Source organism: Gobio gobio (genome assembly GCF_949357685.1).
Source record: "Gobio gobio genome assembly, chromosome: 7".
NCBI lineage: Eukaryota > Metazoa > Chordata > Actinopteri > Cypriniformes > Gobionidae > Gobio > Gobio gobio.
In genome coordinates this window covers 28,296,139-28,440,317 of record NC_137103.1, presented here as the reverse complement: position 1 = coordinate 28,440,317, position 144,179 = coordinate 28,296,139, and the positions used below count along the sequence as shown (strand labels likewise).

The 144,179-nt window shown below is 37.6% G+C and overlaps 5 protein-coding genes across 8 annotated transcripts; 3 read left to right on the top strand and 2 right to left on the bottom strand.

The window, feature by feature from the left end:
• Window positions 1-45,598: 45,598 nt before the first annotated feature.
• Window positions 45,599-47,491, top strand: cxcr4b (chemokine (C-X-C motif), receptor 4b). Its single transcript, XM_079821466.1, has 2 exons — window positions 45,599-45,662; window positions 45,938-47,491. Exons 1-2 carry the CDS (start codon window positions 45,648-45,650, stop codon window positions 46,982-46,984), a joined length of 1,062 nt encoding a protein of 353 aa, XP_079677592.1. The 5' UTR covers window positions 45,599-45,647; the 3' UTR covers window positions 46,985-47,491.
• A 2,765-nt stretch (window positions 47,492-50,256) lies between these two features.
• Window positions 50,257-89,051, top strand: dars1 (aspartyl-tRNA synthetase 1). Its single transcript, XM_079821082.1, has 18 exons — window positions 50,257-50,444; window positions 54,301-54,403; window positions 55,127-55,156; window positions 55,889-55,946; window positions 56,638-56,730; window positions 59,893-59,995; window positions 65,682-65,784; window positions 69,542-69,622; window positions 71,423-71,482; window positions 76,419-76,530; window positions 81,802-81,936; window positions 83,540-83,687; window positions 84,227-84,373; window positions 84,480-84,522; window positions 86,136-86,216; window positions 86,299-86,410; window positions 87,749-87,820; window positions 88,331-89,051. The coding sequence occupies exons 1-18, from the start codon at window positions 50,422-50,424 to the stop codon at window positions 88,420-88,422; spliced, it is 1,596 nt and encodes a 531-aa protein (XP_079677208.1). The 5' UTR covers window positions 50,257-50,421; the 3' UTR covers window positions 88,423-89,051.
• An 820-nt stretch (window positions 89,052-89,871) lies between these two features.
• On the bottom strand, window positions 89,872-97,142 carry LOC307128729 (protein lifeguard 3; the record flags this gene model as incomplete). The annotated part of the gene is given in 12 exon segments (XM_079820671.1): window positions 89,872-90,018; window positions 93,506-93,559; window positions 94,366-94,461; window positions 94,822-94,909; window positions 94,986-95,023; window positions 95,102-95,141; window positions 95,229-95,279; window positions 96,215-96,268; window positions 96,388-96,452; window positions 96,570-96,640; window positions 96,934-97,100; window positions 97,102-97,142. Coding segments are annotated over 12 exon segments (912 nt in total).
• Window positions 97,143-98,916: 1,774 nt separating this feature from the next.
• gmppaa (GDP-mannose pyrophosphorylase Aa) lies at window positions 98,917-111,236 on the top strand. 4 transcript variants are annotated; one of them, XM_079822546.1, is made up of 14 exons: window positions 98,936-99,058; window positions 99,160-99,258; window positions 104,447-104,544; window positions 104,644-104,747; window positions 104,859-105,051; window positions 105,255-105,314; window positions 105,459-105,589; window positions 105,733-105,747; window positions 107,190-107,324; window positions 107,434-107,531; window positions 107,617-107,663; window positions 109,704-109,796; window positions 109,904-110,072; window positions 110,158-111,236. In XM_079822546.1, exons 2-14 carry the CDS (start codon window positions 99,219-99,221, stop codon window positions 110,256-110,258), a joined length of 1,284 nt encoding a protein of 427 aa, XP_079678672.1. In that variant the 5' UTR covers window positions 98,936-99,058; window positions 99,160-99,218; the 3' UTR covers window positions 110,259-111,236. The 4 variants fall into 4 exon arrangements, with proteins under 4 accessions (XP_079678674.1, XP_079678673.1, XP_079678672.1 ...); XM_079822548.1 differs by lacking the exon at window positions 105,733-105,747 and having other exon boundaries at window positions 98,917-98,956; XM_079822547.1 differs by lacking the exon at window positions 105,733-105,747 and having other exon boundaries at window positions 98,933-99,058.
• Window positions 111,237-111,287: 51 nt separating this feature from the next.
• Window positions 111,288-121,552, bottom strand: LOC307129803 (rac GTPase-activating protein 1; the record flags this gene model as incomplete). The annotated part of the gene is made up of 16 exons (XM_079822549.1): window positions 111,288-111,342; window positions 111,420-111,531; window positions 111,702-111,822; window positions 111,905-112,037; window positions 112,140-112,245; window positions 115,499-115,697; window positions 115,913-116,008; window positions 116,094-116,255; window positions 117,395-117,540; window positions 117,616-117,757; window positions 118,497-118,595; window positions 119,015-119,071; window positions 119,202-119,274; window positions 119,376-119,512; window positions 119,632-119,834; window positions 121,471-121,552. 16 exons carry the CDS (start codon window positions 121,550-121,552, stop codon window positions 111,288-111,290), a joined length of 1,923 nt encoding a protein of 640 aa, XP_079678675.1.
• Between the last annotated feature and the right edge of the window lie 22,627 nt (window positions 121,553-144,179).

Genomic DNA, 144,179 nt, shown 5'->3' with positions numbered 1-144,179 from the left:
ATGTTAACCTGTTGTAGGAGACATTTAAAACAAAATTAGGAGCCCTTAAAATAGCCAATGGCCACTTTAAAGTGCCCATATTATGCTGACAAGCCTTAAAAGGAGTCGCCCTTAAATGATCCTTTTAGACACTTTAGTGTCAGAATGAGAGTTGAAAATAAAAATGTTGAATATATGGCTGTTTTTTGTTTAATGTTTTTTTTATCAACATTATAAATTATTATTATGAACCTCAAGGAATATTTTAAAATAATAAAACAATTAATGTCACGACTCCTTACCTTTAATAGCCTAATGTTTTTACAAATATAAAAAAAATTCCCGAAAATGAGGTAAAGCTCACTTGTAGGCTACACATTCGGCCCCAAATTATACTACACACCTTAAAACCACACTTCAGTAAAGGTTCCTGAATCTGGACAAGAAAACAACTCCTCGCAACTCCTCTTCATCCTGGCTGATAGGATGTCATAGTGATGTAACTGAGTCATTCAGGAAAATAAGAGATTGTAGAATTGCAAGTGCTGGAGAAATGATATCTCAGTTTCCTGTACACCACAGACTAAGGTCCCGTCCACAAAATGTTGTACCATATCAGCGTTTCGTCCACACGGATCCTGCGTTTTGGGAGCATGAAACCAATATTTTTTTAAACCGGGTCCCAGAGTGGATAAATCTGAAAATGACAACCTTGCGTTTTCGTGTGTACAGCCAAATCCGTATATTTTGTGAAACAGTGATGTCATCACACCACGTCCCACATAGGGAAAGACTAGAAAGGGATACAACTACAGGCACTGGACATGCGCACATCTATATTGAGTCATTTAATGACTGTATTTGCATTATTGTAAGGGTAGGTTTAGGGTGTAGGCGTTAATAAAACATCTAGTAAGTAGAACATTTATTTATTTTAATTTTATTGTGAGATTTTGCCTCACTTCCTACCATTGCTGTACCCCTTCTAGCCACAACTCTTCTCTGTTTTTAGTGTATTTCTGTAGCAGAATTACAGCGCCACATACTGGCCTGGCATGTATACTACATCATTTTGAGTCGGTTTCAGTGCTCTCGTGTGTACGCAGATATTTCTTGAAACAAGGGGAAAAAAAGATTGGATAGGGAAAGTTCTGGCTTTGTGTGGACGGGGCCCAAATCAGCTGTGACTTAAAACCAATCAGCAGCAGTAAAAAAATTAATAAAAAAAGAAGCCTTTTTGTTTTTGGAAAATAAGGTCAGTGCACAAGGGCCAATAGTTGATGGCATTAAAATTAAGAGAATGAAATGAATACAATTTACAAAAGCCATTAAAACTAGCTAGCCATTAAACCCTGGTCCATAAATCGTTAGGTAGAACATATGCTTTCATATCTGAAGCAGACTATATTTTCATGTACTAAAGATTAATTTTATCTGTGTTCACTGAGAAATAATGCGCGTATGAGTGCAAGTTGAGGTTCTATTACGACCAAATTACAAACAATGGAGGAGAGGTAACTGTGCTCGTTCAAGAGGACACCTGCTGCTCTGCTTCCCAGAATCCTCAGAGCTGGATTACTTCTGTAGCTCATCTACATATACATCAGTAATCCTGTTTCTGCTCCAACACACACCACACAAGAACTGGCTCATATGCAGCTAAACTGGAAAACATGCACTCAAGAACACATAATCCTGATTCCTGTTTTTAACCTGGAGCTAAATGTAGCCAACAAAATACAACAAACTAAATTAAGATTTGTTAGCACATATAAATGTATTTATATACGTGCAGGATTTCAGAAACCAGCCCTAAAGAAAACCATCTGCCACTGTCTACAGCACATGGGAAAATACAGCAGCAGAACACGAGATAATATCACCAGCCACAGGGAGACTGCAGCAAACACAAATGTTGCTCCACTGGCATCCTATATTTCATCTCCCAGGGTTGAAACAGCCACAGAAGTAGTAAAAAATGTGGAAAAGGGGAGAAAAAGAATACAACACCCTGGAGCCAGTGAGAAAAACACCAATAACTAACATCACAAGTTGAATAATGAAAACCGCATCATTTCTTTGGTGTTTTTTTCCTTCTTTTTCTCGTAAGAATAAGGGGGATGTTCTTTGGACCCATCCATCGCACTCCTGTCTGTGTCTGAGCACTCTAGTGTGCACTTTTATAAAGAGCTTGAGTTTTTCCAGACAGAGTGAGAGGCTGTCAGTATTGCCATAGCCAAAGGATGCACTCTGAAGCGTGACAGTCTGACTAGGTGCTCTGAATTGTTGACAAGGAAAACGTTGTTTGCTTCCGGTGTTGGACAACATCAAATAAATGGAGGTATTTTGCGGCAGAGTAGCATTTCGAGGCTGTCCGAGTCGGGTGGGTGAATGTGGTCTGACAGAGGGGCACTGAACGTACTACCCTTGGGTGGTGCGTAATGTTCTCTTGTGACATTTTAACACACACACACACAGACAGAAACATCAGGACATCCAGAGGACAGCTTCTTGTTTCCTCACAGCTAGGTTTGATGGCAAGAAACTTCTGGAAAAGAATGGCAAAGAACATTCTGGGTTCTGTTTTTCTTAAAAATTAAATGTGTCCCATTTATTTATTGTTTGTTTGTGTTTCATGCCGTTGATCGAAATTTCCAAAAATTATATAATTTACTCACTCATGTCATTATAAGCCTAATTGACTTTCTAATAATAAATAAATAGGACAAATTTACAATAGAAGCCAATAGGACCAACTTTTGGAGAATGTAAAAACTTTATAAAATTTTTCTAAAAGCACTTGCATTAATCAGTTAAAATTTGTACTCTAATATTGTTCTCGACATTTTAGGCATTACGTTGTCATGACAACAGAGCTGTAAAATTGGATAGAACTACATAAATCATTGTTGTTTTTTTCCAAACCCTAAAAATCCTTACACTCATATTGTTTAGGTCAGTAGTTCTCAAAGTGTGGTACTCAGGCTGCCTCTAGTGGTACTCAGAGGAATCACTAAATAAATGAATGTTAAAACACATACATTTTAATTTAATCTTTATTTGAGTGTTGTTGTTTTTTTACATTTAAGTACAGTGCAGTTTTAATTTAACTTTACAACACATTTTAATTTAATCCTTATTTAATTATTGTATTTACCTGTATGTAAGCACAGTGCAGTGTTAATGTACAAAATGTGCATTTACAATGTTAAATTGGCTGACAACAATTAATATTATTAGGAATAAACTGCCTCATTTTTTAACTGTGCTGAGCTGTAGCTGAATAGTTAGGCCTACCACGCTACTGTATTTTAATTTTGGTCATTATGGTGGTACTTGGAGACCCAAATATTTTCTGAGGTGGTACTTGGTATAAAAAGTTTGAGAACCACTGGTTTAGGTCTCGTGCCTATAGCATTATACTAAAACTGAGTATTTTACGACTTGGCTACATTCACTTCTATTGTAAGTGCCTCACTGTAACCCAGATTTTTGGTTATTTAAAGAAAAAGACCAATTGAAATTAATTATTGTGGTAATCAACAGTATGCTACAAATGCTGTTGACTGAGCTTAACTTGTACTGAACCCGGAACATTAATTTACTCCTTTTGGATTGTTAAAATGCTATACATCATAAATAACAGAACCATGCGCGAGAATATGACGCAGATCCGGCGTTCGGACACATGACCCAGAAGCGATTTGTTTACAAGCAGAGGAAGACGCGCGTATCTAAGCTGTTGAATTCTACATTGATCGTGCTTTAGGTCTCGGCATAGTTCTCAAAATCGGGCTAAAGTGTGCATTTCATGGATTCCCGAACGCCGGATCTGCGTCATATTCTCGCGCATGCGTCGTGGAGGCATACACGGAAGACAAGAACAAGTTGGATAAAGGTGTTTAGATTTTTTTTTGCGCACAAAAACTATTGTCGTCGCATCGCAAAATTATTGTAGAGCCACTGTGGTGAGATGGACTTTGTAACGACGTTTTAAGTGCCTTTTATGGGTCTTGGGAGTGTAAATGTACTGAATGCCAATGAAGGCCTATCTGAAGCCTTTCTCAGCCATCAGCTTTCAACTAAAATATCTTCATTTGTGTTCCGAATATGAACGGAGGTCTTACGGGTGTCGAACGACATGAGGGTGAGTAAAAAGAATTTTCATTTTTGGGTGAACTAACCCTTTAATAGCGGGAGAGGCGGGACATAGCGAGCATGGGGAGAAAATGCTGCCTGCATTGAAAGCGCAAGTAATGCGTGAGGGAAAAAATTAAAAGTTTACGGAGTTTCAGTGACATTATTACATTAAACAACTATATATAATGTTGAATATAATGTAGGCTATAATAATGCAATGGGGAAATATTTGTTGGGTCCTGATAATAATACACTAATGATAATATTTTAATAATAATAAAAAAGTAAAAAATTAAAAAAAAAACACTCTTGATTTTGGCTACATATCGGGATACATATCGTATCATGAGTTCAGTGTCGAATCGTGACACGAGTATACTAGTGTGAATATCTTGTCTGACGTTCTTCATGTCTTGGAGTAGGCTACAGCATAGCTTCCAGTTTCTCAGTAAATGTTTTTTCTGCAAGTGCTATACTGTCCCCTTGGAGTTGTGTAGCCTACATTTTGGAAGTTTTTATTTAGAAAATAAAAAGGTTCTTTCTACACAGTCGAATGGAATGCAAAAAAAAAATATTTTCACCAAAATAAAAGCTCTGTTTAATGTTTGAAAGAAATCAACATTTCTTGTTTTTAAAAGAAGTCTCTTCTGCTCATCAAGGCTGCATTTATTTGATCAAAAAACTGTAATATTGTGCAATATTATTATAATGTAAAACAGCTGTTTTCTATGTGAATATATAGTAAAGTGTAATGTATTCCTGTGATCAAAGCTGAATTTATCATCATTACTTCAGTCTTCAGTGTCACATGATCCTTCACAAATCATTGTCATATGATGATTTGATGCTCAAGACACATTTATGGTTATCAGTTTTTATATTACAATATTTTTAGGATTCTTTGAAAGCTTTCTATTTAAGAGAAATGCTGTCCTTTTGAACCTTCTATTCATCAAAGAACCCTGGGGAAAAGTGAGCATATTCCGCATAAGAGACTAGGCTACTTAAAAATAAAAAGTACATATCCCAGTCTGAACTGTAGTACTGTAAGGATTTGAATATTAACATCTGACCACTCTTGTGGGTTTGCTACTGTTACAATTAAAAACCGTGTAAGGGTAAAAACAAGACGGGCAGACATGATGTAAGCAACACAGCTACAACTACGAACATTGATATATATTGGGTGTGCGAATGATCAAGAATTGACAATAGTTAATCGTATTGGTGGCACCGAGGGGCCCCCAAATAAAATTCTGCTTAGGGTCCCATAAGTGCTTGGGCCGGCCCTGAACAGAACAGAACACTCCTTATTTAACTTATATAACAGAGGATGATGTCAAGAATGTGAAGATCTAATTGTAGGGGAAAAAAGCAGAAATGAAATACTGTTAAGCATAAAGAAGCGTTTGTGATCTTTGAACGGCACCTTTCATCTACTTGCACCCAAATTCGACACACTTTCCTTAATGCAAGTTGATATTCTGCCATCTAGTGGCACAAGCGTTATTTGAATTCTAAAATGCCTCCAAGAATCTCCCTTAGTCATAAATAAATAAATATCACCGTAGGCGGTTGGCTTTGTATTGATATTTTAATCTGAATAAATCCCTTAAAACCAAATCTATCCCTTTGTATACAAAAAACCTAACCTCCAGCATTATGAGAGGATACGGAGAAAAGTGCTGCTTCCTTAGACCTTAGAATGTTAGGGAATAAATAACAAACATTTGGGGACCAACCTTGACTCCCACCCCATCCACACATTTCCCACCACATTGCTAAAAATACCATTCTTAACTCGGTGTAATTTCAGTGTCTTATGGGCAGCTGTGTTCTGGATAGAGTCCCAAATCACTCTGCTGGTCCGGAGCAGAGAAATGTTAATTCCAAACCTAATGCATGACGGCACTCTCTCCTCTCCATCGAGGTGTGATTTACCCCATGTGAGAGCATCCTGACAGCCCCCTCCACCATCACACCTCTGTGACCAAATCTATAGGATGCTCAAATCTCCTGGTCCCTGGCTCATTCGCTCTTTCCATCCCTCCATCCAGACTGAAGACTGTATCACTCAGCCCTCTGAGAATTACAGCCCTGAGAAACAGAGGCAGTCAAGCCCACTGGGACGCAAGTGCGTGAAATATGGGCTCTTGGGTTGTTGGATGCTGGGGTGTTCATTAATTAGCATGGACTTCAATCATGTGAAATGGTACCAAAGGTTTCTTTTCATGTAGATGAGATCTGCTGCGTAAACACATTCAGGGCAAGCGGCACGTAGTTATTGCAGCTACACTGAAACAATTATTCGTTTAGTTTAGTAGACGCTTATATCTTATCCATAAAGCTGACGATATGAATGAAAAAGAAAGCCAAAAAGTGCATGGATGCTTAAATTTTATTTGTAAGCCAATAAAGATACCCTTTTAATCCATTATATCAACGTGGTTCAATACTACAGCGCTCCAGACTGCATGAAATCCATTGATTCATGCTTGCCTCTCAATAAATGCCTTGTATGATACTGCATAGACTTAAGTATCTGAAAGTCTGCCAATTCGAAATGCCATTTGCAAACTTTTTTAACACCTTTGGGAGGTTTAGATGAGGAAGGGAAGGACTGTTGATTTCTTTTCAACACTGTGCATTTCTCATTTTAATTTCATTTTAATTGCATGTGGCATGCAGCTGCTGGTATGGCCAGGGGGCAGCATTTTTTTTTTTTTTTTGAACTAGTGTCTGCGTGTTTGCTGGAGTGCAACAGAGGACTGGGGCCACACACAGTAATGGATTCCCTGCTCGTCCTGTACCATGCAGCCAAAAGTGATTTGTCAGATTGTTGCAGAGGGAAAGAGTTTTTCTGCTCATTTAATCAGCTTCTTGTTGTTTGGTTTGGTAGCTGGAGAAAAAGAAAAAAGTTCTCAATAAAAAAGAAAAAGAAGAAAAGTTTACAGATCTAGTCATTCATAGATTATAAATCACTACGGATAAAACAATCATAAAAATCATTACTTCTAAAACATCTACTGTAATAACAACAAATGTAAAAAACTGCCAGCTATTTTGAAGGGTTGTCAATGGAGAAAGTTGCTTTATGTTCGTGTAATAAATGTAGTTACAAAATCTGCCAGCAGGGACTAATTAGCAAAACTCTAATCTTGTGTAGCCAAGCTTTAACTAAATCGTGTCATCTGAGAAATATTAGGCCATAGTGTCAAAAAAAATGTATAATAATAATGCAATGATTATACGGTAAACCAACGAAAAGAGAATGCGTGACTATGCATGTATGGTTCATAAAAATACACAAACATTACAAAAAAAATTTGAATAAATGGTTTCGCTTGTGGATTAGGATAAGATTTTTTTTACACAACTCTATTAAAATTATTAAATTAAATAGTAAAAACATAAGCAACAGCATGCCACTGGGAACTTTCTACCCCTTTTCTTAAGGGGTTCCATATACGCAAAGGTCTTCAAAATAAAAACAATATTTGTTACTTTACAAATCTAAAGAAATTACTATGTCCATGAACCCCACGTTAACAAACAAACACATGTTAATATCCAACATAATATACATTCAAAGATCACCATCCAAAACATCTTTAGTCAAGAAATCACCTTAGACCATCTTTACCCATACACTCGATTTTTGTAATTTCAACAGTATTTTACTGTAATATGTACAATGTGATACAATACTGTAAACAGCAAAGGAATATTCATATGTATTTTTTCAAAAGGGGACATGCTACATTTTCTTCTGCCTTCATTAAAAGATTTTGACAAATTAATACCTTAAATTAAGATTACTCTTGTTCTGTTCTAAGGGGTTTGGTAACTTTATTAACAAAGGAGAACATCTGATCAAGGTAATTACGCAATGTTAATTATGGTTCTTAATCACACTGCTAATTACGGACACCCTTGCTGGTTCAATCTAAAAATCAAATTGTGCTGCCTTGAAGGTGTGGCAATTTGTTTGGTGAATCTCCATCTAAAGCTTTTTTCCAGCACACTCAGCAGTTCACCTGCTGAGGAAGAGGGGGATGAGGGGAAATCAAGTACAGAAGGCCTATTTTCATTATCTTGCTACTGTTGGATCTGCATGTCTAATGTGCATCATTTTACCTTCTGAGGAATCCTGGAGTGTGTTGCCAGGCAACATGCACATGGTATGGGGCGCATGTGGAGGTTCACTAGTTTGCCTTGTATAATAATCCAAACAAGCTGAGCAGTCAACAGTGTGACACTTTCAGTAAATGCAAGAAATCTGGAGCAAAAGCTCCTTTGGTACTTTTAAACCGTTTCGCTGCTAAACACGGACGTGGCTGCTAGAAGGTATTTTTGGGAGTGCATCATATTACTTAAAGGAATAGTTCAGCCAAAAAATGAAAATCCTGTCATCATGAATTCCCCAGTGTTGCTCCAAATCCGTATGACTTTTCCTTCAGTGGAACACAAAAAGACAAATTTTGAAATATTGTACTGGTAGCTCTTTTTCATATGCAATTAATCCCCATGAGGACTGAGGGCTTCAAACTGGAGGCATGCTAAACTGGGTCATACCATTTGTTAGCTACATTACCATTATTCTGAAGCCATACAATAGGCCAGTGTGAAGAACAGATAGAAAATGTAAGCCATTATTGACTGATAGTGATAACCATACCCTCAAATAAGCTGTTAAAAGCTGCGACCAGATCAGGGTGTTGAACATGAGAACCAGATCAGTCAGATTCAAGGAATCATTCAGAATCAGAATGCAAATCATTGAAAGGATCTCATTCAAAATAATTATTTATTCACAATATCACTGTGACTGCATGGAAACTAATTACACTTAATTGATTTAAAAATACACAGTACCATTCAAAAGTTTGGGATCAATATGATTTTTTGTAAAGACATTCATAATGTTGTTTTGAACTTTCTATTCACCAAAGAATCCTGAGAAAAAAAATGCATCATGGTTTAAAAAAAATGTTAAGCTACACAACTAACTGTTTTCAACATTAATAATAATAACAATAAATGATTATTGAGCATCAAATCTAGCCTAGAAATCTAGATGGACCCTAGCGGCAGCAAATCTAATTTGCAGCCAGGGTCGTCTAACTCTCCGTTGGCGTGCGAGCTGAAAAACCAAACTCTGGTCAGGCCAATCACATTGTGTATAGAGTCGGTGGGCGGGCTTAACAATGACGGCAGAGTTGCCACGGTTCCGCGTGCTACTTGTAAACAAAGAAGCTCGCGAACAGCGGTCTTTCGAATCAGCATTGGCCGCGACTCTGGAAGACTTGGAGTAAAGCTTTTTTTTGAGAAAAGAACGGCACTGAAGTCATTCGTAAGAAAGGAAGATATTTTCTTGATGAGTTTGGCAGACTGGATACGACGAAAGTTTAATCTATCACCTAGCTCCGCTTCACCTTCTTCGTTGCTCTGGTTGGTTGTAGCGTTATCCTATTGTGTGCAGTGGATGAAAGACAACAACTCCAAGAATGCACTTGCTTCGCTGCCCAACGAGGCCACTCCCAAGCCACGGCCACTAGTTATCACTTGCCCACCATGACACCGCCCCCACCGTCGTTTTGTTTTTCATAGTAATACAATCATTTCGTTCAGTTAGAGAATAGACACTACAATTAAAAACTGAACGTGTCTTTTCAATAACGTGTGAGTGAGCCGAACGAAAGTCACAGGACAAATGCAGCAGGAGTCAGATTTCATTCATCACGAGAGCGAAGAGCTGAGGTAAGCGCGGCATTCACGACGCATGTCCAGTCTGGTGCGTTTTCAGATCATGCCAATGGAAGCTTAACTTTCATAGGAATTCATTAAAAAGTTGAAACACTCACTTTGCTCCGCACCGCTCCGTTATTAATGCCCGATCCGAGCGGCCGTGCACATTTACATTCTGTGAGTGAGATCCCTCCCCTGTGGGTGGGTTGAAAACATGCGGAACAGCTCCTTCTACTGGCTTTAGTCTATAGCCTCTGGCCAAGAAATCCTCTGTTGACGCAAAATGACAAAATGCATAATTCTCTCGTCTCAGGGGGATATGAGGGGGGAAAGTACCATAATTCGAATATACTACCGGGTTTCTACAGAAACAAAGCTTAATGCTAAATCGCTGAAGTAACCCTTTAATTATGAATCATATCTAAACAGTGCAAGAATCACAATACATTACAAAACAGAGAGCACAGATCACTTAAGTCAAGAAAGAAATTCAACTCAACCCTAAAGCATCACACTCAGTTAAATAGTTCAAGCTGCAAAAAGGATGAACATAATTTTCAGCTTTTAACCACGTTCCACAAGGACTAACTCAAGGAGAGCTCCATTGCCTGCTATTTGCATACATTTCCAAATGAACAGAGTTTTGTAAAAAAAAAAAGAATGGCAGAGAGTCAAAGCGACGCACTGGGGTTAGCGAACGCTCATCTCTCAAAGCTCCCGGGTTCGCACCGAGCAATGACAATCTGGCCACGTCTCATCCGTCAGTTTCCCGGGTAAGAAATGAACCAGCCTGGGACACTAGCAGATTGCTGGAAGCTGTCCAAATTAATTATAAGGCCTCTCAGAATACAGAGAGCTGACTAGCCTGTGTGCGCCTCTCCCTGTGGCAGGGACAATCGCTCTCAAAGTTGGCAGACGCATTTAATCGAATGATCTCAAGCAACAGAAGTGCTGCATTGCATGATTTATAGAAGATAATTTCAGACCTTACCTGCTGAATTTGTAAACATCATCAGTCAATCCTTTCCAGGCTAACAAATAGCTGCCATTTAAAAATATGACAGACTATTAGCATAGAGGCATGGGCTAATACTGTGGATCATAGCCTCCAGAGAAGTAAGTGGAATCTGACTGTAATTGATGAAGTGAACTTGTCGAGGGGATTTAAGTCTGTAACTGACAATGGATCTGCGGACACAGACCTTAGTCGGGTAGACAGCATATTTAATTTGATGTGAATTACAACAAGGCCATGAGGGATTGATTTACAGTCTGTTCAATGGGATGGACTATTGTGTACAGTCAGTGGTGTAAATAACCAAACAATCAAAATAATTTGATAAAAAATAAAAAAATTCAATAGGTAACAAAAAAAGGTATGACCTAAAACCTTAAGACTGCATGTCTGTTTCTCAAAGCCTCATTTTCATCCATATCAAATTAATCATGACATCTAGCCTAAGCTCCAGTGCTCTTTTTTGTATGTCCATTAGTAAATGTGCCTTACGAAGTTGGCATGTCTGCGTTGTAAATGATCAGTGCAATAGGAGTGACCTTATCTAGACACGTCAAGACAATGAATGGATTAACATGGACTGATGCATGCCAGTCTTCATCTGTACAATAGTGTTTTTCTGTGAAACGATACAAACCACGTGAGCTGAGGAACCGCAGCTGAACACAGCTTCAGCAATTCAGGACTGACAAATGAAAAGTAATTGACTCAGGAGCTAGAAATCAGACCCAGTGGAGGAGGAGTTATCATTCTGAATACTGATCAGCTTATGTGATTGACATCTAACAACACAGAAAAAGCCCAAAGCACAGAGGGTTTCATCAGCAAGTGTGGAAACATTCAAATTGTTACAGACAGCTAGGATGTCTGCAGGTGAAAATGAGTTGGACATTGTGGTCCTCTCTTGGGATGTAACCCCAAAAATAAGAACTCAAGCCAGAATTCCAAGACACATCCATATCTATGTGCATTAGTTCTCTATAGAAACATCAACAAAATGCACTGTACGATTAATACAAAACAAAAGCAAAGCAAAGCAAAAACAACAAAACAAAAAAAACATGCCTGGCTCCTCAATTTTCTCCATTAGGATTTCAAAAAGTCTTAGACTATAAGACTTAAATATTAAAATATATTAAGATATTAAAAAATAAGCCATGAACCAAAACAACCAGCTACAAAGTGAAACACAATTAAACAAACTTTGATTTGAAGTAAAAAAAAAAAAAATTTAAGTATTTGAAAATCAGATTTAACAGCTTAACAGCTGTTCTTGCTTTAAATTGGGGGGAAAAAACAATCCCATGAGGCACTGTAAAGGACATTATCAAAATAAAAACAATGATGAAATATAAAATTACTGATTTAAAGATGCTTTATATAAATACTGAAATAGAAACAATACAGTTATTGTAAAATATGTATATGTATACAAAAAAAATAAGAATTTTGAGAGCATCAAGAGACTGACTATTACATCATGTGCAGTGCTTCATGGGAGTGGGTAAGCGGGTAATGTAGTTTCTCAAAAGGATTGCAGCTGTTGAACACGATTATTTAAAAAATAAGTTGAAATAACAGTTGAGTCGTAGCAGGCCAAACAATACAACATTAGCCTACATTGTGCAACCAACAGGTTCAAAATAAAGTTGATATCAACAGGCATTGATCGGTCCCGTGACCCCATCACTGGTCAACACAATAGCGTCAACATAATCACTATCATTGTCCCTGCACAACTTTCTTTTGCTGCTAACATTTCACTGGTTTGCTTCTAGAAATACAAGCTCATTAACCCTCTGGTGCTCTTCTGTCATTTCTGACCGGAAAATTTTCTGTTTTGAAATGTTAAAAATCACTGCTTCATCGGAATATGAAATTTGGTGACTTTTCTGGCATTAGGTATGTAAACACACAAAAAAGCATGCTAATTGGTCGTAAAAAAAAGTAGCCTTCATCGTCTTCGGTCATAAATGACCGAAACATTTTTTTGAAGGCATAAGCCCTATTCGCATGGGATTAGTATTTTGTGGAGACCTCTGGTGATTTGTAATAATTGCAGAGAATGTCTGTGATCTTAATCCCGTGCGAATCGGCCATGTCTGTAATATGTAAAGTAAAAATTCCCCCGCAAATTACCTACCATATTTAGCCGAACACCGAGGTCCTGTGATAATATTAGTCCTCTCTCATTAGTCCTCTCCCCTCATCTCTGTGATTTGGCCGGGATTAGGCGGATCATATATAATTTTTGCAAGGTTTTTGTTTACTCTGCGCATTTTTATCTTTATCTTTCACGAAGAATGGAGCTAGGCTGCATAAAATGCGCACCGTTATGAATTCACGTGCGGCCGCGCGGATTATACTTTCACTTTAGAATGAGCACCAATTTGGGAGTAAATTGCTTGAATGGTGTGTTTAATATTATTATTAATGAAAAACACAAAAACAGAACAGTACAATGACAAACTCGCTTAAATAGGCGCTTTTACATTTAGCTTTGAAACTGAATCTTCCGCCGTATATTGTTATTATTGCTCAGTTCAGTTTTTAATTGTAGCGTCTGTTCTCTAACTGAACTAAATTATTTTTATTACTATAAAACAATCAAAATGATATCGATACGACTGTTTTTAATATCATACATCTATATCTATAACGAAAAAAACATTTAACTACAAGTCTTGACATCATATCCGGGAGATAGGTCAGTAAATTCGAGTAAATCACAGGCTTGCTTATCCCGTGCGAATGCGCCACGCAAAATTCAGATGTGGGGGAGTAATTTCTAAATCACACGAGGTCCCCAGATAATACTAATCCCGTGCGAATAGGGCATAAGTCTCTATTTTAACCTGAAATACTGCAATAATAAAAAATAAAAATTACAAAAATGTTTTTTTATCATTTTCAATGGCAAAAATAGACCATAATTATTGCATAAATATTTAAAAATACCATCAAATCACCTCAAAAAAAAAAAATTATTGAAGAAAAATAAATTGCATTGGTTTTACTGGGGTGGAGGAAGTTACATTTTTAGGTGTCTGGTCACTTATGACCGGGAAGACAACCAATGCAACCCCTAAACAAGGAGCACCAGAGGGTTAAAGCAAGCTGGATGCAAGCTTGATCTCTCCTGGTGATGTTGTTGCCAGCTAAGGAAAAATTGTGTGCCCAACTTTTGATTTATTAGGCCCCATCATACACCCGGCGCAATGCAAGTGTTTTTTGCTAGTTTCAGCCCGACGCGGTTATCATTTTCACATTCAGCGACACATTGTTTAAATAACAAATACACTCGCACCCATCTGTTTGGCCATGGGCACGCTGGTCTGAAAACGAAGTGTGTTCAGGTGCATTGTTGGTGTGTTGCTATTTTGAGGCAACTGAAAACGGCTGCACCATTGACCAGCAAAAACCTGGTCTAACCTGCCGCAGTATTTTTTTGTGTTAAGCGCCTATAGGCGGGTGCACAATGAACGTACACTCTGCTTATTACACACACAGGGACGAGCAGCAGCACACAAATGCAAATTCCGACCATGTAAATAGCGAATCCGCCATGGTGCATGCACAATTGGCTTTTAAAGGGAATGGGAGATGAGACTCTGATTGGTTTATTGCACGTTATGCCCAAAACACACCCATGACTCAAGAGACTACAACCCTTTTAGACCATGTGCCTGGCACGCCAATATTTTTTCCGTCGTTAAACTAGCAAAAATTGATTTGGACACAGCCTAACCACCATACGCTTCAGACCATGTGCTCAGATCATTAAAATAGGGCCCATAGTCACTGGTAATCTAAAAAATCGAATCATGAATGAAATTAATCATGAATGAAACTGCCTGGTAATATAAAGATTTGTTTTGTGTAAAAAATACATACAGAAAGTCTGCTGTGCAATTTTGTCCTAATTTTCTTTGCTGCGAGCCTAGAGAAAATTAAATTTTGACTTACAGAACCCAACTGTTGTGCACTGCTGTAATGGTTTAAAAGAAACAAAACAATATACAATTGTTATAATCATTCATAGTAAATTATGCAATCTGCATATTCAATTTATAACGTATCTGTGCTTAGTAAGCATCTTCTCTGACAGTCTAGCATTTATATTCTGTCAGGATGCCATGCACCCAAAACTGTTTTGCTCAGTAGCCTGCCAACACGAAGAAAAAAGACTTTGCATGCAAGAACTCTCTGCTTTCCCTCAGCTCACTATGCAATGATAGAATTGGCCAATTTCACCACCTGCCCTGGGCGGTGTTTACACCTCTCTTAACTGACAGGGGGAAGAGGCTAATTAAAACCAAGGGAACACTTAAAAGTGTTGCTTGTCATTTAGGCCAGGTGATTTCAACCTTTTAGGACATGTGCCCACAATTTTATCAGACACTGTTAGTAGGTTTGAATTCAGGCCCTGAAGAGACAAATTAAAGGTATTAAGTCTATCAAAAATGTCAGACAGGTATGCAAGATCTGTGAGCCACTTCGGGTCAGTAAAATAATTTGCAAAGGAAGATGCACAATCAAGCAGAAAAAAAATTTGTTTGTTACGCAATGAAAATATCAGATGGAGTACTTTCTCTCTGGAGAACCATCTTACCGCCGTGTACAAAAGTACTAATGATTCATATTCTGACCCTATTTCTTTGCACAATAGGCCAAATCTTGATTTTATGGGATGAGTCTTGATGAAGTTTACAATTTGTATTGCTGTTTGAAGCACTACATTCAACTCTGCAGAGGCCTCCCTGTGAATCAAACAGTGGGTGAAACGCACATGCTGAGCTACTTCACGAACCAAAGCAGCGAGTCCTTTATTTTTCTCTTCCTGTGCTTTTTTTCCATTGCTGAGCAAAATCACAGATCCTCAAGCAATTTTCTCTCATGTGGCGGACAAAAAAAAAGTAGTTGGGAGGAGTTTGAGATGACTGTCGACTCATCTAATTGCAATAAAAAATGGGTAGCGTTTTAGATTACAGCCCGGAAAGTACTGCGTAAGTAAAGAGAATTATAGTGTAACTACAAAGTAAGTACGTGTAGGTATAAGGGAACAATATGTAATATTTGGGGAATAAAGGGGTAACTATCAGGAAAATTAAAAAATTTATACTGTAAGTATTTTTTAATTAAGGGGTAATTATCCATGTAGTTACAGGGTAAGTATAACTCTGCGGGCTGTAAATTAAAGTGGTGTTTGTTTCGCCCACAGGGCTTTATCAAACAAACACAATGATTTATCTCTCATCCACCCGCAATTAATTGGAATGTTATTTTTTATTACTTGGCCCGCCCGATCGGTGGATATAACCGCGAACCGTGCATCACTAACACGCACGCGTCTCACTGCAGAGTCAGACAAATCAGCATGATCAAAACTTCCGCGATTGTATTTTTCCTTCAAATATCAAGTCAAGAGAGTGAACAAAGCACATCAAGAAAGGAATGTTATTTCACTATTTAAGATAGCCCGTTGTCAGGCCGGTCTTACATTTGGTAGCCCGTCTGGAAAACACATAGCCCCGGGACGTTGGGCTTTGCGAGCCCTGGCCCATACATGTACGAGTCTGATTACGAATTGCAGCACAATGAACCAACAACACCTCAAATAAAGGATTCTCCAGCCTGTGACAGCGTGCTAAGTTATGTTCAGTTAGACACGTACACAATCAATAGATATCAAACGATCTGTAACAATGCAATACTATCACATATAAAAAACATGTTTTACTCACATAAGTGTGGTTAATCTCATCCTGTCTGCAAATCCAGTCTCGTTTACAAGCGAATCTGTGGTGAAATGAAGGAACAAACGTGCAATGTCTTCCCCACATGAGCTGGATATTCATTAAAGGGGTCATGAATAGGGATGCACCGGTTGACCGGCCAAAAATCGGCGCCCACGTGTACATACGCCTATATTGCAATCATTCGCGAACATGTCACTTGTGTGTTACAAACGGAAACTGGAGAACTGAGGGAAGAGACGAGATACGCTGAAGGGAATGAAGAGCCGCTTTCCTGCGCGAGCTGAAGTTGCGCGAGTTTACCTCTCCGCGCCCTGCACAAGTGTAGATAGTGGCCGTTTGTTCAGCTCAGCTTCTCACGTGTTAGATCGGATGAGAACGAAACAGACTAACTTGTGACAAAGCCGAAATACTTCTTTTTGTAAAGAAGAACATGCATGCACTTTTGAAATGAAATACTATCAGTTCTGTATAGGATGATCATTTTTATTTTACCTTAAATTACATTGACTTAATTTGATTTAAAAAGCACCTGCTGTAGCATCTTAGTTTTTTTTCGTTGCACCAAACATTAGTTGATTTAACATTTTGTAACAATTATATACTTTTATTCTTTTATATTATACACTTTTTTCTTTACACTGAATTCAAAAACAAATGCTGATTTAAGAAACATCTTTGTTTGGATTGCAGAATATGCGGTTGTTGCCTTTAATTTCACTTTGCAGCCAATTCAATTTCCCGTTGATTACAGATTGTGGACTTGTTTTCATTGGCTAAAAGTCAATGTAGCCAGTTAAATACCAAATAAACATCTTGTTCATGTATACTTTAATTCTTTTATTGTGTATAAAAAAAAAACATTTTTTATCGGAAATCGGTATCGAAATCGGCCAGTTTGCTTGAAAAAAATTTGGTATCGGAATCGGCCATGTAAAATCATGATCGGTGCATCACTAGTCATGAACTCCGTTGTTTTATTGTTTTATGATGTTTCCTGGGGTGTACTTATAATGTTAGAATGCTTTTTCCAAAAATTTCATCATTTATAAATAAAAGGCATTTTTCCTACCCTGATTTTAGCCCTCTGCTCGGAACGCTCTGTTTTAAGGGGCATGTCTGCTGTGAGAGTTCAGTGTAAACACCCACTGCTGTGATTGGCTAACGTCTTTCCATTTTAAATAGTATTACTCTCTCTTTTAGCGCGTTTTTACTATTACAGCTCTCATGGTTAACTTATCATGAAAAGTGTTGCATTACATTTAGATCTATGGCATTATACTTAGATTGTGGCATAAAAGGTTGCAGTGATGAACATTGTAGCCGATCACACACATGTTGAGCGCATGAAAGCAGCGATCTCGTCATTGCAACTCAGTTTCTGTACACTAACAGTGCAAACGTGATATAGTTCAGAGATTCGTTGAATAAAACGGGAGTCACTGATAACGCGTTACTGATAAAGTCTTGCAGTTTGATTGACAGGTTCAACGTGCGCTGCTCCAATGATTGCAAAGGGAGCTTTCTTTGATCACTTTCTTTATAGAATTTAATCAATTTTTAAACAACGCAAGTTGACGTTAAGGCACTGGTTTGATTTACTGACATGCAGATAAAACATCTGACTACATGAATCATTACATTTTAGATCAGGCATTAGAATGAACACAGTTACTTACATGTTGCATTACTGACGAGCCTAGTCACTGCACAATATTTTGTAATCCACAACGGCATGTTTATAGCTTCGTAGCTTGATCTGGTTTAACACCTTGTAGGCCTATGTTACTTAGGCTACCTATTCTATTCATGTCATGTGCAAATCAGTGGGTGGGCTAAACAGGCAGTGATGAAGTAGGTGTTGATCTTCTTCTGCAGAGGCGGTACATGTCTCCCTCTGACGTAGATCCCCACTTTGAAAAACTTGTCGTTTGCTGGGCCTGGTGTCAATAAAAGCTTTTATTGGACTAACAAGGAAGTTTTCAGTTCTGGAACTTACAGGATATTCTTATAGTATGATGACCACTTATATGTCAAAAGCTCAAGGAAAATTTGATTTCTCAGTTCATGACCCCTTTAAAAATAAAGTTCATCCATGCATTCATAATATTGGAATCCAAATTAAGCTTATGCAGTATGTTTATTGCTTGGAAGTTCAATCCGGTTTAGGTCCACGTAGGGCTATGTTATTTATCTATAACATGCCATGCACAAATCGGTGGGCAGGGCTACAGAATCAGGCGTTCGTCTTCTTCGGTTAAGGCAGTGTTTCACCACACTCTGATGTCACAGGGAGGCACATTCCCAGATCAAGCGTTTGCTGAGCCGGCTGTCAATAAAAGCTTTTCTTTGACTAAAAAGGAAGTTTTCAGCTCTGAAACTTACAGGATATTCTTATATTACCATTACCTTTTACATATCAAAAGCTCAAGGGAAAGTTGATTGCTCAATTCATGACCCCTTTAACATGTTTAGATTTGATAAAATTAGTAAAATGACGATTTTTTTCAAGAATTACTTTTTGTAATTGTAATTTTTGTAACTATCCACTCACCTAGTTTAATATATATTTTTGTCATAGCTTATGATTATTAGGGCTGGTCCGAATACCATTTTTTGAGCTTCGAAGCTTCTGTAGTAATAAACACTGAATATTCAAAGCTTCGGAGGGAGGGGGCTGAACATATTCTTCTCTCTAATAAAGGCAGGAATCTGGAGAAGCGGCACCTCACGTGGGCAGGGCTTATAATTATGCTCGGAGAACGGACACTGCACTAGTGATACAAAACACACAGGTCTGTTATGACCCAGCAACAAGCTCCTATATTTCGCAGTAGATTAATTTAGATTGATAAATCTAATGGGTAATATTAGGCTTGCTGTGAAAGTCGGTGTTAGTGTTCAGGCATAACACCAGTTACATCACTTGCCCACCGCGGCACCGCCCCCATTGTTTTGATATTTTATAGTAGTAAAAATAATTTTGTTCAATTAGAGAACAGATTAACTACAATCAAAAACTGAACGCACAGCGTGAGCCGAACGAGCGTCTCAGCACATCAGCAGCAGGAGTCAGATTTCATTCATCAGAGAGTGAGGAGCTGAATGACAAGATGATCGCAGAAGATTTGGTTTCAAAGCTAAATGTAAAAGCGCCTATTTAAGTGAGTTTGTCATTTTCATTAAGAATAAAAGGCTAATGAACCCACCATTCAAGCAACCCGCAGTCGAATTGGCCCCAATTCAAAACCGAAACTAAAATGCGCATGGCCGCTCTGTCAGAGACGACGGAAAAACATAGAGAGGAAGATCACACTGAACGCGGTGTTAGAAATAAGGAATGTTGAGAGAACATCGTGCTAGTTTTTTTTTATTTCGTCTTCAAACCAATCTTGGGTCTTCAACCAACAAAGTTTAAATCCTGTCTGGCTAGTGCGCTTCCCATTATGTTTACGCATTAAAGGGTTAGTTCACCGAAAAATGAAAATTATCCCATCATTTACTCACCCTCAAGCCATCCTAGGTGTATATGACTTTCTTCTTTCAGCCAAACACAATAAGAGTTATATTAAAGAATATCCTGGCTCTTGCAAGCTTTATAATGGGATTAAATAGTAACTTTTTATTTTGATTAAATAGAGAATTTAAGCCCAAAACAGCACATCCATCTATCATAAAAGTAATCCTTACGGCTCCGGGGGGGTTAATAAAAGCCTTCTGAAGTGAAGCAATGCGCTTTTGTAAGAAACATATACATATCTATAACTATAATCTCTAGTTTCCGGGCGAGTTCTGAACAAAGATTGAACTCAAAGCGGTTTAAGCCAGGGACACACCAAGCCGACGGTCGGCCATCATGCAAAGTCGGGCCATTATTGAGCGTTGGTCAACAGTTTTCAGTGTGTGCGAGTGCTAGTTGAACGTCGCCTATAGTCCTTTTGGTGTATTCAGGTGCTGTTTTTTTCACAGTCAGCTTTCATCAGCACTAGTTCTTTGCCGTCCATTTGGTGTGTCCTACCTTTAGACCCTGTTTACACCTGTTCGTCCACTTGTGATCCGGTCAACCAAAACCCATCTCCATACCAGACAGGTGCAACTGATCGTACCATTTCAAAACATACTTTCAAAGATCGATGGAAAACAAAAGCGTTGGGTTTTTCACTATTAGCATGTAAATGAAAGTACAAAAGTATTCTACACTACTCAAATGACCAGTATTGACCTCTTAATTGGGATCCAAAGTAGGTCAGAAGGTAATGATCTCACAAAATGTCCAAATGTTAAAAATGGTTGATTTTAAACAACATTTCCTCAAACAATGAGTAAGATGTCAGCGTTGTGGCAGAGGTCTCAGATCTACCCAGCACACAGCAGAGGGATTGTGGGAAAACACTGCCTCCATATACCTCTCCACATTCATCTGTCCTAGAGTAAATTGGCTGCCACCAGGGTTGGCAAGGATCATCCCGCTGTAAATGAAGACTGAGCCAACATACATGGGTCTGTCAATTTGGCCCCAGCATCTTGGGACCTTCCGGTCCCCAGACCTGCCCGCTCCAATCCTCACCACTATTAAAAGGATTCGCAATTCAACTATGGCCAAGGGAAATATTTAACCATAGCGCTGTCAAAGCGAAGACATATAAAAATTAAACCCCCGCTCTTCCAGGGCCAAAGATGAGAAAGTTGAAGCCATTTACCGAAGTGGAAGCAACAAGGCACATTACCTGGGAAACAGAGTGGTTTGTTTATTAGAATAGTAGTGCGGGTCGACATACCTGTCAGCGGATTTTCCATCTCACTCGGATTAATGTTCCTCTTGAGCGTCTGCATCTTCATCATTTTATTCTCCATTTAGCTGCTTTATGGCTGTTTGTAAACAGAAACAAAGAGCTACTTGATTTCCACCGCTGAAGAAATGGCTGTCATCTCAAGTACTGATATAAACAGTGGTGTAATAATTGAACTGCTTTGTAAGCTTTGACTAAACAAACCACAAAGGGTAGCGGCCATTGGACATGCTGGCAGCGGGGGAACAATCTTCTATTTGCTTTGATTTGTGTAAACCTATTTACCTGACAAACCACCTAGACCAATTGAGATCAATGGTTTAATCCAAATGCTAAGTGTTCCTCTCTGTAAACGCACGTTAATAATTATGTCGGCGAGGTGTCATTATATTCCTGTAAGGTGTCTCGAGGGATCCGACTCCAAATGAGAAAGCTTTGTCTCAATTATGGGCATTTAAACAGGGGGCGTTCGAGATAAGGTGAAATAAAAATTACCCTAAAAATATACAGACAAACAAATTGCATAATATCAGGAGTCATGTATCAACAATCCCCTGAAAAGCCTGCCACCCACAATGTTTAATTTTCATAACTGCGGGGAAAGTGTTTTCGCAGTCTCTGTGGATAATTTCACATGCTTTTGTTTAAAATCTAATACGGTGGAAAATTACCTCCAGTACATTCATTTTCCCCCAATCCTGCCTGATAAATCGTGCCATTTGAGATGAGAAGAAACAGGTGGGTTTTAAACTGCAGCTTGCCTGAGATGACTAGTGCAAGTCATTTCCATTTTGAGAGGTTTCTTTATTGCTCTCAGTTTTGTTACATCTGTTTTCTGCCATGCTCCTTCACCTTGCCTGAAGTTTCTATGCAGCATCGGCTTGTTCAATTTGTATTCCTAAATTACCGAGCATACCATCACTGGCTTATGGCTTTCTGAAGAAACACACCTGCAGCGAACCAGAACATATCGAAACTAATCGTTTCATCTGCGCTTTACCGAGACGTTTTTCATGTTTGTTCACCTTTTTAACACTGAGCTCTAATTGCGTTTCCGAATTAGAAGCACTTGAGAACGCTTAGACAACTGGATACATTACTCTAAATGTTTGTTTTTCCTGACTAACACAAATGAATATCATCCTTCACAATTAACAACCGATAAAGTGGTAGCCTACTACTCACCAAGACGCACGGTCGTCTTCCAAATAAGAGGGGATTTATGTTCCCCATTAAGTCTTGATGCAGTTTATTGTGCCCCGAAAATTCAGTGTTACCGTTTAATTATGCCAACGTTTACCGCTGGTTGAAGTTGGTCGCACGGACTCGAAGCGTTGACCCAAAGTTAGCTGCTTAATTTGAAAATGACTTCTGTGTGAGATTTGCTCAGCAACACACGCGGCCATTTTTGTCCACGAAATTTCGCTACACATGACAGTTTTTCCCCGCAACTGTCACTTCCGGACAGAATAAGTGCTAAACTCTTTCAACATTTGCGTGCAAATAGAAAGTACAGGTGATTAACTAATTAAAATTGACTATGCTCACAACGTTATAGCTTGCCGTTATTTTCAAAATAGTGTAGCGTCAAGCGTGACGAAACGATTCACTTGATTCATAGCGCTCGGAAGTTTGAATCATTTTTGCGAACCGGTTTAGTTACACAGTTCAAAAACTGATTCACCAATGCTGTGTTCGAAATCGCCCCCTATACGCTCATTCACTGTTCCCTACATTTCTCCACTAATATAGTCCACTATATTAGGAGTGAATAAAAACGAGTGCGTGAAGTCGGGCAGCCGTTACATCGGCTGTAAACTCGTTATTGCGGTGCTATGTGGGATTGAATGAGTGCACTCAATAACGTCCACTATGGTTTCGGACACCACTACAAACGACTTTAACCTCAAATAATGCCCTATTTGAGGGTATAGGAGGCGATTTCGGATTCAGCCTCAGTCTCCATTTATTCACAAAATGCCATCCTCTCCGCTAGATGGCGCCTACATCAAATGATAACAATGGTTGTCCTTTTGCCACATATGGCAGTGTGCTGATATTGCCTTAATGTAGTTCAGGTTTTAGACATTATGGTGCATGCATGTCTGCTGATTACATAAGGCACAACAACTGTGTCCCTGAAATTAATAAATAAATACACGAATACATCACATATCTGTTTGAGAACAACAACAGTTCTGAAAATGGGAGTGCGCTGGATGAATTAATATTGTTTGCACACACATGGCATGATAAATGAAAAAGGAAACCAAAAAAAACAGTGCCAAAGCAATTTGTTCTGCAGCAGGAAGTGGTTTTGATCAGCAGACCATAATCACACCTTATCTCATCTCTGTTTGTGAATCTAACCTCACTGTAGAAACTCAAAAAACCCTAAAAGATCACCATAACCTCACTGTAGAAGCTCAAAAACCCCTAAAAGATCACCATATCAAAAGTTAACTTTTGGTTTTGACATCCCCACTAACAATGGCATGTTGTTTCACCACATCAAGAAAAACAGAAAACAAAAATGTTTTAAAAATTCATTATTTTGTCATTCATTATTTAGAGGCAGCATCAGCATGATTGATTTGCAGGCTTTCTCTCCCTTTTTTCTGCCTAATTAGCCTTTGGGCACTCGGTCACAATAATACAAGCCATCTTTTGTTTCCTGTGGCAGCCTTTACTCTGGGATCCATATCCACGCACACATGGGAATACTACATGTCACTAGAGAGCAACTCCCCATCATGGCTGCAGGGCAGGAGTGGAGCCACACGGTGGAACCGCCACCATCCCTCTTACTGATTTATGATCTGGAGAGCAACAATAAAACAAGAAGGAGGCCCAATTATTCTTCTGAGGGGAAACTGGAGAAAGTATGTTAGCCTTGACTGCAGGAGAAGTGGGCGTGGGAGAGAGGGAAATGAGTCTGGCCCTACGCAGCAGGTTGCTTCTCACCCAAAACCCAGCCATCTCTAACTAAAGTCATGGAGATACCAATCAATATCAGGTTTTAAACCCTGAAAAAGTGGCTTTCAATCTGCCATTTCAGGTTTCAGTGGATATAAAAAGTCTATACAACCCCCGTTAAAACAACTGTTTTTGTGATGTAAAAAAATAAGAAGAAAATGTGCCAAACTGATCCTATCTAAACAGACTGTGTGCTGTAATAAAGGAGTGTGCACACTTATCCAGATGGTAATTCACTTTTTTTTTCTCCCTCGCTCTCTGAAATAACACTTTGGTTTTCAGTGGCATTGCAGAGGTTGTAATTTTTACATTTAAGCTGCAAAAGTTCTGATATGATTTATCTTGGTTTAATTTTTTTACACCACAAAAACAGCTGTTTTATCTGGCCATGTGTAGACTTTTTATATCCACAGTAAGTCAATAGCAAATACTGATCTCCCTACAGAGTTTTTCCACGTATTATCAGTGGGTCTCACATAAACTTTACAGAGGTACAATCTTGCAGTGCATGCAATATAAGAAAGCTGGATATGACATTTTACATCCCGAGAACATCTGAACACCCAGAGGAGAGAGAACACAAGCGCTTAAAAGAAGGAAAAAGAGAGCAGTCTTCACATGAAACACTGTGATTCATCAAACTTTGATTAAAGCTCTGATATATGCCATCTCTAATAGCACTCAACAGAGCGATCACAGATTAAACCTGAAATCTGAAAGTCGCTTGACATATGCTTTGATTTAAGTTCAATCAAAAGAATAAAGGGGAAGATTGAGGATCCTGAATAAAGTTGTTTGGAGTGCCACCTGGTGACTGTTTACTATATTGGTTTATATTGAATGTAAATCTTGACAGGGTCACTGTCAGATGAGGTTACTACTTTAACCCTTGTCCCCTGTCTGTGAGACCCCAAGGTCATTTTAATAACTCTAAAAGCATACTTAACATTTTAATATACATTTTCACATTTACAACCTATATATGAATGCAATGAATTTTGTTGGTGCGATTTAAGAAAATGACTTTAAATAACTATTATTAATATTACATATACAGTATTGGGTTTTCTGAGACCCAAAATATGATGATCATAAAGTCAATCTTAACAGAACATGAGAGTCAATTACAAATGACACAAAGATTTTCATATCTGGAATAATTTTTGAACCAAAAAACAAAACGTAATGGTTCAACCAATATGAATACTCTTCCATCAGTATGAAGTTAACCATCATAATAAGGATGCAAATGAACATCATAATTAGCTTTCTTTCACATATGGCAGTGCACATGTTGTTTTCCGCCTGTGCGTCTGCGTTTGTGTGATGTGTTTATTTTGGGAGAATTCAGTGACCCTTCAAGAAACAAACACATTTTGTAAAGTGAATCACAAAAAAATGTGTCAAACCCTACTCTGTCATTGTTAGCCAATGAGATGCATTAATACTGACAGGACTAGGCAGATTGGGAGATTTATGACTAAAGTGCCATGACTTCTGAACCCTGTTTTGCCCTGGAGTGCTGTAATGAACACACGACCCTGCCCTCGAAGCACAGCTATGACAATTAGCATACAGACAGGAGCAAGATGTTACATAATTAACTTCTCAACCATGCCATGCTAAAAAAACCATTGACATATGAGAACATAGATGTGTAAAACTGTGCTGCATTATCATTCTCCATGATAATGAGTTTGTAAGAACAGCATATGTGATATAATCTTTGTTCTTGAATGATTTGCTGTGCTCGGTGAAGAGATGATCTACATTGATCAAAGAACTGAAATGACATACGTCATTATAAACAGGAATATCTGTTACAAACATAAATCAGATCAGATACACTAGTTCCAGTAAAAACCAGATATATTCTCTGTGACTGCAAACCCAGAACCAATATCTAAAGAAGACTTGGACTCAAACCTTTTCACAGGCATTCTACATTAATGCGGTAGATTCTATTTTAATTGTTGGAAATTGATTCAGTAAAAATCTCAACAGTATATTCAGCAATTAAAAACAGTGTCAACCAGTTTGACAACCAGCATTGACTGCATCTGCCAGGCTCAACCAGTTACTATTGTGAGGGGGGAAAAAATAACTAAAAATATGTTTGTTTTTTTTAATTAATGGGAAACATACATTTGCTGAAAAATTTACAAGAGAATCTGTCAATAAATGACGAAACAAAGTAGCTTGCATTACTTAGTTAAAAAAGTAAGATTGTTTGTTGTAAAATTGAAAAGTAATGTATTACTTTACAAGTTACTTTGAAAAGTAATCTGATTACATAACTCAAGTTACTTGAGTTCTATATTACATAGGGGTTCAGGTTCAGGTTGACTGGGACACATTTTGCCATTGAGATGACAAGGAAAAAGTGTCCCAACTGACCTGAATTTACCCATACCCGAATGAATGAATGAATGAATGATTTTTTTTGTCTAATATATTAATGTAATATTTGACCAAAAAAAAAAAAAAACAGGGTTGCAAATGTCAAAACCTAGAAAATAAAACAACTCATTTAATATAATAAAGGATTATAAATGATGATAATTTAGCTGGATCAACTTTTTCTAAAGGTTAAACACCTCACTGACCATTTTGTTGGAAAAAACAAAAAACTTATTTTTAAGATTTCAGACCTTACTTTGAACTCTATTTTTGGAAAGTGCCCATGCACTGACTTTCCACCCATTGAGCAGATAATGGTGGAGAGCAGCCCGGTGGGAAGCCTTGAAACCCTGAGCTGAATGCAGTTCTGCTCCAGATGTGTCACCCTGCCTTTTCCTCAACAACAAAGCACAATCGCCATGCTCCGCTTGTGTGCTTTCAGAATGGCTGTGTCATGTCACTAATCTCTGGGTGCTTGCCTTTGTGTGTGGCTCCTTCAGCTATTCACTTTGAGCAGGCCACACTTCACACCTCCTGTGCCCCCCCACCCCCCAACACTACAAGACAAGAGGCCATCTGCCCCTCTAATAGATGTCAAGAAGACTACTTCTGAGGAGTGAGATACAAGGGTGACCCCTCAGATTTTTTTGAGACCATCTTTTGCTATTGGGGCAAATGAAAACGCCAAGATTACATTTGTTGTTTACGTTCACTGCTATAAAAGTTTAACCAACTATGACGTCTTCACTTCCGAGAACCCCGGAAATGTGAAAAGGGTCCATGTTATCTTTTTATTGTAGAAAAAGTGTTATTTGTTTTATGTCACTTGTGGCTTTAACCCTCTGGCCCTTATTATTTAGGGGTCACACGTGGCTCCTTCATGGTCAAAAGTGAATGAAGCCTAAATGTTTTTTTCTTCTTCAGGAAAACCAATGTAATATATTTTTGTTCAATAATATTTTTTATTATTATTTAGAAATTTGAGAGGATTTTAATAATATTTTTATTAGCTATTTTCCCCATTGAAAATAATACACAACTTTTTTCAAATATATTTGTAAATGATTTTTCAATTTTTCAATCAAAATGTTAAAATAGAGACCATTTGAAGTGGGAGTTAAAAAAAGAAAAGAAAAGAAAAATGTATGTAATGCCATGGTGTATAACCGATAGATTCCTGTATAGTTCTCCATAAAGTGGCGTATCCATTCTCTAGAGGTTTTTATACATAAATACTTATTTTTTATTAAGTTGTGGATTTTCAATTTATACTTCTACATTCTCAAAGACTACTTTTTGCCAAGGTTTTTATTGTTTGAAATGTTGATTTGAAGTGTCAGTTTTTGCATTAAGGGTACTAAACTCAAACCTGAACACAGAGGAGCACATTTTGCAATACATAACATCAAAATTCAATTAAAATTTAACAAAAATGAACAGGTATGCTTTATCACAGCTTAATCAATCTGGGTCTGATCTGATTTCAACAACTTATTTGAGTGTTTTGGTTCAATTTTACCATGTTGTTACAGCCACATCAGTTCAGTTGTGTGCGTATAATAGTGTTGTGTGTTTATGCATGTGTATAAGTGAGTGTATGTTTGAGAGGGTGTGTGGTTTTGTACTATTGTGTAACCTCTTCCTTGCTGTTTGTTTTTTACTGCATTGTGGCTGAATTATTGATTTTATTTCACACATTTGCAAAAACTTGCTCTGTAGTCATATATGTGTGGGGGGAGGGGTGCACTCTTGACATTTTAGAGTGTCACCCCTTCATTGCTGTGCACTTTGTTCTGCACAGTGGCTGATTTGTATTTTGTACCACTAAAATATTCTCATCAGACCCAGTCTGTCATTTTTGACAGCGAAGGAGCCAAGTGTGACTAAGTGTGAGTTTTATTTACCCTTTAAAGGATTAGTTCACCCCAAAATGAACATTTCCTGAAAATGAACATTTCCTGATAATTTACTGACGTAATTATGTCCGAACGGTCACACGCTCGTTTGAAGACTAATACAAACGCCCTTTAGCAAACAAAAAAGGTAAAATAACCATATATCCCTAATTTTGAAGTTGAAAATGTAGTGTTTTTGGTAAAGGGCGTTTGTATTAGTCTTCACACGAGTGCTTTGTAAACACGGGGGCGGTACTTCTGCCTGTCTATAGCATGACCGTTCCAACGTGATTACTTAGCACCTCGCAGATCTGCACAAAATGAACAATTTAGGTTAAAAAGTATATTCATTTTAATTTTTTCTTTTTTTTAATTACTGATCGTTTCGCTAGATAAGACTCTATTCCCACTCTGGGGAAAATGCATTGATTTGGACCTTCAGCATTTTGGTTGCAACTGCAAACTATTATATGATGAACAATCCTGGAACGTTTTCTTCAAAATACTTAAAGGGTTAGTTCACCCAAAAATGAAAATTCTGTCATGAATTACTCACCCTCATGTCGTTCGACACCCGTAAGACCTCCGTTCATATTCGGAACACAAATGAAGATATTTTAGTTGAAAGCTGATGGCTGAGAAAGGCTTCAGATAGGCCTTCATTGGCATTCAGTACATTTACACTCCCAAGACCCATGAAAGGCACTTAAAACGTTGTTACAAAGTCCATCTCACCACAGTGGCTCTACAATAATTTTACGATGCGACGACAATAGTTTTTGTGCGAAAAAAAAATCAAAATAACACCTTTATCCAACTTGTTCTTGTCTTCCGTGTATGCCTCCACGACGCATGCGCGAGAATATGACGTAGCGCCAGCGTTCGGGAATCCATGAAATGCACACTTAAGCCCCCTTTTGAGAACTACGCCGAGACCTAAAGCACGATCAATGTAGAATCCAACAGCTTAGACACGCGCGTCTTCCTCTGCTTGTAAACAAATCGCTTCTGGGTCATATGTCCGAACGCCGGATCTGCGTCATATTCTCGCGCATGCGTCGTGAAGGCACACACGGAAGACAATAACAAGTTGGATAAAGGTGTTATTTTGATTTTTTTTCGCACAAAAACTGTTGTCGTCGCATCGTAAAATTATTGTAGAGTCCCTATGGTGAGATGGACTTTGTAACGACGTTTTAAGTGCCTTTTATGGGTCTTGGGAGTGTTAATGTACTGAATGCCAATGGAGGCCTATCTGAAGCCTTTCTCAGCCATAAGCTTTCAACAAAAATATCTTCATTTGTGTTCCGAATATGAACGGAGGTCTTACGGGTGTCGAACGACATGAGGGTGAGTAATTAATGACAGAATTTTCATTTTTGGGTGAACTAACCCTTTAATTTCTTTTCGACTGAAGAAAGAAAAACATGAACATCTTGGATGAGATGGTGGTGAGTAAATTATCAGGAAATTTTCATTTTGGGGTGAACTAATTCTTTAACATGTCCAAATCATGTCAATTTTTTTTTGTGTGTTCACATTGCTAATGTGACAAACGTCACCAAGTGTCATCCGATTCCGATGAAGAAAAAAACATTTAAATTGCAAAACCTTAAATGTTTCTGTCATTTCTGAGAGGCCCAGAGGGTTTTAAGTGAGCCAGCCAGGATATCCATTTGTGCCACGTCAAAAAACAAACCACAAAAAAAAACCAACAACAACACAAAGGCTGAGACCTCGGAGTGTAGAGTGTTAAATATTTATTCACGTCTACTTCAATGAACACGGAGTTAACACGATCAATATAGGGTCTGTGGCTCTGCGACCTTAAGTTTGCCTCCGGTTGGTTTTAAAATGTCATAGAGCATGAGGTCATGCTTTAAAGTGGCTTTCTTGATCATGAATAAGCCCCTCTCTCATTACAGGTGACACAGAGGTGAACTTGTCTGCATGAAAGACCAAAAGACAACAACGCAGCAAAGCAAGATCTTTTTCTGACAACGGAAAGAGGACCAGTGTGAATTCTAGCTCAACAGTGACCTCACTGCATGTTCAGAAGGGAAACAAACAAGTCACAACTTCTTGTTTTTAACCATGCTCTCACGCAATCAGAGCGCAAAATAGGGAAATGGGCCTATGTGACAGTGACTCATCAATGTCCTCGACTATTGATTTAATTTCAGACAGGCGATTTTATCATGCATAAACAGGCTAGTGTGTGTGTTTGTGGTAGGTGGGGTGGGGGTAAACTAGACAGGGGAAGTTTCTCTGAGGTTTGAACAACATGAGAAGCAGTGGCCATCAGCAGAACACCAGCCAGGTTCACAGAGAGTTCAGCCACTGGAACACTGTGTTTGAAGTAACATGTTGAATGGCAGAAGTTTGGTAGGCAGTGAAAGGGAGAGCTAATTACCCTGCAGACATCAGCACACGGCTTTCAAATGGCACTGGTAAAAACAGCTCTAGAGGAAGGTGCTCCGGCATTTATACTCTAATAGGCTACTTCTTAATGTAAGTGCTTTTAGAAAAGTGGTCTTGTCATTAGCTTCATTGAATACAGAAGGCCATATACAAAATATACAAAGGACAGATACTTTGTCCGATTTTAAGTGACTGTCTGGGAAGATACAAGTTTGCTCTAATATAAAGATGTTCTAATGGGGTTACCATATGCTCTTTTTCATATATTTTTTCAAACCGTAAAGAAAACATCCAAACGGGAATTCTAAATTAACTATGCCCAGGGTTTTGCAGCAATTTTCATATTGATAAGCCCTCTAGTCATCATTTATTATTTTTATTATGGATTAAAAATTAAATGACTATACATTCTATGCGCTTGTATTTATTGTATTTATTACCTTAGGTGCTTTCACGCCATGTTAAAGCCAAATTCATTGCGTGTAACTGACGTCAGGATTTTTTTTTTTTTGAGAGAGAGAGAGAAATTGTCTAATTACACTTTTAAAAGTAAGTATTGGGTTTCTACTTACTTAAATATCTAATGATACAAATGTAAAAATAAAAAAAAACTTGGTTGAAATGTTGACATATCTTACTAAGATGCGATTCAATGTATATCCTTTATTATAAACAGAAATGGATCACAAAGATTCACAAAGTTTGTGAACCCTGTTTTGTTTTCAGACAGTTTAATATAACTTTTTTTTAAAAGTCTAATACAAACATTACTGTCACTCATCAACGGCAGCTGTCACAGTTTCTACGCGACAACAACAACAATTTTGTTGACAACAACAAAAAAACAACTCCTGTCACGATTCACCAGGGAGAGTGCCCCTGATTACCACCTGAGGGCACTCCATCTATCATTCAATCAAAGACTACATTACCCATAATCCTTTGCCCGGACTCATCATCACTCATTGTTTACACCTGTGTCTCATTACCCCATTTATCTCACCCCATATAAGCCTGGTTATCTCAGTCATTCTTTGCAAAGTCTTGTTAGTTGTATCAATGCATTTCTGAGCATTTTCCCTGGTTTCTTGGTTATGGATTACTTGCCTGTTCTGTGGATTACCCTTTTGCCTGTCTCTCCTGCCTTGTTTGCCTGATTGAACTGCTTGCCTGTGTATGACCTTTTGCCTGTTTTTGACTACGATTGTGGATTACCATTCAATAAAGCTGCATTTGGATTCTCAACCTTCGTGTCTCGGAGCAGTACGTTACACCTCCTTAGGCTAGAACGTCCCATTTAACAACGCCCAGTCTGACCTTCATGGCCTTCGAAGGATGCAGCCTCTGAACTGAACTTGCCATTGTCACATGTTGTCATTCCAGGACTATACAGTAAATACAACGTGATGTCAAATTATGTCATGAATGCAGCATTGACCGTTCTCTGTTAATCCCGCCTTCTCGCACGTCAGAATTGATCACTGCTCAATATTGGGGGAACGAAAGTTTGCGTTTTCAGGCCCCCAAAAACGGACCAAAGCGCATAACTTTTCTGTTTTTAATTGGAAACTGTGTCATGTAAACGCCCCTGGCTCACGCATTTCACAGCATGTGTGAATCTGGAGCTAAAAATTTCGGCTCATGATTCAGATAAGCTGTGTTGCATGTGTTTTTATTTTTATTTTTAAGTAATATCCCTACGCAATGTTCACTGCTCCCTACTCACTGAACAGGCGTCATCAAATATAGATGAAACCTGAAACGCTCACATTAGATGAGTTTGAGATCTGATTGTATATTTCTCTAAATAAATATAATTTAAATTATCTTGATTACAGGCTATATTGTTTACACCTTGTGCAAATATTTTAATCAATTAAATAAAAAAATCATCGCAGCATTGAGGAAAAACATTGAGCAAACCCAAAACAAGATGAGACTAAACTGCACAATGCAACTCTCCTATTGCAAGTTATTAAAAAAAATCATATTAGTTTGCTACAACAAAGGCACAAACATATTAAAAGTGTGATTGAAAACGTACCTATTTTGAATGGGTTTATGCTTCAGTGTTTTAAGACAGGTTTCCGCCTGATAAAAATGCAAAAGTGATTTGGCCCTAGGAACACCTGAGAACAAATCGTAATAATCCATCTTCTGCAGAAGAAAAGCTGAGAAATGTGATATGGGTGTCTGAGGGCAAAGACAAAGCGCTCAGAAGTTGGTTGAGCAATAACTTCTGGTGTCAGACATTGAGGACAATAATGGGTGATTCAGTCTGAGTAATGAACTGAAAGCACAGGTGTTGTCATCACCTGGAATGATAACATTGATTTAATTAACATCAGCCGTTGATGCCAAAAGAATGTTTGCACAAGAAATGCTTTTAGTGCTCAAATAACATCACATCTGTTAGGAAACAACAGTCAAAATGTACTATATCTGCAGGGGTTAAAACATTTCCAACACTATTTGAACTCTTCAAAACACATGATGAAACCATGCCAAGGATATGAAGTAAAATAGTGTCTCATTTTGCATCCTCTATAGAGTTTAGTTCCCTTCTGGTCTACCAGCTGCATCTGTTGATGTATCTTCAAGTCACTTCATCTTGTCAGTTACATATAAAACCAGATGGAAACCACCCCGGGGACGTGGCCCTGCTAATTCAATTAGACAGGCCTCAGCCGTAGCCCCAGATATAGGCAGTTGGTGGACACCCTGAAAAATGGCAGATTCATCCCCACTGCCACCCTGAAGGCTCAGAGCCCATGATTGATCAGACATTGATTTGATTTGAAGTGAGAGTGAAGAGCACTTTCCTGGGCTCTAAGTAAGAGGTCTGAACAGGATTTCCCTTGTCAAATCGCCTGCGTCTTGTGAAGTGACTTTGGCTGTGAACAATAGGGGCTTACAGTTGTATGCATTTCAAGCATGATTCAAAACACATTGCTGTGTGTGAGTCAGAACAGAAGAATGTGACATTTTGAGAATTGTACAGCATCCAATATCTGTCTAGTTTTAAATAGTACGCATAAATCAATAATTTTGTTCATTTTCAGGCCACAATCTAGGTTTCATGCAACCCAAACAGCCTTCTAAACAAAATAATGACAAGTTTTCCTTATAATCCTCATACTGACTAAAGGCCTGTTCACACCAAGGACGATAACTATTATGATAAAAATAAAGATATCGCTATATAAATCATTCTAAATTGTAGTATTTATGAGGATCGATTGACAGAAAAGCAATATACTATACATAACTATGTTTTCAGTGGAGTAGAAAGACCTTACACAATGAACGGTTATATTTTTATTACCTTAGAATGAGCCATTTCTATCTACATACCACGGGTCCCCTTACAGTGAAATTCCCATTTTGCGCCGTCATGTCTGTAGCCTTAAACGGACAAACTTCTCTACAGAGCGCTAGCCACTCTCTGCTCTCTCCAACGATGATACTTTTGTCCTGTGCCGGCCCCCACAGCTTCTCTATGTGCTTCGAAAGGGAGGGGTGAGCAGTGGGTGATGTAATTCACAACCTCACCACTAGATGCCGCTAAAATTTACACACTGCACCTTTAAGAGAATAGCAGCGTCACCACAACTATAACGATAATGAGGAAAGATATAATTGTAATTACTTTAAAAACACTTTTTTTCCCCAGCTGATGAACAATAAAAACAGAATCAGAATCCATCTTGCTTTAAAAGTTTGAGTATTTAAAGCTGGAGATGACAGAACTGTCTGCTTATAATAAACAGAACGTCATTGTGTGTTGGTGTGGACTCTGATATATAGTTATCGTTATAGCTATCGTTCTTGGTGTGAATGGGAAATAATTGACACTGTGTTAAACGTGAACACACAATGCTTATATCAGGATTATATTTTGGCTACTTTACAGCAATGCTCACAGTTTCGCTGTCTGGATCCTGTCGTCAACAGGTTTTATCGGTGAAGACATCTCAGAATTAACAAGTCATAACAGGAAAAAAGGGAAACTGTGGCGTGAAATATTATACAAAATAAACTAAGAGCCATTACTTACAAAGACCATAATGCTGGGAGTAAGATTCCCTGTCTGTCCACAGAAAAAGCCAGGAGGCGGAAACTTTAGCCAGGGGGAAAGGGAGTCCTCTGTTTACCTTTCTTAAAACACGAAGCCTCATGGGAATCTCCTTTCAGTTTCAGACTTTGATACTTTAAACGTACAAATAACAAGGCAGTATTATCTGTTGACATGAGTTATTTATATAGTGTACAATGGATATAAATGTCAACAGTATAAGGGAAAGAAGTGTGTGTGTATGTGTGTCCCAATGAAAAGTATAAAACTGTGCAATATACAATAAATATATTCTGTAAATATATGTATCTGTGCGTACTTGGCCTCGCACAGCAGTCTGGCGTCAGAATTTGGAGTTCAGACAGTTGAGAACCCTATAATTATGCCAAAAGTTTCACTGTGTGGCCCATCATTATAGCTTACAGCCTATGAAATTGAGGAACAAAAACAAGTTATGTTAACAGGTGCTTGTTTTCTCTCTCTCTCTCTCTCTCTCTCTCTCTCTCTCTCTCTCTCTCTCTCTCTCTCTCTCTCTCTCTCTCTCTCTCTCTCTCTCTCGCTCTGTCTCTCTCTCTCTCTCTCTCTCTCTCTCTCGCTCTGTCTCTCTCTCTCTCTCTCTCTCTCTCTCACCTCCAGACATGAAGCACAGGAAAATTACCATTTGTTTTTTGCTGCAGGCCATTGCTCTGGTCTCGTCTTTCAGACTTCAAGAAACTAGATCTTGGAGAAGACTGAGTGTGCCGGTATGACTGCTTTGTTTCAGTCTAGTGTTTAAAAAACATCTGCATGTAGCTCTGTATGCCACAGCAGTTAGTGTGAATGTTCTTGATGCATTAAACTATGGTGTTCATGTCAACGTGCCTGTTACTTCACTCTTTCCCCAAAAATGTCCACTCTATCTGTCTGAGATTTGAATAATATTATAAAAATATTTAAAAGAATATTTTGTGTATTTAATACTATTTCCTATTTTATGTCTGTTTTGAATAAATATTCATTTTTTATAAAAATAAATGCAGTTTCAAATATTCACTATGTTATGCTCTTCTAAAAAGTCCTAGTTAAGTGAGCTTAAGTGGATGTGTCAGCTCTTCCTCTTGGCTTGAAATATACAAAATATGATATAAAGTTAGCGGATATGATTTTTTGAAGCAACTAATGTTTAGCTTTCGCTTCGCTCTATATCTTGACTGACAATACCTCAAATATGACTTGACATGAGACTAATCACACATCAGTAACCTAATAAATAATGAACAACTCTGAATTGCATTGTGGGTGCACTGAACGCTCATTAGCAGTGTGCCTATGATGCTTCCGTTCACCCATTCATGAGGTCTTATGAGCTGTCATCTGGTGCTCCGTCCCTCTTTTCCGAGTCAAGTGAAGCAGAATTGAGCAGACCATGTGTTTGATGTGCTCTTTCTCCTTTACTTAAGCCACTCTGGCCATATGGGTGGACTTAGAGCAGGGGACACTTGAAAGGGGGCAAAATGAGTGGCCCCCCCTTGACCCTTCTGTCACAGATAGGCATCGTGCTCTTCTGCTGAATGCACACAATGGGCTCTGTTGGCAGTTCAGACACAGGTATATCTGTAAATCATTTGGATTTTTAGGTTATTTCCCTCTGATAGCACCTATACGTTATTTGAAGCAAACAATTGCTTGTAAGCCCAGCTAACAGGAAACGCTCTCAGAACGCTAACAGGGCAAGGTTTTCTAAAGGCTATGAAAAAACGTTCTTCCAGTAACATTAAAGTTCATTCAAAGTTATCTGGTCTTCAATAATGTTCTCAAAACGTTAGCACAAAAACATTATTTATTCATCATTTATGGAACCTTTTTTTTTCTGTCTGAAATGGATGTTCATCTTAGGGCCAGTTCACACAGAACACGTTTTTGCTGTTAAAGACGCATGACACAAAGGGTCTAGAGACGCTCTAGAGATGCAAGTTGAACGCTTTTAACTTAAGCGCCACGTATTTAGGATGCTGTATCAAGACACTGCAATAGACACGAGACGCGAACACAAAGATTTAAGATGTTTGTCTAGCGCATGTTCTAAAAAAACCTATGGAAAATTAGCATAGTGGAATGGAAAAACGAGTTCTGTGTGAGTGGCCTCTAACCTTTTTTAAATTCTACTCGTTTCAGAATGTTCAGAGAACATTCAAAAGTAACATTCCCATACTGTGTGCAAAATGATCAAACAAAATGTTTCCATTTGTATAACCGAGCGAAAACGTTTTGTAACATTTAAAAAACTGGACATGGACAAATAAAAATCAGAAATAATAATAATGTTTTCATGACTTAATGGGAACATTAGTAAAAATGATTTTAAAATGTTTGTTAGCTGGGAAGTTAAATGCACAATATGTAAGATTTTTGGATTAAAAAACTCTAGAACATATATTTTGTTGACTTGTGTACTTATCCCAAATGTTTCCAAGAATGTTTAAATTCAGGAATTTTAACCAGGACACGGACCGTGTCCGTGCATCACCTATCAATGACATCATACCCACGTTACCCTCGATTACCCCCGTTTTTTTTTTTTTAACCCTACATTTATCGACAGAAAACGAATCATTGTTAAATAGCTTGACACAGAGTCTTATTGTTTAAATCTTGTTTTCTTGATTTACCGCGAGTACCATGTTTTACCATGCCTAATATTGATCTAGCTCACTGCAACAAGTGTCTCATAGTAGCCGCCGAGCGAATGCACACAGTAGCATTATAGCATAACTTTCCACACACTCAAAAGTATCTAATATGATAAAATAGCTCTCCATGAATATGATTTCTGAGTCCCGTCAGATTCTTTTCCGCTGGTTGTAGAGGTGAAGACTAGCCTGACAAGCCAGACCCACATCAAGATGTTGGGTCTGGGAACTCTCCATTGGCAGGGCTCAATCCGAGGGGCAGGATAAACGGTTGTCTATCATATTCCTTCTGCACGCAATAGTTGATAGATAAAACTTTCGCCGTATCCGCTCGGCAAAACTCTGAACACATCTTCCTTTTTTTAAGAATGACTTCAGTGCCGTTCTTTGTTCTTTTCTCAAAGAAAAGCTTAACTCCAAGTCTTCCAGAGTTGCGGCTAAAGCCGATTCGAAAGACCGCAGTTCGCCAGCTTCTTTGTTTACAAGTAGCACGTGGAACTGCGGCAACTCTGACCAGAGTTTGGTTTTTCCAGCTCGCACGCCAACGGAGAGTTGCTAGACTACTGTTGCTGTGTTACCTGTTAGTATTTAGCTTGTTATAGCTAGATGTTTCCACTACTAAACATATTTAAGTTGAGATTACATACATAATACATTTAAGTTAAATTTAGCTTAAATTATCACACATAGTCCAAAATAAAAATCTGCTGCTAGTTCTGCTTACTTAAACTTTGAATTTCCTAACTTAAAAAAAAAAGAGATTTTACAGTGAAGACTCTGGGTGTCTTGCAATCTTACGACGTACTAACCCAGTGGTCACTTTGCTCAGCTTCAGTATTGCAAACTAAACCACAATTTAGTCGTTAGTGAAGGAAGGTAGGAACTTATCATGGAGAAACAGCAAACACCCTTCCCTTCAGACATTTCATCCAAGAAAGGCTTGTGAGACACACTGTTGTGGTTTGTTTTGGGCTATGAACCAATAATGAATATAAATTTCAAGCAACACCCCAGGGGAAGTGTCACCATTTAAAATTTAATTTTACCCAACCTATTTTTTCCTTTTTCATTACCCCTTCGTTGTCGTGTCAGGACGTGTGGGCATAGAAAATGTGTCAGTGATTTTTTTTTTCTTACATGCAAACCGTAGTGCTTCCTGTTGAAAGTCTACACCACAGATCAGGCACCCACTCGAAGCTCATGGTACAACATGTGACTGCCTAACATGGTTTCAGTCTCGATCACATGTAAACAACATGCAGCAAACCGCCAAAGTGAGAGTTAACATTTCTCATTACAAACCGAATTAATCTGAATAGAGCTGTTCGAAATTGACTCCAAACTTTATGAAGGCACATGTCAAGCCTGTCTAACAAATTCTTCAGTGAATAAATTGCCCTCTCCTCTAATTTCAAAGCTCAAAGCCATGACCTAATGTTATAGGAGGAAGAGCTTTCAGAAAGTCAATAAGTCTGCCCACACCCAAGTAGGAAGCGCAAAAAGGTGCCTTTCTTAGATAAGGCAAAGCTTTGTCCTTAAAAATGTCCATTGTTCAATCATAAGACTTTCCTTAAACTAAATTACGTTAAGACATTTCCTAAATGTTTCTATGATATGCTATAGGCTAAGAACTGTCAAAGTGCATCTGAATCTCTAAAGTATCACTGTATTTGTGTCAAAAAGAACTGTTCTTTTTTTCCAGCACACACCTACATTGAGAAACTTTATGATATATGAGTAAGACTATCACTTAGGCATGAAAGATGAAAAATATTCTGGACTGGAACATGACTGGGCAAATTTTATCATGTTGTTATGTTTCACTTGCTCTTGTTGGGGGGAGGTGGGTGAAAAATATGCAGAACATAACCACAAAGATGCTGGAATGAATTAGGCAACAGCTATTCAACATGCAGATCTGCATGTATTACCAAATATCCCAAAGCAGAAACATAAGCACCATAGAAAATATATGGTATGATGAATGTTTTCCAGCTCACAAAACCCTCTTTACTGATTATGTGCCATCTGAGAACAGATGCATGAATCTTGAACTTAAACTTGATCTTACACAGTTTTTAGAGTTTTGCATACTTAATTAAAATGTATCTAATTAAAAAGTAGCTATTTCATTTCCCCCTTGAAATAACTAAAGAGCATCATTATTTTCTTTCATGCAAATTAATCATTTCTGTACTGTAATCATGTGATATTTACCTGTTAAATCTGTCAAAATTAAGTGTAAATTTGACTTTTAAATGTAAAAAAAACAAACTGGATGACAAAATGCAAATCAACCTACCTGCTTAGGGTTTTCAATGTCAGATCAAAGCAGAATAAAAAAAATTCTCTGCACAAACAGCTGGGTTGTAATTACTGGAAACCCCCTAGCTCTGAATTTCATGATTAATTATGTATCACTGCGTATTTTCCAAAAAGCCCTATCTTATGAACCAGAGCTGATCCTTCAGCCCTCATATTATTATGTATGTGATCCTTTGCAAGCTTGCTGATGGCCATGAATGAGTTGTGGTTGCAAAACAAGCATTGTTTACTCTCACGAGGCTTTACACATTTCGCTCTTTATCTCTGCTGCATTCTTTTACCTTATTTCCATGCTCATTCCCTGCTCCTTAGCTCCCTTGCCGCTCTTCACACTTTATATTTGAATTCTAAACAGCACACGGATCCTTTGTATTCTGGGTACAGACAGCATATACAGACAGATTGTGTTTAGTGCTCTCAGGACAGGGTATCTTATATTTCACAGGGGGGATTCTAGCTCTGGTTAGTGAAACACATCCTCCTGACCTGACCCCTCGCTCATATAATTGAAAGAAAACAAAACATGGAGGTATTGCCATGTTAATAATTCAGCCTGAAACGACCTGTCAAAACCTGTTTTAACTTCAGCGGAGGAGTTTGAGTGTGAATCCACTTGAAAATGCTTTCACATATTATCACGTTGGATTTTTTAGATGATTTGTTTGTTTTTTATCGAATTTGTAAGATTATTAAATGTGGAATCTTAAACATTTCTCCTTAATTTCACATCATAACGCTTTCAAAGATTACAGTATTAAGCATTACTGTGCAGCACTGTAAACCCGAATAAGTTGGCAAAACTAAAAAAAAAATAAGTTAAGAAATTCTAAGTTTAAGCACAACTAGCAGATTTGTATTTTTATTGCATTTGAACTGTTCTTAATTTGAAATATTTAAGAAAGCTAGCTCAAAACTCATTTCACTTAAAATTATCATGTAATATCAATTAAATGTTTTTAGTAGCGGAAACTTGGGTATAGCTTTAACAAGCTAATTCAATAAATGTTAACTTACTAATTGGTAACAATGCTTTACAGCATTAGCAGAGTAATAGCATAGCAATTGTTGAATGAGTACTGTATTCATTAGCCTGGATGCCAGCCGAACTTAGCCCCGCCCACAACATTTGAGCTCGGGCAGTTCGGTCTGGACTTGATCCGTAGAGATGTAATTATGCCAATGACCAATGAAATTGTCAGGGCGGGCTTTAGACGATGATGGACAGATGATAAACAGTGACGTAATCATCCACGTCATCAAAGGCGCTTGGGTTGAATTTGTTCTAATCCTAAACAGAGAACTTGTTCGCATATGCATTCACCTTTACTATGTCTCTCAGAAATGATGATCGTGTTGGTAAGTACTCTGTGTATCCTTAAATTCTTTTTTTACAACACCGGCAAAGATCGTTTACACTTATCTTTTTCTTCTAACGTTACTTATTCCAGCGTGCGGGCAGACAGGGTTGCCAAGTTTTTACAACAAAATCCACCCAATTGCTACTCAAAACTAGCCAAAAACAAGCCCAATAGCTTTCCGGAGGGGTTCTCCGGAAAAAAATAGCATTTGGGGGGTAAAATATGTGTTATTTTGGCAGGGCTGCCTGCTGAATATCACATAATTGGGGTCGCTTCAACCCGCGGACTTGGCAACACTGTGTGCAGTTGAGTTCTGTTGACATTTGACAACTAACATTATGCGTCACTCCGTTGCTCTGATTGATTGTAGGTTTATCCAATTGAGGTCTTTCCTGATTCGGTTGAAACACGCCCCATAATCACAGCCCAACTGAGCAGTATCAGACTCATATTCTGACTAGAATTGAGTATGATGACGTCAGGCTATGTATTCATTGTTCTGCAGAACTTTAAACATAAGATTATCCTCCACTTGTCACCATGATAGTAACCCCCCAAAAAACCCAACATAACAGGATTTTTTCTAAATTACAGCTAAACATTAAACACTTTTAAATCTCCAACTTAACATTAATCTTGCTCAAAAAACTTTATAAAACACGTGTGTGTGTATTTCATGCATTCTGACTTATTTACACTGTTAAAGAGTTGTATTCTCCTGCTAAACATGGCCAAAATTACATCAAATAATTTGTTGGTTTTCTGTGCCAAATACAGGATTAGAATATGTTTTGGAACGTTTTTTCAGAGTATGGCGCTGTATGACGGAAGTGCGGAATTGCTTGTCTGGGCACTTCTCTCGGATGAGCACGTGCGCACATCAATCAGAGCGAAAGCAAGAGCACGCCCATCAACGAGCTTCGTTCGGGTTACTGAAGCCATCGGCAGTGCTGTCATTTTGTTTTTAGACCACGAAATCACTATGTCACTAAAAAAGTGTGTTTTTGGTTGTGAGGGAAAGATAACCTTGTTCAGTTTCCCAAATAGCCCAGCAGGTGTTTGTTTGTTCCCAGTCATGTGTCGAAACCGCAGGCGGTGAGTGAAACTGCATCAAATGTCTGTGTTTTGTAGGCTTTTGGCGTGTAAGTGCATATAATGTAAACAACACAAACGTATAGTGAATCGAAATTTATCCAGGGATAATGCCATGATGTATTTTGTGTGTGTGTGCGTTCGTGACTCTTTAGCTCCGCCCGCTGTATGCCTGCACAAGCTTGGGTGTTTTCGGAGAGAATTGGTACAGCGTTTCTGTCTTTTATAAATATGATAAAACTAAAGACTCTTCGGAGATATGAAGAATGCAATACTTAGGTACTCAAGATTAACATGAGACTGGCAGAAACTGTGTTATGTACACTAGCATTTAGCATTTACGCTCCCTTTCGAGTGCCTTGGCAAAGCATGCTGGGAAATAGAAATCCCATTACAAAATAAAATAAGAATACAGAGAGAAAAAAAATATGCATAGCTTTGCTGAGTGATTTATATCATCAGCAAAAAGAAAGCTTTAGACCTTTAAGTGTCTGAACTGTAAGGCATGTAGGATCAAGCGTTTATTGTTATAGGACAAAGTTACATGATCCTTAAGAAAAATTGCATTAAAATTCTCTCATGTCATCACCTGTCAGCAAACACTTTTACATCTACTTATATTTTTCCAGAGTCACCTTCATTCCGTATCCATTACTCACCAGAGGCTCATGCTGTTGATGTTTCACAGTAACAATGGATGGAGGAATTCCATCTGTATGGTCCACAGGGCTCTGACTCAAAGGCCTGACCTAATGAGAGGGCAGACAGACATAACAACAAACACGAACAAGAAACATAAGTTGACTGGATGGCAAAGATGTTCCTCAAAAATGAAACGAACAAATCACTTAAATAAGTGTCTAATGTTTCAAAGCAATACGATTCTGTCGGGGCTCACATTTTAGTAGAGTCACAGAGAGTTTGGAACTGTCGTTAAATGTTAGTCTAGTCATATGATGGAGGTGACTGTGTGACCTTCTTCTTTCATCACTCATGGTTCCTTCAACAATCAGCGCTCTACACGAAACAAATTGCAAAGAGGACCAGAGGAGACCTGTCATATAGTAAATCACACTACAAAGCCTAAAGCGACCGAAAGTAACGGCCTTCACACTGTTCTTCACCCAAGTAACACGATGTGATCATAAACAAAACTGCTGGGACGTCTGGGAGGACATTTTAGATGGTGTGAAAGTTCACTTCAGTAGATCTGATTAAATGAATATGTAAGGAGTAATTCACAGTCAGATGGTGTTTTAAGCAAAATAAACACTGCCAGGGTTTTCAGGATCCCGACACAAACCAGAGTGCCTTGGCCCTTGTATTGTCCTTAAGGGAATCACTTTGCAATAACGACCTGCCGACTGCTCATTATCCCATTATCCGCCTTTTTTACTCATCTATCTATCTATCTATCTATCTATCTATCTATCTATCTATCTATCTATCTATCTATCTATCTATCTATCTATCTATCTATCTATCTATCTATCTATCTATCTATCTATCTATCTATCTATCTATCTATCTATCTATCTATCTATCTATCTATCTATCTATCTATCTATCTATCTATCTATCTATCTATCTATCTATCTATCTATCTATCTATCTATCTATCTATCTATCTATCTATCTATCTATCATCTATCTATCTATCTATCTATCTATCTATCTATCTATCTATCTATCTATCTATCTATCTATCTATCTATCTATCTATCTATCTATCTATCTATCTATCTATCTATCTATCTATCTATCTATCATCTGACTGAATCTCTACTGTAGTTGACATCTAAGGGTGAGTTACAGTAATGTGGCATTCTCTACCATGCATGGTAATCTGTTTATCATATGGCATATATTGCGATGTAAAATGCTGTATTTATCCTCTGTCTCCCTTCTGCATCTCTGATCAATCTGAAGTTACACAGTCATTGACTGATTCCTTTCCCTTGTACTCTATCTATGTTCACAAATTGCAAATCTCTCGATCACACACACAAACACACAGAGAGACAAACAGACGCAGACACATGTCTGGTTTACTATCTTTGTGGGGATTCTCAATAGACGTAATGGTTTTTATATTCAACTGTCTGCATTTTTACATTTTCAAAAAAACTCCTGATTTATAAGCTTGTTTCCTCATGGGGACCTCAATTTAGGTCCCCATGGAGACACGAGTCCCCATGAGTCAGTGTGCATTCAGGTTGAAGTCCCCACAGGGATAGAAAAACATGTACACACACACACACACACACACACACACACACACACACACACACACACACACACACACACACACACACACACACACACACACACACACACACACACACACACACACACACACACACACACACACACACACACACACACACACACACACACACACACACACACACACACACACACACACACACACAAGATAGGCTACATCACTCATAATAGGCTATTGATGTACCAAATCTACTGATGTACCAAATTATTAATTGATTAACCATTAAGTTGGATTCAATAATAGATTAATGTATTAAACTGAACAAGAAGAGATGGAAAGCAAAAGTTTGAAGAGCTTTATGGAAGGCGGTTACTGTGAATTAAACATTTAAATAGACTTGTTTTGTGTTGTGAAAATGATATTTTGTGATTTTGTGTAGCCTATTGTACTAACAAAAACACAAACATGCGAAAATGTTCGAGAAAAGCACTTTTCATATTGTTTTGTGATATTACTACTAAGAGTTTTAAAAATGTAACACTTGCTTGTGAAAATTGCGCCAAAGATATTTTTTAAAAAAAAGAGGCAGCGTGCTGATATTCTGAGCTGAGCGCGCTGCCCTGCCCTGCTGAGCGCCGCCTGCGTCATGACCCCGCCTTGTTGAATATAAAGGGGCGTGTCAGGCTCTACGGGGGACTATTTAAATGCTGCTGCAGGAGATCCGTTGACTGAAGTGTGTGGAGACTTTTGCGCTGTTTTTGCGCTCACCTTGTTTAACGACATGGATTTTTACGATGTAAGTGTTATTAAGACAAATGTAAAACTCCCTGTAGTCTGATATTTGATTAAATACTTATTTATAAGGTTTGGTCTGTTGTTTATGTTTATCATGTCTGGTAACCTGTACTTTGGTTGTCACGTTTTGCTATTCAGGTTTTGTGTGGGGCTTTTCCCTCGTATTTTTAAAAATAATTTCTGCGTTTATACAGCTTATATATTTTCATTGCCACTTTTAATGTCAACAACATGTTGCTTATGTGAAATTAATCAATATACTGTTATTTTCTCCAGCACATCATTTTGGACAACGGTTCAGACTCTGGGTCTGGGGATTTTGATGATTATGAACTCTGTGATCTCACAGACAACAATGACTTCCCAAAGATCTTCCTTCCTACCGTATATGGGATTATATTTGTCCTGGGAATCATTGGCAATGGACTTGTGGTGCTCGTGATGGGCTTCCAAAAGAAGTCGAAGAACATGACAGACAAGTACAGGCTGCACCTCTCCATCGCCGACCTCCTGTTTGTCCTCACGCTGCCCTTTTGGGCTGTGGATGCAGTCAGCGGATGGCATTTTGGGAGATTTCTGTGCGTCACAGTCAACATGATCTACACTCTGAATTTGTACAGCAGCGTGCTGATCCTGGCATTTATCAGCCTGGATAGATATCTGGCCGTTGTTCGCGCCACAAACAGCCAGAACTTCAGGAAGCTGCTTGCAGAAAGGGTGATCTACCTTGGAGTTTGGCTCCCAGCGACCCTGCTCACCGTGCCCGATCTGGTCTTCGCCAAAGTCCACAATACGGGCATGAATACGATCTGTCAGCTCACCTACCCGCAGAAGGGAAACATGGTGTGGAAGGCTTATTTCCGCTTCCAGCACATTATCTTTGGCTTTTTGCTCCCTGGGCTGATCATTCTAACCTGTTACTGCATCATCATCTCGAAACTGTCCAAGAACTCCAAGGGTCAGGCCCTGAAGAGGAAGGCGCTGAAGACGACCATCATCCTCATCCTCTGCTTCTTCATCTGCTGGTTGCCTTACTGTGCCGGCATCCTGGTGGACACTCTGGTGACGCTGAACGTCATCTCTCACAGCTGTTTCCTGGAGCAGTGTCTGGAGAAATGGATCTTCTTTACTGAGGCACTGGCGTACTTCCACTGCTGTCTCAACCCCATCCTTTACGCTTTCCTGGGAGTCAGGTTCAGTAAATCTGCCCGTAACGCTCTGAGCATCAGCAGTAGATCGAGTCACAAGATGTTGACCAAGAAAAGAGGCCATATATCATCAGTATCTACTGAGTCCGAGTCGTCCAGCGTGCTGTCCAGTTAATGGACACTTTTGTACATAAAACTTTCCGACATGGATGACTAAGCTTTCTTCTTCTTTTTTTTTTTCTTAAAAGAAAAAAAGAGACTTTACTACACTTTTTGTACATTGTAAACTCTTTATTGTGTTGATAATTGTTATTTTGTAAGACTTTATTTTTTTCAGCTACTTAAATTAATCTTTTTAAATGTTAGTACTTTTTTCTTATTGCAGGACCTAAAGGCAGAGCCTTGACAAAGTCTGTGCTTGCAGAAGTTCTTATCAGGAAAAGTTGCATAGTCTTTTGTCTGATTCATAATGCGTAGTGTAAATTATTTGTACATAGTTCATTGTTTGCTTTTGTGAGTGTGTGTGTGTGTGTGTGCACTTAGCTTTTCCTGTTTCCCTAAGATATTTATTTAAGTGGTAGCTCACACTGTAAAAATGTTTAAAAAGAAGTGGTAATTTAATCATGTCACAATTGTTGCATTTTGACTTCTATTTCATAATAAAACGACCACTTTTAATGTCTGACATGGTGTTGTCTTGCATGTCTCCAGTGGCCATACCCACACACACCCCTCCACCCCAACCTCTCTGTGGGGGTGGGGTAGAGCTGAAGGTCTGTCAAGTTACCAAAACAAAAGCTCCACCTGATCTCCCGCTGAACAGAATGGCCGAGGAGAGGGTCTGTAATTTTAAGAACATCTGTGTTCTTTAGTGTCTTAAGCAACTGCTGATACAAGACACCCATCAACCTACAAAGGGACAGAATTGGCTTTCCTTTGGGATTTCTTGTTGTATCAGGTAACAAGCAAAAGAAGTTAATAAGGTAGCTTGAAGATGTAAAGAGTGAAATTATAAAATCTGCAGAATGATTCTTTTTTTTTTTTTTTTTTTTTTTTTTGGCTGAGATAATTAAAATTGAATCTGTGAATCTCACGAAACCTTTCAAAAGTGTCCCACAAATCAAAAGATAAAATATTAAGACATTATATATTGAAGTTCAGGATGATTAAATATATTTTATCCTCCACTTCTTATTATTGATGTTTCAGGTTTATTATATACATTCTTGTTTACTTATGATTCTAATCATTGTGATGTGTTAATTTCTGGTAAAAAAAAAAGTTTTAAATTTAAAATCGACAGATTAAAATTAATACAAATATTGCAAATTAAATAATTATATATATATATATATATATATAAACATTACATTGAGAATAAATAAGGATTTCTTTTAAACTATGTGCTTAATTGTCATGAAAATAATGTAATGTACATGACAATGCAAAAATCTTAAAAGCTGAAAAATGAGAAGAAAAATGAGAGAGAAGCTGAAAAACGAGAGAATACATCACCATATTACTGTTAATTCTGTTTGAACCCAGGCACTTTTGACCTCTGTTTGCAATGCAAAGATATCAGCCATCAAGTTGTGGTCTATAGCTTGATGAATAATAATCAGGTTACAGAAGCAAGTTAGCAGCCCTGATGTACCTATAAACCATTCAGGCAGAACATTGATATTCACAGGGTTTGTATTGTAATTACCAAGCTCATGTTTAATACAGTATGTTAAAATTACCATTTCTAAAGAGTCCGATGAGGTGTGAAGTACCCTGCATCAAGTCTCTAAGGTTTATGGTTATTTTTCACTGTCTGCTCCCACAGTAAGAGGCCAGTAAAAATAGAGCATTCTGGGCTTCATTTTGTTCATTTGGAAATGTCCTGGAATGGTTCTGTCATTAGCATGAGAGCTGTTCTCAAAAGCCACGGCACGCCATTAACACTCCATTGAGCTCAGCTGGACCATCTCTCCCATCTCTAAACTGCCATTTGAAAAGAGACCAACCAAAAGGAGCTACTGGAAATTTGGTGGGAAACCCTATTATCAAACCCCACTTAACTCAGAATAACCTCAGCCAAGCACATCACAGGTCAAAAACATATGTTAAGTTAATCCAAACACTCAAAACACACTGAGCCTGTTATAATTAATATTTTAAAAGAAAATAATTATGAACAAAAGATTACAAAATAATCTTTGACAAATAGGCTACTGTACATCCTCAGTTTGAAAGAACTAAAGTACATTTTTTGTTTTTGCTTTAAAAGCATCTCAAATATGGTCAGAAATGTGATCAACCTGGTTATTTCGATCTGTAAAAGCTTCGATCAAATAAAGCTGTACATGGACCTTTTTTGCTCAGAAGGATGATTAGACTGTATTTCCTATTCTTGCCATTAACTTAAAATGTACCATTCAATTTACAATGTTTTGGCTGGGAGATCAGGAAAGCAACTTCCTGTATCAGGACCTTCTGTGACCAATAGCTGTTGAAAGACTTTACAGCCCTATAACCTAGCCGTGTCCTCATAATATAGGGTTTACCAGTACAAACTGTATTTTATATCCCCTTACACTAACCCTACCCCTAAACAGAAAACTTTCGGCATGCTTACATAAAAAATAAATAAAAAAAATAGTTAAAAAAAACTCATTCTGAGTCCCCATGATCTGTGTGCATTCAGGTTTATGTCCCCACAGGGATATAAAAACAAGTACACACACACACACACACACACACACACACACACACACACACACGCACACACGCACACACGCACACACACACACACACACACACACACACACACACACACACACACACACACACACACACACACACACACATACCAGGTTTTCATGTTATGGGGGATTCTCCATAGACATAATGTTTTTTGTACTGTACAAACTGTATATTTCCCCTACTAACCCTACCCCATTCACCATCATACAAAACTTTCTGCACTTTTATATTTTCAAAAAACCATCACTTAGTATGATTTATAAGCTGTATTCCTCACCAAAAATGTCCCCACAAGGACAAGGATTTCAGATATTACTTTGTGGGGAAAGTTTGTACTCATAATGTAGGTAGGGTTTACCAGGACACAACACGCACGAACGCACGCACGCACATACACACGCACGCACGCACGCACGCACACACACACACACACACACACACACACACACACACACACACACACACCATATTTCAGATATTACTTTGTGGGGGAATTGTGTAATCATAATGTAGGTAGGGTTTACCAGGACACAACACGCACGAGCGCACGCACGCACACAAAATAAAAAAAAATGTAGATTTTTTTTATGATGCTTTATTTCACCTTTATTTTATTTGGACGAACTAAGGAGCTCTAAAGAGGACAAAGAGAGCGCGTGCGGATAAAACAGTAACTAGGAACCTTTTCTGTGGAAGCGTGTTCTACACGGATTGGCGAGGAAGTTGTGAATGTGTAACAGCGAAAATACTCCCACCTCTTTTCCTCATGTCCAGCGTTCCCAGTGGCTGTCATTGCACACCAACACAACTTAAATTTTAAATATCCAGTGGTGTTTTTTCACTACATCCGATCAGAGCTGAACTATGACTAAAGAAAATGTACAAGGGTGAGAATCCAATCTCATTGTTTCCGTCGGATGTTTAGTATTTGTGATCAATGCATTTATTAGCTTGCCTTGCTGCTAGCTGAGTCTAATAGAGTTGCAGCTGATTGCATCAGCAGTTTAGTGATATTTAACTGTGACAGCTGAATAGTCTCTTTAAATTATGACAGGTGAAGTTAGACAGGACATTATAAATATTAGATAACCTTTTTGCAACAGTGGTAACTTTTAGGTATGAAGTATCTAGTCTTAGTAACTTATTTGGGGATATAGAGAAGAATAATTATTCTCCAGTCTTCGGTGTCACACGATCCGTCAGAATTAATTCTAATATGCTGGTTTGCTGCTCAAGAAACATTCTTGCAGTTGTGCTGCGTAATATTTTTGTGGAAACCGTGATTCATTTTCTAGGATTCTTTGATACATAGAAAGTTCATAAGAACATCAGCTTTTATTTGAAATGGAAATCTTCTGTAACATTGTAAATGTTTTTACTTTCACATTCGATCAATTTAATGCATCCTTGCAGAATAAAGTATTAATTTCTTTAAAAAAATCCCAAACGTTTAAACGGTTATATAGCTAGCCAATGGAGAAAAAAAGTATGCATGTGCAATTTATATAATAGGATTTCTTAAAATGCCTATCAAGTTGGAAAATCACAGAAATCAATTGATAAAAAGGTTTTGGAATCCAACATGACCTGCTTTTACCTTTCAGAAAACCAAGTGAAAGTGGCATTTGAAATACAAAGTGAAAGTAAGAACCACACTTTTGACCACAGAATTGTAATTGCAAACTTCAAATACGTTGATCTTTTCATTTTTATTATTAGCAGTTTAAATATTATTATAGATTATTACTATAATAATGCTACACAGTTCCCAAAGCAGTGTTACGTGGACAATACTGTTTATGGTTTAATATATAAACCGTAATTTGATGAGTCGTATGATAACAGCTGCTGTCTGGAGTGGTGTATAGGGCATCTGAAAGCTCCACCCTTATTTTTATATCCCTGCTCTTCCCCGGGCCTTGTGTTTCTGTGTAAATACATAACCCCAAATCTGGCACAGGCCTTTAATTATCGGCAGCCTTCTCATTCTCTTCTATCTGCCCCAGTGCTTCCAATTTCCTGTGAGCAGAAATTGCAGCGATGCTTTGGTGGACGGTCATCCGTGAATTCCCTTGAAAACTTCTCCGTGCTGCTCATACCTTCACTGTGGAGCTTTATGTCCTCTGCTGCATTACGTGCTAATGCATAATGTAGAGGGGGGAGAGGGGTTGTTTATTGCCCACTTTGGCACGGTTGAGGCCTCAGTAGAGGCCTGCGGCTGGACCATTTTTGCCTTGTTGGCAGCGGTAGTGCTTGGGAAGACATTCACAGATCTGTTTTGTTTAAACTTCTGCAGCACTGTGTGTACTACAGGCACTTGATCCTGTGTTGCCCGAGGGCTGCCATATGGTCGCCTGCCCGGATTCTGCTGTTTTTGGGGGTTCTTTGTAGATCAGAGTTGGATAAAGAGCAAGACTATGCACTGGATTCATAGTTTCTTTTTGTTTTGTTGTTTGGAGCAATTAGTGTAATACAAAATTCTGTTAAATGTCTGAAGGTGGAGGATGGGCTTGTCTTGCCTATGCTGTTGACCACCTGTTACTCTTGTGGTTTCAGATTAAATGGTGCCTTTCATTGCAATGGCATATTTAACATTCTTAGAGGGTGAACTGAATTTAAATTTAGCAAATGAGTTATTAGTAACGGGTGTGTTTAAAGTGGTTGGTCGGCCATGTTAGCTGGAAACCATGTGTTATATGCAGAGAGTTTAATGGTAATAGAGATCACAGGGGCATGCCATTTCCATTAGCCTATGCCCTGTGATAAGTTTACGTATTGTTGAGGTTTTAGTGTAATTGTGTTGGTTTTAAATAACAGTTGTACTGCTTGGTAATCCATCTCTGCCATATTAACTAATGATGGATGGAAGTCTCGGTAAATGTTGGACTCACTTGGTTAATGGACTTGGTCAGCCAAGTGTCTGAACTAACCTAATGACTAATTTAATGCCAACAAGGAAGTACTTTCAGAGTAATTGATCACATTTTTTTAATACCAAGACAAACAGCATCAACATAAGTGTTAAAAAAGAAAGAAAAAAGTTTATTTCTTGTCACATCATCATTTAGCGGAAATAAGCTAGTGTCTGTGTTTCAGATTTCAAACTTCCCCGGCTCAAATTTTTGATTTTGTTAATATTTTTTTCTGTATAAAGACAAACATAAATAGTGAAGCTAGACATGTCACAGATGTATATTTACTGAGTAATCCATTAATTTGTAGAGGGGGTCAAAATGACAATTGCCACCTGAGATTTGGAGCCAAATTAGAGGGGTATAAAAATGATTTTAGAAAGATGGCAGCAAAGATGGCAAAAAACACAGGACCTGCTTTTTGACATTTATGAACTGTCACTGTTGGCATATAATGAAACGAAGATTGCTAAAGTAAACTTTACTAACAGACACACCAATCTCTGTGTTAAAATAAAATAATGATGCTGCCATCTTTCTAAAATTATTTTTACACCCTGTAAAAATTTGCCTCCAAAAATGAGATTGTAATTTTCACCCCTCTCTACAAAATAGTGGATTATTCAGTAAATATACATCTGTTAAATTTAATATTTTGTCTTTCATCACTATATATGTTTGTCTTTATACAGAAAAAAACATGGTAACCTTTGGTTGAGTTGGCACGGAATAACCCCGATGTAATTTAATAGTGAATGAAATGCCCAGGAAAAAAACAAGATGTATTTTGTGTGTTATACGTTTTCAATTTTATCACAGATAGCAGAAGTTTGGGGTATGTTTTTGAAAGTCTCTTATGCTCAACAAGGCTGCATTTATTTAATCAAAAATACAATAAAACAGCAATATTTTGAAATAGTATTACAATTAATTGTAATATTTTCTATAATATATTTTAAAATGTAATTTATTCCTGTGATGACAAAGCTGAATTTTTAGCATCATTACTCCAGTTTTCAGTGTCACATGATCCTTCAGAAATCATTCTAATATGCTGATCTGATCCTCAGAAACGTTTATTATTTTCAATGTTTAAAACAGTAGTGCTGCTGATTAATATTTTTTTGAAAACCTTGATATGTGTAAATAAATGCCTTACTGTTTGTTACTTTTGACCAATTGATTGCATCCTCGCAGAATAAAAGTGTTCATTTCTTTAAAAAAACGTACATGTGAATAAAATACCTTACACCTGGCACTGGCAGTACAAAAAGGTTTTTTTTGGGCTATATAAATATATGGGATTATTCAGTGCAATCTGACACTATCAGCATCTTTTTGACCACTATTAGCCATGTTACTTTTTGCAGATGTGATAATTTGTGCAAATATGAACTGAAGAATCAGTCTTGCCAATATGAATCAAATGCAAATATAATTTTTTATTATTATCAATCGTTGCTGCCACTTCCTCTCAGGTAGGCCTACTCCCAGCCTAGTCCATTGTTACAGTATGGGACAGTCATATCGCGTGAGTGATAAAACGTGTGTTACTGTAGTAGACAGACATCACACTTCCTGTACTGCTATAACTGGACTACAGACCACAGGAGCACAAATAAACATCACTGATGAAAGTTTAATTTAGCCTCTGTTGTTTTTTTCGGGCATGCTGAAACAATTGATGAAAGACACAGCGATTTAAAAAGTCAGCGGGACACTGCTGGTTGGAATGCTTTTCCCCCTTCTATCAGAAAAGCTTCCCGGAAGGAAGCTAAAAAAAGGTAGATGGAGGTTTGACAGAGCTGTTTTTGTTGTCATCCTGTTTCAGAGCTGGCGAAGAGGAGCAGCAGGCCCAGTCCAAGAAAGCCCTGAAGAAACAGCAGAAGGAAGCAGAGAAAGCAGCGAAGAAGGCAGAGAAACAGGCCAAGCTGGTGAGGCTTCTATTGTTTTGCAATTCCTGTCCTTACAAATCTGTTTGTATGCTCGAACAAAAGGGTGTTTCTGCATTCAGAACATTTTCCCCCAATATTTTAAACAGTCAAATCAACCATCTGGCTTATTTTGTTTGCTTATTTCATTTGAAGAGAGTGAAATGGAGGCTATGAGGATGAGTACTGTTTGCTCTGGCTTTTTAAAATAATTATTTTTAAAATGTATTTTTATTAAAGAATGAATAAAACAAAAATGGCTGTCATTTACAGAGGGATTGTAGCAAACAAATATACTGTCACAGTGGAGAGCATATTTAAATAATAAAAATAATACATTTAATAAATATATAAGTAAATAAAAAAAAGTTCAAGGCACCAAATGATACTGATGTTCAAATATTGTAATCTTGAAGTCCTAACTAAACCGAGTTCTCTTTTGTCCGCTGGAATGTTATGTTGCTTAAGTGATTGACACTCAAGTACATTTATGAAACACGAGCAGAACAAATGTGTAAAATCATTCTTATATATATAAATATTTTTTCAGTTTTAGAACTCTTAGTTTTAGTGTACGTGTAGTAATAAGTGGTTTGTGAACTTGCAGTGCTTGCCTTTCTACAGAATAATCAGCATGTGTTTTATCTTGATGTTAGCCTTTACTGAGGGTCTGTTTTCCCTCTACTGTTGAAGTTTTATTGAAATGAGTTCCTCTCTTTGATTCAGGCCACAGAGCAGCAGGAAACTGATGAGGATGTAAGTACCACTCACTTATCCCGAATATCACATTTCACATTACATTTTTTACTTTATTTTATGCACTCACCTTCTTGGTGTTCCAAACCCATTACGATTATTATTTGCAAAGATTTGTTTTTTAAGAATGTACTGGTCGCTTTCCCCCCATGCATTTACAATGAATGGGGACTAGAATATTTTTTGGGATGCACCATAAAAGTGGTCCAAATGAGTAATTTCTGAAAACATATGAGCTCTTTGTTTGAGGAACATACCAATTTAAGCTATTATTCACTGAATATCTTAACATAACCCTGTTAATGTTAGTTTCATGAACAAATTAGTCTTTTGAGTTTGATCCAGGTCACAAAAACAGTCTGAAAGATTTGTTCATGAATTGAATTGATCTTGTTCTCCCATTCAACTCTTTGATGATCCATGATCCAATCACAAGGTTCTTAAATTAGAAGCTTACTGGAGTGGATGATTTTCAGTATTCGACTTCAGTAATGACTGGGATATATTGCTCATATGGACGTCTTTTATGATACTTTGGCACTTTTGCGTCTTTCTTGAAACTTGAAGGCTTCAGTACCCATTCAAACGTTCTCTTTTGGTGTAACAGGGAAGAAAGTAAATCATATGGATTAATGACATGAGGGTGAATAAATGATGACAGAATAAAATTTTTTTTGTCTGAACTGTCCCTTTAAAATTCATTACCATTCCTGTCTTCTTTTCTCCTCTCAGGACTTTGCCAAGGATCGTTATGGGATCTGTCCTATGGTCCAGTCCCAGCAGAAACTGGGTCAGTGTCCTTCTCAGTTTTTAAGTGGAGATTTAGGAGGGCATCTCGCTCCCACAGGATGAAGATAGACAGGTTTCCCAGTGCAAAATTTGCCGTAGAATGATAATTAGGAATGTCTTCAAGCTTAAGAGATAATATAAAGCTTTCGGGATCTCGCTGACGTCCCCTTCAGCTCTCCCTGATGTTCCTCCCCTCGCTGTCACACATAATAGTCTTGAATAATAGTATGAGATAAATCTCGAATGAGGAGTTAGGGTGACATTACTCCCAACTGTCCGGCTGGGAATTTTTAAGCTCTGCTGCTGCAGAACAAAGTCGTCTCCCACCAGCATTGCTCTCGGGCAGAGATAGACGAAGCTTTCATGTGGGTGGATTCTGGATCAGCCAAACGCCCTGAGCACTTTCACTGGGGCTAAGCGGGACCGCCCCGTCTCCGCTGCCTCATAATAAAGTCAAAACGTGAGTCAGCGAAGCCAGGGTGACTCTGGGTTTGTCAAAACGGAGAAGAATTCACGTGACGGTCACCTTTCAGACGGGGCTTGTTATGTTTCATATTTATTAGCCTCCTCCCGGTGGCTTTGTAATCCGAGTGTATGTCTTTGTGGGGCTCTGTGTACAAGGGGGGAGGCCTGTCTTCTTTGATGTCTTTTCTCTGAGACTTTCTCTCTCTCTCTCTCCTGGATGGAGGCAGACAGGGCATTGGTGCGTGTCCAGGACCTGACACCCGAGAAGGCAGAGCAGCAGATCTGGGTGCGTGCCAGAATTCACACCAGCAGAGCTAAAGGTAAACTCCTCCTCAATATTACACAAGCTCATCTGCTGTTGTAAGTGTTGCTCAATTCATTTCAACACGTGGAAGCTGCTCTTACTAAAGCTCAAGGGTTTGTTATTTGACATTACTGACATATTATTGCATTAATAAAAACTTCAGTTAAAGTCACTAAAGTCATTATGGTCATTGTATGGTCATACAAAATAGGTTTGTATCATCTGAAACTGTAGAATGTAATGAAAGATTTGGAACAGCATCCTACCATACTACACATACTGTTGTTAGAGAATGCAGCATTTATACTGGAAAGGTTCAAAAGTTATATAATACCCAGATGACTTGGGATGCAGTCACATTTACCTATACAGTAAAATTCAGTGGAGCAAAATGCAGTCATCTCAACAGGAATCCACCAGATATGGAATTTCAGATGAGGCAAATCATTTCTTCACGTGGATTTTGCATTGAATTAAATTTTTAAATTATATTTAAGCAGGCAAGCTCACACAACCACTATAAAGCTGCTTAGTCTGGAAGTGACCTCTGAGTAAGTGGTTCACCATCCATCGCTACACTGCTGATAATGGACAATGAACTTTCTTTGCCCACAAAAGTTTAACATGACTGCACTTTCCTGCATACCAAAATATGGATGTGAATACATTTTCTCAGAATGCCCTCGACTTTCCATTCTTAGTGTGACGAATGAACAGGAAGTAATATCAACCACTATTAGGATCTCTTTATTGATTTATTATTTTCAGACTGACAAAAATGAAGGTATTTTTATACAAAATGTAATTAACAATACAAAACAACATATAACATGTTACCACTCACTGAATAAACAGAGTATTCAGTATATGAGCAAGAGCACACTATATTATATTACACACAAGTGCACACTACATTATATTACACACAAGTGCACACTACATGATATTACACACAAGAGCGCACTACATATACAAGAGCACACTATATTATATTACACACAAGAGCACACTACATTGGCTTATGCCACAGTGGAGTGCACCCAAAATTTCCTTCCACTTTGAGAGTGGCAGTTTTAAACATGTTTTCCAAATTATTTGATCTGAACGTAGAAGGATTTTGAGATGTTTTAGCATAAAGTTGGATTCAAAATATGAAATGTATGTATTTTTTTTATATCTAAAAGTGAAAACTGGACTCTATTTGCTTAAGGAGTAGTTATTTCCCAAATTAAAATTTCCTGATCATTTACTCACCCCCACACCCCCCAGTAAATTATCTTGAAATTTTATTTCTGACATGAACTACTCCATTAAATTAACATGCAACAGTCGTAGCATACTACTGTTTGAAACATTTATCGTTGTATACTTCATACTGTTTTTGTAGTATACAATGTATTTGTAATGCACAGAATGCAGTAAGCTCTATGTTAGTATTCAACTTCAAATGTAGACTTATTTTCTTATGTTTCTCAATGCATGTAATGCACGTGCAAAAATAATAGTCATGATTTATTATGACAAAAATTGTTAATATCCTGCAATTTTCCACACCTGTGATTAATGCAGGTGATGAAGACCATGGGGGATATGGGTGCCCTTATCTTTGCCAAATTTGTATTTGGATGAATTGCAATGGTGACGAAGGCTTATGAAAATAGTGGCCATTTTCACTACAAAACTGACTACAGTACTTCCTGTGGTTGCGTTTTGTTGATAATAAATGACGTTTATAGAAACTGTTCATTTGAACCCTCAGCTTAAGTGAAACTTTGTGGCTTCCCGACCTCTGTCTTGCCCACACAATCCAAGTCTGAGGGGTCCGCAGGTACACGCCTATTTTAAGAGTGCAGTAATGAATAAACCATGTATTATGGCTATATCATTAACATTTCCTTCCAGGACAACTTCCATGTCAAGAATTCTTTAACCTCCAGCTTTCCTCATTCTGTCAGTGCGCTCTGGGCTGAAGGATGTCCTTTATCACAACAACATCCTGATTTGCTCTCAGATGAAGGGTCTGTTTTTAACTGTCTGTCAGGCTCTGAACACTGAGGGGGACTTCAAAGAGTCTGGGTGGTCTCTGATCTTGACCTGGTCCGTGTCAGGTTTACATAAATCGGAGTTTGTTCACTCTCAAGGTGTCTGAATAGCAATTTGGTGACAAGTCAGGACTACGTACATTGTGTCTTTCAAAGAGATGTCCAGTCTGCTGATTGGTGCTGGTAAATTTGGTACTTTTATTTAACTTTTTTGACTAGCTTTGAACCAGCCTGCTCTACAATAATCTCAGACCTAAATCCTAGTTTGTTAGAGGTGTCTTTGATGGTCTAAATATAAAATATTCTCAAGTATTTGGTTAATATTTATTGTTGATACACTCATTCTTGTAATTCTGGTTTTGTAATCGGAAACCATATACTAACTGTGAACGTGTTAGTTTCTGTAAAGACACATGAAATGGCATTTTCAAAGCATATTATAATGTGATGCACTCATGCAAGAGTGAGATCCCTTTAGGGACTGGATGGTGAAAGTGGGAACATTATTACTATGATATTATTTGAGGTGGTGTTATTAATATTGCTCATACTTTGAAGAATCCTCTAACGTTGCGTTTGTGTTGTGGTGTGGTACATTACCGTTCAAATGTTGGGGTCAAAGGTTTTTATGCTCACCAAGGCTGCATTTATTTGACCGAAAATAAACGAAAAGAGTAGAATTGTGTAATATTATCTCAATTTTTAAAATGTCATTTATTCGTGGCAAAGCTGAATTTTCAGCATAATTACTCCTGTCTTCAGTGTGACATGATCCTTCAGAAATCATTCTGATATGCTGATTTGGAGCTAAGAAACATTTCTTATTATTATCAATGTTGAAAACAGTTGAGCTGCTTAATATTTTTGAAATATTTTGATATTTTTGGAAACTGATTTTTTTTTTCCAGTATTCGTTGATGAATAGAAAGTTCAAAAGAACAGCATTTATGTGTAAATGTCTTAACTGTAATTTTCGATCAGTTTAATGCTTGAATAAGGCTGGATAATGAGTAATGCTGAATAAAATTAATTTCTTTTAAAAAAAACAAAAAAAACAAAACATTTTAACCATAGTACCTGCCTGGTTTTAATGTACGTTGAGGTGTGTTTATGGTTTATGGTTGTTTTTCCTCTAGGGAAACAGTGCTTCTTGGTCCTGCGTCACCAGCAGTTTACCGTGCAGGCCCTGATCGCCGTGGGAGATCGTGCGAGCAAGCAGATGGTCAAGTTTGCAGCTAAGTGAGTATAGGCTATGTTTCCTGTCAAACAATGGTGGGAAAAGTGAAGTCCTGGCGACTCATTCCATTTTACCATGTTAAGTGGCGATCGATAAAGTTTCACTTCAGAACAAAAGCTCCATTTTTGCAGTCGGAAGCAGCTTTCCCTCAACACCGAAATGGGTCATTCCCTTTAAAACAACAAACAGTAGATGCATCAGAGAGACAGGGATCTACTTAAAAGTCTGGTCTGAATGAATGACTCTGGGTTTAAGGTCAAATAGAGGACTGTGGGACAATAGAACCAAAATTCAGTCAAACATACAACACTGAAACCTTTCGTTTCACACAATGTGGCACGTGAGGATCCATTTTAGTTTCGTGTTTATTATCGATTCAGTCTGGTTGTATGGAAATGTGAAAGTTTGAAAATGCTTCATCAGATATATGGTAGACAAGTCACTTTGTTTTCAAGACCACTTCCAGTCTTTTAAGGGGGTCAGAGGGTTTGTTGGTTAACCTTGTTAACATCCTCTGTTTGCTCATGCAGTATTGAATGGAGGCTAAACTCTATTCACTTTATCAGTCATGAATTAGGAAGGGTGTTGTGGTCTGGGGAGTTCCTTTCCAGTTTCTTACACTGCTGATCTTGTTTCCCTTTGCTTGCATTTTAATGTAATTGTTCTTGACTCAAAGGGTCCTGGTTGATATCTGTGCACTTGGTTATTTCTTATCTAACTGAAAGATTTCACCTCAGCAGAAATCTTAGATGAGCATTTCCCCACATCGCAGATCACTGGAGCAGATTTTGCGTTCGGTAGAAAAACTTCCTCTCTCTTTGTATTACGTAAATGTTAGTGGAGTAACATAACCGTTACGTTGGAGAGTGTCCGTTAGGGGATGTTAATGAAATAATCTAGTTGCCACATAAAATGCAATTTTTTGACTATTGTTGCAGCATGTTTAACACTCAAATTGTTCTATTAAATACCTCATTATTTTAATTTATGTACCTGTTAATAAACATATTTTAGAGTAACAGAAATATCTAAAATAATGATGTGGCATATTTTGTAATGTTGTAGAGTAATGTTGATCAATATTAGCTTATGCTAAGATGCCCATTTGCAATATTTACCTGGAATTCTGTTTGAGAGCAAGCACACACTTCCTAAAACAAGTTTTTTGAAAGTATATTTGACGAAAAATATCATGCTTGTTTGAATATTGTAGGATAAGGAATTAAACCCATTATAAAATACATTGGGTCAGATTTACTATTAAATGGTAAATTAGTGTGAGAGCGCAATTCCTAAAAGGCGCAGATGTGTTTGGAAAGTTATGCGTGTGGTCTACTGACGGCACGCAAATTAAAGGGCACCTATTATGCCCCTTTTTACAAGATGTAATATAAGTCTCAGGTGTCCCCAGAGTGTGTCTGTGAAGTTTCAGATCAAAATTCCTAACAGATAATTTAATATACCATTTTGAAAATGCCAATTTTTGGGTTTGAGAAAAATGAGCTGTTTTCTGTGTCTCTCCTTTAAATGCAAATGAGCTGCTGCTCCCCTTCCCAGAGGGCAGAGCCTTCGCAGCTTGTGAACACTCGAATGATAAGTAACTGTAACATGATATCTGTTTGTTTTGATGATCATCTCTATCGCAGACACGCTCATGTGACATTGCAGTTCATCATCATCATGAAATATTATCATCTGCATGCGTTTTAAAGCCTTATCACTCTCAACTTGAGCACACACACACACACACCCAACGCATGCGCACTGAGAGCGGGATGTCGGCGCTTCCGTGAGAAGGCTATCAAACTAGACTAGTTTTCTTTCACGTGTTTTTGCGATTAAACTGTCAAATGCACACAAGGTTATGTCAGAAACACACAAAGTTCACATGAAACCCGTTGGTTATGTCTGTGCACTTATGCAGCTAGTACAGAAATCCTTTGTGTATATTAGATCTGTGTAACGTTACTAAAGTGAAAGCAGTGTAATATACCAAGTACCTACTGCTGTTAATATGAATTAAACAACAGAAGAAATCAGAAAATCACTCACTGCTCTTGACTGAATGAACTTGAGTAGCTTTATTAAGAACACATTTCTTACTTGAATGTTGCTGTTAATGTTCTGGTGAGGAGATAAACATGGCAAACTGTGTACAGCTCTCTGAGGACGGGGTCTATGTTAATACGGCAGTGTCCATCAACACTTGTGGGCAGGGCCTGTGAAATGTGACGTCACTTTACCAGGATTCTGCAAACGGCTTGTTCTGAGACGCTGCTTATGATTTATGGGGATTACAAAAAAAGGAGTGGGGGGATTTTTACCATTATAGGGTGGTTGTGTACACACAGTGCCAACACACATTTATGTTCAAACACCATGTGAAAATAAATTTAGCAAAATAGGTGCCCTTTAAAGAACACAGACTCAGCCCTATCATTTCCATAATGACCAACACAATCTACCAAGAGCAGCGTCTGGTTTAAGACGTTCTTTTTTGGGGCGGGTAAATAATGGCGCAAACACAAACCTTACTAAAGCACCTTACATGATTCATTTCAATACTCTCCTCCCATAAATTGTGTCTGAAAGGGAAACTCCTACAAATGCATATGCAATAAGTTCAGCCGCAAAAAATAACTGCCCATGCCATTTCACCTTTATTTTTCATTTAGTGTCTTTAGTAAATCTAAAGACAAACCTTACTAAAGAGCAAACCTTACTAAAGCACCTTACATGATTCATTTAAATACTCTCCTCCCATAAATTGTGTCTGAAAGGGAAACTCCTACAAATGCATATGCAATAAGTTCAGCCGCAAAAAATAGCTGCCCATGCCATTTCGCCTTTATTTTTCATTTAGTGTCTTTAGTAAATCCTGACAGTCAATTTTTAATGCCAAGAGGGGTTGCACTGGCGTAAGCTGTTAGTAAATCTGTCCCATAACATAAACTTCAAATCAGTTTGGACAGGTCATGTTCAAAGAAATATTTTAAAAATTGCTGAATTAAATGTACTGAATTTTTTATATTACTTGGCAGAAATATTCTGTGTATTCTGTTTTCTAAAAGCAATAATCAACTTAGTTGCATTACAGTGCACATTACATGGTTATTTTCAAATCCTTTTACCATGGTAGATTTTATTCTGCCTTTGTATGCATTGAAATTTATATTGGATACCAACCAAGCAATAAAGCAACTCAGTGCTGATGTCCACCGTAATTTTATATGCTTCTTTACACCACTTCACCTCTTGTTCATGCCACATCTGTGTATAATAAGATTATTACGCATTGCTTCCTGAACTTTGTATGCTCCAGATGCTGATTAGAGATTCTTTCCTGGTGAGCCTTGCCACCTCAAACGCTACAGACAAACACCATATGTTTTGGAGCACAGCTCCCCCTAGATGATGGTCAATGGGTCAGTGGATGCGTAGTCTTCATCACTGAAGCACTCGCTCATATTTGAAACAAACTAATAGCTCTCTATTTTAATTATTAGCGGTGCTTGCTAATCTTCTTCAGTAAATTAAGTTGAAAATCGAAATGTTTGATAAAGCGTACGAGCACAATCAGAGGGCAGGTCAAACACACTTGCTCCCTATGTAATCCTCTCTTTATATCCACCTCTCCCTTCAGGCCAGCGTCCTTTCAATACACGAGCACTAATGCAGAGCCCATCATTGCGGCTTAGTGTTCAGTAACCAGACTTAATCAGGACTTATGAAGAGTGTCTGTATGGAGATTGTTTGAGCGAGCCGTGTGAGCAGAACTGATCTCGAGCGATGTGGCCGCTCTCTGAGCAGCAGCAGCTGGCAGGGACTGACGCGTCTCATTCTCACTCTCTCTGGTCTCTCATTACTCCTTTGTAATGACTAGAGCTGAAGGTTGCAATCTCAATTTGTGCCGTCTGCTTCTCCAGCAGACAGTTGGCCGTCGTCTTTTACGCTTGACCTTAGAGAGGCGACATGGCTTAGGCTTGCCAATCTAATATTGTTTCACTGAAAGGAGTAGGCCATCCAAAATTAAAGTGGTCAATTGCTCACCCTCACGTTTAATTTTTTTGACAGATCTTGAATGATAGTTCAAAGTGACCGTGTCTGTCATGCTTTTAAAAAAATATTGTGTTCCACTGAAAAAAATGATGCTTAACATATTCATTTGGAATTAGAAGAGGTTAAGTAAATGATAGTATTTTCATATTTAGGCGAATTCCCCTTTTTGCTATAATTTTTTTTCAGAGTTTGTGGTGGTGAGAAACCCGTGGCCTTTCGATTTGTGATGAAAATAAATGAAAATACATACTGTTTCACCAGAGTTAAAGTGATGTGGTTTGGCTTCACAACAGCAATGTTTGTTTCTACTGTGAAAAAGAAGAACTGTGTATATCACGTGGAAGAAATAGTTAGTAAGAAAGTAGAATTGCGAAGATGCTGTTGCCTAATTATACGACCTCATGAGTTTCCATTAAGTTGTTCTGCAGTTTTTGTTTCATGTGTGCTATTCGGAAAGTTGTTTGAAAAACACCTAAGTTGTGTTTTAAAGTGAAATGCTTTGCTGCAGATCATTATCATTAAGTCTTCAAATAAATACTTTTTTGCTTTTTGAGAGACTGTCATATTCATTTTATTGTGACCTATTATTTTTTAAAAGAGCAAGTGTTATGTACACTACCATTCAAATGTTTAGGGTCTGTAAAGGGATTTGTTTTAATAAATGAATACTTTTTTTACTGTTCGAATTGATAACAAATATCAGTAAAGACTGTCAGGATTTCAAATAAATGGTAACCCTTTACAATAAGGTTTCATTAATTAACATTACTCAATGTATTAACTAACATGAGCAGTTCATTTGTTACTGTATTTGTTCATCTTTGTTAACGTTAGTTGATATAAATCCAGCTGTTTGTGGTTTGTTCATGTTAGTTCACAGTGCATTAACTAACGTTAACAAGATTTTAATAAAGTATTAGTAAATGTTGAAATTAACATTAATAAAGATAAATAAATGCTTTATAAGTGCAGTTCATTATTAGTTCATGTTAACTAATGTAGTTAACTAATGTAGTTTACAATGTTAACTAATGCACCTTATTGTAAAGTGTTATCTTTTGAATTTATTATTCATCAAACAATCCTGAAACAAATGTATGATGGTTTCCACAAAAATAAACAGTTTTCATCATTGATAATAGTAAGAAATGTTTGTTGAGCAGCAAATCAGCATATTAGAATGATTTCTGAAGGATCATGTGACACTGAAGACTGTAGTAATGATGCTGAAAATTCAGCTTAGCTTCACAGGAATAAATGAAATTTTACATTTTATTAAAATAGAAAACAGTTATTTTAAATTGTAATAATACGTTTTAGTGTATAAAAAAAAAAGAAAAAGGAAAAAAAATCAAATAAATGCTGCCTTGGTGAGCAGAACAAACATCTTAAAATTTTTTTAAAAATTAAATTAAAATCATACAAATCCCAAACTTTTGAATAGTAGAATGGTCTCTAAAACGCCCATAAAGCTGTATATATTATGTTTATACAAAAAATATATATATATATATTTGTAATATTTTGAGTGAAGTGTTTAACTTTACAGTACACTGATGTCTCATGTCATGTCATCTATCCAAATGCGTTTTTTCACTTCATCCTCATGCTGTATTTTTCCATTCACAGCCTCACAAAGGAGAGCATCATTGATGTGGAGGCTGTTGTGAAGAAGGTGGAGCAGAAGATTGAGAGCTGTTCTCAGCAGGATGTGGAGCTCCATGTTGAAAGGGTAGAGATCTTAGATTCATCTATATTACTCGATTAAAGCCGGGTTTACACTGTATGATTTTGGCCATGATTTGGTCGTCTGAGACAATTTTTTTAAATCCTAAAAGATTGCTCTGATCCTAGGTTAAAAACTAAAAAGTCTTTGTATTAGTTTGTCATATTCACCGACAGCTGATTATGACCGCTGCCATCAAATTTGACTACCTCCGAAATTCTGTCAGTGTCAGTCAAATTGTCTTTGTTTTTCAAGACAAACCATGACCAAAATTAACGTTAGAGTTTTCTTTGTTAGCCACCATTTCATTCTTGCGTGTAATGCAGCCCACAGTCACCGAACGTGGACACATTTTCATGCGTGCGTCTGTTTTTAACCGTTTTTTTTATTAAAGGTCCCATGGCATGAAATTTTCATTTTATGAGGTTTTTCAACATTAATATGAGTTCCCCTAGCCTGAATATTGTCCCCAAGTGGATAGAAATGTTGATCGGTGTAAACCCGAGTTCTGGCTGTCTTTCTCTGCCTTTGAGAAAATGACAGGCCAGACCAGCCAATCCTGAAGTCGCCTGGTTTGACGTCCAAGCAGGAGCGGTTTCCTCCCTTTCCTCCGCCCAGAGAATCAGGCACGCCCATGCAAACACTCGAGAGATCATTGCATCATTGCTTGTGAACGAGTGAACGCTGGCAGTTTCTCAGTGTTTGGATGTACAAATGAAAACAGAAGTCTTTTTTCAGTTCCTTCTGATCTGTGATCAGTGATTTCTGATGTGTAGCTAATTATTTATTAGTCGTGCACACTCAGCGGCTTCTCTCTCTCCCGACAGAACGGTGTTTTCGTGTTTTATATCTTGTGAGTCAGTGTTTTTGTACGTCCTCGTCGCGTCTATCGGTTCTAAAATGTGCATACAGTCATGAGTTTCTGCTCAACATCAGCAGAGATAAACCTCACACACGCCGAAGCTCGGCCTTCAACATCCCCGACCCCCAGTACTGCATCTGGCCCACAGCGGAGGCACCAAACGCAGCGTGAGATTAAGCAGAAGGGGGGTAAGGGTGAGCATATCCGGGCTAGCCAGCCTAGCCCCACAATAAACTGGATTACATTCGATTACTGCTGTTGTGTCTTTGTTTGCGCTGTGTACTCAACGCGCGTCACTGACGCTTTTATTTTATTTTAAAAATAATGCTATTATCAACACTTACTTTTAACTCGTTCATCTCGACAGCTGTAATGGTACTTTGCATGTGTTACAAAGTTGGTAGAATAATGATGAAGAGACGGACTCGGTGTGACTGTTTATTCAGAACTCTCAGATACAAACACAATAAACTCGCGCTGACTGACAGCGCTCTCATAACTCAGTAGTTACTATAAATAACTTTGTTAGCAATCGCTGAGCTCAGTCTCTGATACATTAGTGATGTCCGGTTCGCGAACGATCTTTCTTTTGAACCAGTTCTTTTTAGTGAACCGAATCAGTTCACCAAATCCGTCTCCAGTCAGCGCTGATCCATAATTTACTAAAGTTACTAACTTTCTGACATGAGTGACAGTCCCTCCGACTAGAAATAGACTAATAACCTAAAGTATATGCTGTAACTAAAACAGTTCAGACATGCTGAGAACTGATGTGAAGTGAACTCAGGTCCATCCGTCTCCCTGGCAGACTCGTGCCTGCTCGTGCCTCGTTAAACCACGCCCCCTCCGCTCATATAAAATGCAAAGATGTCAGCCAATCACAACAGTGGGTGTTTTTACTGAAGTCTCACAGCAGACACGCCTCTTGAAGCAGGGCATTCAAGCCACAGGGCAAACAGCAGTAGAGAAAAAATGCCTTTTATTTCTAAATTATGACATTTTATGATGTAAAAGTCATACTAACAATATAAGTACAGCTCAGGAAACATTATAAAATAATAGAAAAATGCCATGCCATGGGACCTTTAATGACAGCTGAGATCCCACAGTGTGACATGAGGATCATGGTCACGCAGTCTGACAAGCAACAATCGTCAAGGGCCATTATAAATTGCACAGTTACAAAACAATCCTCATCATATCTTTCACCACAATTAGACTTGCAAAAAGAATTATCATTATCATTTACTAATCCTCATGTTTCAAACCTGTATGATTTTCTTTCTTCTGTGGAATATAAAAGGAGCTGTATAGCACAATGTCTACAAGCTGCTGTATTTCATGCAGTGAACGTGAATGGGGACCAGGGACAGTTGAGGTCAAAATTCACGTTCATTGTATAGAAAAGAGCAGCTAAAGGCCCTTTCACACCAAGGGCGATTAACTATAAAGGTAACGATAAAGATATAGTTCTAAAAATGGTTCCCACCACAGCGATAACGATAAAGGCACAGAGAAACGATATCTTTGGAATCACTTTCAGAAGGATTTTATCCAAGCTGATGAACGATAAAAACATTGACAGCCATTGATCAGAATCCATCCTGCTTTAACAAGCTCGAGCATTTAAAGTGACAGACAAGCACGCAGTTAGAATGATATCGTCTGCTGGTGTGGACACTAATATAGTTATCTTCAGGGTTTGACATTAACTTTTTTGCTCACCAGCCACTGTGGCTAGTGGTTTTCCAAAGTTACTAGCCACTCAGCATTTTAACTGGCCATAATTTTGCTGTTTTGGAAATTACATTTAATATGATTGTTGACTTTGGCATGCTTAAATTACTTGATTTTGAATCATTTTACTTGATTTAGAATATTTAAAACCCTTTCAAACTTTCAAATGCAGAGTGACCACCCAAATCCAGACTACATTGTTCATCAGCTGGTATGTGCAGGTGGGCAATATGAGCATAGGTCAATATGAGGAATTGAATATGATATGAGTTATTTTTGTTAGGCTATATAAAAGAACAAAGAAGCAAATTACACAAACAATAGAACATTTAAAAAAAATATTTTTCCAGATACTTTAGGTTTATTTAATATGTATACATTTATTTAACATCTGTAGTTGTTTGATTAACATTACGGACAGACATGTATTTAATTGGGCTTCTGAATACATGGACGTAATATTCTTACCCACCTGTTTACGTACACTTAAGCCATAACCGACTGTGTTCATGCGAGATACTCCACACCAGTGTTTCCCAACGTTCCTGAACACTGCACATTTTGCATGTCTCCTTTATCTTATAAAGGCCCATATCAGGTCTTGGAGTCTGCACTAATAAGATGATCATTTGAATCAGGTGTGTTTGATTAGGGAGACAAAAAGTGCAGTGTTGGGGGGCCTCCAGGAACGTGGTTGGGTCACACGATGGACATTTTGACATCTGTGTGCGCGTGTATTTGACTATTCAGGCGCAAGGAGAACTGATCGCGCGTGCAACAGAGAGAGTGTTTTGTGTCATTCAGCGAGATTCCGCCTATCCCGCCTTCACTAACTACAAGTTTATCGATAAAGAATTGTAATTGAATTGTAATTTTGTGATACAACGGTTTTGGCATTTCATTTGGCTGTAGGCTGAAATTATATTCAACCCGTCAAAGTGGCTTGTGGAAGTGGCTGCCTTAACCGCCACAGCTGAAATCTACCCGCATTTGACGGTTCTGTCGGGTGTTACTGTCAAGCCCCGGTTATCTTTATAGTTATCATTCTTGGTGTGAACAGGGCTTTAGACATTCTGCTAGATAACGCCTTTTTGTTGAAGAGTCTTGTATTAAAGCTGCAACCATAGTTTAAACTTTCTTTCCTTTTTTCTGTCTTTGTCCTAGATCTTTGCGATAAGCCAGTCTGAGGCCAGACTTCCCCTTCAGCTTGAGGACGCTGTCAGGCCTGAGGGAGAAGGAGATGAGGTGAGATGCAGAGAAGTGAGAAAGTCGAAATGTTGTGGGTGATGGGTCGAGATCAAAACCCAAAGGAAAGCTTAAAACGTTAAACAGTTCTCTCAGTTCTGTGTTTACGATAATCCAGTCCAAATTCAGTTAGACAGGTTGAGTTAAAAGAGGATGTTTTCTCTCTACTCCTGCGTGCTTGCCTTTATGTTACGAATGAAATGCAAGCATACTGAAAATGGAAATGCATTATGCAGCACCAAACTTTTAAACCGTAGTAAGTTACATTTTTGACAGTATTGTCGTTTTTTTTTTTGCGTGCGTACAGTCGAACGTATAGCCTTTTAAAGTATACTCCATTTGATAGTGTGCGTGATTGCAGGCAGTCGACACAAGTTTCATCTTTGTTTAGGCTGCGCTATTTTTCTTCAGAAATTATAACTGATAAAAATGTCTGTGTTCTTTGAAACTAAAGTTGCGGTTTTCTTATTACTCCTTCACACAAGTGCTTGTCAATGCGGACATTTGTTGTTACAGAAACCGTGCAACGTTTACTATTCTGGTGACGAAATTTACGTCACACGCACTTTAAGACCCTCTTTTACGTGTAAAAACCAAAGTATACTTTAAGTTTAAGCTGTTGTTTACTTCTCATAGCAAAGGCAGCTGGTCATCCAGGCATACCATGCATACTGAAAATTTGCATACTGTGCACAGTATACATACTACACACTACAGAAATGGCTATTTATAGCTACTCTCTATGCTCCTCTTTCTTGACGTCAGACAGTTGATGGTGTTTATGTAGTAAGACAAAACCAGCTGCAGTTGCTGTCCAGGTGTTCTCTGCAGGGATTCAACAATGTCAGTCAAACAGCATCTGCCGCCTCGTTACGCCTGTGTCTTTTCGGCCCGGTCTGAGGATGAGTAGCCTGTTGATCAGTCTTGAGCTCCTACAGGCTTTATGAAGGAAAGATAACTCGGGAGCCATGGGGCAGCCACTGCAAGAGAAACTATTTCAATCTAGTTTTAAATGTATACGCTACTGTTCAAACGTTTGGGTGGGTTTGAGTCACTTATGCTCAACAAGGCTGCATTTATTTGACCAAAAGTACAGTAAAAACAGTAATATTATAAAACATTATTACCATTTAAAATAGCCGTTTTCTTTCTTTATATATTTTAAAATATAATTTATTTCCTGATGGCAAAACTGAATTTTCAGTATCATTATTCTTCAGTGTCACATGCTGATTTGGTGCTCAAGAAACATTTCTTACTATTATCAATATTGAACACAGTTGTGCTGCTTGATATTTGTGTGGAAAACATAATTTGTTTCCATAATTTTTTTGAAGAATATAAAGTTCAAAAGTTCAAAATTCATTTGAAATAGAAATCCTTTGACATTTATAAATGTCTTTACTGTCACTTTTGATCAATTTAATGCATTCTTGTGGAAAAAAATTATTAATTTACTGTTTGACTTTTGACTGGCACTGTATATTATACTATACAAACTTTCTTTTTGTAAATTTAAGTATAAAAGTATAAAGAAAAATGTAAGTTCATTGAAAAAGTTATAATATTTTATTATATTATATAATATTTCAAGCAAATATAAAATTACATAAATAAAAAATTCAGGCCAGTGAGTTGGCATGGCATTAGTCTGGCAGAAAATCCTTTCGTTAATCCCTAATGGAAGAATTGTATAGGTTTGGAATGACGTGATTTTGGACCAATCAGATTTATTTGTGAGCTGTCAACAGAATGTCGAAGAAATTCTTTTGGAGTAATCGTGATTTTTGTTTCTTTCAGGAGGGAAGAGCCACTGTCAATCAGGACACCAGACTGGACAACAGAGTTATCGATTTGAGGGTAAGCCAAGAATAAAGTTTAAACATAAGCCTAAAGTTAAACATAAGCCAATACCATTTAAACTCAGCATAAAATAAAAATTGACACTATTTACTTTAGCACACATTACTAGCCTTGTGGTGAACAATTAACCCATGCAAGTTAATAAACAGGGGGAAAAAAAGTTTGTCGTGGTAATCTTTAATCAAAAACTCTGGAATGGAGTTTCCTCTGATGATGTCAGTTTGACGGCTTGGGTAGAATATCCTTAACCACTCCCATCCAACCGTCAGTTTGCTATGAGCAAGGGATGGTGAGGAGGTGCGCTAAAATTCAATTTTGAAATTCAATATTCTGTTTCACTTGGGAATGTCACAACACTGAAGTCGGTTGCAACTTCCGGTTCACGCAGACTTTAAATACCAATAAAGTGGGGTCTTTATTTCAGTTTTATTTTGATAAACATGACACAATATAACAATATTATATGAAAAGAGTTTTTGCTGTTATAAAACGTGTATTTTCGAGCATAAGCAGAACTAAAGGTGTCCAAATAAACACGTTGTCTTTGATGAATCCGGCCAGTTGTGACTCAACCAGCTGACTGCTTTGCTTTCAAATCGCTCTCGCGATATGATGGCATACGTCACGTGGCGTCAGTACCGTCATAAGTTGGACAACATTTCTAACTGGCATGTACTGCTTCAAGTGAGACGCTAAAAGTTTTATGTAGCATCACGTGAAGTCGAACACACCTATTGAGATAAATGAGAATGTTATCGGATAGCTTTCTTCAGTTATTGTATAGACCTCCTTAGACCTCCCTGACTTCCTGATACTGTAAAAACGTAGGGCTGGACGATATGGCCAACATTTATATCATAATATATTTCTTAATTTCGGTCGATACGATATAATTCCGATAACCATATGAACTATATAAAAGCCTCAGAAAAACTGCCAAGAATGCCCACAACGGATATCTGTACCTACAAACTTCTGAAAAAGGAATTTGCCAAGTCTATGAAACCTCCTCCTATAAAACAATATAATATTTTAGAAATAAAAACGGTACAAATAAATTAATGTTCACCTTTTATTTGTATTCAGCCTTCATACAAACAAGAAATGTAAAATCACTGTCAAATAAACATAAGACTCTCACTCACTTTATTAATATTAATATCTTTAACTTTAAACTATAACGTAGGCTGATTATATTATTCTTAATATAGATTAAAACAAAAGTGCTTCACCCAGGATAAAGAATATGAAAAGTGCTCAGATTTGCTGAAAACATAATCTTCATCTTCTGACTCTCAGAATATTCGGTAACACTTTACAATAAGGTTAATTAGTTAACATTAGTTAACTACATTAGTTAACATGAACTAATAATGAATTGCACTTATAAAGCATTTATTTATCTTTGTTGATGTTAATTTCAACCTTTACTAATGCATTTTAAAATCTTGTTAACATTAGTTAATGCACTGTGAACTAACATGAACAAAACATGAACAGCTGGATTTTAATTAAGTAACGTTAACAAAGATTAACTAATGCTGAACAGATGTGTTGTTCATGGTTAATTCAAGTTAACTAATGCATTAACTAATGTTAACTAATACAATCTTATTGTAAAGTGTTACCGAATATTCTTTTGGGTGGAACTGCTTCAGATGGTGGAACTGATTTGATGTGTTCCCGCTTTGTGCTCTGTTTGAGATGAGTGCGCGCTACTTTTTGCAAGGCTTTAAACACGAGCAAATGATAAACTTAAGTGAAGCACTGTCCGAACGTCTTTCCCAAGCTCTGAAAGGTCATTTAAACGAGAGTGAATGCGTTGGCAATAATACATAGACTGACATTGTGTGAAAATGTGGAGAGTCTTAAAACAAATGTGCCTCTTAAATATATACATAGCCTACATGTATCGATTTTTTTATTTTTTTTAATGCTTTGCATCGATGCATCGTATTGTTAAACAATCTATGTCGGTGTATTGTTACACCCCTAGTTGGCACCACCCCTCTCTGGCACATTTTGCAGCACACTGAAACCTGAAGATCTTAGATAGCCGAACCACTTCCACGCCACTAAATTAGTCTTTATCAACTATTTCTTCTGCTTTCTCCTTACTTGGGGAAGCTCGTTCAGTCACGTTTGTATTGCGGTCAGGGGTACTCATTTTGTAGCTAAAACTTGTGGCGTTGTAGCCTACTACTGCTGAGCCCTGAACGTCAAGTGAGTGAGAAATGCAGTAATGTATATATCGAAATATCGATCTATGAAGCCCTGATGATGTGGTTGTAGGACTCTGCGATTGGCCGCCTGTGCTTTGTGAGAGCACCGTTTTCTGAAACAATGTGTTTTGTGTGCTTTCACACTTTCATTTTGGTGATCAGTAAAGCAATAAATGGTTTTCAGCAGTGGCAGGATTAGCTCTGACATAATGAAAGGCCTCCGTGTCACGCACCCACACACCCCCTTTTTTTTCACACACCAAATGAGATTAAATCTGGCAGTGTTCTAGGACTGTCACAGTGCACCTAGCTCTGAGAGAGCTGCTCTTTTTTTGAGAACTTCCAGAAAGTAAAGGCAGAAATCTGAGAGCGTGAGGCGGGGGAGTCAAACCACAGGACAACAGCTTTTTGCGCCTCTTCGGTTTTCACTGCAGCCTTGTGAACAATAAAGTGACGCACACATCTCCTTTCTCCACGCCTACTGTGACAGACGTGTGAAGACGGCAACTGAAACCTGCGTGTTTCCACACTCCACTGATAACAGCTTTGCATATTAACTGTACAACCGCTTAGCGTCACAGACTAGTCACTAAATGTCCTGGCAGACTCTCCCTGGCGCCAGGTTATCAAGATCAGCTCTAAGAATATAGACAGACTGTCTTAATATGTTGACTCTTTGATATTTTTAGCAGATTAATAAGAGGAAGTTTTTTTTACTTTTACTGCATGTTTTTAAAATCATAAATTACTACCCAAATACCTGCTATATTTAATTGCTAGAAATGAGCTGTTAGATTTTTAAAACTACTCAAATTCATTAGTCCAAACTGTTGCAGGAACCCATTTCCAAGTTATAAGCCACTAATGATATGCACCTTTTTTTTCCTGTTCCAAAACCAAAGCTGTCTACCTAGATGTGAACGTTTTCTGAAAGGAATGCAGCAAAATGCTGCCTTCTAAGATGTGTTGTTTTGAACAAATTCTAAAACAGAAACACATTTTTGGCAATGTCAGCGATACCAGAATGCATTTTGACAAGCTCTGGGTAGAGAAATATCAGTTATAAATATACACTACTGTTCAAAAGTTTGGGGTAAGATTTTTTTTTTAAGAAATCGATACTTTTATTCAACAAGGATGCAATAATTTAATTAAAAGTGACGCTAAATTCTCACAAATTATATTTTAAAAAATGCTGTTCTTTTGAACTTTCCATTTCATTCAAAGAATCCAGCAACAAATCAGAATATTAGGATAATTTTTGATGGATCATGTGACACTGTAGACTGGAGTAATGATGCTGAAAATTCAGCTTAAGAATTTTAAAATATATAAAAAAGTTTTAAATTGTTATTTCACAGTATTATTGTTTTACTGTATTTTTGATCAAATAGACTTATTACCAATCTTACCAACCCCAAAGTTAGAAATGTATTGTACTTATTTTCAGTACTAAGACCATTTTAAAAGTTCCGTTTAATTAATAATCACCTATTTGACCCATTGTCTATGTATTTCTTGCGTTACCTACCCAAAAAATCAGATGACTCGCTGATGACCCTTGATATGGGCCACATTTTCCGATATTTCATGACTTACAGAGCTTGTATAAATTCTAGAGAAACAGTCAGCTTCAATATCAAGATATTAACTCGTAACTTCAAACCAAAGTTTGCCAGTTATCTTGATAAACACCCTTTTACAGTAAGAATGACTCTTATCTGCTTGAAGACCAGAAAATCTAAAACTGTTTGTCAAGTTTGCCAATATTAGATATAAACTCGGCAATAAAAACTGACAGTAATGGTATCATAAATGTAGCCTCTTCTTCAGCTGAAATCTCACAAAAAAGGGCAGATTTCAGATACCAGCCCAGCTAATGCACAAGCATGTTAAATTTGTCTGCAGAGCTGTTGCTTTTTAAATCAAGGAAGCTGCCTATGTAGACAGTACACTGCAAGACAACTTACTTTAGCTCATTTATGTGATGCATACTGGTCTAAAATTCCCCCTTAGGGAGTTTTAGAGGTTTATAATGTGGTCATAATGAGGTTGAAACTACAAACATGCCACCAGGATAGATCTGATTAATTTAAATCTCCAAAGAAATCTTAATATTATACTATCACATAATGAATTCTTGCCTGCAAAAGTGAGTCTGTCCTAACTGAATCAAAACCAATAAACAAAAGCCTTGAAATATTGATGTAGAAGCTGATTGTTTCTCTAGGATTTATGCGAGCTCTGTAAGTCATGAAGAATCGGAAACGTGGCCCATATCACGGGTCATCAGGGAGTCATCTGATTCATGGGAAATTCAGGCTGAGAAAGCTTTTTTTTTCTCAAGACCAGATGATTCAGAAGGTTTGATTGTTGCTGAAGATTGATTTTGCAAGTACTGTGTCCCTTTGGTATTGTGAAGAGGACCTAATTTATTTGTATGTCTGAAAAAATGACCACAATATATCGCGTTGCCTGTGAGATTTTATTATAACATAATAAAAAGAGGTCTTCTGAGATCTAGTGTTATGTTTCCTTCAAAACGTCTGCAGAAATACTTACAAAACCTTTGCAGTTCAATGTGAAAGGTAGATGACAATAGTGATGACAATCACATTGCATAAAAAGAGAAGTGCTGACATCAGTCCCTGTCACACCCAAACAAACAGGTTACATAACGTGTTAACTTAACCATGCGTCTTCCCTCACAGACCACAACCAGCCAGGCCATCTTCCGGCTGCAGTCCGGCGTATGTCAGCTCTTCAGAGACACGCTCATCAACAAGGGCTTTGTGGAGATTCAGACTCCCAAGATCATCTCTGGTATGACCATCTCCAAGTGCACTTAATTTCTCTCCTTTTGTTCTCATCTCTCTGCATTATTTTGGAGAGTCAGATTTCACCAAGTCAACATTGGCCTAAGCATATACTGAGGAGCCATCAATGGTCTTACCTCTTAATTATAGCCTTAAGGCCTGTTCACACCGGGACGATTTTCGCACGCGTTTATCGCCGACGTTTAACGCCTCGTGACTAAAAAATGTGCGCACCGACGCACAAAACGCCAGGCGTAAAAGCGTCATTTTTAAAAAAACGCCTCGGGTTTGTTTTTTTATTTTGACGCGACTCGTTAAAAACTGGCCGACCAATGAGATCAGCACAAAACGGTCTTGCCGGGCACGCATTGATACGACGAAGAAGTAGTAAGTAGACAAAGAAGAAAATGAGCTGATAATGCTGCCTTCCAGTTAGCAAAAAGTGTGTGAATGGTTTTGGCCATAGACATAATATATCTGTGGTTTTGGCAAGCACGTAAATACTGTCTCTTCTTCTTCTTCTTCTTCTTCTGTGTGACAAGCGAGTGTCAGAAGCGTAAAGTGCCGCAGCACCATCTTGTGTACCGGGAACGCATCTACTGAATTTGCAAGTTCACTCGGTGCATCGCCAGTGAAAATCGCTTGGGTGTGAACACTCAAGACGTGCCGAAAAACGTCACGAAAAAAGCTGGCGATAAGCACGCGCGATATTCGTCCCGGTGTGTGCAGGCCTTTATTGTAACAAATGCTACAGTTAAACGATTACAAAAACTACTATATTTACATAAGGGCAAGTACTACTAGATTTTCATAAGGGCAAGTACAAGTTATAAATATAGCTGCAAGCAGCAATTATCGGGCGATTTATTCAAGCGATTTAGAGACTTTAAAGGGTTAATTCACCCAAAAATGAAAATTAGCCCATGATTTACTCACCCTCAAGTCATCCAAGGGGGACATTCTTCTTTCAGATGAATAAAATTATATTACAAAAGTCCAGGCTAATCCAAGCATTTATAATAGCAGTAATAGTTGCTCTGTTTTTGAAGTCCATAAAAAAATGCATCTGTCCGTCAAATAACAGACTTTTTTATAAATAACAGAGTTTTAACATATAAATAACAATTTATGGAAAAAGTGTTGAAAGGTCCTCTGCCGATTGAAAGACTAACGCCACCAGGTACGCTCGTACGCTGACTTCATGTACGCATCTTGAGTTTCACTTTCAACACTTTTCCACGGAAGGCGATCGGTTGGAACTTTACTTGATAAAGTTTTAAATATGGATATTTTTCTTATACAAATGCATTGATTTGCTTCAGAAAGCCTTTATTAACACCCCGGAGCCGCGTGGAGCACATTATTCGATGGACAGTTGCATTTTTTTAATGGACTTCAAAAACAGAGTAACTATTACTGCTATTATAATGCTTGGATTAGCCTGGACTTTTTAAATATAACTCTGATTTTAAATGTCTGAAAGAAGAATGTCATATACACCTTGGATGACTTGAGGGTGAGTAAATCATGCGCTAATTTTCATTTTTTGGTGAACTATCCCTTTAAGCGTCATGCTTAAAAAGGTATTATGGTTTCTTTGGTAAGCCCGGTTTTTAAAGCTTTTGAACTCTTTCTCCAGCAAACACAGAATTTTCCATTATTTGTGAGAGAACGCTTCCCTGCCAAACACGGAATTTTCCGGGTCTCCTTCTTTTCAATGTTATACGGTAGGGGGTGCGCTATGACACATCTTCTGAAAGAGGACTGAATCTTCCGATCAAAACACATGCGAAGAAGACGCAGAAACAAGCTCTATCATATGTAATCATATGCATATGTAAAATAACGTGATCATAAACATTAAACAGCATATAAATCAAAAATGCCTAATGTTACTGAATATTAAGTCATTCTGATCGGGCCTTGTCTGACAGCTGCTTGAACCTCATTGGTCGACGATGACCGTGTTTTCCGATATACGCGAATGTCCTTGTAGACAATCGTGGATCTTTGGACAAAGATACCACATGTCAGTTTTCATGATGTGTAGCTTTAGCCGCACTCATGTTTTTTTTTTAATGATTTATAGTGCAACCAAGTGGCCAGTCGCCACATCCTTTTTCACGTGACCACAGACCGAGCAGATACATAGGTGTACCGAGTTTGGTGAAATGATCTAATTCCATTCGAGAGGGATTCAAACTTTTGGCGTCCTGTCGTGGTCAGTCAGAATTATTTTCTTTTTTTAATAATTATTGACAATAAGGCTCCAGAGAGTCTTTCTGCACTGGTTTGGTTCCAATCGGGTTCTTAAAAAAATCCCAAATACATGAAAATCTGAGACGTGTGTTTTGTTCAAGGATTCAAACCATAGAAGACTGAGCCTGAGACAAACGGTTTACAAGTTATGAGCCATTACGTACGTTTGATCGCTGTAGGGCCACCATCAGGCCGATTGGGGCGAGTCTTGATGACGGAGTGGGTTCTACCATCCCTCAAAGTTTCAAGTCTCTACGACTGACTTTTTGGTCTTTCTGATCACTTTTAGAGGAGAATGCTGATCCTTGGAAATTTTAACAAATACAATAGGGTTTCAGCACTACCCTAATCAAGAGCCATGTGTAAAATGTGTTCTAATGACTGAAAAACCTGGTATTCTAAGAGATGTCATACTGTAGATGAAATCATTAAGAGCCTAATGAAGTGTTAAGGAGTAGGAAATTAACCGTTTCAATATAAGAAAATGTTAAGTAAAGTTAGTTTGACTTCACATGGCAATTTGAATTAGAACATTCTGTCAAACTCAAAGGTTCCAGCGGATTAAATAATATAAAATACAGCTTATGTAAGTAAGGAATTGTTAACTAGGCTATTATTTTATTGCAGTTATGTGTCAATTAACTCATCAAAAGAAAACGCTCCCCACATCTCAAACAAAGTCAGAAATATTCAGAATATTACGGCATATTAAATGTTTTGAATGCCATTTTGTTGTCTTTAAAATCAGCACAAAATTAAAATTAGCTGTTTTCTAAATGCATATTATTGATCTTATAGTGAACGATTCATCCATTCATAATTTTTTATTTGAATCTTTTTGATGATTTTTTTAAAATCAACATTTCTGATTCAACGTCAGACTTCTCTCTGGTGACGAACGCCGGACTTCTCCAATCATTTAGTTTTGTTAAGTCCCTCCCCTTTCTTACAGTCGACTGTAAGCTTGCATTCTGATCTGCCTCCATCCAATCAACAACAATGGACAGAACCAAGTCCCCACACTACTTTTTTTCTTTTCTTTTTTTTTTTTTGATAATGTGCTTTATTCTAATGTATCTCACAATACGGAAGAAAAGATCTGACGCTACTTTCATTACATCGTGGCTTTAACCTCACAGAGCATCTGAGATGACACGAGGCGAACAATCTTGTCTCCGTGTTCACACTGGAGTATCTGTATTCATGACGGCAGGGACCGAGTAGTACAGGTCTTATCTCTGTCCTCACACACTGAGCCTTCTGAATGATTTCCTGTTCATGCTGTCCAACTTAGTTTATTGTTCTTTCTCTGCACCTTCAGTCTCTAAAAATTTCAATTTCAAGGATTGATACTTTTTCATTTTCTGAGGTAAAAAAAGTCAGCGGCACTGTCAAAACAGTGGCTGAATAAAAAGTGGTGTTTATTAAGGAGATATGTCTCCAGTCACTGATAGGGTGCCATGTTAGTACTCTTGAAATGGCTGGTACACCGAGTGCTATCGGATCTGCTGGGATTCATGAGCACAGCCGTATTTGTGAAGAGTTCAAGGCCTGTTTTTTTTTTTTTTTTTTTACTTGACTCAAAACTCTGCAAATTGATTGCTTTCTCGGCTCTTAAAAGCGCAGTTCACCCAAAAACAAAAAGTCTCTCATACATTGTTAAAATTTCTGATAAATGCTGTTCTTTTGAACTTTCTATTCATCAAAGAATACTGAAAAATATCATGGTTTCCACAAAAATACTAAGCAGCACAACTGTTTTCAGCATTGACCATGTTAAGAAATGTTTCTTGAGCAGAAAATCAGCATATGTGACCCTGGACCACAAAACCCGTCATAAGTTGCAGGGGTATATTTGTGGCAATTGCCAACAATACATATATATGGGTCTAAATTATACAGTTTTCTTGTATGCCAAAAATCAATAGGATATTAAGTAAAGATCATGTTCCATGAAGATATTTTGTAAATTTCCTACCGTAAATATATCAATAATGTATTAATAGTGGTAATGTGCATTGCTAAGGACTTCATTTGGACAACTTTAAAGGCGATTTTCTCAATATGTCGATTTTTTTTGCCAGATTTTCAAATAGTTGTATCTCGGCCAAATATTGTCCAATCCTAACAAACCATACACCAATGGGAAGCTACTTTATCATCTTTCTGATGATTTATACATCTCAATAAATAAAAAAAAGACCCTTGTGACAAATTTTTCTGGGTTATTTAGGTGGTTTCTGCCTTAAAAAATAAAGAATTAAATATAATTGTGAGAACAAATTTTGAGATCTATTTATTACGTTTTACTTTGAGGTACAAAGGGGCTTCTATTTGAATTGTATAATAAAAAATCATGGTATAATAAAAAAAAAAATCAAAACACAGTTTTGGAATGACATGAGGTTAGGTAAATATGTAAAACAATACAAACCAGACAAAATATAACAATTTGTATTGCTTGTAATATATTTATTTGTTATCAATGTGTTATGTGATATAATGCATATGTATGCGTGTTGAACAGGATACTGTCCTTTGATGCTGAAAGTCTTGTGGCCAAATGATGGTGTTCAACTACTTCAACAGCCACTTATATATGCTGCTTTTTTAGTCCACCAATGATTTTAAAGTCAACATATTGCGTCAGTAAAGGTCTCGGTGGTGTTACAACACTTTCCCTCAACAAACCCCCCTGTTGTGTTTGTGTGGTTTTCGCTGTTAAGGAAAACGGTTGCTTTCATTTCCTCTGCACCCCGACCGGCCAATCAGAACACGTCTTTGTGACGCATTTCGAATTTAAATTTTGCCGCCTTTGGTGTGATCTCCCACCCGCAACATCAACATTGTGTTCTTTTAGTAAAACCACATGACATCCGGTGCACACACCCATCTGTACGTGCCCTTTAGAACATCATGTTCATATTTACCACACTTGCCATGAGAATTATCAGCTCACATTTGGGGACATAATGTTACCCATGACTACAGTACAAATGTTTTTGTGTGTTTTTAACAGCTGCCAGCGAGGGTGGCGCAAATGTCTTCACCGTTTCCTACTTCAAAACCAGTGCGTACCTGGCCCAGTCCCCTCAGCTCTACAAGCAAATGTGCATTTGTGCTGACTTTGACAAAGTCTTCTGTGTCGGACCAGGTAAAGCATAAAAATACACCCTCATGTCTCTTTATTTTCCCTCTATATGCTGTTCTCATCTTCAGGTCATCTTTAAAGTGGACAGTAAGAATCCACTGAACATCCAGAGACAATCACATATAGACAGTGGCCTAAAAAGTATCTGGCCACTGTATTTGTATATCTATCTTTAGAGGTCACCTTCACCAGTATCTCCTCCCTGCCAGTATGCAGATCAGGACATACTGCAGGATAAATAGACGGGTTGCGCTCTTGGTGCTTTTGGCGGGCACAGAAATCCCTCCTTTGTAGCTCACTGAATAGAGCAAGAATATCAAACACTTTCAGCAGAGCCATGGGACGTAGACTTCAGAAAAATACAGCTCATCAGGGACCTCTGCTGATGGGAAGTCACATTGTAGAAACAGCTTAAGTGCTTTTTTGTGTACCTGAGAATATTCAAAACCAAGTTCATTAGTCTATTAGAATATTTTGACTGTTAAATTGACTGAAATTTGAACAGCTGCATTTTACAAATGTAACTACTATTAATATTGCTAGACAGCGTGAGTGTAGTGTAAAATAAAATGTCATTTAGATTTTTGTATTTAAATGTATATCTGGTTTTAGTAATTTTGTGCTTTAGACATTTTATTCCTTTTTTTTTCTTTTCTATTTAGCTTTTCTATTTATGTTTAGTTTTAAAGCGATAGTTCACCCAAAAATGAAAATTCTGTCATCATTTAATCACTCTCAAACCTGTATGAAATTTTTATTTCTTCTGTACACAAAGGAAGATATTTGGAAGAATGTTTGTAACCAAGCAGCTCTCGCCACCCCATTGACTACCATAGTAGGGGGGGAAATACTATTGTAGGCAATTGGTTACAAACAATCTTTTCCAAATATCTTCCTTTGTGTACAGCAGAACAAAAACAATCCGTAAACGATAACAGATTGGGTGTACTTCAACTTCTTTTATTTCAGTTAGTTGTCAAGGAAGAATTTCTAATTTAATTTCTTAAAGATTTTCATATTAGTATTTATGCTTTGTTTTATTTAAGCTTTATTTCAATTAAATAAAACCTTTTAAGAGGTTTGGGGTTTGTTAACTATTGTCTGCTGAAAACAATTCGGTTGTTAAGTCTGACGTCACGCAGGAGCGCTTCTACTTTTCTTCTCATACCACAAGAAAAACAACAAACCGTGCTAATTATACACACACATTGTGGTGTAATACTACAATGTTTTTTTTAAATCATAACTTTTATCTCCATAGCAAAATTCCAGATGGCCAGACGGTGATTCATCTTTTATAAATCAATAAAATATTAATGTATGTGACACTGTGAGCACATAGACTGTTGTCTAGATTTTAAGTATTTAAAATGTTTAACTTTTTTAAATGTTTGATGTTTAATATGAATAAATAGCGCTCTTAAACGGCCGTCAATGGCATTCTCAAGTGAAACGAGTTGAGGCTTGGACCCAGAAACGGAGTTCCTTACTTCACGGCTTAACAAGCGGATAGTAATGTGTTTAAAATAATTTTGTTCTCTAGTTTCCTCAGTGTTTTAAATGAAATCCTATGAATGTGAATCTCACAATTGTCTCTTTCTTCTAGTGTTCAGGGCTGAGGATTCCAACACTCATCGCCATCTGACGGAGTTTGTGGGTCTGGATATTGAAATGTCCTTCAATTACCATTACCATGAGGTCATTGACTCCATTACTGAAACCATGGTTCAGATCTTTAAAGGACTACGTGACCGGTAAGGGACGTGACTCCTTCAACATCCCTTTAAGTTCTCAAAAATTTTAGTGAAGTCCTGTTTCCTTTTACGAAGAATCAAATCACATGAGAATAAAGTCACATGAATTTCACTTGCAATTCATTAGAAGTGAAGTAATTTCTTCATGTGAAAGAAAGGGCAACACGTTCATTTGGTTTATAATAACAAGGATACACTGCCATCCAGTGGTCAGACTATTAGTTATAAATATATTACTTTATAACTGAATTTGTACCATGTCATTGTGTGGCAAATGTTACATACAAATGGAACTAACAGTTTCTATATGTGTAATGCATAAATATTGTATCCAGTAATCACAAACAACCTGACCAGCAATAAGAAAAAGTAACATTTACCTACTAATGGTTTACATTTGAGAGATGAAATGGAGACCTTTTTATTGACGCCCTGAGAGACGCTTTTCAATCAAATTTCTGGGCCTACATTTCATGCTAGCCTCCATTCTACCTATGTGTTATCTCTTATGGTGTCTCTGTGATGTGGATGCACTGCAGGTTCCAGACAGAAATCCAGACCGTGAATAAGCAGTTCCCCAGTGAGCCGTTCAAGTTCCTGGAGCCCACGCTGAGACTGGAGTATAAGGAGGGACTGGCCATGCTCAGAGCTGCTGGGGTGGAAATGGGGGATGAAGAAGATTTGAGGTCAGCGTGGCTTTCTTTGATAGAATTTCCCACATCGCGCACACAGGGAATCTGTAACCGATTTTCTAACAGATCTAGAAGTTGTTGTTTTTTTCTTCTTCCTCAGCACACCCAATGAAAAGCTGCTTGGTCGTCTTGTGAAGGAGAAGGTAAAAATACATCTTTTAAACATCCTTCTGTTCAAATGTTTGGGGTCGTAAGACTTTTGAAGGAAAAAGGGGAGGCCAGAAATGTTCAAGGGGGGTGGGCCATCATAAAACAGGGTGGGCAAAGCGTAAGCTGTCTAATAGGCTTTTATCACACTTCCTATTTTCTGTAAGTGAAGCAGTGCACCGCTACTTCCGGTCCTATCGCGAAGCAATCAAACTATAATGTCTGAACCTTCTCGCAGGTGCTGCTGCAGCGATCCGGTGCTCTAATACTAAATAATGACATCCTTACCTCAGATGTTACAATTTCCTGACACTAAAAGCATGGGTGAGACTGATATTGCAGGATGAAGGTCCTTCTTTTAAAATAATACACGGGAGTGTGTTTGTGTGTTGTAGGCCTATGCATTTCCAAACTGAGGATGTTTACGTCTCATATCGTCAGCCTGCTGAAATGTTCCCATCCAAATGTGCATTCTGAATTATAAATATATTTCTAACCTGCCGCAGTCCAGTGCTCATCTTCTCATTAATAGTGTTTCTCTTACTAATCATATTTCATACCTGTTGTTACATTTTTAAATGAATTTGACTGATAAACACCCTTACGAAAGTTAACCATGGTTTTATTATAGTAAGAATGTAGTAACAATGTTTTATTGGTTTTTATTTTCGTGGATCGACTGCCATTTGTATTAGTTTTACTACAAATACCATGATTAAACTACAATAACTATGTTTATTTTATTTGTAATAAAACCATGGTTCATTTTCATTACATTATTAAATAGATGAATGAATGCGCGGTAACTGCCTTAAAGAAAGTTAACGATGTTAAACATTTAATTCATCTTAAACAGTAATACGTTAACAGCGTGACTGAATTTTGGCATAAATGTGTGAATTACATATACTGTAGGCTACAGTGAAATGATTGTCAATGAAAAATGACAGAATAATGACTAAAATATTTAATACAAAGAAATATGTTAACTCAGATCTTATTCGTCAGGTCTCACACACACACTTCATCGCGGTCGCTATTTAGACGAGCACTGACACCGTGTGGTGAAATAATCACGTATGTTTACGACCCTCGGCTGTTGGATTAAAAAACTACACGTTCAGCAGAGTTTGGAATATCCTGTACACAGTAATGATCAGTTTATCTCTTCTCCTGTCTCTGAAAAAGTCAGGATTTTTAAATCATCCCCCAGATGCTTATTTTAAGTGTTGTTTGTTCAGCTAGGTGTTAACAGCACATTGAAAACATTCATAACTGGAAAAATCAGCGCACTGCTTCGACGCGCACTTCCGGTATTCAATTCCTCTGTGATAAAGGCCTATAAAGCACATGCAAGAACAGCATTTCTGTCAATTCGAAGTTTGTTGCGAAGCTTTCGCCATCTCGCAAACGCCACGTCGATACTGGTCCTCTTTTGATTTCTCATTTTGTTCCAAAGTCTGCTTGCCATTGTCCATAATGTTTGAACGAAACTACAACAGCATGCCGCTGGATGTTACGTAGTTGTCCAGTAAAAAAATATAATTCTACAAACATATGTGTGGAATATGGCTCATATAATTTAAACACACTTTTGTGATTATTTCAGTATGACACTGACTTCTATGTTCTGGACAAATACCCCTTGGCAGTAAGGCCATTCTACACTATGCCTGACCCCAACAACCCGGTAAGTGTTTTGAAGCCTAGTGGATTTAAATACATAGCTTTTTATTCAGAGACTGTGGTTCATAAAAATGTTCTTCCTACAGAAATACTCCAACTCATATGATATGTTCATGAGAGGAGAGGAGATCCTGTCCGGAGCTCAGAGAATCCACGATGCTCAGCTGCTCACTGAAAGGGCAATGCACCACAGCATTGGTAACTCGAACGGAACACAACAGCTGTGTTACAAAACCTCCTAGAGTTTGGTGTTAACGCGTGTCGCTAAATTAAAAACGCAACACAAAACATCTAAATGTTGGTTGACCATAATGCATGTTACTGCCTGTGTCCTTGTTACAGTGTAATTATAGATTTAAAGGATTAGTTCACTTCAAAATGAAAATTTCCTGATATTTTACTCACCCCCATCTCATCCAAGATGTTGATGTCTTTCTTTCTTCAATTGAAAAGAAATTAAGTATTTTGTGGAAAACATTCCAGGATTTTTCTCCATATCATAGACTTCCATGGCAACCAAAATGTTGAAGGTCAAAATCAATGTTTCAAAGGGCTTCAGAGACTCTGCGCGATCCCAGACGAGGAATAGGGTCTTATCTAGCGAAACGATTGGTCATTTAAAAAAAAAAACAACAACAACATTTATATACTTTTTAACCCAAATTGCTAATCTTGCGCTGCTCTGCGCTCGCCAAGGATTGCGCAATCACGTCGGAAAGGTCACGCTAGATGTAGGCGGAAGTACCGCCCCTAGCCAACGTGCGAGGACTAATACAAACGCCCTTTACCAAAAAAACTCCATCTCCAAATTCAAAATCGTCCGACATCGTTGTTTTACCTTTTTTTTTTTTGCTAAAGGACGTTTGTATTAGTCTTCGCATGTGCGCTTTGTAAACACTTCTGCCTACGTCTAGCGTGACCTTTCCGACGTGATTACGCAATCCTTGGCATGCAGAGCAGCGCAAGATGAGCAATTTAGGTTAAAAAGTATATTCATTTAAAAAATATTTTTGAAAATTACCTATTGTTTTGTTAGATAAGACCCTATTTCTCATCTGGGATCGCGCAGAGCCTCTGAAGCCTTTCAAAGCCCTTTAAAACTGCATTGATTTGGACCTTCAACATTTTGGTTGCCATGGAAGTCAATGATGTGGAGAAAAATCCTGGATTGTTTTCCTCAAAAAACTTAATTTCTTTTCAACTAAAGAAAGAAAGTCATGAACATCTTGGATGAGATGGGGGTGAGTAAAATATCAGGAAATGTTCATTTTGAATTGAACTAATCCTTTAAGTACTGAGTAACGTTAATTAACTATATGTACTTACTATAGGGTTAAGGTTAAGACTTAAGATTAGGTTTGGTTTATGGTTAGTTTCATGTAATTATGCATCATTTATAGTTATTACTATAACTACATGTAACATGTAACAAGGACACTGTACATGTAAAGTGTTACCCTTCATCTTTATGGTAAATATTGACTACTCTAATGTCTGTTTTGTAGTAGATGATAAATTTTTTACTCTTTGTTACAGACCTGGAAAAGATCAAGGCCTACATTGACTCGTTCCGTTATGGAGCTCCTCCTCATGGTGGCGGAGGCATAGGTGACAATTTTTTTTTACAATCTTGTAGTTTAGAAAATGGACAAATTCAACAGTCTAGTTGCACTACTGTTCAAAGTTTTCAGTAAATAATTTACATGGTTTCAAAATAAATTTATTTCACATAAATGCTGTTCTTTCAAATGTAGTATTTCTCAAAAAATCCTGAGAAAATTTAAGCAGCATGGCAATTTTCAACATTGATAATACGAAATGTTTGTTGAGCAGCAAATCAGCATATTAGAATGATTTCTGAAGGATCATGTGACACTGAAGACTAGAGTAATAGAATCACAGGAATAAATTACATTTTAAAATATATTCAGATAAAAGTCATTTTAAATTGTAAAAATACTTCACAATAATACTGCTTTTACTGTATTTTTGATCAAATAAATGAAACTTTTGAATGGTAGTGGATAGTTTCTAAAAAAATCAGTTTTAGCGTTTTAGTCCTCATTTAAAAATATCTCTGGCACAAGTGCACAATGTTAAATGTATGCCATCTTTTAGGTCTGGAGAGAGTGACCATGCTTTATCTCGGCCTGCACAACGTACGTCAGACCTCCATGTTCCCCCGTGACCCCAAACGCCTGACCCCGTAAAGATTAAAGTAGCCGGTCGGGCCTCTCGTCTCCCATCCCGCCTGAAACAGTACAAGCTCTCTGTCATCCAGCCATCAGGGATCTGGACATGCCAGGATGTGGGATTGCCATGATGATTAGCCCACAAAAAAGCCACTTTTATAATACTTCTCACCAGATATACAACAGGATGTCAGATAAATCTAATATACTTAAACTATTGAAGGGAATCAGTGTTTACTGTTAAATGATGCAGATGATATTGTGACATGCAGATCTTGTGTTATAAAACCTCTAATTCTGTACATGTAGGTTTTTTCTACTGGTCTATGTTCCTTGACACACCACGTTTTTGAAAATTTAAAGAAAATAATAATTAAACAGCACATGCACAATAAATAAACTAAATATTAGGTTTGTGAGTGTTTTTCTTCTTAATGGTTGACTGTAAATGTAAAAAAAATTAGAAATTGCACATTATTGAATGTTTTTAAAGTGAACAAATCATAAGCACTTAATATATCATTCCCCAAAGGTTGAAAGTCAATATTACATCACTTCCTGTTTTGTAGTTCTTTAGGGATAGTTCACCCATTTATACTCATGTTGTTCCAAACCTAAAATAATTAAATTTTTTTATAGTTTTGGTTACCATTGACTCCCATTGTATGGACAAAATTAGGTATTATTTATATACCATTACAGGTTTTATTTATAATTTGAATTTTTTATATATTGATTTTAATTTGTTTAATTTCATTTTAGTGATTTTATCATTTGCTTTTGTCATTTTTATTACTCTTGTTTTGCTTTGTTACTTTTATTACTTTGTTTTACTCTTTTATATTACTATTTTGGTAAATTGTTTTATTTCAGTCTCCGTTTTTATTTATTTATATTTCAGTTAGTTGCCAAGGGAATATATGTAATTATATTTATATATATATATATATATACATAATATAACTTCAGCTTTACTTCAATTAACAAACATGGTTTTAATAATTTTAGTTAATGGTAATAACCCTGCTCAAAATGTATTATTTTGTGTTCCAAAGAAAAGTAAATGTAAATCAAGTAAACATTCATCTACATTTTCTACATTTCCAATAATCATCATACAATACAATTGTTTCTCTTCATTTTATTTCCCTTCAGGTTGTAGGCTAAATATTGATAATACAATTATCTAGCTGTTTTAGTACACACTCAGGCTCTTCAAAATGCAAATTAACAGATGGAACGTTACAAAAATAAAGTGCTTATTATAAATAGTGTATAAAGTGACAATCAATTCTGTAAAAGTATGAGCAACCTCTTTAGAGCAACATATTACACAACACAAAATGCTTCTAATAACAGTCAGTAGCGTTGAAGGTGATATTTGAGATTCGTGTGATTGAAAAAGTCGAGATGAGCTCAAAGAAAGATCAGTCTGTGAAACAGAAACTCTCAAGCGCATGTGTGCGTTTACTCAGAGCCCCCTGTGATGTGCAGGAGGAAGATAAAGATCTGGACGATATCAACGTAGAGGGAAAGAGCTCCAAAGACATATTCCTCAGGGCTGATGGCATTCGCTCGGTTTCCAATGAGCAACTGAGTGTGGTAGGCCAAAAACTATAAAAAGACAAGGCATCAGTAAGCATTACCTTGTGTAAATGTACTAAATTGAAACTCTTCATTTATTACAAATGTGTTATTACAAAACACACAGTATATATTTTAATACAAAAGAAGTAGTAATGGTATTGCATAAACCCTTGGTTTCACAGACAAGGTTGAAGCTAGTCCCAGACTAAAATGCATGTTTGAGCTGTTTTAACTGAAAGCAACTTGCACTGACAAATCTTATAATATGTTGGTACCATTGTTTTTGTCTCGAGATGCACACCCGTGGCCTGTTGCACAAAAGCCGGTTTGGGTTTTAACCCAGGTAAGTTTTCGGTTAGATTGAGCAAACTCAGGTTTTTCCGAGCTTATGAAGGTGGATTGGTTTTTAGCAGTGTTCATCACCATAGTAACTTACACTACATGGATAACCTGCTCTGGAGCAGGTTTTATTCTGGGTTAGAGATCGCAAACCCAAACTGGACCAATCAGCTGCAAGTAAAGATGCAATAAAGCCACACCCCCTGTATCTCTCCCAAATTAAAGCAGTTTATAGTGAAAAAACTTTTGAGACAAAATTGCAAATTTTTTGGTGCTAATTATTTATTATATATTATATTAATTATAATTACTACGAAGCACTGTTTTATCATACACTCTAAAAAATGCTGGGTTAAAAATAACCCAAGCTGGGTTAAAAATGGACTAACCCAGCAATTGGGTTGTTTTAACCCAGCTATTGGGTTGTTTTAAGCAAACATTTAACCCAACCGATGGGTTAAAACAACCCACATGCTGGGTTAAAACAACCCAATTGCTGGGTTAGTCCATTTTTAACCCAGCATTTTTTAGAGTGTATTATTAGAAACATTGTTTGAGTGTGTTGAAAGCTATGTTATAATGCTACGTTCGCTCTGCGGCTACTAGGAAACAGTGAGCTAGATCGATATTAGGCATGGTATAACATGGTACTCGCGGTAAATGAAGAAAACAATAGTTAAACATTAAGACTAACTGTGTTGAGTTATATAACAATGATTCGATTTCTGTTGATGAATGTATCCAAACAGTTGCTGACCTGTCTAATAAAACACACAATATATTAAAGCGCCTTCGGTGTTTCCATGGTTTCTACAAAATAAAAGCGGAAATTGAGGGTAATGATATCACGGTCCATGTCCTGGTTAAAATTGCTTATTTCTCTGGATTTAAACATTCTTGGAAACATTTGGGATAATGTAAGTACACAAGTCAACACAATATATGACATTCTTCTAGTGGTTTTTGGATATTTTAATCCAAAAATCTCACTTATTGTGCCTTTAAATGCTCTAATTGAAATAAGGCCTAATCCTGGCTTAATCTAAACCCTGTCTGTGAAACCAGGACATAAATATGTATATGTATAGATAGTTCACCCAAAAATTTTAATTCTGTCATTATTTACTCACCCTCATGTCGTTCAAAACCTGTAAGACCTTCATTCATCTTCGTAACACACATGAAGATATTTTTGATGAAATCCGAGAGCTTTCTGCCCCCTCCATAGACAGCAACATAATTAACACTTTCAAGGCCCAGAAAGGTAGTAAAAACATTGTTAAAATAGTCAATGTGACTAAAGTGGTTCAACCTTAATTTTATGAAGCGGCAAGAATACTTTTTGTGCAAAAAACAACAACTTTATTCAACAATTTCTGAAGCGACAAAGGACCATCTTGTCACTTAGGCTAGAGGTGTTGTAGGGTTATCTGACTCGTGGGATCCAAAACATGACGCTTCCAGTCCAGTACTGCAATTATCACCTTTATTTGTCACAGTTACGATGCTCAAACACATAGTACTCCTCATAACCACTCCTCCTGACACGGTCAAAAAGTGTTTGCTTCCCTCATTACACTTGACCTCACTTCCTCTCTGGCTTCCTATATCCATTAAACCCACACTCCACCCGGTGTCTAACAGTGGAACTACAACAGACATAAATAAAGCATAATGGCTCTTACAATTTCATTCTAGCCTGTGTCAAGTCTCCAACGCAGTTTACGTTGTACTGCATCATCACCACGCGCATGCGTCGTGGTGCTCACGTGAACAGTATCGGCTGCCGTAGAACTCGAGAGCGCTGCACTATTTACAAGGTAAACTGCGTAGGAGTCTGACACAGGCTAGAATGAAATTGTTGAATAAAGTAGTTATTTTTGTTTGTTTTTTTGTGTACAAAAAGTATTCTCGTCACTTCATTAAATTAAGGTTGAACCACTGGAGTCACATGGACTACTTTAACAAGTTTTGTTTTTACTTCCTTTCTGGGCCTTGAAAGTGTTGATTACGTTGCTGTCTATAGAGGGGCCTGAGAGAAATCAAAAATATCTTAATTTGTGTTCCGAAGATGAACGAAGGTTTTACAGGTTTGGAACGACATGAGGGTGAGGAATTAATGAGAGAATTTAAATTTTTGGGTGAATTAACCCTTTAAGTCCTTAAAGGGGTCAAAAAGCAATCTTACGTTCAATTACAATCTAATATAATTACAATTAAAATGCATTTTCATTTAATTGTAAATAACATGTCATTAAGTGTCCAAAAACATTACATTCCATTATTTCGGTTCTGTTTCATTTTTAACAATTGGCTAAGTAGTGGTGGACATAGATTCATTTTTTTAATCTAGATTAATCTCACTGTAATCTTGGAATTAATCTAGATTAAAATGGCTAATTTGAATTCTTCTGTCCCTTTAAGACCTGACGCACGCATGGATCCCACTGTTCCTGTGAGCTGGTTACGACTGTGTTTACGTTAAAACTCACCAAGATGGGCATTGAGACATTTTTGAGTGTATTTGACCATTAATAAGATGGGGAAAGGAGCTAATTTTTGCACTTGTATGTCAGAGGCGGCTTTATTATGGTATGTGTGTGTGCGCTTCAGATGGGAGCGCAAAATCTGCGGGAATTAGTAGAATTAACGTTATGTGCAACCCTGTGCAAAATTCAGACTGGTCACACCAATACTAACACGCTGTCATGAGGAAAAATCCAGCAGAACACGCGTTCGCAATGTTCAGAGGATTAAACGGACTGAATGAGAGGAGGGTGCGTGTCAACTTGCTGTCACTCGGAGAGGAGAGGAGAGCGCAGCTGATATCGATACTGTAGAAAATGAGTATTGTATCGTTTCAGATATTTCAGTATCGATACATAGCGAAATATGGATATTTTTGACAACACTAGTAGGCATACACACAGGCTCGAAGAGCCCCCTACAGTGCAATTCGGCTAGGTATACATCCGCGCTAAAATATCAAGGTGAAAGTCATCATAGCTTGCGTAGTATAGACCCAGCTCCCAACCCAACTTTGATAATAGATTAATGGCGATATTTTTTTATCGCCCGATAAGAGTCTCACGTTAACGCAGCACGTTAACGCCGATAACGGCCCACCACTACTAATAACTGAACAAACAACATAAATCCTGTTTCATAAACTCACCAAGGTGAAGACAATTGCTCCACAAGCACCATACAGCATGTGCAGCCAGGGCACCTGAGACATTGCAAAGACAAGATTGGTAAGCAGTTCTAATATGTGTAATGTATGCAAAATATGAGCTGTTACACTGTTTCAAAAGAATAACTTTAAACTTTAAAGCAGTCGTTCTCAACCTTTTTGATTCAAAAGACACATTTTAGACTGTATCTCCTCCTAGAGCTTTAAAGCTACAACCACCAAACTGGGGTCAGACCTGACTTAGTGTGCTGTATCTTTTCAAACTGATTCAACTTAAGGTTTTCCTAAAAATGAAGATTTAACATGTTGAATCATGGTTAACAAATGTTAAATCATGCTAGCAATGCTGGCAACATGCTAACAACATGATAAATAAAGTTAGTGACATGTTAGCAACATGCTAATTCATGCTAAATAATGCTAAAACATGCTAAAAATGTGGTAAATCATGTTCGACCGCTCAAACTTAAATTTCAACAATTAAATTAAAACTTTAAGCTTGTCAAAGTTATTTCAACATTTCAGACAAGGCTTTTTCAAGCCAACTTCAAAGTATGTTTACAAACTTTACTCATCTAATTACTGAATATTAAGTGTTCCCAACTAAGCCAGCCAAAGGCGAAAGTGGAAAGAAATTCCATCAGGTGACAGAAACGGAGAAAAAAACCAGGCCCAGCCGGGAGGCCAGTTTTCCTCTGGCCAAAACTGTATATATATATATCTTTATAAAGAACTTTAATTTGAAGTTTGCTGGGGCCCTCTGGTGGAGAACCACTGCTTTAAACTGCAAAACCATTCACAATGACTGAAAGTGTAAACCTTGCCATAATGGCCTCACTTACATAGTGAAAAGAGAGTACAATGGATGTGATGATGCCAGTCACCAGGAGAACCACACAAAGAGCACAGAGGAGACCTGTACAGGAGGTGAAGTCAACCTGTACAAACACACACAAAAAAGACACTTCACTACAACATGGCAGCATGACTAATCAAAAAAACCTCCATGGTCACAAATTGTAGAAGTTGTAGTAATAGAAATGAAAAAAAAAGTCATAAGTAAAATGGGTGAAAAAAAATATTACGCATGCATATCTACTGTATAGCAAGAATCGATCCATTAAAAAAACAGGTTTTGTCTCAAGCAAGCATGAGACATTTCCCAGTAAGCCATGAATGTTTAAAAAGACACAGACGATCATTGTAATCAAATACAATGGGGTTATTTTACACGGCCAACAAAGTGGCATTCACCGCCGGCCAGACGATCAGAGCCGTGGAGTCACAGCAGGTCTTACCTTGGTCTGAAAACAGAAGACTGTGACGATTACACACACCATTGCTGTGATCCCCAAGGCCAGGAACACTGCTTTGGTGTCAAAATAACTGCCAGATGGAAAAAAAATTGAGAGCTTATCTGATGTTTAAAACTACCATGCAGTGTGTGAAACTCTAATCAAACCTTGATATTGTTCCTGTCATGTAAGACAATGCAAGGGTCTGTGGAGGCAGAAAACATGTTTTATCAATCAGTATAATGTAGAACTCAAGGCATAGTTAAATTAAATCATCACTTACAAAAATGAACAGGAGTATTAAATTCCATGGATGACGTCTCCTAAAAACAGAGGCAAGGTTTCCATAATTAAATAGATATTCTAGTACTCATAATGAATGTAAATAATCAAAAAATGACTACACTCACCTCGGCCCCTCACAGCAAACCAGCATAAGGTAAGTAACAAGATACACAGGGCTGTGAAAAAACATTCCACTGTTACTTCAATATAATATTCACTACCATTTAAAAGTTTGGGGTCAGTAAGTTTTCTTTAAAAAAAAAAAAAAAAAGACTGTAATAATTTTATTCAGCAAGGATGTATTAAATTGACCAATAGTGACAGTAAGGACATTTATAATGTTACAAAAGATTTCTATTTCAAAAAGATTTCTATTTTCTTTCTATTCATCAAAAAATCCTTAAATAAAAAAAATTACCAGTTTCCCCTAAAATATGTTTTCAACATTGATAATAGTTAGAAATGTTTCTTGAGCATCAAATCAGCATATTCAAATGATTTCTGGAGGATCATGTGACACTGATGATGCTGAAAATTCAGCTTTGCCATCACAGGAATGAATTAGCCTACATTTTATACAATATATTAAAATTGAAAACAGTTATTTTAAATTGTAATGTTATAATGTTTCTATTCTATTTTTGATCCAATAAATGCAGCCTTGGTGAGCATTAGAGACTTCTTTCAGAAAAATACTGACCCAAACTTTTGTGTTTATATGATATTTGGGTAACACTTTACGTGAAGCCCTTATGTATAATGCATTATAAAAGTATTATTTAAGGCCTTGTAATGCACCCTATAATGCACTGTATGGTCTCATGAATAATTGTAACCACAGTTATAATGAATTATTATAGCCTACTTATCTATTCAATGAACACACCTTTAGAAAGTATAATGCATTAAAACACATGACAAACAACCAATTTCAGAATCTGCAGATATTATAATGGTTACAATTGTTTATGAAAATATATAATGTATTATAATGTACATTATAAAAACCTTTATAATGTATTGTACACAAGGGCTTTAAGTAAAGTGTTACTGATATTTGTTTTTGTAATTTATTTTTAGACTTATCAGATATGACAGTAAAATAACTCACAATGATGCCCAATAAATGGCAGGATTTTGGATCACAAAAAGCCGCACAGGCTCACTGTAAGATGAGGAATGTATGCAAAACACACCCATTTCATTACATTAGTATGCATAATGTATGCAGTTCACACAGCAGTTCATACAAATTCAGTTGTTGTGTGGATTTGTTGTACTCACACAAACGCAAACACTGCAATGATTGAAGTAGTGATGAACAGCTGGGCGGCTAAAATAAGGTAAACCTGGTACAAAAGTGCGCACAGACCAGTGTCTTTATATGAAGCCGTTGCTTATTTTGTTGCATTTAGAAATGGTTATATTTATAAATCTCAGTTCAAGTTTAGGACAAATAGAAATACCTTTCTAATGAAAGCATGGCGAACACTCATGCTGTCCCATACGCCAGTCGATGAGATGCCCTCTGCATCTCCTACAACAAAACAATATATACACAAAAACGCAGAGAGAGAGAGAGAGAGAGAGAGAGAGAGAGAGAGAGAGAGAGAGAGAGAGAGAGAGAGAGAGAGAGAGAGAGAGAGAGAGAGAGAGAGAGAGAAGACGGGAATACAAGTGTAAAAACTAAATAGTAAAAAAAGTTTGGACACAATGCAACAGGTTGCTGGAAAGAAACTTGAATATTACAAACAAAACAAACATAACTATAGTATGAAAGTAATAGATTTACACTTATTATTCACACAAGAACTTTTATTTGGTTCTTACTTAGGCTGGAGGGAAATATTCCTGGTGTTATAAAGGATGGCGAGTATCCAGGGCCCTGCCACAGCCCTGCCTGGGGGTGTATGCCTGGCTGTCCCGGGCCTGTGTACACTCCTGGCTGGGCTGGATATCTGTAGGGAGGGTATGGATAGTTTCCATGCTGCTGCTGTCCTTGACTCTTCGTAACTTGGAGGGGGGTCTGACTTTGACATTGTGATATCCTAGAAACACAAAACATTACATGTCATGAACCTCTCTCTCTCTCTCTCTCTCTCTCTCTCTCTTCTCTCTCTCTCTCCTCTCTCTCTCTCTCTCTCTCTCTCTCTCTCTCTTTCTACACACATACGGTACATATAAACAAAATATCATATTATATCGAAAAATTCAATTTCATGTGGGTATTTTCACTAAGTTTCACAAGTTTCACAAACAACAAAAGTGATTTGTAACTTTTTTGCCAGGGTAACATCAGCATAGTCATAATAATTGTAAATAAATGTAGTAATATTTGGCTTACGCGTTAGCTGGTCACCCAGGAACAGGACTGCAGAGATGATGTAGTGAAGAGCGCGAGGTGCGCATTGGAGCGTTCTGATTGGCTGGAACGGCTGGAAACTAAGCAACGCAACTAGGAGGAGTTGAGTTGCTCCGTCTAGAGTTTCCAGGGTACTGTCCTCACTGGATTGCGCTCAGTATCCATTTACCGAATTAGTCATCATCTTTCCAAAATACCGTATTGTGTGACCCTGACCACTGTTAAGTTTTTGACAAAAAAAAAAAAAAGAACCGTTCATTCTTTTTTTTGATGACCTCACAGGACCAAATTGCCTTATTAATTCTTTATATTCAACAAGTTCAGAAGGACTTGTTTAATGTAATATCTTTGTGATGATAACCGTTAGTTACTGATCTTGTAGTAAAAACCTGTCTAACAACAGACGGCGCTAAAACGTTCAATTGGCACTCATGCTCATGTGAATTATCAATATAATATTAGGCCTATTTAAAAAATACACTTCAAAAATATCCAAATGATCCAAGTTTGCAACATTGTAGGCTAATATTTGCAAATCGAGCTGCTACTGGCCTTTTTATTTCTATACTGAATTGTGTTTGGTCCATTATGTCTTAAACCAGTGGTAGGCCTGATTATACATGTTATTCAAGCAATGGTAGTTTAATAATGCAATTTCCATGTTTTTTTGTAATCTCTACATAACTCTAAATTATGTGGGCAAAGGTAAAATATAATAAATCATAGTGAGATAGTAAAACCAATCGAATAGATTAGATACTTGTCTTAGTGCTCGTTGTTTGAAGCATAACATTTTCTTGATTGTAAATAAAAAAAAGGAAGAAAAAAATGCTGTGGGTTGAAGAGATTATGCAAATGTGTGAGTGTAACATCTTTCACTCCTTTTCATAATGCATTGGCATGAAGTTCCATGCCCCGCAGAGGACCTGCTTATCAGAGTCCTGCAGGAGTAAGAAAAAGGCTTCACACCTTTGAATGCTCTTATGGTGTACAATTAGTGACACCCCCCCCCCCTTTTGCCAGTTTACTGGACACAGCAACATCAATATTGACATTTGCACATCATTCAGCATAATGTTTTTGATACCGCAAATGCTTCTGATACTGCCTTTCAGTGTGATAGTTATTTCCCCATGGGTTTTGAAATGAACAGTTAATATATATTATAACTACTTGAGTAGAGATACAATGAGCAGGAACTCGAAAGAGGATAAAATACACAGATACAACCATTAATTAATAAAGAGTAGAAAAAGCTCAGTTTACTTGAATATTGTGAAGGGATATACTTTTTTTGTATACAGTAATGTACAAAAACGACAAAAAAAAGTTATGCTTGCAAAACAATCACATTTGATATATTTTTATTTTATAAATAGGCTACTAATTAAAATAAAAAAATCAACTATGAAATTCAGATGTCTTGTTTATATGGGAGGACTTTTATTTTGAAAACAAATGATCTCTCTCGGCACTTCCGGAACTGTCAATGTGAGCTTTTTGGATTTTACAAATTAAATCCTGTCATGTTGATTACTTGGAATTGGATAGATAAAATATTTTCTTGTACTTTTGCACATTGAAGCCAAATATGTAAGGACATGTAACGTTATGCATGAAAGCGATCACTGAAGGAGCTTGAGTAATTCCTTCTTAACCATCCGTTTACTAACTTAACGTTCCATCCTCAACAGTATTTTTTTTTTGGAGCTTTTTGGTTTTTGTCATATGCATATATAAGAAGAAAGTCAGCATGCTGAAGGCTGTCCATTCTTATCGGAGGTCCTCAAAAGGTGAGTAAATTCCCCTCACATTCGTATATTTGAATATTGAGAGAATCAAATGGCTAGACAAATATAAACACCCATACAAAGGACTTAAGCACAATTCACCTGGTAAATAGTGTATATGTGTATGTCTAGGTCTAATAGCAATAAATGATCCGTGAATACATGGATGTCTTGTTATTACTGTTTATGTTTATAATATTATATATCCATAGTTATATTGACTAACGTTACATAGATATATAATTTAGTTCACATCAAACGAAAAAGTACAAAACAGAATGTTTTAATGACTATTGGTTTAAATTTATATATGTCATAACATATCTGGTAGTTGCTAAGCTTAAGCATACATCATTTTGATATTACAAGGGAAAGGATATTTTCCCCTGTTAATTGTCAACTATGTTGCAGACAAACTGGATGGCACTACACACAAGTGCCACACTTTGAGTAACATAGGGGCTCTTTTATCTATTCTATTACAGTGATTGTTATGAAGAATTTTAAGAGTCATATTTTACGCAGATATCCATATGATACTTAACACTTTACAATAAGGTAATTAGTTAACTACATTAGTTAACATGAACAAATAATGAACTGCACTTATAAAGCATTTATTTATCTTTGTTAATGTAATTTCAACATTTACTAATACATTATTAAAATCGTGTTAACATTAGTTAATGCATTGTGAACTAACATGAACAAACCATGAACAGCTGGATTTATATTAACTAACGCTAGGAAAGTTAACAAATACAGTAACAAATGAACTGCTCATGGTTAGTTCATGTTAGTTAATACATTAACTAATGTTAAGAAATGAAACCTTATTGTAAAGTGTTACAGATATTTATTAATTACGGTCACTGAATACAGGGCATTAAAAAAAAAAAAATCTGCCTTGAAGATATTTTTGGGTCATTTTAAGAGATGTTATGCAAAATTCCAACTGTGTGGATATAAAATATACCCTGAAAGAATATAAGCAGCACTATAGTTATTAACACACCTACACACACACACACACCACACACACACACACACACACACACACACACACACACACACACACCACACACACACACACACAACACACACACACACACACACACACACACACACACACAACAATAATCCATGGTAAACTATTATTGAAAGTTTTTTTTTAAACCCTCTCCCTGAAGGTTTTAGATTTTAAAGGTCCCATGCATGACATTTTCATTTTATGAGGTTTTTTAAACATTAATATGAGTTCCCCTAGCCTGTTTATGGTCCCCAAGTGGCTAGAAATTTCAATAGGTGTAAAGTAAACCGAGTTCTGGGTGTCCTGCTCTGCCTTGAGAATATGAGAGCTCAGACGAGCCGATCTGGAATCTTCCCTATGTCATCATACGGGGAAAGGTTACCTCCCCTTCCTCTGCTTTGCCCGCCCAGAGAATTTGGAGAAAATGGATTCCGTTTCGCAATGTCAGCACAGGCTTTACAAACAGACTTTTACCATATGGATTCGACAGCACAGCCACAAACACAGTGTTCATTAATCCCTGATCTTGTGATCAGTGATTTCTGAAATGTCGTAATTATTCAAGTTCACACAGACTTTCTTTCTAATCGTTTAATACTGAAATGCATCAGTGAATCAAGCCAGTGACTAGGCTAACGTTAAATGATAAACTTCACATCGTTTCTGTTAGTAGCATGAAACAAATCTGTTATTTAAATGATTACATAGAGCGATCAAAGTACACTCTCTTTATAATGTTCAGAGCTGTCAATCACACATCGTGAGTGTATCTGCACACTTACCAAACTGCCGTTATAATGAATTTGCTTGCTGTTAGTTGTGGTGAAAGCATTTTGTGTGAGAATAGCGTTGCAATGACGAGATCACTGCATTCACAAGATCAACAGACTGTCTGTGTACTCGATGCTCATCACTGCAGCTTTTCCCATGTGGATAGGAAAAGATCAAAAATAATTCTATAATCAACACTTTCATGATTCGTTCATCTCGACAGCTGTAATGGTAAAAAAAAACGTAGTAAAGAATTCGAGAGGGGTTTAGTGTAACAAAGTTCGTAGAATAAGGAGGACGAAGACAGGGTCGGCGTGACTGAAAATAAAGCACTCACAGCGGAGCTCCATTGGAACAGAGCATTCAAGTCAGCGGCTAATATCAGGAGAGAAAAAAATTGTGTATTTCTAAATTATGATATTTTGTGATGTAAAAATCATACTAACAGTATAAGTACACCTCAGGAAACATTATAAAATAATAAAAAAATCCATGCCATGGGGCCTTTAAAAAATAACATTAAAGGCACAATATGTAAGATTTTTGGTTTGAAATATCCAAAAAACACTAGAACAATGTTATATATTTTGTTGTGTTGGGGTAACAGCTTAGGACCCAGGACCAATAGTGAAAAATGAAGACCAATAGTCAGGAGTGCAATTAATTAAAGAAAAATATACTGAAGAATAGTTTGCAGTTTCATCAGCAGAAGCCAGCTTCAAGTCTCACAAGGAGTTCATAGGCCACGCTCCCTCTACCAGCCTACCTGCCTCCGCCTATCGTACATACAATTTCTGAACAGTTATACTGTTTTCAATGTCTTACCACGTCATTACTGCCATGTGGATTATTCTGATTGGCTCAGAGAAATTGGACAGTCTTGGTAAATTTCCACACATTGTCAGTTAATCAGATTCACGTGTCCATATATCACTTGTTGACGCTGACAGGTGCCAGCTTGCCCAGAACAACAAGTCCACCCGTCTCTTAGGATGCCCGTAGTCCATATCCAATACTGATCTGTAACACTGAATACTGCGCACATACACAGATAAACAGTCTCTCCAAGGTTGGAGTTGGTTGAGCTCGGGTCCAAACCAGAGAAAGTTTTCCAAAACATACTGATAACATGTGCTTTTCTCTCAGTGAGAGAGACAGACAATAGTACAGACCATATTCATCTTGATTCTTTAGGGTTTCAGTAAAAAGAAATATAAAATAAAATAAAATAAAATGCAAGACAAATCCATATTTCATCTCTGGAAGCAGTCACCACTCAGAGACCAAATACAAACTTTAGAAAATATAAAGGAAGAAACAATCATTGGTCCTCTTGATTTAAGCAAAATCGTAAATGGAAAGAATCATTAAAATCATCATAATTATATAGGAGGATAAATATTGATTGAGGCTTTGATTATGAATTTAAGTACGATATATATGTATATATACATATTACATAATTATATTGAAGCGGCGGTAGATTCCAGAATCTTTCAGTTGACTTGTGTACTTACATTATCCCAAATTTTTCCAAGAATGTTTAAATCCAGAGAAATAAGCAATTTTAACCAAGCCTGCCGCACTCATGTTGAAAACTGAAGCCAAAGCGCCTTGATCGCCCCCAGGTGGTGGGTCCCAGTATAACTCATAACCCCCGGCCCTTCAAGTATTCTAAAGGACGCGAGACAATAGAAACTAAACAATCAAATTACACTTCAAAATTTTTTTTCCCAAAGATGGCTTCTGTCATTTTAGGCAGTTTTTATCACAATGGTTTTATTTAAAGTGTTAGTTTTTTTATTTTAAATAAGTTTGGTTTTAGTTAGTTATTTGATGATATAAAAACGGGAATGTGGCGTCATGATAGCTGAGATTGACGCCTTCTCTGAGTGAAGTTGTCACTGAGGCACTAACTGACTTTTTTCTGTATTTTCGGGAGGAGATTGGAGCTTTAGCTTTAATTTCTACATTTCCATAACTGTTTATTTCACATCAACATAATGAATTGTTCTGCATCTGCGAGAGTGTGGGCAGGCTTTTGATATTGCGTCTCTACTTTCTGCTCTCTACTGCGCAGACTCCAGTCCCAAATCTGCGCAAGATGTCAGCGCCATATTCGGACGTTGGCACGTTATGTGTTTTATTAGACAGGTCAGCAACTGTTTGGATACATTCATCAACAGAAAACTAATCATTGTTATATAACTCAACACAGTTAGTCTTATTGTTTAAATCTCGTTTTCTTGATTTACAGCGAGTACCATGTTTTACCATGCCTAATATGGATCTAGCTTACTGCAGTGTGCAACAAGTGACTCAATGGCACCCTAAACCCTCACGGTCTTCCTCTGGGTCCGCACTTTCACAACGCAATGCCGCTTTGACTGCCAGGAAGAAGTCCGCTGCGTAACCTGCACCAATGCGGGCTCGGCAGAAGTGCGCATCGAGGGCGCATATCGACCTCAAAGGGGGCGCTCGCGAGCACCCTTCTGAGACCTAAAATGACAAATGGACCACCCTGCGGTCTCGTGGACTTAACGGACATGCGCACGCAGCGGCCATTGTAAGTCCACAAGACTTACAAGACATTGTAAGTCCAGGGCCATAGTAGCCACCAAGCGAAAGCACAGGGTAGCATTATAAGTTATAACATAACTTATAATAAGATAAAATAGCGCTGCTGCTGCTGCGTTAGCCCACATATGCATTACCCAAAAAAAGCGGTCGTCTGCATAATAAAAGCTCTGCGAAATCAAGGCGTCATCAAGCTTAAAATTACATATTGTGGCTTTAAGTTAACACCGATATTGTTGACATGTTGACACTGCAAAAACTATGATTTAATGGACATCAAGGCAATTTCAAGCAAGCTGAAACGTATGGTGCACAAACTATTTGTCTGAGATTATGCTTTCCCTTAAAGGGATAGTTCACCCAAAAATGAAAATTCTGTCATAATTTACTCACCCTCAAGTTGTTCCAAACCTGTATGAGTTTCTTTGTTCTGCTGAACACAAAAGAAGATATTTGGAAGAATGTTTGTAACCAAGCAGATAGCGCAACCATTGACTACCATAGCAGGGGAAACAATACTATGGTAGTCAGTGGTTGCTCTATCTGCTTGGTTACAAACATTCTTCAAAATATCTTATTTTGTGTTCAGCAGAACAAAGAAACTCATACAGGTTTGGAACAACTTGAGGGTGAGTAAATGATGACAGAATTGTAATTTTTGGGTGAACTATCCCTTTAATGCACAACATTTTTCTGAAGAAAATTGTTAGAAAACTGTCATCAATGGACATGGTTAAAAATGGTTCAGAGTGATTCTGTGAATTATGTTTATTTTGGAGTATATGATTATGTATTTTCCTTCTGTTCATACAGGGACCCGGTTTCGCCCGCTGTCTTTTGAGGTACCCAAACCGCTGTTTCCAGTGGCTGGAGTGCCAATGCTGCAGCATCACATTGAGGCCTGTTCTAAGGTATATATATATTCATATAGTGATAAATGGATGCTTTATTGAGTCTTCTTATGCACTTGTTTTATATGTAATACATTGTTTGACCTTTTTCCCCTAAAGCTTCCAAATATGAAGGAGATCTTACTCATTGGCTTTTATCAGCCCAATGAAGAACTTAACAGATTTTTGTCAAGCGCCCAACAAGATTTCAAAATATCAATAAGGTAAGTTACTGCATAATATTAGTATTATATTACATTTGTATTTATTGTTTGAAAATCAGAAAAGTTCCTTAAATCAAGTCTCTCATTTATATTGTCCTAAATCTTCCTCAGATACCTTCAGGAATATGCGGCTCTGGGCACTGGAGGAGGAATCTACCATTTCAGAGATCAGATCCTGTCTGGTGGTCCAGAGGCGTTTTTTGTCATGAATGCTGACGTGTGCTCAGAGTTTCCTCTGCCAGAGATGCTTGACTTCCAGAAGGAGCATGGAGACGCTTTCAGTTTTATCATCCTCGGCACCACTGTTAGGAGTTCTCGTGTCTTTTATTTATGTATCAAACCATTCACGTTTTATAATGAGCTTTTCCTGGGCTCAAGCCAGGCCACTTATAAAACAGGATTCTCATTTGTTTTAAACTTGACATTTGGTCATTAATCCATGATGTTTTACTATGTTGTGGCGGTGCTTGAGAATCAAATGAATAAACTTAAATCTGATTGTTTTAGGCCAACAGAAAACAGTCACTGAACTACGGCTGCATTGTTGAGAATGAACAAACTGATGAGGTAATTACATTTTCAGTGTGGAAGGATACATTTGATATGTTGGGGATTTCAAACATTTCACTACAGTTAAGATTTAATTGATAATGAATAAACCATGATTTTTGTTTAAAGCGATAACAAATAAGATCATAATTGTCTCCCCAGGTCTTGCATTATGTAGAGAAGCCCAGCACATTTGTGAGTGACATAATCAACTGTGGAATATACCTGTTCACTCCGGAGATATTCCAGCACATCGGAGACGTTTTCCAGAAGAACCAACAGGACATGCTGTTGTGAGTGGGACAAATCCTGTAGGGTTCTTGAGTGGAAATGCATGCATACTTAATCCATTTCTTTTCCTTGGTTCTCTTCATTTGTCTTTCCCCCTCCAATTCCTTCATGTCTGCCATCATTCTGTTTCCTGTTCCATCATCAGATATTCGTATGAGGGGTAAGTTTGAACGTGGGCTGAAGCTCTGGATTGGGATTAATGTAGACTGATTAGGAGCAAGTGTGATGTAGGTTTTGTAGTGAGCACACCTGCTTGTATTATCTGTGAACTAGATTCATGTTAGCATGTTGTGGTCTGATGATACCGACACAACACACATTTTTATACCATATGAATAGGTTGTTTTTCAGGTTTAATCCACTTAATCCCAGGAGAACCGCCACCTGATAAAAAGTTTGTTTTAATATTATTTCATCCAAATGTAATTTTCTTTGCCTCTGAAACTACTTTTCTTTTTCTGTTGACTTAACCAATGTTTGGTGGATGGGAATAATAAAATTAGCCAATAATATTATAGCCTAACAATCAATATCCAATCAAATCCTGATGATTAAAACCAAGTCCTAACCTACATTACCCACTTTATCTGCAGCCTTGGTTGCGGACATTTTTTTTCCCATATGGATTTAAAAAAAAAAGAAGTTTTGTTAAAGCTATTTCGGAGAGTCTTTCAGAGTTACTAATAACAAACAACTTAAGGGGATAGTTTACCCAAAAATGAAAATTATCCCATAATTTACTCAAGCCATTTTAGGTGTATATAACATTCTTTCAGCCAAATGCAATCAGAGTTATATTAATAAATATCCTGGCTAGTCCAAGCATTATAATGACAGTAAATGGCTGCCCAAAATTTGTATAAAATAAAAAATGAATAAAAACATAACATTACATTATGTAAGGTCTTTACACACCACTGAAAACATAGTTATGTATTATAGTGCATTTATGTCAATAGATCCTCATAAATACTACACACTGGACCTTTAAGCATTTGCAAACGAGACCAGAAAGATCCATGATTTTGGTATTGGGTAAGCTTGGATGAAAAGAAAATTGAAGCATTTTAGAAACGTGTTAATTGACTGCATTTTTGTGTGAAAACGACATGAATTGTGTTAATGGTATGGTCACAACAGACGGATGTTGTGCTAATTGTGTTTAGAGTTTTGAAAATGTGACAGATTGGAGAAAAGTATGTTAGCAATTGAAAAAAACTCTAACAGCTTTAATGAGATATATAAATAAATATAAAAAAAAGAAATGCGATTTATACTTCCAGGACCAGACTGTTGCACTCTACTAAATATTCTGATTTCCTCATAAATGTGACACGTTTTGAGAGTTGAATACACTGCAGATGCCATTTCATGTTGGTTTTAACACCCTGCATATTCAGCATTTATCTTTCATTTTCTTTAATTCACTCACTCACTCACTTACTCACTCATGTTCAAATAATCCTTCCTAATAATGTGTTTGTCCATCATAGTGTCATTTTATGTCGTCCTATGCCCTGGATATTAGAAAAGTCTCCTGACATCACCAGAGGGTGAAATTAAGACTTTTATTTGGTACTGTGCATTGTGTGCTGTTCTCAGAGAAGAGCAGTCCAACGGCTGGCATCGGGCAGAGGTGATACGTCTGGAGCAGGACATCTTCACTGCATTGGCAGGACTGGGCAAGCTATATGTGTACAAAACAAACCGCTTCTGGAGCCAGATCAAATCTGCAGGGTTAGTTCTTGACATATGCTGTATCAGTAGACTTGTATCATTTTCTCTGTATCCACATTTCATAATGTTTGTATTATTATAGTTAAGGTTTTGCCCTTTCCTCTGTCAGATCTGCGATCTATGCAAGCCGCTTGTATCTTAACCAGTATCACAAGACACACCCAGAGAGGTTAGCTACTAATACAGATGGAGGGCCGAAGACCAGAGGTAAATGCTTCATTGAAATATGACAATTTTATGTCTGAAAAAGCTCTTCATGCAGTCCTTCTAATGCATTTTTTATTTATTTTAGGAAATGTTTATATACATCCAACTGCTAACATTGATCCAACTGCTGTAGTAAGTGTTTCTCTTTTATAGTTAAATTGATATTTAGAGTGTCTTAACACAATACATTTTCAATGTATTAAACTTTTGCAATGGGACATTGCATTCTGTGTAAAATGCTATGTTCAGCAGGAAATGTGCAGAATATTAGCAATAAGTATTTGATTTGATCTTTGTTTGGTTAAAATATTTACTAGTGCTGTCAAATAATAAAAAAATAACTAATTAATCACACATTTTTTAATGTAATTTAATCACGATTCAAAACATTGGCGTTTTTCATTTTTTTATATTGTAATAATTTCACAGTTACCGATTTTTTAAAACATTTGTATTTTATTATTATTTGTTATAATGGCATCTTTTTATGAATGAAGGCCAGTATCATGTATACTAATACTGCTACTGATGTCTCTATGAAATTGATTTTTTAAAACATTAAAGCTGCTGTCCGTAACTTTTTGTTGTGTTCAAGATTTACAAAAATTATATAATGAGAATGTACAACATGGATCCATTTTCCAAACCGTGTTTTTGTCTTACCCTGAATCATTATGGTACACTTATAATAAGTGTTTATGTTGGGACTATTTCAGACCGGTCTGGTAGGAACCGCTGCGGAGGAGCACAGTCCCTGCGTGACTCGCCATAGACATAAACAGAGAGAAGTAGCTCCGGCTGCAATGTTCTTCCACATGCAGTTCTGTTTATTAACCGCTAGAGCGCAAAAAGTTACGGACTGCAGCTTTAATTATAGACATTTAACATTACCGCATATTTGAAAGCTATCAATTTCAACATTTATTAGGCATTTATTAGTGAACTTAAAACAATCTTCACATAAACCCATTATAATAAATGTCATATTTACCTGTGCCCTGACTAACATGTAGGAAATATACAGAAATTGAATAAAGTTATCAAACACTTTACAGTCTTAATTGCATAAATTATACATTTAAATATAGATTAATCCTTATCAAAGCTAAACTTTTCTGTTACTTTTGTTCATTGATTAATATTAATGACAGACATCACAGCAACTGTTTTATTAGGTTGCTGTGACTTTAAGATCTGTCGCTGACAAACATGATAAGGATGTGACACACTTTTTTTTTCTTCTTACAACTCTTTTTAAGTTATTTAACTAATTTAAGACTGCTCTTTAGATCAATTCACACCGCACAGACAAACAGCAACAGACATGTTTGTTGTGTTTTGTTGGATCAGTGTGTTACCCTGTCGGCATCTGTTTTTTTTTTTCATGTTTAATCAGTGTTTGTTGAACTCGAAACTGGCGAGTGTCTTTGTGAGCATTGTATGTGTGTCACACAGACATGACATTCACAGACAGTATGGTTTAAAAGCATTTGGATGAATTAGAGCGTGATCATATTATGTAGCGCTAGCCAAATTATGATGGGAAAAAACGGATGCTGCGTATTTAGCGCGTTAAACTGAAAAAATTAATTGCATGCATTAACGTGTTAACGCTGATAGCACTAATATTAACATAACATTATTTTACCTTTTTTTGTTCATGTCAAAAGAAAACAAGTTTATTACATTATTACTAACATTTTACTACAAAGGGCCAAAAGTCAAACTTGATTGGGAGGTGTGGGCCAAAAGTACAGTAAATGTTGTATTATATCCAACAATTTTATGTTAATATCAAATGTACAAATGTAAAAAAGAAAAGATAAATTACAAATTAATTACATTTTTCTCCAATTTTTGTTATAAGGCATGACAGATGGGTCCTGGTTTGGCATCCCTGCTTTAGAATAAACATGCACTAAGGAATCACACAATTGGACCCAGATAATTATTACTAAACTATACAGGGTCCATTTTGAGAGACGACTGGGGAAACTTGTTCACTATGGAGGATGATGGACTCCCTCGTCATTATTTTTGCAATAACACTTGTTAACGCTAGTGGCGCAGAGATTGTTGTGTGCAAAATATTTTGAACGGTTGACTTGTTTTATCATTTGTGTTATAAATGAACTGTATTTCATGTTATATTGGTGTTTTTTCCCCCTTCAGTTAGGTCCAAACGTGTCCATAGGAACAGGAGTAACGATCGGTGCAGGAGTTCGCGTGAGGGAGTCCATCATCCTCCATGGGGCTACTTTACAGGTGAGTTCATGCCACTTTCTCTCCGTATTGCTTTGTCTGGCAGTTGAAACCAATGACACATAATGACACAATATACAGTGTATATATACTGACTGTGTTTTCTGTAGGATCACAGCTGCGTGTTGAACAGCATTGTGGGCTGGGGCAGCACCATTGGGAAATGGGCCAGAGTAGAAGGGACCCCAAGTGACCCGAATCCTAATGACCCGTATGCCAAAATTGACAGCGAGACACTCTTCAGAGATGGAAAACTAACACCCTCAATTACAATTCTTGGTAATTTTACAGGACACCATCATTAAGATATTATATATTTGAGAGTTGATTCGTTTAAAGACTGCTTCTCCCTCTGTCTCTTCAGGCTGTAATGTAAATATCCCATCTGAGGTCATCATACTCAACTCCATCGTCCTGCCACATAAAGACCTCAACAGAAGCTTCAAAAACCAGATCATACTGTAGTTTCAGTTTCATTTGTATTTTAGGCATTTGCATACAAATACAAATGTCTGGTGCTGTATTGTGCACATGCTTATACCACCTGTGTTATCACGTCAAAGCTGGATAAAACAAATGCTATAATAATTCTGCGTATAATTGTTACTGAAAAGACTTGAAAATTATTTTATTTACAGCTTGTTGGCTCTCGTGTCAGTGAAATGCCAAAGAAAGGTGCAAAAAAAGCTTTTTATTTGTGAACTCTGTTACCATTGCGTTCCAGCATTTAACATGTCATGTAGAACAAAAAATGGTAAGACAAATGGTAAAATCTTGTAATTGGATACCAGTCGTGTTGGTAATTGTTTTGAATAATTGATGTTTCTGTGAGCGCAGTGCAAGAGTCGGACGTCTGCAATAAATTATATTTTGATTAAGTCACATAAGGTAATAAAGTACATTACTGCTGCCCTTGTACAAAATCACAATGTCTGTATTTATGGTTAAAGAGCTACAAAGCCATCAATTATTTTTCTTAACCTTGAAAGTCCAAGACAAATTATTAAATTACAGACATCACATTATTAATTGAAACAAAATGCCCCCAAACATTTTTAAAATCTCCCACAGCTTTTACATTCATTTACAATACTGGCTGACTTCTGAGGGCACTAGTGCAGACATTACCATCCCCATGTGACATACAAAATACACAAGACAACATAAATTCATCTAGTTTATTTCAAATCAGTATGGATTTCACCGTGTTTATGCCACCTTTAGATATTTTCCAGGACATTTCCTTTATACATAATTATTACAAAAACACAAACCCTATACAAAAAAACACAGAGTGTAGTCTCATGATTCAAGATTCTTTCTTTCTGGACAGATTTACTGCACATTCATAAGAAAAGTTATTTTCCAAGGTTGGATATAAAGTGCTAATGTGTTTCATTTCATGTGGTAGGAAACATTAAAAAAAAAACACTCCAAACCACCGAAGCAAAGTGTCCCCGTGCAACTATCTGGCACACAAAATACACACATAAATCATTTGGGGGATGTGAAGAATTTCTTTTTTCCTGGTTCATTTTTTGGTTTGCTTCTAGAAAGGAGAGAATGGTTATGAAAGCATGCAATACTAAGCTCAAGACCAATACAATAAGAGTTGCAAGAGCTTACGGGTTATTGAAAGTGCCACCAAAGTGCTTGATCCGACCCTTGATTGAGCCGCCAGATGTGCTTTTAGAATACTTGCTCAACTCAGGAGAGGTCAGAGGTTTGAATATCTTATCTGAAAGACACATTCAGGAACAGAGTTAAGGATTCAAGGTCAAATGTACAAACTACATCTTAAAAATACAATTAGATTTTTTTTACAAGAACAAATTAAATAGCATGAAATATGCAATAAGTGAGCAATTTAACTTCAACTCAACACATGGTGGATACTGATGCATGTACCTTTGCTAGTGCTTGGACAGACATTGCCGATAATGGAATCGACCACAGGAGGGACAATCTCCTTCTCAGCTAGAAGGCCTTCCCAGAAATCTGAGGGGAATGACAGTAACCGAGCCACTACCTGTTGCAAAGAAGGTTTATTTCATGAAACATAAGGTAAATACACAAGGAATTTATCACATGCCGATTTTCTAGCAACTCACTTTGGGTTGTGTGTTTGTGTCTCTCATAATGGTCATGGGAGAAGGTTCTAGCATCCCATGACCAATGATAGTGGGGCCAAACACTCTGGACAAGTTAATCTGATCCATTTGACACAATGGACTCTGCATTACCCTGAGAAACAAAACAAATGCGGTTGCGAAACAAGTAAGCATGCTTAAAAAACAAAGTATATGAAGGAAGAGTTAAAGAAATATCTAGATTAAAGCATTTTACCTCTGCAGATGCAGCATTAGGAAGGCGAGGGTGTCTCGGTTAGGCTGCGGCAGCTCTTTGATATTCTTTATTAATGTTTCTATGCTCTTGTCTTCATCAGCCATCTCTGAGTGAAAAAATGAAATATTTTGTCAAGCCAGCTACAGTATCAGATTCAATTACGCTCCATTGCCAGAGCAATATATCAGATATTAAAGGTGAATTAATCACTTTATCAACTTTTCTGACTTTATGGATATCAGCTTTCATGGAGCAGGAACATAAACACCTGTAGCAGTGATGCATTATAAAGGACTTTCTCTCATTTACATGCCACAGCCATTCCCGGCCAAGGAAATTAGACAATATGACTCTCCCCATGACATCCAATCCAATTTATAATTTAAAAGGGAGGTACTTTACCCTGGAGTCATCCTGAATCTATAAGGGCTAGGGGAAAAAAAAAACTCCATAATAATAGCAGAAGCACCCTGACTGCTCCTAAATCTGCCACTTACTCTCCATTCAGCAGCGGCGACTGAAATTAAAACGCTGGGAAAGACAAGCGCTGGTTTGGGAGATAACGTTCGACATTGATTGTTTCCGAGTCATCAGGGACTTGTCAACTATATCACAAGTAATGGGAAATAACCATCCGCCCTAAATGAATGAGGGTAGCATATGTCCTCATGCCTCCGGCATACACAAGCGCCAGACGCTTTTTATAGAATCCACCCTCTGCAAAATTGCAACTATTTTGTATAATCTAGTCAGACTGCTCAAAGAATACCAAATTTTGAAAGTCAAATTGAGACTATTAATGTCAGGACAAGATGGGTCTCCTGACAGACTCAATGATGACTGAGGGGGAAAAAAGTTTTAGGGAGTAAGGTCAAGACGTTCAAGGACAGACAGCTTTCGAAAACCAATTCAATGACCCTGTCCTCCTCACAAATGTCAGCTTTTTCTGCACTGAAAACGTTTCACTCAGTGTTGTAGTCGAGACCTGTTCATTCGAGTTTGGGTTGAGACCCGAGTAGGGTGAGTCAGTCAAGACCGAGTCCAAATTAATAAATGATCTTGGACTCGAATTCATGTACTACAAAACTGGTTTCACCTGCCAATGAAGCAACTGGTTAGACCAGTTGAATGGTTGATGAATGGAAAAAATACAGCACATTCTGTTTAAGGGAAGAAAGAAAATTGCATGGTTTGGAAGGCCCAATAAGCCCTGAATGCCTGCTGTAAAAACTACTGTAAAGGTGATGATACACGGAGCAACTTTTGAGTGATGTTGCTTGGGTACTTTCCCATTTAGAATGGGCAACAAATTTCAATACTTTAGATCCGTTGTGGGCCCCGTCTCTCACCTGGTTGCCGTTGACGGCAACATTGCTCAAAAAGTTGCCCTGTGTATCATCACCTTAGGTTTTCAATGCCCATGTCCTTTAAATAAATTAATTTAACATTTTTTTTAAATAAATAAAATGTACGTATATAATATATAAAATATTATATTTATGCTTCTTTGAACATTATTTTCAACCAAAAAAAATTCTGAATTCATCACAGTTTCCACAAAAATTAAGCAGCACAACGTTTTTTTGAGAACATGAAGAAGAAGAGGAAGAATTAAGCTTTGTCAGAGGAATAAATTACATTTTAAAATATATTCAAATAAAAAAAGTTATTTTAAATTGTAATAACACTTCACAGTATTACTGTTTTTACTGTATTTTTGATCAAATAAATGCAGCCTTGATGAGCATAAGAGACTTCTTTCAAAAACATAAAAAAAATCCCCAAACTTTTGAACAGTAATGCTTACAGTGCATCCGGAAAGTATTCACAGCACTTCACTTTTTCCACACTTTGTTATGTTACAGCCTTATTCCAAAATGGATTAAATTCATAATTATTTTCCTCAATTCTACAAACAATACCCCATAATGACAACGTGAAAGAAGTTTGTTTGAAATCTTTGCAAATTTATTCAAATAAAAAAAAACGGGAAAAAAAGCACATATACGCAAGTATTCACAGCCTTTACTCAATACTTTGTTGAAGCACCTTTGGCACCAATTACAGCCTCAAGTCTTTATGAGTATGATGCTACAAGCTTGGCACACCTATTTTTGGCCAGTTTCTCCCATTTTTCTTTGCAGGACCTGGGGAGCGTCGGTGCACAGCCATTTTCAGATCTCTCCAAAGATGTTCAATTGGGTTCAAGTCTCTAGCTGGGCTACTCAAAGACATTCACAGAGTTGTCCCATAGCCACTTCTTTGTTATCTTGCTTAGGGTCCTTGTCCTGTTGGAACCTTCGCCCAGTTCATCTTTCCCTCGATCCTGACTAGTCTCCCATTTCCTGCCCGCTGAAAAACATGCTGCCACCACCATACTTCACTGTAGGGATGGTATTGGCCAAGTAATGAGCGGTGCCTGGTTTCCACCAGACATGACGCTTGCCATTCAGGCCAAAGAGTTCAATCAGAGTTTTGTTTCTCATGGTCTGAAGAGTCCTTCAGCTGCCTTTTGGCAAACTCCAGGCAGCCTTTTACTGAGAAGTGGCTTCCATCTGGCCACTCTACCGTACAGGCCTGATTGGTGGAGTATTGCAGAGATGGTTGTTCTTCAGGAAGGTTCTCCTCTCTCCACAGAGAAACGCTGGAGCTCTGTCAGAGTGACCATCGGGTTCTTGGTCACCTCCCTGACTAAGGCCCTTCTCCCACGATCGCTCGGTTTGGTCGGGCGGCCAGCTCCAGGAAGAGTCCAGTTGGTTCCAAACTTCTTCCATTTACGGATGATGGAGGCCACTGTGCTCATTGGGACCTTCAATGCTGCAGACATTTTTCTGTACCTTTCCCAGATCTGTGCCTTAATACAATCCTGTCTTGGAAGGCTACATACAATTCTTTGGACTTCATAGCTTGGTTTGTACTCTGACATGCACTGTTAACTGTGGGACCTTATATAGACAGGTGTGTGACTTTCCAAATCATGTCCAATCAACTGAATTTACAACAGTTTGACTCCAATCAAGTTGTAGAAACATCTCAAGGATGATCAGTGGAAACAGGATGCACCTGAGCTCAATTTTGAGTGTTATGGCAAAGGCTGTGAATACTTGTGTACATGTGATTTTTTAAATTAATTTTTTTATAAATTTGCAAAGATTTCAAACAAACTTCTTTTACGTTGTCATTATGGGGAATTGTTTGTATAATTGAGGAAAAAAATTATGAATTTAATCAATTTTGGAATAAGGCTGTAGGATAACAAAATGTAGAAAATGTGAAGCGCTGTGAATACTTTCGGGATGCACTGTATTTCAAATTAATATGAAATCCTTCTCCATTATATTATTATTAATAAAACCTACCAGAAGCTTCCATAAATGTTTTGTGAAGCTTAAATGTTATGAGAGGCTCCTTGAGTTTCCTCAGGAAGTCTTTGAGGAGTCCACAGACAGCATGAACCTCGTCTACTTTGTGGAGCATCAGCAGGCCTTTCCCACACATGTATTTCTCCCTCAGTTCCTTCACCAGCCGCTCTCCTCCCGGCACTCTGTAAATACCCTTCTACATACCGCAGTCAGCCATAAAATATAAGTGAGATTTCATACAACAACTGTATACACTGTAACTGGATGTTGTAATGTACTGCAATATGATAGAAAAGATGTTTCTCAAATCCAAATTAAGCTTAATTATACAGCGCTGCGTTTCGAGCCCTGCAATTATACTTTCAGCTAGAGAAACGATCCCTGTGTTGGTGTATTATTTAGTAAAAACACCTCTTCAAGTCCTCTTCTCTCAATTTCATGAACACACTGAACAATCAAAGAGGGAATCCGTGGACGTGTGGAGGGGGCAAAGCTCTCTAATGTCCCCTAAAAAGGGGAAAAAACAGAACTTTTTTTAACATGCCAGTGAGACTACATGTAGTACACTACTACAGTAAGAAAAGGTGAATACCTCATTGGGCTGAGCTGAACCATGAGCATTCGGGCTGCACTTCTCCAGACATAGTTGTTTACACTCAGGATGGCTCACCACTCGACAGTCTCTGCATTTTACGGCCATCTTCCCAAAGCGAATTCTCTTCCCACATGGTATGCATGTCTCTGGACGAATCACCTGAAAAATAAAAAAAATTATAAATAAAATAAAATAAAAAAAAACGCAGACTCAGCAGTCGTCTGCAACATGGACAGTGCCATCAAATACAGACCCTGTTTACACCTGGTACTTATTTCTTAACTTTGTGTGTGTGTGTGTGTGTGTGTGTTTATGTTCGATGTGATTAATCGTTTGACAGCATATAATATAATACAATAAGTACTGTCAAATCAATTAATACCATTTAACAAATGTTTTTCTTTACATAATTTATATATGTGTGTGTGTTTTTATGGTCGATGCGATTAATCGTTTTGACAGCACATAATTATTATAATATAATAAATAAAATAAAATATAACCATTTGATATGGACTTTTTCACAGACTGTGATGACGCATTTCTAGTTAATAACATCTAAATAAATCTAAATTTGGTCACACTTTAGTTTAGGGTCCAATTCTCACTATTAATTATTAACTTTGACTCCTAATTACTGCTTATTAATAGTTAGTAAGGTAGTTGTTAAAGGGTTAGTTCACCCAAAAATGAAAATTAGCCCATGATTTACTCACCCTCAAGCCATCCTAGGTGTATATGACATTCTTCTTTCAGACGAATAAAATCGTTATATAAAAGTTATATTAAAAAAGTCCTGGCTCTTCCAAGCATTTTAAACTGCCCGGAGCCGTGTGGAGCAGTTATATGACGGACAGATACACTTTTATGGACTTCATAAACGATGCTTCATAATTCACTGCCATTATAAAGCTTGGAAGAGCCAGGACTTTTTTAATATAACTCTGATTTTATTAGTAGTCTGAAAGAAGAATGTCATATACACATAGGATGACTTGAGGGGGAGTAAATCATGGGCTAATTTTCATTTTTGGGTGAACTAACCCTTAGGTATTGGGTAGGATTAAGGGATGCAGAAAAAGGCATTGATGTGTGCTTTTTGAGTACCAATAAACAGCCAATAACCTAGGACCCGTATATTCATGTTAATAAGCAACTTAATAGTGAGATTTGGACCCTAAACTAAAGTGTTACCATCTCTTGTCATAGAAACTACTTGATACATGACTCATGAAAAAGATGTCAATACCAGTGTAGCCTCGCAACATGTTGAAAAGTGCTATTGAATGGCCTCCTACTGTTTTTTGCTGGAAAACATGCTGCAAAGTCTTATCCACGGTGGGCGTGAAGTGCTGAGGGACAGCTGGCTCAGGGGCGATCACCTCCATTTCAACAAACGTTTCAGCCTCTGTGACTTCACTATTTGCCCACACAGACGTTTGTTCTGCATGCACGACTCTGGTTAGTTTGGGAAGGTTAGAATGTGTCAATGAAAGTGGCGCCTCTGAGGCTTATTTACCATCAACAGACGGAAAATGTTCATTTCTGAGAGCCCTGGATGGGTGTTCTGGAGTCTCCTGGGTTATGTCTATTACCATGTGAATCTGACCTCCAGTCTCTGGAGTAGTGACAGACGCCTTCACAACCGTCGTCTCGATTTCCTTAGCACACACACAGACAAAAACACACATAAGAAATCCATTTGAAGCCAATCATTCTTTCTGCTGGAATGCAAGACCCTTTGAGTAGCATAACAATTGGTTATCTAGCTCGTGTCCACGTTCCAGGCAACAAGGACAAATGTAGTTTCTCAAAGTGCCAAATTGCTTTGCTTCTCTCTTAGTGATCAGTGCCAGCTGAGTGGGAGTGATACGAGTCCCATGGAGGAAGACCGACAGGACATGGTCCACTGCTGTTCTCATCCGAACAGTGTGGTGGTGGGCGTGGCCAATATGATGGCAAGCAGTCGGATGGGGGACTGATGAACGAACGAGATGATTAGAAGTGACACCAGACTAACCTATAGAGGGGATATGATCCCCCTACTGATAGTAAAAGAGGCTGTACATTTCACAAGACATACCTCACATTTTGCTAACTGTGTGCTACAATCCCAACTGATATCTAAGCCAGGAGGAGCCATTGCATTCAACGGTAAATGGCAATTTAGGATTACTGAAGATTTTAAACTGACTGTGAAATTAACAGGATGACTCAAATTGCCTTAACCCAAAAGTTACAAATGATGCATGGCGGCATCAAATATTCAACATGCAGATCCATTCTGCTTAACGTTTAACTTTTAGTGGATTTTTTTTTTACTGAAACACTTGTCTGCGTTTACTTAGAATAAATGAGATGGAGAAAAATAAATAGAAGCCTTCATAAACTTCTACCAACCTTCTCCAGTGGTCTTGTCCCCAGTAGATCTCCTGATCGCCCGCTGACTCTTCCCCGTTTTGAAATCGGAGGACCAACACTTGGGCCCATTGAGGAACGCTAAAAACAAGCACAACACTAAAAGTTGTGTCCTAAATGATGCACTATACACTATGCACCTATATACTATGTGGTATGTACTAAATCATGTAATATTTTGCCATTTAACATCTGAGTCTGATAGCCCCCCCCCCCCCCCCAATTATATTATATTACATTAGATTGACACAAATCAATGTATTCAAATTGTAAGCCAGAATTAGTGCAACCAGAACCTTAAATATTTTATATTCTTGTTTTGTTTCGTTTAGTTTTTTTGCTACTTCAATTCTTTTACTTCAATGAAAGGTACATTTTTTGTGAGTTTTTTAAATTAAAGATCAAAAGGATTAACAATACAAATTAATTTTTTACAGGCTTCATTGTTCAAATTTACTGTGTAAAAAGCAGCAAGTATAAATAAAACTGGCAGTGCTTACTCTTCTCTCACGAGCTCTTGACTTGAGAGGCTTTACAAATGCTGTGCTGTCCAAGTCCTAGAAATCATACCAGTGAGATAATTTTTTAGAAACAATTGCTTTGAACTTTTCAGTGATTTTCATGCATATTCACTTTGCTTGTGTCTGACAATAATCCTACATCATGAATAAAAATGTGATACTTCACCAAATCATCATCCGTTCTGTCATAACTAATGTCAGAGTGCGACAGGAAGGAGGACTCATCAATCACTGATAACCTGATATAAAGACGTATGATGGAAAACAGCATTGTGAAAGGGGGAAAAAAAACACCAGCGAACTGAGAACTAAACGAAGAGCTTGCTAAACGTTGAGGTACCGTCTTCCTCTGTGTTGTGGGACACTGGCTCCTTTGTGACTGAAGCTGGTCAGCATGGACCTCTGCTCATCATTGAGACAGGCGCTTGACTTGTTGTCATGTACCAGTACGTCACATATCAACTGCATCTGTCGCTCCTGTCAAATGAATTAATAAACGATAAAGACACCATTAATATACCCTCACATGACCGCCCACGTTCACATGAACATGAAGACCCTCTCAGCACTTACGGCTCTGTAATTTCTTAACTAACCAGGCACTGGTAGTCTGCCTCAGCTTTGTAGCGCTTCTTGATCTCCACGTCCAGCTGGTTTCGAGCATGTTTGAGTTTGACCTCCAGAGCAGCTCGAGCAACATCAGACTTCACTAGGAGCTCCTTCTGTTTTTTCAGCTCCAGCTCTGCATGCAGCCATTTCTTCCGGGCAGCTTCAAAGTTCTTCACCAACTCAATAATTTCTAAAATAGATAAGAGACAACTGGTGAGAATTCAATATGGCGATACATATTCTGATCAAAGAGGAGCTATCAAGACAAAACTTGCAGCTTCTATAAGCAGTAGTTTCTTATAATTCTAGCACAAAGATATGAAGCGGTTACAAACCGTTTAACGATAAAATGTGGGTAATTTGTGCTAGAATAAGTGCTTTTAACAAATAACCACTTTCCTTTTTGCTTCTAAAACCCCAAATTTAAATAAATGTGTTCATGCCTTTCAAAAAGCACTGTACAAACAACGCACCTTACATTTTTTTCAGATGTCTAAATTATCCCTCACGTTACACTGTAATTGACTTCCCTTCTTTTTGACTTTCTTGAGAAAATAACAGTAATTTCTAAAATTATTATTTTACCTCCTATTGATTTTAATATAGCCCTGCTGCAATGGACTGGCTATCCATGATTCATGGTGTTTCCCTATGACCCGAGAAGGTGGAATAGGCTCCAGCATCCCTGCGACATATGACAAATGGTTTGGAAAATGGATGGACGGATGGTTTTAATACGTTCCTCTGACACAATGAAAACCCAGCAGACATATTACTGAGGTTCAAAGCATCTGTTTTATAATAGAGTGGACATGCAATTTTCAGAGTTGTGATTGCTATCTAAGAAAGTAATGTTGCTTCTCGTTAGGATCAAATGAGAGATTAATTTAGCCTCAGAAAAATGTACTTCGTACAAAAATACCCTTTTACAGTGAATATATCAATACTATCATTTCTGAAGGATCATGTGACACTGAAGACTTGCGTGATGGCTGCTGAAAATTCAGCGTTGCCAATGCCATCAGAGGAATAAATTAAACACACACACACACACACACACACACACACACACACACACACACACACACACACACACACACACACACACACACACACACACACACACACACACACACACACACACACACACACACACACACACACACACACACACACACACACACACACACACAACTGTTATTACTGTATTTTTGATCAAATAAATGCAGCCTTGGTGAGTATAAGAGACTTCTTACTTTTGAACAGTAGTGACATAAAAATTGTGTACTAGTGAACAACAGATCATCATCTATCAATTTCATGGAAAGGAAGGTGACCGTGTACACTGATTTTTAATCCACTGTCAGGGCAATGTACATGCCAAATCTCAGCATGCCAAAACAAGTACAATATCTTCCACTGTAAAATCTGCCATTTGCACAACACACATGCTGCTGGTGGCCCATTACACGTTTAGATCATCCACAAAGAAAAAACAACTATGAATGCATTAAAAGAGGAGAGAGGGAGAGAGAAAGAGAGAAAGTAAACAACAACAATACTAAGCAGTTAAGCATAATACTTTGTAAACAACAACAATACTAAGCAGTTAAGCATAATACTTTGTAAACAACAACAATACTAAGCAGTTAAGCATAATACTTTGTAAACAACAACAATACTAAGCAGTTAAGCATAATACTTTTCGGATGACAGGTGGAAAGTGACAGGTAAATAGGTTTTTAATTTGAGTTCAAGGTTAAATATAGGCCTAATATAAAATCACAATTTTAAGGATGTTACTAAATAGGTCTATAATATCTTACCGAGCTCAGAGTTTGTAGCTTCTTCTATAGCAAGCCTTTGCAAACACAGACTGAGGACTTCTCTAACAAACTGATCCCCCATGGTCGAGTCAGCTGTGGATCCCGCATCACACTCAAACAAGTCGCTTTAAATGCATCACGTGATATGAGTGTAATGTCACATGGATGTAACGTTATTTGTTCATGCTGCAAACTGGACTTCATCGTTTCTGAAATTTCGTTCCGATAGTCCATCCATCAGCAACAATTGGAAAGTTCTTCATCAGTTTTCAAAGCAACCTGACCTCTGGGCCAAGGTAAGAGCTTTTAATTTACTAAAGGACCTGAAGTGGTTTGAAACTTTAATTACAGCCGCCATTGGATCGCATCAGCTGATATTTACACTGAAATGATGTTGCTCTTGCAGTGCATATATGTATGTATATGTATTTTTTATTACTATTGTCATCCTTTTTAATACAGTTGATAGAAGGTTCATTTTTAGTATAGGCCCATAACCTAACCTCCTGGGTGCCACTGTCCACGTGCGAGGACATTATATTTGAGTGAATATCTTTGACACCATACATGTCATAATTTCAAAAGTCCGGATGTCTGGTAAAGAGCACATTGAGGGCTTTTCAGAGATACCTTTTGTTTTGAGGTTTCACCAGGACAACTTCTTCTTGGTCTTTAAAAATGACTGTCACTCTTATGGGAAATATGACAATATTAAATCGGACTAATTTTCAAATCGCTTATTATCAACATCTCAGGAAAATGTTATAGTGTTTATAATCAAAATATGACTGTTAGAAAGGGCATTGATTTCATACATGTCCTCAATAGATGACACCGGGACTTGAAGCATCAGGTATTTTAGGAGACACAACAAGTGAATAGGGAAATAAATTACATATCAGTATTCCTATTAAATATTAGATATATTATTAAAATGTTGATATTATGAATATTATAAATGTTGCCAAATATTACTTTCATTATTGCACTTCTCTTTTCATGTTGCTCCAAGAATACATTCATATTAAAATTAGAGACAGTGTAAAAATATATTGCATTGAATGGGAAAACTCATGTATGGCCATTTTCCCCACATATTGCATAAAGCAATATGGTATATCAATTCATTCCATTATGTCTTGGTGTCCACTTACGAGGACATAAAATAACATACATATTAAATTTTTCGCATTTGTTTATTATGTTCTAAACACTGTAATGACATATGAAACACTAAATTAAAAAAACTTTTTCCCCCTGGATCTTATAGGAGGCTAAAATAGTCTTGACTAGCTATGAGTAATTGGCACTTTGGAAGATGGTGTTTACTTCTTTACTTATTTGTTGTAAACAGCAAAAGTCTTCCATACTATATCTGTACAATACATATAAGTCATCTTTGGTCTAATGCATGTTTTAGTAAACATTTTTAATGTAAATGTTTGAAATAAGAATGGATAAAACTGTACCCTTATCTCACCCTAAACCAATCCCCTGATTCACTCTAGCCAGTAGAGGGCAGTAAAGGCATTTTGTGTTGGGCATCTCCGGTTGTTGTAACTTCCCCATATGGGGTTGTGCGAGTTTGCCAGTGATTAGGGTGGTGTTTGAGCAAAGCTTTGTTGTGTTTGCTTGATTCAAGACTGTTCACAAGAAAATAAGCTTCTCTGTGATATCATGCTCTGAGTCTCTGCTGCAAACGCTCCATTACACAAATAATGGGTTCTGCTGCTACTGGAGTCACTTTAATTTAGCACCCAAAAATCTTATTACAGTCATTTTTAACATGACTGCTTTGAGCATAGGAGATCAAGAGCGGTGGTGTTTGGAGAGACCAAATTCAATTTTGTAGGAAATAAAAGACTTGCAACACCAGGTCTTTCTCATTGTTAAAAGTTTAACTTGCTTGAAAGGCCTTGGTCAATGTTTGTGGAATATTGCATTTGAATTTTAGTGCTATCTTTAGTGCTTTCATGGGTTTCACATGTCCCTTGCATATAATAGAATCAGTGATGTTCTTCAGTCATGATGGCAAACATTTGGGTTTAGCAGGTTGGGCTAGATTGATTCCTTCCTTTTCTTCTTGTCTAATATTTAATAATTTGTAAGACTAGAAATATATAGATAAATAACACAAACCTGTGGTTCTTCTAGTTGTCGTTCAATCAATATTGCTCTAGTTTTAGTTAATCCGCATGTCCTGTTTCTGTTTACAGCTATGGACTACCGGTATTGTTTTTTTCGTGTTACATTATATATTAGGATTAATACAAAATATATTAACAATATTTTTTTTTTCTTCTCTATTTGTCTTTTTGACCCACTATTTTGCTGTGGATTTTGAAAGTTCAGAAGATTACCCCCCTATATTAAAGCTCCTTCTTACGGCGACATCGATGAAAATGTTATTGTGATTGTGTGTGCTTTGTGGAATGTAAAATCTGTTTTCCGCTGAGGGCACTGGGGTATTTGCATTGTTTAGAAAGCCTGAAAATAATCAGTTTCTGATGGCAAATGCACATTTGCTTTAGCAAGTGAATGTTGCGTTAATCTGGGGAAAACATACATATAAAAGAACATAACTCCCTTCATAAATGGCATGCAGTTGTTCTCTGATTAATATATTTATCTGCCATTGTTATATAAAATATCCTGAACATGTAGACATAATATTTTATTACAGATTCATTTGTAATTAATGATTTAGTCATGAGTTTCATTTATAACCAATTTTTAAAATGCATGTTTTTTTTCCTATGTACTTTTACTTTTTGTTTTCTGAAAAGATGTAAGTTTTGTTAAACCGGCTGGCACTCTACAGCAAAGAACAAATAGATTTCTGGAGTTCTGCCTATAAACATTAGAAAAGCAATTTATTGTCTGTTGGCTAATATTAATGTTTGCTTTACAGTGCATTGGCTCATTAGGAAACTTATTGCCTTTGGCTGAGTATATACACAGCTCAGCAGATGAGATGCTAATCTGAGAATGAGAGATGAATGTGTTTGATAATAGTCTCTATTTAGTCAACACAGTTTTATTGAATGAGCCATTTCTCTCATTAAGTATTTACCCAGAGAGGCATTAATTTTTAGAGCATGAGTCTTGATTTCTTCATCCTTTTTATGAGATGTGTTGTCCATGAATATAAAAGTGAAGATGGAAGATGTGTGGGGTTCTTCATACTTGTATATGTGCAGATTGTCACATAAAAGATTGTCCATGCTGTTGAGACATTGTAGTCCTCTGATGAGGGTGCATGCATGGTCAAATCTTATCTGCTTCATGTCCTAAACCCCGTCATTTTTTCTTAAAGGTCCCATGGCATGAAATTTTAATTTTATGAGGTTTTTCAACATTAATATGAGTTCTCCTAGCCTGAATATTGTCCCCAAGTGGCTAGAAATTTTGATGGGTGTAAACCGAGTTCTGGCTGTCTTTCTCTGCCTTTGAGAAAATGACAGCCCAGACGAGCTGATCTGGAATTTTCCTGTTATGACCTCATAACAGGAACGGTTACCTCCCTTTCCTCCGCCCAGAGAATTTGGCACGCCCATGCAAGCACCATATTTGTCCTCAAGAGATCATGGCTTGTGAACGAGTGAATGCTGGCAGTTTCTCAGTGTTTGGATGTACAAATGAAAACGGAAGTCTTTTTTCAGTTCCTTCTGATCTGTGATCAGTGATTTCTTATGTGTAGCTAATTATTTATTATTCGTGCACACGCTGCGGCTTCTCTCTCTCCCGACAGAACGGTGTTTTCGTGTTTTCTATCTTGTGAGTCAGTGTTTTTGTACGTCCTCGTCGCGTCTATCAGTTCTAAAATGTGCATACAGTCGTTTCTGCTCAACATCAGCAGAGTAACATCTTTAGAGATAAACCTCACGCACGCCGAAGCTCGGGCTGCACTGACCGGTCGGCCTTCAACATCACCAACCCCCAGTACTGCATCTGGCCCACAGCGGAGGCGCCATACGCGGCGTGAGATTAAGCTGAAGGGGGGTAAGCGTGAGCATATCAGGGCTAGCCAGCCTAGCTCCACAATAAACTGGATTACATTTGATTACTGCTGTTATGTCTTTGTTTGCGCTGTGTACTCACTGCGCATCACTGACGCTTTTCATATGATAGGAACATATCTAAAAATAATGCTATAATCAACACTTACTCGTAACTCGTTCATCTCGACAGCTGTAATGGTTCATTACATGTGTTACAAAGTTGGTAATAAGGATGAAGACAGACTCGGTGTGACTGGGACTCGTGTTTATTCAGAACTCTCAGATACAAACAAAATAAACTCGCGCTGACAGCACAGCTCTCACAACTCAGTAGTTACTATAAATAACTTTGTTAGCAATCGCTCCATCTCTGGTACATTAGTGATGTCTGGTTCGCGAACGAATCATTCTTTTGAACTGATTCTTTTTAGTGAACCGAATCAGTTCACCAAATCGGACTGAACCGTTCTAAACGGTTGGCGTCTCCAGTGCTGATCCATAATTTACTAAAGTTACTAACTTTCTGACATGAGTGACAGCCCCTCCGTCTTGAAATAGACTAATAACCTGAAGTATATGCTGTAACTACAACAGTTCACTGAACTGAGACGTGCTGAGAACTGATGAGAAGTGAACTCAGGTCCATCCGTCTCTCTGGCAGCAGGCTCATGCCTGGTAGACCTCGTTAAACCACGCCCCCTCCGCTCATTTCAAATGCAAAGATGTCAGCCAATCACAACAGTGGGCGTTTTTACTGAAGTCTCACAGCAGACACGCCTCTTGAAACAGGGCATTCAGCCACAGGGCAAACATCAGTATTGAAAAAATGCCTTTTAGTTCTAAATTATGATATTTTATGATGTAAAAATCATACTAACAATATAAGTACACCTCAGGAAACATTATAAAATAATAGAAAAATGCCATGCCATGGGACCTTTAAAAGGGAAAGCAACCCCAAAAGCAAAAACTCAACACAAGCAGCTGAAAACCTTTTTTTAATGTATTCAGATCCTGACTTGAGATCTTACACCTTTGTGCCAGAATGCAGTGATGCATATTTTGAAGTGATTTCAGTAATGAGCTTTCATCCTGTAGACCAGGGGTTCTCAACTCTGACCCTTGAGGTCCAGTTTCCTGCAAAGTTTATCTCCAACGGTCCAACCCTAATCAAACACACCTGAACACGCCAATCGAAGTCTTCAGGATTACTAGAAAGTTACAGTCAGGCGTGTTTGATCAAGGTTGGAGCTAAACTCTGCAGGAAAGTGGAACTTAAAGTCCAGAGTTGAGAACCCCTGCTGTAGACAGTGTTTTTCAGTTCAGTAAATCCAAACTTTTCATTCTAGTACCCCTGACCACCTCATCTCTCTCACCAAAGATCTCATGATTTATTAAAACAAGTGTGGCTTCAAGTGAAAAGCATGTTGGAAATAAATATGGATGCAGGGCTGGGACTTCCCTGTGCTCTGTGTTACCAGCCACGAGCAAACCATATCAAGACATCATTCAAATGAATGAATCGATCGATCGATCGATCAATCAATGGATGGATGGATCGAATGAATGAATGAGTGAATCAAATGAATAAATGAATTAATTAATTGAATGAACAAATCAATTGAATGAATGAATGAATCAGTCAAATTAATTAATGAACCAATCAATTGAATGAACGAATGAATGAAACAAATGAATTAATTAATGAACCATCAATTGAACGAATGAATGAAACAAATTAATTAATTAATGAACCATCAATTGAATGAATGAATGAATGAATCAGTCATTAGAATTAATTAATGAATTAATCAGTTGAACGAACGAATGAATCAATGAATGAATCAATAGAATACGGAATCAATTGAATAAATTAATCAATCAATTAATCAACCAACCAATCAATGAACGAATCTAATTAATTAATTAATGAATAAAATAATATAATCAATCGAATGATTGAATTAGTGAATGAATGAATTCAAATTAATGAATGAATAAATGAAGAAAGGGGTCTTCTTGTAAAATGAAGCTATGAAGATACATTTATAGCTCTAAAATCGTAATTTTGGCCACCACTGGAATGGGTCATTACATTTACATACAGTTGAATTAAATATGCTATAAAACTCCACTCATTCAAGAACATGCATTTATTGCATGGAAGGAGCAAAAGCATAATGTAAGTGTTTAAAATGTGCATAATGTAAGTGTAATGGAACTGTCCCAATGTGCAGTGTTTAATTGAATGATAAAATTTGCCCTCTTTAGTGCTGTTAATCTGTTTGCTGAAATATCCACAACATTGAGAAAAAAAAAAAAAATATATATATATATATATAATTATAATATTTATGGACCCCCGTAGCATTGTGTAATTCGCCCCCTGGTTGTAGTTGTATGGATATTGTTATAAGCCTAATGTAACAGGACATAATCCTATCTTTAGGCATATAATATGTGTGTATTTGAATTTATTTTATTGTTAAGTGTACACCCATTGGGCCTCATTGATGAAACACGAGCAGAACGAATTTGTGTGTAAATCGCTCGTAACGCCGCTCTGACGTAAATTTTCTGATTCACAAAAAGGTTCCTATTTTCAAAATGTTAGTTGGTATGAAACAAATTTACACCTGCTCCCCCTACCACGTGTAAATGGTGCGTAAAACTCTTCAACGTTCTATGTTCTAATTTAGGAAAACTAATGACATTGCATTTTGATGCACTATGTACCATAATAATAATATTAATGATTTGTTGATTTGCCCAGTATTTATTTATTTTATTTAATTTTTTTTTACTGTTTAACGTTGGGTAATAGTCAACGCTCGTCACTGTCACTTTTTTACCAGGCTGTCCAATCACAGTGGAGGAAGGGAGGGACAAAAACTACACTGATCAATCATCCCACTTGTACACCGACTGAACAACAATAATGGAGAAGTTAATACTGCTTTTTACTGCATTTTTTTATATTCAGTAATATTCTTCTAAATGAGATACTAGTAGCACATTGCATTCTACCATCTTAAAAATATATTCAATATATCCCCAGTACTTGAGCGAGCTCTTAACACATTATACTCCTTCACGTTTACCGCGGTCTCAACATTCTGGCCAGTTGATAATACAGAGAATATCCAAATCAACTGCAGACGGTCGATCCTTTTTTCTATTTAGCACCTAAACTCTGGAACAATCTTCCTAACATTGTACGGGAAGCAGACACACTCTTTCAGTTTAAATCTAGACTAAAAACACATCTCTTTACTATGGCATACACTTAAAACACTTTTTCAATTAAATGATTGTTAGGCTGCATTAACTAGGTCAGCCGGAACCGGGAACACTTCCCATAACACCTGATGTACTCGTGAGATCATCAGAAGAATGGCATCTACGCTAATGATAGTCTCTCTGTTTTATGCCGAGGTTTACTGCAGTCAGCCGGATCCGGGCCGTATCCAGATCAGATAGTAGACCTGTGCCCAGACATGACCAACGCATGACCCTGAAGTGTCTGCAGAGACCGTGTCAATTAGACTCCCCCTGAAATTGCCTCGTCGACACGGCATCCTCAATAAACCCGTCTCCGGCGTGATGCCTCCGATCCTTCGAATATTGCACTTTAATAATTATTTAATCAACACATCATCCTCAATAAACCCGTCTCCGGCGTGTTGCCTCTGATCTTTCGAATATTCTGATCTATTATGACCTCTGACCTGTAAAGTTGCCAGAATAATAATCATACGCTGTTTGTTAATTGGCCAGAGGAAAACTGGCACCCCGACTGAGCCTGGTTTCTCCCAAGGTTTATTTTTCTCCATTAGGTCACCTGATGGGGTTTTGGTTGCCTCTGGCTTGGCTTGCTCAGTTGGGGACACTAAATTTCACTAAATTTTTCTTAATTTTTTCAACTAAATATCCAAATAAATCTAATTATTAAACTAAATTAACCATATAAACTAAATTACTGATCTAAAGCCCACACTGTCACTGTATGATAATTGAAATGAACTGATGACATCACTGTTTTCTCCGGAATGGTTATACAGCTGAATAAAATTATGTTGCATTATTTTGCTGTTTAACACTGTAAAGCTGCTTTGAAAACAATCTGCATTGTTAAAAGCGCTATATAAATAAAGTTGACTTGACTTGACATGGAGATTCTGTTTCATAGCAACCAAAGTTTCTCAGCTGGAAAAACGCTGCCCTTGCAAAGCGACTTTCAAGCGCCACCAGCTGGCCATTTTCAGAAGAGCACCAGACGTTTTTTAGCTGGCTAAAAATGCTTTGGTGGACACACGATAATTGAATATTTATTGCTAATTATGAATGAGCGTGCACGCGCATCCTATTTACGAATGTTTGGAATTCATTAATATACACAAGTTTAACTACCAAATCCGTGGTATACGAAGTGTTTGTGAATCTGGAGGAGAGTTTTCGTAAAGGTCCATTTTATGCGCAAATTACTCATATATTTACAAAAGGCCCATTGTGTTGATCTGAACAAATTGTAAATAATGTTAGTGAAGTTATCCATTTCCTAATAAGTTGATATAGAAGACAGAATGAACTTTCATAGTGACAGTGTGCACTGATCTGCTGAAAACCCCTGAAATTATGCACCTAGGGAAAGAAAAATACAAACCTCTGGGGACTTAGATATAAATACATAAATAAATAAATAAAATGTGCCTCATCCCAAGCTGTTACTGAAACTGTCAAAACAAAAAAGCCTCAAACCAATATACATAGCTGGAGTACCTAGTTGAATTCTTATAATCATCTGTTTGTGAAATTGTTCCCTGAATGTATTATAATACCAATGTGAGCATTGATTTCTGCGCCAGGTACAGTGCATCTGTGAAGTTCTTATGAGGTGAGCATGGAATAAACAAGGAATATGCATGCATGACTTCCCCAACTCCACCGGGACCCATTATCAGCACCGCTGATGCAGGAAATAGATTGAATGCTGAAAATAATACCCTTGAATAATTAATCAGATGGGTTTTAAATGTGCAACAAACACACTAGCTTCTCTCTAGGGGAAAGAGAATGTGTGATTTTACAAGTGCAAGTTTAAAAGCTGAACTCGGTTTACATCTGAAACCGGAGAGAAGCCGATAACTACGCTGAGGAATTAGATTAAACCCCTGTTTGCAGTAGAAAGCCCTCAAAGTCTGTGTATGTTTGCTCTGTGCTTTGATAAGGCAGGAACAAGCTATAGGATCCAACCCACACTGTAGAAAAGGTCAGAGAGGTGACCATCTTCCCTGGTTGGGTTTGTTTTCAGTGAGTGCTTTATTCGATAGAGCAAATGACACTTTATCTCCATATCTTCTGATTGGAAAATTGGGTGTCATTTGATGCACATAAACAGAACTAAGTAACTATTGGATTTCCAGCACTTTACCATTTGTGATCACTTATCAGTTTATGTGAAGGCTAATGTCTCTCTGACTCATTAGTCTTAGCAGGGCTTAGGTAGGATACAACCAATGCATTTTAAAAGTGCACTGAGGACAAATGTCAATATTTAATAGTATAGTTGAGTTCAGACTGCATTCCATTTCTTGCGCATTTAGATTCATTTTATTGTGTCGGTTGTTTAAGAAATTACAAATGTCAGTGGATGCCCTTTCGAGTGGCATTCTAGTTTCAGATAATATCAACGCAGCTAGTTGCATTCAATGAGGCAGAAATGCTATTAGCTTTACTTTGATGAGACAGATCTCTGTGAAGTCTCCGTTAACGGACTTGCATACATGTGAGACTATAGACTAGCCGGAATATAAGAGTAAGGAAACATGAGTATTTCTATAAAGTCTCAGCTGATGTTCTAAGATTTCTATTGAATTTGCTTGATAAAGAAAATTAGAAGCAGTGCTTACTTTTTGGCCTGATACAGTTTAAACAGTTGCTGTAAACAAGCTGTAATGCAGTTCTTCTTAAAGGAACAGTTCACAAAAGGAGAAATCAAGCAGAATTTTAATGCTTAAAGGTCCCATGGCATGGCATTTTTCTATTATTTTATAATGTTTCCTGAGGTGTTCTTATATTGTAAGTATGATTTTTACATCATAAAATGTCATAATTTAGAAATAAAAGAATTTTTTTCAATTCTGATGTTTGCCCTGTGGCTGAATGCCCTGTCTCAAGAGGCGTGTCTGCTGTGAGACTTCAGTAAAAACGCCCACTGTTGTGATTGGCTGACATCCTTGCATTTGAAATGAGCGGAGGGGGCGTGGTTTAACGAGGTCTACGAGGCACGAGCTGCTGCCAGAGAGACGGATGGACTGGAGTTCACTTCACATCAGTTCTGTCAGTCTCAGTTCAGTGAACTGTTATATTTACAGCATATACTTCAGGTTATTAGTCTATTTTTAGTCGGAGGGGCTGTCACTCATGTCAGAAAGTTAGTAACTTTAGTAAATTATGGATCAGCGCTGACTGGAGACGCGAACCCTTTAGAACGATTCAGTCCGATTTGGTGAACTGATTCGGTTCACTAAAAAGAACCGGTTCAAAAGAAAGATCGTTCGCGAACCAGACATCACTAATGTACAAGAGACTGAGCTCAGCGATCGCTAACAAAGTTATTTATAGTAACTACTGAGTTATGAGAGCGCTGTCAGTCAGCGCGAGTTTATTGTGTTTGTATCTGAGAGTTCTGAATAAACACGAGTCCCAGTCACACCGAGTCCGTCTTCATCATTATTACCAACTTTGTAACACATGCAAAGTATCATTACAGCTGTCGAGATGAACGAGTTACGAGTAAGTGTTGATAATAGAATTATTTTTTAGATATGTTCCTATCATATGAAAGGCGTCAGTGACGCGCATTGAGTACACAGCGCAAAAAAAGACACAACAGCAGTAATCGTATGTAATCCAGTTCATTGTGGAGCTAGGCTGCCTAGCCCGGATATGCTCACGCTTACCTTCTGCTTAATCTCTGGCCGCGTTTGGTGCCTCCGCTGTGGGCCAGATGCAGTACTGGGGGTCGGGGATGTTGAAGGCCGGCCGCTCGATGCAGCCTGAGCTTCGGCGTGTGTGAGGTTTATCTCTAAAGATGTTAACGTTACTCTGCTGATGTTGAGCAGAAACGACTGTATGCACATTTTAGAACAGATAGACGCCACGAGGACGTAAAAAAACATTGACTCACAAGATAGAAAACACCGTTCTGTCGGGAGAGAGAGAAGCCGCAGTGTGTGCACGGATAATAAATAATTAGCTACACATCAGAAATCACTGATCACAGATCAGAAGGAACTGAAAAAAGACTTCTGTTTTCATTTGTACATCCAAACACTAAGAAACTGCCAGCGTTCACTCGTTCACAAGTAATGATCTCTCCAACGCTTGCATGGGCGTGCCAGATTCTCTGGGCGGAGGAAAGGGAGGTAACCGTTCCTGCTTGGACGTCAAACCAGGAGACTTCAGGATTGGCTAGTCTGGCCTGTCATTTTCTCAAAGGCAGAGAGAGACAGCCAGAACTCGGGTTTACACCGATCAACATTTCTATCCACTTGGGGACAATATTCAGGCCAGGGGAACTCATATTAATGTTGAAAAACCTCATAAAATGAAAATTTCATGCCATAGGACCTTTTAAAGTCTGTATGAACTCATGGGTGGACTTGGTTTTAAATATTGCTATATAAGACCGTGTAAGTACGTTCTTAAGTAAGTTCTTTCTGTCAGAAATAGTTTCTTTGGTTGATTATTTTATGTTTTATATATATATGTATGTGTGTGTGTGTGTATAATATATTTTACAGTGCATCCGGAAAGTATTCACAGTGCTTCACTTTTTCCACATTTTGTTATGTTACAGCCTTATTCCAAAATTGATTAAATTCATTATTTTCCTAAAAATTCTACAAACAATACCCCATAATGACAACATGAAAGAAGTTTTGAAAATGTATAAAAAAAATACCAAAATTCACATGTACATAAGTATTCACAGCCTTTGCTCAATAGTTTGTTGAAGCACCTTTGGCACCAATTACAGCCTCAGGTCTTTTTGAGTATGATGCTACAAGCTTGGCATGTGCCTGAATGCCCTGAACTGCCCAAACATAGGCACACCTTTTCCAAATCATGTCCAATCAACAATTTACCACAGGTGGACTCTAGGCTTGCTACGATAGTCGGTTTTGCCGGTGTTACCGGTGTCCAGACTCAACGCCGGTTACATCACTTGCCCACCGTGGCACCGCCCACCGTCTTTTAGATTTTTTTATAGTAATAAAATTATTTAGTTCAGTTAGAGAACAGACAATACAAATAAAAACTGAACGTATCTGCTTAATAAAGCAGGATCCGACGTGAGTCTCGGCAGCGGCAGGAGTCATTCATCAGATTTAAGAGTGAGGAGCTGACTTGAGATGATCACGGAAGATTTGGTTTCAAAGCGAAACGTAAAAGCGCCTATTTAAGGGAGTTTATCATTTGTTTTGTTCTTTAAAACAATTAAAATAGGCTAATGAACCCACAATTCAAGCAACCCGCAGCCGAATTGGCGCTAATTCAAAACCGAAAGTAAAATGTGCACGGCCGCACAGAGCGTGCATTGTTTACTTTCGCCTGGCTCCGCAGTGCGAGCCTCCGTGCTACGCTGACTGCACGCATTTATCTTTGCCGCGCGCACCCTCGCGCGGGCGCGTCGAGTATAAACAAGGCTTTACGGACGAACTGTTATTCATTCATGCCGTGCATCTCAATCATAGACTGATCAATGCTTGATCAGTGCCCTGACTACTAACCTAGGGAACTGATTGAGACGCACCCATGGCCTCACAGAGCGCGCATTTAAAGACGAGCTGTCATTCACGGTGTGTGCGCACTGGCGCGTTTTCAGTTCAGATCGGTCGTGTGCATGTTACTTTCGGTTAGATAGAATTAGTGATTTAAAAGCCTCCGCCGGTGATACCGGTATTACCGGTGTTGTCACGCATCAATTAACCGGTGGGAAAATTTCCTCACCGTCACATCCCTAGTGGACTCCAATCAAGTTCTAGAAACATCTCAAGGATGATCAGTGGAAACAGGATGCACCTGAGCTCAATTTTTATTCAGTTAATGGAAAAAACGGAAGAAAATTTGAACACTGTTAAGACAAATATAGTTGCTTTTCGTAGTGGAACTGAACACTGCATCTTGGATTGACACTATGGGGAATGCCATCAGCGTGACCAGAGTTTGAAGCATGTGTAAACACACTCCAGTATCATTTGCTGACGATAGCCTGTGATGTGATAAGGAAGGGCGCCCATAGCCAAGCCGGATTAAGACAGAGGAGGGCCCTGTGGCCTAGATGGACTGTATTTCCCTCTACTTCATTCACTTCCTTCCCCAACTATGGTTGGGTCTTGAAGTAGGGATGAATGGCCCTGGTTTGACAATGGTAATAATATTTAGAGGAAGTTCACCTGTGGGGCATTCCTCCTTGGCCGAGTGGGTATTTGTTCCCCATAGCATTGATCCAAGATGCAGTGTTGAGTTCCACTTCAAAAGGGAACATCTCAGGTTAGGGCTGTAGCCATGGTTCCCTGAGAAAGGGAATGAGACACTTGTCTCATTGCCATGCAATTGGGTCTGCCTGCATGTCTCCTTCAGACAAAGAAGTTGATGATGTGTGCTACGGGCACCCTCTCATGCTTCCAGGTGTTCCGCTTATGACGGTGAGGGCTGTCGCCAGCCAATGACATTGGAGTGTGTGTTTGCATATCCATCAGACACCGGTCTCGCTGATGGCGTTCCACATAGCGCCGATCCCAAGACGCAGTGTCTCATTCCCCTTCTCAGGGAACTTTGGTTACAGTCCTAACCTGAGACGTATTAGAATGTTAAAATACATTTAAAAGTAGATTTTAAAAACCTTATATAATTTACCATAAAATTATCTTGATATGAAAATAGCCACAGAAGCTGGCATGTCGTTAAAAAACAAACATTCAAACTGAATAATTTTGAAGTAAAAATGATAGTAGTTTAAAAACAAATGGTAGGTACAGCTGCAGTCATGTTTTGTCCAATGTCTCGCAAATCAGTGAAAGACCAACATTTGAATTTTGGCTTATCTGATTGTATATGTATCTGTGAGCTTTTAGTGCAAATGAAAAGAGACAAGACAGATATGACTGATTTTAAAGCAAAGCTATTCCATTACTAACAATCACTCTAATGTTTCCTAAAGGTAAAGTTTTAATTCTGGATCTGTATAATGGCATTCTTGGCAGAGCACTGTATGTTTTGAGTTATTTGACAATGGTGCGGTTCCCTATATTTTGCCATTTGAACACAGCCACCCCTTTGCTACTGTTCACTTAGACTGTCAAATGACTTTCAAGCATGAAATGAATCGGGTACATCTCACTGGAGATTTTATTAGTTTTTTTTTTTTTTTTTACTCTAGCCTACCCTGTCCTTTTGTTCCTCTGAGATGGTTCTCCAGAGAACTGTCTTGATAGCCTGAAATAAACAGTGTAAAACACAGGAAAGTCAGACTACAGTGTGAATAGGGAGAGAAACTCCTGTATCAGATCAATGGTAAATCTTGACTGAATGGAGGACAGGTCTCTCAATTCCACATTATTTGTTTGAAGATGATGTCAGCTTCCCGTATGGCATTAACTTGTTTTAGTTTTGGAGTTATCCGGAGTTCCCATGACTTTTGAAAATTCTTTTTCCCACAGTTTTGACTCATCATTCTGCCAAGCATTGACTGCAAAGTTGACAACAAAGACATTTAATACAGAATATTGTATTATCAGCAATCCATGCAGTACCTTAAATGTGCATTATCTAAAACCATGACAGAAAATGCTGTAGTTTAATAAAAATAACATAATATAAACCATGGTAATTTGTCCAGAAGACTTTAGCCCAATTTTTGCTTCTGCGTCGAGTGTATGCCGTAGCTACATCGTAGGCTGTGTGTTGCACGCGTAGCCTACAACGAACCCTGATGTGTACCTCTCCAAAAATGTAACAACGTGTCAATTCTACGTGGACCTCAAGCACGGTGATTGGTCTGCCAGAACCCCTCCCTCAGGGGTACACATGCTCCCTCTGGGACAAGGATGCAGAAGTATAAATAAAAATCGACGCAAAGCCCACAGTGTAGAGTCTACGGCCCAGGTCCGACACAGAAGTATAAATCAGCCTTTAATCAATGGCTTAATGACATTTTATTGGGGTACTTGACTCAAAGTAATACACTATTAACTATTAACTAATGAACTGTACTTTGAGTAGGTACTAGAACATATTACAAAAAGCAGAAACCAAAATGAATAATACATGTGTAAAATGCTAAAACATCAAACTGGACACACTACTGTTCAAAAGTGTGTGTGTCACGTAATTATTAAGCAGCACAGTTGTTTTCTATATTAATAATAAGAATATATAAGAGTAAATGTTTCTTGAACAGCAAATCAGCATATTAGAATCATTTTTGAAGGATTATGTGACACCAAAGACTGGAGTAATGATGCTTTCAGCTTTGCCATCACAGCAATACATTTCTTTTTAAAAACAGTTTATTTTAAATTTTCAAAATATTTCTCAGTATTATTGTTTTTACTGTATTTTTCATCCAATAAATGCAGCCTTGTGAGAGACTTTCAAAAACATTGAAATTTGCCACCCCAAACATTGGAACAGTTGTGTATAAATTCGTATATGTTCATCATTCATATGTTTAATTTCTAAGTGGTTCAAAATCCAGATAGTCTAGTACTCTGCACATTTGTTTCTCCACTTTTTCTTTCTGCAATCTTTCATCGAGAATATCCCCATAACATAATTTACAGTTATTTATGTCTATGCATGTCTAAATAAAGCATTCTGAAGTTTTTCAATTGAAGAAGTTGAGAAATGTCAAGCAGTGAGAAGACAATTATGAGTTTGTATAGTTACACACATTGATAGATATTAACATAAATCAATTTGATTTTGTGCGCACATATTTTAACATAATGTGAAGGAAATGAATGAGAGAATTCATTATTTCATAACATATTACAGTTCGTAATGAGCAAAACACAGCGTATTAAATTCCAACAGTTGTCGTCTCCTTTGTAGACTTATTTGCATTTTTGGGATATATAGCTGAGATTTCTAGGGAAAATCTGTATGTATATACCATGTTTGGTGGCATTCATGAGGACTACTAAAAATAACAACAGTAGGCTAACTAGAGCTGACTGACCGCATAGTGCGTGTTGGCGGGCCATTAATGTAAACACAGAGGGTTATGTATAAACCGAATGTGCACAGGCAGGACAAAAAAAGATCAGATGTGTACCTTGCAGCCAGATGGTGGAAGAGAGAACTTTTCTGGCAACTTGCATACACTTACATACACTGTAGCTTGCAGTAGTAAGGCTGTTTTCATGTTTTATTTTATTATATTGCTTTTTTTTTTCTTCTCGGAAATAAATGTTTTGTTTTGGTTTCCTCTCTCTCTGCCCTTCAGCTCTCTTTTTAAATGTTTGTATTACAGTACATTTGCGTCATCATTGTGAGAACTAGCGGTAGCTGTTTACCACTGTAACCAGGTAACAACTCAAGGAGAAGGTGCCAAAAATGGACAGTGGTTTTTGCTTCACTTCACTCAAAATGACAGATATGTTTATTGCATGTCTACTGTTGATCCAGCAGTTTGCATTTTTTGCATCTCTTGCAAAGGCATTTTCAGCAATGAGAAATGCTTTATAATAGTGGTTGACCATTATTGACTTTTTTGATGGCATATGCACCCATGGTCATTTCTATATACCCTAAGCATTAACAACATGCATTCTTAAAGGTGAACTATGTAGGATTTTTGCAGTAAAATATCCAGAAACCACTAGGCCAGTGTTATATATTTTGTTCAGTTGAGTACTTAGAATATCCCAAATGTTTCCAACTATTTGTAAATCGTGAGAAATTGCTATTTTAACCGAGGAACCGGGACGTGTGAGCTATGCGTGTGAGGGAGTCGCCTGTCGATTGCGTCATATCTGCGTCACCCTCGGTTTCCGGTTTTATTCAGTGAAACACTGAAACACAGCCGCCGAGCGAACGTCATAACTTCCTTTTCAACACACTCAGATATATCTTATACGATAAACAGAGTTGCCTTACCTCATACTCATGATTGGAAAAGAGGAAGTGGCGCCGGCAACCGTGTCATAATAAAAGTCCCTCCGGCGATTATGCCATAATAACAGTCCCGCTCTTCAATCGCTCCTGCGGCCTTGCTCAGCTCCACAACACTCGGTCCTGCTCTGCTTCAGACTACAGTAATGTTAATAATCGCATACATGAACATGATTTCTGCCCGAGTCCTATCCTGACTGTTTTCCACCGGCTGTGAGGTGAAGACCACATGTCCCAAGATTCTGCGCTCAAACGTGGCGTCATCAAACTACGCCTTTGTTTTGAACAGGCGACCTCTAGTGGACGGAAAAGTTACATAGTGTAGCTTTAATTCACTTATTTATGTGCCTTAATTGAATTATTATATTGATTGATAATACATTGTTAGCTAATCTGTATGCTTTGTATATGTGCATTTCTGAAATGCATAACGTGGACAAATCACTTTAAATTGTAGTGTAGACGCATGCATTTTCTGTGAAGAAGCTTTGAAACGATATGTATTTTGAAAAGCGCTATACAAATAAATGTGAATTGAATCGAATTTGTCAATGTTGTTATATTAGAGAGCAGGGTGGCCGATATATATCACATTATTTAATTTAATGATAGTGAAAACACATTTCACATTTTTTTAACAAAATATTTACCAAATTAGAAATTAATATAAATAATTTGAACTTGATAAAATTAAATAAATCTGTAAAATAAACAGGTTTATACTTTTGATTTGCAACTTTTAAAAATTATGCAATCCTATTATCATATTAAATTGTTAAAAATATGAATAAAAAGGAAATAAACGACATATTTGCTGAATGTTGATAGTATTTGAAAGTAAAAGCCAACACTATACTTTTTCCATTTACTTTCTTTTTTTAATAACTGTCCAATAATTTTGACAGAACTGTTAAACAGAGACACTAAAGTAATATAAACTAAATAAAATCCCGCTAAATAAAAATAAACTAAAGAAAAGGCCTACTTCCGTTAGATCGGCCAATGTCAATAATTAAAAAATGGCAAAAACATATATATCAGCAAGGCCACTACTTTATAATATATGTGTTATATTTATTATATAGCAAAATATTTGTCTTAAAGGTCCCATGGCATGGCATTTTTCTATTATTTTATAATGTTTCCTGAGCTGTACTTATATTGTTAGTATGACTTTTACATCATAAAATGTCATAATTTAGAAATAAAAGGCATTTTTTCTATACTGCTGTTTGCCCTGTGGCTGAATGCCCTGCTTCAAGAGGCGTGTCTGCTGTGAGACTTCAGTAAAAACACCCACTGTTGTGATTGGCTGACATCTTTGCATTTTAAATGAGCGGAGGGGGCGTGGTTTATCGAGGCACGAGCAGGCACGAGTCTGCCAGGGAGACGGATGGACCTGAGTTCACTTCACATCAGTTCTCAGCATGTCTGAACTGTTTTAGTTACAGCATATACTTTAGGTTATTAGTCTATTTCTAGTCGGAGGGACTGTCACTCATGTCAGAAAGTTAGTAACTTTAGTAAATTATGGATCAGCGCTGACTGGAGACGCGAACCGTTTAGAACGATTCAGTCCGATTTGGTGAACTGACTCGGTTCACTAAAAAGAACTGGTTCAAAAGAAAGCTCGTTCGCGAACCGGACATCACTAATGTATCAGAGACTGAGCTCAGCGATTGCTAACAAAGTTATTTATAGTAACTACTGAGTTATGAGAGCGCTGTCAGTCAGCGCGAGTTTATTGTGTTTGTATCTGAGAGTTCTGAATAAACAGTCACACCGAGTCTCTTCATCATTATTCTACCAACTTTGTAACACATGCAAAGTACCATTACAGCTGTCGAGATGAACGAGTTAAAAGTAAGTGTTGATAATAGCATTATTTTTAAAATAAAATAAAAGCGTCAGTGACGCGCGTTGAGTACACAGCGCAAACAAAGACACAACAGCAGTAATCGGATGTAATCCAGTTTATTGTGGGGCTAGGCTGGCTAGCCCGGATATGCTCAAGCTTACCCCCCTTCTGCTTAATCTCACGCCGCGTTTGGTGCCTCCGCTGTGGGCCAGATGCAGTACTGTGGGTCGGGGATGTTGAAGGCCGAGCTTCGGCGTGTGTGAGGTTTATCTCTGCTGATGTTGAGCAGAAACTCATGACTGTATGCACATTTTAGAACCGATAGACGCGACGAGGACGTACAAAAACACTGACTCACAAGATATAAAACACGAAAACACCGTTCTGTCTGGAGAGAGAGAAGCCGCATTGTGTGCACGAATAATAAATAATTAGCTACACATCAGAAATCACTGATCACAGATCAGAAGGAACTGAAAAAAGACTTCTGTTTTCATTTGTACATCCAAACACTGAGAAACTGCCAGCGTTCACTCGTTCACAAGCAATGATGCAATGATCTCTCGACGAGCGTTTGCATGGGCGTGCCAGATTCTCTGGGCGGAGGAAAGGGAGGAAACCGTGCCTGCTTGGACGTCAAACCAGGAGACTTCAGGATTGGCTAGTCTGGCCTGTCATTTTCTCAAAGGCAGAGAAAGACAGCCACAACTCGGTTTTACACCGATCAACATTTCTATCCACTTGGGGACAATATTCAGGCTAGGGGAACTCATATTAATGTTGAAAAACCTCATAAAATGAAAATTTCATGCCATGGGACCTTTAAATATTGAGTTACTTCCACAAATTAGTTTGGATAGCTTTTATACTAATGGCAGATCACATGAATAGTAGTATTCCAGTGCAGTTCCTGCTGTTTGAAAGCAGCTTTCTACCAAACCTACTCTGATGTTAAATAGACACTGATCTGGATCTAAAGCTCTAGTGTGAACACACCAAAAACTGCAGTTTGATCTGCCTGCATTGTGGTTATGCGCAATGCTGTAACTGAGGTGTTATTTTCCTCCACCCTGTGTGTTTTGGTGTAGCGCGTGGATTGCAGCAGCAGTGCAGCGCTGTCAAAGGTAAACCATCATTTTGTCACTGAAGACTGACAAAGGCCTATTAATTAGTGGAGTTTTATTAATCCGGACAGCTAATTATCCCAGGAGCATGATTTGTGAGCTTATCTGGAGAGATAAGGAGTTAAATATGATGATAGTCCTGCTTATCCTTGCTATGGGTAATTGTAATTACTACAGTATAGTGTAAAGGGAACATTGGCAAATTGTCTCAGATTAAAAAATCATTATCGTTCTCCAATGAACATGCAGCCTGCTCTCCTGGTTTATTATGAAAACAATGTAGCAATTTGGCATAAACCGAGACGGCAGATTATAGCTAGCAATTAAGATTCATTCTTTCACGACAGCTTTTATTCGTAACTGGCATAATGTCATGAGCTGTCAACAGCGTGACAAGGGCTTCTTATGAATCTGACACAGGTATAAATGACTTCATATCCTGGCTTTTTACCACACTGGGTAAAAGCTCTAATTAAATGTCCTTGAATTCCTGCACTGATTCAAACATACGGCCTACATTATTCTTTCTGCGGATGGTTATTCATGGCTCATGCTCTGATCTTTCAAATATTAGTACCACGCTGGCCTCATTCCTTTCTTTCCGTTATATGTATATTTTTGGGTTTGATTTGATTGTATGCGAAGTAGAAAGGGAAATTCATCTCAATGGATTGGCCACACTGCAGAATCCACTGCAATGAAGCTGGAGTTTGTCTAAGAATGAGAGTGGTTTGGTGGAGCAGCAATTAGAATCAGCTTTGATTTTCTTTCATGCTGCATGATGAAAGCTGGCACTTTTACACAATCATATCTCAAAGCCATTTCTAAGGTCCATGACCTGCTGCTCATGTTACTGATGCTGTTACTGTAATGCAAACAAATTTGAAGAAGTTTTAGGGATAACGCATGCTTTTATGTTTTGTATTATCTTTTCGTTCGGCTTTACTAGTATTATTATTAGCTTTCTGTTGTTTTAGCATTGCCTGCAGTATGTGGGTCAATACCATTTATATTTTCTTGGGTTAGATACTATAGTGCAGGGGTCGGCAAGTAAATTTGGCATTGGGCCAAAAAAAATGTAATTGATGAAAACTGCAACTAGAATTGCCTGTTGACATACTGTTACAGTGTCTTTTGTAACTGGTAGTGAGCTGTTACTCTGTTAAAAAATTGGATAAATGAATAAAGCAGTAGTGACACGTAACCTAAGTATCTTCATTCACCAACTTGCAACATAGACCGCCTTGCTAAAACACACACATATGTGGGAGATGCGGAATGGATAAAAATAACAAAAAAAATAAAAGAGGACTTGAATAAGCCTATTAATGGCATGTTTGAGTCATGCTCTTTACGAACTATGTTTTATTTCCTCTTTCCATATTGTGAATAATAAATGTGTATTTTAGCTTGTTACACAATGGAGACTAAATTATTGTAATAATTATTTGAAGTAGCCTACTTTAGTAGTAAACTGCATTTTTTTTTATTGTTCGCCTGCTGGAGGTATGCGATTACGTCGTGTGCAGTGATGTTAACATTTAAGCCAACCGGTGAGAGAAAATGGCATTATCAAAGAGTCAAAGTTAGTCGACAGAGGAAAGTCGACAGCGAAAATGGGGCATACAAAGAAGACCACTGCATTCATCCTACCTGGTTCAATATGTAGTGGGTGTGGGCCAGATATTATTGTTGCGGGCCGGCAGTTGCCGACCACTGCCATAGTGTGTTAGGTCGGCATCCAGTCGGTTGTAACCCAGACAGGGTTTATTCTGCTATAATAAACAGCTGGATGTACATTATTTCATGCAGTGAAAAATAGCACTGAAAAGGCGTGGGCAGTTATTTTTTACGGCTGAACTTATTGCATATGCATTTGTATGAGTTTCCCTTTTTCAGACAAACAATTTATGGGAGGAGAGTATTTAAATAAATCATACAATGTGATCTACTAAGGTTTGCCCTTGTCAATTTACTGATGTTTGTGCCATTATTTACTGCCCCAAAAAGCATGTCTTAAACGAGACGGGAACTGGTAGACTGCGTTGGTCGTTATGGAAATGATCTGGCTGTGTCTGTATCCTTTCATTTGCGCGTTGTCAGTAGATCACGCGCAGAACTTTCCACTCCCATCTGCGCTTTTTGGAACTCCGCTCTCACGCTAATTTGCCCTGTTTAGTACATCTGGCCCTAAATATTGACTTGAGCTGAAATATTTTATTAGGTAATTTTATAAACGCAAAGCTGCCACGAAGAAAGCAGTTGCTAGCAAACAGCAAGTTCAAACTAGACAGACATTTAAGGGATAAGGTACAGTCATGCCACGTATTACACAGCATTTTGCCACATAAATAATTATGGGGATAAGAGATATTCATTGGAGATTAAACTTTTAATAGTTTTAAAATCTTACCCGTTTGTTATCTTATGATTCATTACAGTATACAAAACAATTGTTGCAAAATGGCAGCATATGTACACTATTATTGCCAAAAGTTTTGGGACGTCTGCCTTTATACAACCCCAAATCAGAAAAATTTGGGA

Excerpts from the sequence above, each read along its gene's own strand:
- dars1 (XM_079821082.1), top strand. The coding sequence starts at position 50,422 with ATGACTAAAGAAAATGTACAAGG. Across the intron at positions 59,996-65,681 it reads ATGGTCAAGTTTGCAGCTAA|CCTCACAAAGGAGAGCATCA; the intron begins GTGAGTATAGGC and ends TTCCATTCACAG. Across the intron at positions 65,785-69,541 it reads TGGAGCTCCATGTTGAAAGG|ATCTTTGCGATAAGCCAGTC; the intron begins GTAGAGATCTTA and ends TCTTTGTCCTAG.
- gmppaa (XM_079822545.1), top strand. The coding sequence starts at position 98,992 with ATGTTGATTACTTGGAATTGGATAGATAAAATATTTTCTT. Across the intron at positions 99,032-99,159 it reads GATAGATAAAATATTTTCTT|TATTTTTTTTTTGGAGCTTT; the intron begins GTACTTTTGCAC and ends CATCCTCAACAG. Across the intron at positions 107,664-109,703 it reads ACATTGATCCAACTGCTGTA|TTAGGTCCAAACGTGTCCAT; the intron begins GTAAGTGTTTCT and ends TTCCCCCTTCAG.